A 130939-nucleotide genomic window follows, 5' to 3' on the forward strand; every position below is an offset into this window, starting at 1 on the left:
ATGAACTGATGATCAAAGAAACACTGTAACGTAATACTGAATCATTTATTCACCTTCGATATATATCCCCAACACCTTTGAAAATGTTTTTATAATGTTGAGAAAAAAACTCTAACAAAATTGTCCATAAAATATGCTAATCTTGATGTACTCTATGCTTGTGTGTAGTTAATGTTTCCTGAGTCATCTGGTGCCTGGATGGCACTCAGCAGTCCACTGCGACATTGCAGATCTATTAATAACCTTTTGTACACCTGCTCATCAATGTAATGGTGATATAGTGATTTGTCTTTTTTATTATTTGATGAATCTGGTATTGTGTTTTGTTTATAAATCACAAATAAAACGTTATTTCTTAAATATTGTAAAAAAATTGTCTGTGCCTTGATTTCAACTAATGTATACTGCTAAGCCCAGCAGCCTGGTTAGTTGGGTTTCGGGCACAAGGTTGAACAGGCCCACTGCAAAATTGATAATTACATATATTTACACATTTTGGCTACAATTGACAAAATAATATCCTAAGTTCTGTAGCAACCTAACGGCTACAAGAGAAAAATGCTCAAAAACTGCAGAAAGACCCACACAAACACCCCTGAGTCTAATACCTGAGCGCTAAAGCAAGGAGAAGGGTCTGCCCCTGTCCTGCATCCAGGGAAACGCCAGGGAGGAAACGCTCCGGGGAAGAAACGCTCCGGGACACCAAGCCCCGTCTTGCTTCTCTTTCTATTGGATCCTAGCTGCTTTCTCATTCTATGGGTCAACTAGTATTGTAGCAAAATCCAAACCCTTTTCCTAACCTTAACCTCATTCCCCTAACCCAATATGTTAATTATCCTAACCTGCTACATTAATTATCCTAACCTGCTATATTAGTTCTCCTAACCTGCTATTAGTGCTAGGGGCAAATCTGACCAGGTCTGAAGATGAGATTGAGAGACCCGGACCCAACGAGGACTCTCATCTGGGTTAGATAACACATCTCATTGAGTTTGTCACTGGAAGGAGAGACAGCTCTGCTCTATGATAAATGATATATCTGTGGCTGACAGGGCCCTCCCAGTCAGAGCAAGAAGAACTTAACCCTTGTGTGGTGTTCATGTTTTTGTTATTCACTCAATTTTTGCGTGTCTGATGGACCCACAACATTATTGGGTTTTTAAAACAATACAGCCATAACAATGTACATAAAATACTTAATACTTAATGCTTAGATGTTGACTTCTATCAATTACAAGCAATATAGACAGCATACATGGTTAATATTTGCCATTTACCTCTGCTAGATCACATTTATCAATTAAAGCACTATTCACTTTTTTTAATCAAATTACATTTTTGTAAACAAAAAACAATTATAATCAAGACATGGGTGGAATAAATAATGTTTATTGCAAATGTATTTATTTCCCTTGATGCACGTGTACTGTGTCTTCCTGTCCTTTTTGGGTCCACACACATCACAGCACTTCTTGTTGCTACCGGCTGCAATCTAGAATGATGAAACACTAGATTCAAGAATTTGACTAACATCTCACTCACCCACATATGCAGTTACAGCAGGCCCAGGTAGGAGAGTCAGACACACACACACGCAACAACATCACTCACACTTAATTCCGGTACTGGAGTTGTTGGTTATGTGGGTTGGGCGGATGGGGCACCAACATCCTCCTCCTGAATCCTCCTCATAATGACTGCAGAAGCTGGGGTCCTTGGGATATGTTGCCTCCTCTCGATTTGAGGTCTTACCAATGCCTTGCCCAGTTGCTCGACTGCTGTTCCAATCTGAGTTCAACGCCATCCAGATGACAAACGCGTTGTACGACGAGATGTCCAAGATGTTGAAGAATGCGTGTTGAAGAAGTGGCCAGAGTAGGGTTTTTATTTTGCAGCTGTAGCCAGTCACCAGATTGTCTAAATTGTCCACTCCTCCTTTTGTGGCATTGTAATCTATTATGATTTCTGTTTTTTATGTTCCTGGCCACATATTCTCCCATCCCTATGCAGTGTACTCATGAGTACCACATTTTTGCCTTTCTTTGGTACGTAGGACACTAGGGATGTGTCGGCCGTGAACACAAACTTAGAGGAATTAATAGGCCTGCTCCGTGTATTCAACAGCTGAGGTGGGAGCTCTGGCTTGTTTTTTCGTACTGTTCCTACTATTGTCAGCTTCCTCTTGAGGAGCTCCTATCCCAGCTTGTGCGAATTTAAAGAGTTATCGCATGTGATGTTGTGGCCATGTAGTCCCTGTGTCAAGTCCAGGACAACTCACATCCCTTGGTTTTTCTCAGGGGCTCCTCCATCTGGCTTCCCTGTATACACTTGCAAGTTTCACGCATATAATGAAGCAGCATCACAGTCAGCCCAGATTTTGATTCTATATTTTGCGTGTTTAGATGATATGTACTGCCTGGAGAGGCAGCGGCCCCTAAATGGCATAAGCTGCACATAAACAGTAACGTTGGGCCCAGGGTTGTAAAGCAGTTTTCCAAAGACAATGTTCCAGGGAAAAGTTCTCTGCCAGTTTCTGCATCCCACAGGGATACTGTGAATTCCCCATTGGATCTGAAAACACCAGCAAGGATAAGAACCCGAAATTATACATGTAAATGAGTTTGGTTCATCTCCTTCCATCTCTCTCCAAAAACACACCTTCCCTCTCAATTAGTGCAGTCCAGAATGATTTTCTGGATGGTGTCTGGGATGAACAGTTCAAAAATGGACTTTATGTCCTGCAAATGAGTAACCACAATCCACGTCGGCCCCGGTTGCATCCTTATCACATTGACAGCCATGCGGGTGGCTCATTCCTTGGACAAGAAGACCATTCAATAAATAAATAAAATTACATCCATATTTCTCCTCCTGCAGGCTGCTGATGAGTTGGATGCTGACGGGCTAGTCCTGGGGATGGCTACTGACAGTTTGGTCCTGTGGCTGGCTGAGGGTCCAAAGTAGAAGACGCTCCTTTCACCCCCCCCCCCCAATTTGCACCTGGCTGGGGTAGAGTGTGGGAAAGTACGGAATTTTTACAATGTATTGAAATGAGGTATCTAAATAATGTATTGTAATAACATTGTGCAGGTTCCCACAAGACATTGTGTAGTTTCACACTCTACAAAGGGCATAGAGTGCAAGAAAAGTGGGAGACAGGAAGACAGACAGGAAGACAGACAGGTTCTCGGTGCTATGTTGAAACAGAAGGCCCAGGGAGGAGGAAGACAGAAAGAAGTCACACAGCAAACATTTTTGTTTCATTTTTTACTTGTGCTCACCTACACACACACTTCCACACTTTTATTACCCTCGGGTTCAGTGGGTCCAGTCTCGTATTAGAAGATGGCGCCGAAGAACATGGCTGACGTTTTACATTCTCCCAACCAATTCCGCTATTTTGTTAGTTTTTTTGCCTTTTGTATAACTTATTTTTTTACTTATTGTGTACATAATGTTGCGGCTACCATCTCTTATGACCGAAAATATCTTCTGGATATGAGAACAGCGATTACTCACCGTGGACTGAAATAAACTTTTTCCTTTAACGAGTCTGACGAGAAGGATATCCTGCTTTCACTGGAACAGGCCCAGATCCACGCCTTTTGCATGAAGAAAAGACGCAGGAAAAGGGGCAGCAGATCGGGCAGCCTTCTGAGAATCCGTATTAGAGCGAGTAAACTCCCATTGTCATCCTTTCTTCTTGCTAACATGCAATCATTGGAAAATAAAATTGATGACCTATGATTAAGATTATCCTACCAACGGGACATCAAAAACTGTAACATCTTATGCTTCACCGAGACGTGGCTGAATGACGATATGGACAATATAGAGCGAGTGGGAATTTCCATGCACCGGCAGAACAGAGACGCTACCTCTGGTAAGACAAGTGGTGGGGTTGTGTGTCTATTTGTCAATAACAGCTTGTGCACAATGTCTAATATTAGAAACGTCTGGAGGTATTGCTCGCCTCTATATTATTCGTAGCCGTCTATTTACCAACACAGAACAAACCAGGCACTAAGACCGCTCTCAAACAACTCTATAAGGCCATAAGCAAACATGAAAATGCTCACCCAGAAGCGGCGCTCCTAGTGGCCGGGGACTTTAATGCAGGCAAACTTAAATCAGATTTGCCAAATTTTTACCAGCATGTCACATGTGCAACCAAAAATAAAATAATCCTAGACCACCTTTACTCCACACACAGAGATGCATACAAAGCTCTCCCCTGCCTCCATTTGGTAAATCTGACCATAATTCTATCCTGATTCCTGCTTACAAGCAAAAACTAAAGCAGGAAGTACCAGTGACTCGCTCAATACGGAAGTGTCAGATGACGTGGATGCTACTCTACAGGACTGTTTTGCTAGCACAGACAGGAATGAGTGGATGCTACTCTACAGGACTGTTTTGCTAGCACAGACAGGAATGAGTGGATGCTACTCTACAGGACTGTTTTGCTAGCACAGACTGGAATATGTTCTGGAATTCATCCAATGGCGTTGAGGAGTACACCACCTCAGTCATCGGCTTCATCAGTAAGTGCATCGACGACGTGCATCAACTGTATGTACATATCCCAACCAGATGCCATGGATTACAGGCAACATTCGCATCAAGCTAAAGGCTAAAGCTGCCGCTTTCATAGAGTGGGAGACTAATCCGGACAGTTATAAGAAATCCCGCTATGCCCTCAGACGAACCATCAAACAAGCAAAGCGTCAATACAGGATTAAGATTGAATCCTACTACACTGGCCCTGGCGCTCTTCGAATGTTGCAGGGCCTAAAAACTATTACGGATTACAAAGGGAAACCAAGACGTGAGCTGCCCAGTGACGCGAGCCTACAAGACGAGCTAAATGCCTTTTATGCTCGCTTCGAGGCAAGCAACACTGAAGCATGCACGAGAGAACCAGCTGTTCTGAATGACTGTGTGATAACGCTCTCGGTAGCCGATGTGAACAAAACATTTTAACAAGTCAACATTCACAAAGCCGCTGGGCCAGACGGATTACCAGGACATGTACTCAAAGCATGCGCGGACCAACTGTCAAGTGTCTTTACTGACATTTTCAACCTCTCCCTGACCGAGTCTGTAATACCTACATGTTTCAAGCAGACCACCATAGTCCCTGTGCCCAAGGAAGCGAAGGTAACCTGCCTAAATAATTACCGCCCCGTGGCACTCACGTCAGTAGCCATTAAGTGCTTTGAAAGGCTGGTCATGGCTCACATCAACAACATCCTCCCGGACACCCTAGACCCACTCCAATTTGCATACTACCCCAACAGATCCACAGATGACCCAATCTCAATCGCACTCCACACTGCCCTTTCTCACCTGGACAAAAGGAACACCTATGTGAGAATGCTGTTCATTGACTACAGCTCAGCGTTCAACACCATAGTGCCCATGAAGCTCATCACTAAGCTAAGGACTCTGGGACTAAACACCTCCCTCTGCAACTGGATCCTGGACTTCCTGACGGGCCGCCCCAAGGTGGTAAGAGTAGGCAACAACATGTCTGCCACGCTGATCCTCAACACTGGGGCCCCTCAGGTGTGTGTACTTAGTCCCCTCCTGTATTCCCTGTTCACCCACGACTGTGTGGACAAACATGACTCCAACACCATCATTAAGTTTGCTGTTGACACAACAGTGGTAGGCCTGATCACCAACAACGATGGGACGGCCTATAGGGAGGAGGTCAGAGAACTGGCAGTGTGGTGCCAGGACAACAACCTCTCCCTTAATGTGAACAAAACAAAGGAGCTGATCGTGGAATACAGGAGAAGGCGGGCCGAACAGGCCCCCATTAACATCGAAGGGGCTGTAGTGGAGCGGGTCGAGAGTTTCAAGTTCCTTGGTGTCCACATCATCAACGAACTATCATGGTCCAAACATACCAAGACAGTTGTAAAGAGGGCACAACAAAACCTTTTCCCCCTCAATAGACTGAAAAGATTTGGCATGGGTCCCCAAATCCTCAAAAGGTTCTACAGCTGCACCAACGAGAGCATCCTGACCGGTGCCATCACCGCCTGGTATGGCAACTGCTCAGCATCTGACCATAAGGCACTTCAGAGGGTAGTGCGAACTGCCCAGTACATCACTGGGGCCAAGCTTCCTGCCATCCAGGACCTATAAAATAGGCAGTGTCAGAGGAAAATCCATAAAATTGTCAGAGACTCTAGTCACCCAAGTTATAGACTGTTTTCTCTGCTACCGCACGGCAAGCAGTACCAGAGCACAAAGTCTAGGACCAAAAGGCTCCTCAACAGCTTCTACCCCCAAGCCATAAGACTGTTGAACAATTAATAAAATCGCCACCGGACAATTTACATTGACCCCCCACCCCCCCTAATTTTGTACACTGCTGCTACACACTGTTTATTATCTATGCATAGTCACTTCACCCCCACCTACATGTACAAATTACCTCAACTAACCTGTACCCCCGCACACTGACTCGGTACCGGTGCCCCCTGTATATAGCCTCGTTATTGTTATTCTTATTGTGTTACTTTTTATTATGACTTTTTATTTTAGTCTACTTGGTAAATATTTTCTTAACTCTTCTTGAACTGCACTGTTGTTTAAGTGCTTGTAAGTCAGCATGTCACGGTAAAGTGTTCACTTGTATTCGGCCATGTGACAAATAAAGTTTGATTTGATTTGAATTGATTTGACTCGAACACCACATATGTAATATAAATGTGTAGGGAGTGCACTCAATGAAACTGTGTTCTTTTACATGTTCTTTATAGAAAACGAGCCAAGGCCATTGAGTCTCAGGTTGAAAAATAATTGATTGTATCATTTTTCTTTTAGTAAACATTGAAAATTGGTCCCACAGACCCAAACAAGGGTTAATTAATTTCCATGTCTAGCTCATTTAATGAATTTAGGCAAATGGATAAACTATGTCTCGGCTTACTCTTCTCTGATTAAATAGACCCATAAACCATCATAGCACACATGATTTAAATGGTCCTTGTGTGTGCGTGTTGTGGAAGTATGGCAGAAGTATTCCTGATTAGTCCAGAGGAGTGATTCAGTTTATTCAGAAGGCCTTGTGCTGCCATTCCCAGCGCTCCGCTGATGGCACTCTGAAGCAGTTACGTTCTGCTCTGTTGCCACCCTCTGCTCTGTAGACCTGTACTGCAGTCTGACTGAAGCTGGCAAGACTTCAAGGGCCCACATACTCAGAGAGAGGATTCACACCCTCCCCTACACGTCCTTTGCGTGATACAGGGGATGGTTTCCATGGATACGGAGGAATGACATGGCACCGGGGCACCGGGGTTGTCTCCTTTGATTCTGAATATCGACATTGAGAATGAGTAACTGTTAGAATGTGATTGACAGAAAGAGACATGGCATACAGACAGATACAATGTATAGGAGGACGATCTGTCTTGTAGTGTCATCAGGGTATCAATGTCATCTCTTATTTGTTCAAAGATATGTTACCATTTTCATCCCAATGGTAACGGTAATCTAGTCAACAAAAACACAGTAAAAAGAAGAGCACAATAGACTGGCAGTAGAAGGTCAGAATGGTAAGAAGAGGACATTTCATTATAAGGGGGCTTGATTGAAGGAAACAGGCTGACTGTTGGCCTGGGTTAAAGGTTTACCAGGGCCTGAATGAGCTGAAGCAGTGAAGATATTTTTTCCTCTTCCCCCTGGGCTTGTCTGGCTGAGTACCCAGCCATGCCATCTGGGAGTCTGGGAGTAAAATCATTCACAAGCTGCTGCACTCATACAGGCTGCTTCCCTCACAGAGGCTAAACTGGGGCAATCACTCACAGGGGTAGCACCAAGCATAGATCCCACATGTGGGGAATGCAATACATATACAGTATCTACAACATCAGTATGTTGTGCAGTGTTTTAGGTTTAAAACCTGTCTAGAACACACGTTCCGCTAGCGGAACCCCCCCCACATTCCACTGAAAAGGCAGCGCGGGAAATTCAAAAATATTTTTTAGAAATATTTAACTTTCACACATTAACAAGTCTAATACAGCAAATGAAAGATAAACATCTTGTGAATCCAGCCAACATGTCCGATTTTTTTAATGTTTTACAGCGAAAACACCACATATATTTATGTTAGCTCACCACCAAATACAAAAAAGCACAGACATTTCTTTCACAGCACAGGTAGCTTTCACAAAAACCCCAAATAGAGATAGAATTAATCACTAACCTTTGAAATTCTTCATCAGATGAGTCATATAACATCATATTACACAATACATTTATGTTTTGTTCGATAATGTGCATATATATATATAAAAAAATCTCAGTTTACATTGCCGCGTTACGTGCAGTAATGTTTTGATTCCAAAACATCTGGTGATTTTGCAGAAATACTTATAATAAACATTGATAAAAATGCAAGTGTTATTCACATAATTAAAGATAAACTTATCCTCTATGCAACCGCTGTGTCAGATTTCAAAATAAACTTTACGGAAAAAGATTAATCTGAGAACGGCGTTTAGAGCACAATCCAGCCAAAGAAATAGTCGCCATTTTGGTGTCAACAAAAGCTACAAAAACACTATAAATATGCACTTACCTTCAAATAACTTCATCAGAAGGCACTCCCAGGATTCCCAGATCGACAATAAATGACTGAAAAGTTCCATAAAGCCCATCATTTAGCCACTTGTTGTTAGCATGTTCAGCCCAGGAATCCATTTTCATGACGCACGAACAATCCCTCCAGACAAAAACTCAAAAAGTTCCGTTACAGGTCGTAGAAACAGGTCAAATGATGTTTGCAATCCATATTTAGTATGTGTTTTACATTAATCATCAATAAGGATCCAACCGGAGAATTTCATTGTCTGAAGAAAGAGCATTGGAACGAGAGCCCTCTCTCTCCCTCGCGCGCAAAACCAGACTGAGATTTCTGACGACCACTCACTAAAACAGCTCCTATGAGCCCCTCCTTTATAGTAGAATCATAAGACTAAAATCTAAAGACGGTGACATCTAGTGGAAGCCCTAGGCAGTGTTTGTTTAGTCATATCTAGAAGGGGTGTCATTTGACACTGTTTTGAAAATCGAGTTCTCATTTCCTGTTTTGACCTCTTCTCAGCTTTTTGTCTGCCAAATGAGTTCTGTTATACTTACAGAAATAATTCAAACAGTTTTAGAAACTTCAGAGTGTTTCCTATACAATAGGAATAATAATATGCATGTATTACCTTCTGGGACAGAGTAGGAGGAAATTTCGTTTGGGCACACAATTTGTTCAAAGTGGAAACACCGCCCCCTATCCCGATGAAGTTTAAGCCACTTTACTGTTAGAGTTTGGTCTACTTTGAGCAAACATCGCTAAACTTACAAATGCAGACTTCAGTTAGGAGCAAGGCGATGCTCAGGCAGGACATCAATATGGTCCAATTCACGCACCTATCAATATAACGCCTTGTCATTCCTCCTGCATCTGATCTGGTGGACTCACTAAACATAAATGCTGTGTTTGTAAATGATGTCTGAGTGTTGTAGTGTGCCCCTGGCTGTCCGTAAATTTTTAAAACAAGACATTCATGCCATCTTCTTTGCTTAATATAAGGAATTTGATAGCATTTACTTTTACATTTGACTTGAATTCAAGTATGACAGTTGAGTACATTCTCCTCCCATGGAACTTAAGTACATTTAAAGCCAGATACTTTTAGACTTTTACTCAAGTAGTATTTTACTGGGTGACTTTCTCTTTTACTTGAGTCATTTCTATTAAAGTGTCTTTACTTTTACTCAAGTATGACAATCAAGTACTTTATCCACCACTCCTGATATGACCTCTCTCAACCCCACAGACTCAAATTCTATACATTTATAATGCACCACCATACATCAGCAGCTGTTTGTCCTTCAATAAACACTCCCAAGATACCTAAAGTGTCCTTAAGGGAGGAGGGCATCATTAAAAACAGATCACTCTAGAGATCATCCTTTAAAACAGGCCACCAGATATCTTGGGTGTGTTGTTTAAGACTGTCTGTAGGAAGGAAGAAAGGAAGGAAGGAAGGACGGCCTCCAGTCCGGAGCCTCCAGCGACGGTCTCCAGTCCGGAGCCTCCAGCGACGGTCCCCAGTCCGGAGCCCACAACGAGGGTCCCCAGTCCGTAGCCCGCAACGAGGGTCCCCAGTCCGGGGCCCGCAACGAGGGTGTCCAGTCCGGGGCCCGCAACGAGGGTGCCCAGTCCGGGGCCCGCAACGAGGGTGCCCAGTCCGGGGCCCACAACGAGGGTCAGCAGTCCGGGGCCCACAGCGAGGGTGCCCAGTCCGGGGCCCGCAGCGAGGGTGCCCAGTCCAGGGCCCGCAGCGAGGGTCCCCAGTCCGGGGTCGGCGACGAGGGTCCCCGCACCAGAGGTGCCACCAAAGTGGGGTGAGCCAGTGGTGGAGCGGGGTCTGCGTCCCGCACCTGAGCCGCCACCGCGGATAGATGCCCACCCAGACCCTCCCCTATATGTTCAGGTTTTGCGTCCGGGGTCCGCACCTTTGAGGGGCGGGGGGGGGGGGTACTGTTACGCCCTGACCTTAGAGAGCCTTTTTATGTCTCTATTTGGTTTGGTCAGGGTGTGATTTGGGGTGGGCATTCTATGTTTTTGTTTTCTATGATTTTGTATTTCTATGTTTTGGCCGGGTATGGTTCTCAATCAGGGACAGCTGTCTATCGTTGTCTCTGATTGGAATCATACTTAGGTAGCCCTTTTCCCTCCTTTCAGTGTGGGAAGTTGTCTTTGTTTGTGGCACTATAGCCTTAAGCTTCACGGTCGTATTTGTATTGTTTATTGTTTTTGTCGGCGTCATCATAATAAAAAGGAATATGTACGCTCACCACGCTGCGCTTTGGTCCAGTTCTTTCAACGGCCGTGACAGATGTCAATTTGCATATACTCCAGAATGTTATGAAGAGTGATCAGATGAATATCAATTAATTGCAAAGTCCCTCTTTGCCATGCAAATGAATTGAATCCCCAAAAAACATTTCCACTGCATTTCAGCCCTGCCACAAAAGGACCAGCTGACATCATGTCAGTGATTCTCTCGTTAACACAGGTGTGAGTGTTGACGAGGACAAGGCTGGAGATCACTCTGTCATGCTGATTGAGTTTGAATAACAGACTGGAAGCTTCAAAAGGAGGGTGCTTGGAATCATTGTTCTTCCTCTGTCATCCATGGTTACCTGCAAGGAAACATGTGCCGTCATCATTGCTTTGCACAAAATGGGCTTCACAGGCAAGGATATTGCTGCCAGTAAGATTGCACCTAAATCAACCATTTTTCAGATCATCAAGAACTTCAAGGAGAGCGGTTCAATTGTTGTGAAGAAGGCTTCAGGGCGTCCAAGAAAATCCAGCAAGCGCAAGGACCGTCTCCTAAAGTTGATTCAGCTGCGGGATCGGGGCACCACCAGTACAGAGCTTGCTCAGGAATGGCAGCAGGCAGGTGTGAGTGCATCTGCACGCACAGTGAGGCGAAGACTTTTGGAGGATGGCCTGGTGTCAAGAAGGGCAGCAAAGAAGCCACTTCTCTACAGGAAAAACATCAGGGACAGACTGATATTCTGCAAAAGGTACAGGGATTGGACTGCTGAGGACTGGGGTAAAGTCATCTTCTATGATGAATCCCCTTTCCGATTGTTTGGGGCATCCGGAAAGAATCTTGGCCGGAGAAGACAAGGTGACCGCTACGATCAGTCCTGTGTCATGCCAACAGTAAAGCATCCTGAGACCATTCATGTGTGGGGTTGCTTCTCAGCCAAGGGAGTGGGCTCACTCACAATTTTGCCTAAGAACACAGCCACGAATAAAGAATGGTACCAACACATCCTCAGAGAGTAACTTCTCCCAACCATCCAGAAACAGTTTGGTGACGAACAATGCCTTTTCCAGCATGATGGAGCACCTTGCCATAAGGCAAATGTGATAACTAAGTGGCTCGGGGAACTGGCCATGGACCCAAAATATCGATGTTTTGGGTCCATTGATATTTTGGGTCCATGGCCAGGAAACTCCCCAAACCTTAATCCCATTGAGAACTTGTGCTTTTTAAAAATTGTTTTATTTATTTATTTTGTTCACCTTTGTTTAACCAGTTAAACTAGTTGAGAACATGTTCTCATTTACAACTGCGACCTGGCCAAGATAAAGCAAAGCAGTGCGACAAAAACAACAACACAGAGTTACACATGGAATAAACAAGTGTACAGTCAATAACACAATAGAAAAAAATAAAGTCTATATACAGTGTGTGCAAATGGCATGAGGAGGTAAGGCAATAAATAGGACATAGTAGCAAAGTAATTACAATTTAGCAGATTAACACTGGAGTGATAGATGAGCAGATGGTGATGAGCAGATGATGGTATGTAGGTAGTGATACTGGTGTGCAAAAGAGCAGCAAAATAAAAAAAACTAAATGGGGATGTAGGTAGATTGGGTGGTTTATTGACAGATGGACTATGTACAGCTGCAGCGATCGGTTAGCTGCTCAGGTAGCTGATGTTTAAAGTTAGTGAGGGAAATGTAAGTCTCCAGCTTCAGCGATTTTTGCAATTTGATCCAGTCACTGGCAGCAGAGAACTGGAAGGAAAGGCGGCCAAAGTAGGTGTTGGCTTTGGGGATGACCAATGAGATATACCTGCTGGAGCGTGTGCTATGGGTGGGTATTGATATCGTGACCAGTGAGCTGAGATAAGGCGGAGCTTTACCTAGCATAGACTTATTGATGACCTGGAGCCAATGTGTCTGGCGACGAATATGTAGTGAGGGCCAGCCGACTAGAGCATACAGGTCGCAGTGGTGGGTGGTAAAATGGGCTTTGGTAACAAAACGGATGGCACTGTGATAGACTACATCCAATTTGCTGAGTAGAGTATTGGAAGCTATTTTAGAGATGACATTGCCGAAGTCGAGGACCAATAGGATATTCAATTTTACTAGGGTAAGTTTGGCTGTGTGAGTGAAGGAGGCTTTGTTGGGATATAGAAAGCCGATTCTAGATTTGATTTTGGATTGGAGATGTTTGATATGAGTCTGGAAGGAGAGTTTACAGTCTAGCCAGACACCTAGGTATTTGTAGTTGTCCACGTATTCTATGTCAGAACCGTCCAGAGTAGTGATGCTAGTCAGGCGGGCGGGTACGGGCAGCGAACGGTTGAAAAGCATGCATTTGGTTTTACTAGCGTTTAAGAGCAGTTGGAGGCCACGGAAGGAGTGTTGTATGGCATTGAAGCTCATTGGAGGTTAGTTAACACAGTGTCCAAAGAAGGGTCATATGTATACAGAATGGTGTCGTCTGCATAGAGGTGGATCAGGGAATCACCCGCAGCAAGAGCGACATCGTTGATATATACAGAGAAAAGAGTAGGCCCGAGAATTGAACCCTGTGGTAGAGACTGCCAGAGGTCTGGACAACAGGCCCTCCGATTTGACACACTGAACTCTGTCTGCGAAGTAGTTGGTGAACCAGGCGAGGCAGTCATTTGAGAAACCAAAGCTATTGGGTCTGCCGATAAGAATACGGTGATTGACAGAGTAGAAAGCCTTGGCCAGGTCGATGAAGACGGCTGCACAGTACTGTCTTTTATCGATGGCGGTTATGATATCGTTTAGTACCTTGAGCGTGGCTGAGGTGCACCCATGACCAGCTCGGAAACTGGATTGCACAGCGGAGAAGGTACGGTGGGATTCGAAATGGTCAGTGATCTGTTTATTAACTTGACTTTCGAAGACTTTAGAAAGGCAGGGCAGGATGGATATAGGTCTATAACAGTTTGGGACTAGAGTGTCACCCCCTTTGAAGAGGGGGATGATCGCGGCAGCTTTCCAATCTTTAGAGATCTCGGATGATATGAGAGGTTGAACAGACTGGTAATAGGGGTTGCACCAATGGCGGCGGATAATTTTAGAAAGAGAGGGTCCAGATTGTCTAGCCCAGCTGATTTGTACGGGTCCAGGTTTTGCAGCTCTTCCAGAATATCTGCCATCTGGATTTGATTGAAGGAGAAGCTGGGGAGGCTCAGGCAAGTAGCTGCGGGGGGTGCGGAGCTGTTGGCCGGGGTGGGGGAAGCCAGGAAGAAAGCATGGCCAGCTGTAGAGAAATGCTTAATGAAATTTTCGATTATCATGGATTTATTGGTGGTGACCGTGTTATCTAGCCTCAGTGCAGTGAGGTGCTCTTGTTCTCCATGGACTTTACAGTGTCCCAAAACGTTTTGGAGTTAGAGCTACAGGATGCAAATTTCTGTTTGAAAAAGCTAGCTTTTGCTTTCCTGACTGACTGTGTGTATTGGTTCCTGACTTCCCTGAACAGTTGCATATCGCGGGGACTATTCGATGCTATTGTAGTCCGAACCAGGATGTTTTTGTGCTGGTCAAGGGCAGTCAGGTCTGGAGTGAACCAAGGGTTATATCTGTTCTTAGTTCTACATTTTTTGAAAGGGGCATGCTTATTTAAGACGGTGAGGAAATTACTTTTAAAGAACGACCAGGCATCGTCGACTGACGGGATGAGGTCAATATCCTTCCAGGATACCCGGGCCAGGTCGATTAGAAAGGCCTGCTCGCAGAAGTGTTTTAGGGAGCGTTTGACAGTGATGAGAGGTGGTTGTTTGACCGCGGACCCATAGCGGATGCAGGCAATGAGGTAGTGATCACTGAGATTCTGATTGAAAACAGCAGAGGTGTATTTGGAGGGCAAGTTGGTCAGGATAATATCTATGAGGGTGCCCATGTTTACGGATTTAGGGTTGTGCCTGGTGGTTTCCTTGATAATTTGTGTGAGATTGAGGGCAGCTATCTTAGATTGTAGGACTGCTGGGGTGTTAAGCATATCCCAGTTTAGGTCACCTAACAGAACAAACTCTGAAGATAGATGGGGGGCAATCAATTTACATATGGTGTCCAGGGCACAGCTGGGAGCTGAGGGGGGTCTATAACAGGTGGCAACAGTGAGAGATTTATTTCTGGAGAGATTAATTTTAAAAATTAGAAACTCGAACTGTTTGGGCATAGACCTGGAAAGTATGGCAGAACTTTGCAAGCTATCTCTGCAGTAGATTGCAACTCCTCCCCCTTTGGCAGTTCTATCTTGATGGAAAATGTTGTTGTTGGGTATGGAAATCTCAGAATTTTTGGTGGCCTTCCTAAGCCAGGATTCAGACACGGCAAGGACATCAGGGTTGGCGGAGTGTGCTTAAGCAGTGAGTAAAACAAACTTAGGGAGGAGGCTTCTGATGTTAACATGCATGAAACCAAGGCATTTTCGACAACAGAAGTCAACAAATGAGAGTGCCTGTGGACACGCAGGGCCTGGGTTAGCCTCCACATCACCTGAGGAACAGAGGAGGAGTAGGATGAGGGTACGGCTAAAGGCTAGCAAAACTGGTCATCTAGTGCGTTGGGGACAGAGAATAAAAGGATCAGATTTCTGGGCGTGGTAGAATACATTCAGGGCATAATGTGCAGACAGGGGTATGGTGGGGTGCGGGTACAGTGGAGGTAAGCCCAGGCACTGAGTGATGATAAGAGAGGTTGCATCTCTGGACACGCTGGTTATACTGGGTGAGGGGTAGTCGTTGCTACGCTAGCCCGCGGGAGACAAAGCGTTTAAAGTTAGCAGGCCGGGGTAAGTAGAAGCGTCTGCTCCGACGTCCGGCAAAGGCCGGATGAAGGCACAGCGGATGGAGTTACGTCTGCGGACCAGTCGTGGTGGTACGGTGGGGCGCCGTGTCGACAAAGGGACCGGGCCAGATGGCGAAAGAGGTATTGTAGTTGTGGTAATTTCGTTTGCTAGCCGGGAGATGCGCCTGGCTCAGGGCTAGCTTCGGGGCTGGGTGACTCAGTGGCAGCTAGCTAGCTGTGATGATCAGGAGTAATGGTCCAGGGTTTAAGGCAGGAATCCGGCGTTGTAGTGGGGAAAACAGTCCGAGGCTGGCAAGTATTATCCAGGCTAAAAACGGGTGTTGCCAGAGCAGAGGGTAAAGGCCGCTAGCAGTGGCTAACAATGACTAAATAGCTAGTAGCTAATTAGCTGGCTAGCTTCTGATGAAAGTTTTGGCTATAAGATCTAAAACAAATAGCGGATCCGTGTCACATTGAGTGAGGCGGGTTTCCAGAGGTATATTTAATTTAAAAATAGAAAAAGAGATTGATTTTTTTTTTATATATACAAAAAAGATGAAAAATACAAAAAGTAAACGAGAGGACGACAAACCACGTCTGCACTGCTACGCCATCTTGGAAACATGTGACATGTGGTCAATCCTCAAGATGCGGATGGACAAACAAAAACCCACAAATTCTGACAAACTCCAAGCATTGATTATGCAAGAATGGGCTGCCATCAGTCAGGATGTGGCCCAGAAGTTAATTGAGAGCATGCCAGGGCGGATTGCAGAGGTCTTGAAAAAGAAGGGTCAACACTGCAAATATTGACTCTGCATCAACTTCATGTAATTGTCAATAAAAGCCTTAGACACTTCTGAAATGTTTGTAATTATACTTCAGTATTCCATAGTAACATCTGACAAAATATGTAAAGACACTGAAGCAGAAAACTTTGTGGAAATTAATATTTGTGTCATTCTCAAAACATCTGGCCACGACTGTACACAGTAATAGCTCCTGTATTCTTTTATTTAGCCTCATGGCGTCGCTCCTCACCAACTCTATGCTATTTGGCCTTTAAACACTCCCATTTCGTTTTTAGCCATATGAGCAGGATTTATCCACTCGGCCATTGCGTGCATTGCGGAGCTTAATGTGCTGTACTGGTGTTTGTAAGATTCCTCGTCGATATTGTGCTTGTTGACATATTTTTTTTATTTTTGTGACATTGCCATTGGCCTAAGTGAATATGCCGATATTTACTACACCGTGCGGATCTAAATGGCGTATGCAGTGTACTGTGATTTTTCTCACCATCAATCAGGCCTCTGTTGCGGACATTAGATATTCTGTTCCTGAGGAGACAAAGACAAAACATGTAATCGGGAGCTTGAGTAGTGACCTTCGTTTGGATGTTAGGCGACTGAGGGTTCGGAAAGCCCGAGTTGATTACCAGGGAGAGAAACTGTACTGTGGAATAGACTTGGACTCCGGAGATCTCATTGTTCTCTATATAATAGACAGGGAGATGCTTTGTGGAACCACCTCACCCTGTCTCTTGCATTTTGAGTTCATCTTGGAGAACACTTTGGAACTGCATAATATCGTGGTGGAAATACAGGACAATAATGACCCTCCCATTTTCCCAAAGGTTTTAATCAAATTATGTTAATATAATGAGTACTTTGTGTTGGAATCAAAAGGCTGTAAAGAAAGGTATGTGGAACTTGTTTTGAAAAATAACCTCGACCGAGAGAAAGAAGGGGAGCATTCTCTAACACTGACGGCAATGGATGGGGGTAATCCTCTGCGGTCAGGGAGTGCAGTCATTCAGGTTGTCGTCATAGATGTTGATGATAACGCCCCTCTTTTCACACAAACTCTTTATACAGTTAACGTGATAAAAAATTAATATCCAGGCACCTCTGTTGTCAAGGTAACTGCATCTGATAATGATGAGGGAGCAAATGGTCAAATAGCGTATTACGTTAATCATGTGTCTGAAAGTAGCAAGGGTTTATTCCACATTGACCAAAACAGTGGGGAGATTACAGTAGTAGGCGAGCTTGACCACGAAAAGGCCTGGTCTTATGAAGTGATTCAGGCGGAGGATGGCGGTGGTCAGACTGGACACTGCAAAGTCCTTGTAGAAATAACTGACATAAATGACAATGCACCCACAATAACTGTAAAATCCGTTACCAATCCGATTCCAGAGAACGATCCAGCAGGCACTGAAATCGCTGTTATTAATGTTAAGGACAAGGATCATTGAGAGAACAGCAGAGTGAAGGGCTTCATTGTGGAAAACCTACATTTTAAACTCCAATCCTCAATTAAAAACTACTGCACCTTAATAAGCAGAGCCCCCCTGGATCAGGAGCAAATATCTGAATATAATGTCACCATAATAGCAACCGATGGAGGAACGCCGTCCTTGTCTTCAAGTGTTATTTTGATTTTCCACATTTCTGATATAAATGACAACGTGTGTGACTGAAAATGACTGAAAATAACAAGCCTGTCTCCTCTATGTGTTCTGTTACAGCCATAGACCCAGACTGGAGACAGAACGGTACTGTGGTATTTTCTATATTACCCAATGAAGTCAATGGGGTTCCGGTTTCATCATTTGTATTCATAAATGGAGACACGGGGGTGATCCATGCAGTTAGAGCATTTTTTTAAGAGCAGTTGAGGAGCTTCAAAGTCCACGTTGTAGCCAGAGACAATGGTTCTCCTCCACTCAGCAATAACGTGGCTGTGAGTGTCTTCATAACAGATGAGAATGATAACTCTCCCCAGATGTTAAACCCCGATCAAGCAGGGAAATCCTTGATGACTGAGATGGTCCCCAAAACTGCTCTGGCTCACTCCACAGCAGAGAGATCGGGGCACAGTGGGACATTTCTGAATCTGACAATTTGAAGCAGAACCTTGTTATATCAGTGAATGATAACGGACTGACCTCTCTCTCTAAAACCTGTGATGTATATTTACTCATATTTTAGACAACTTGGCTGATGTTCCAGAACTGAGACATGGCTTCTGAGGATAGTTCCAAACTAACTTCCTATTTGATCATCGCACTGGTTTCTATCACCACTTTTTTCCTAACTTTCATTATTGTCATCCTGGCCATTAGGTTCTGCCATAGGAGAAAGCCTAGAATGTTGTTTGATGGAGCAGTCGCTATTCCCAGTGCGTATTTCCCTCCCAACTATGCACAGGTGGACGCATACATGACAGCGGGTTCACGTACCAGTGACTTCAAGTTTGTAAGATCTTACAATGACAGCACGCTGCCTGTTGATCTTACAATGAAGAGACCAGTTGAGCCTATTGGAGAAAGTACAATTACTCAGAACAGTGCAGAAGATTGTGATGAGGTACGATAACAGTGGCCTGATATAATTGACTGAGTTACCAAATTGAAATGTGCAGTTTGAATATCCACTGAAGGCTCATAAGCATTTAAAGCATGGTAGGCTTGTTTAGCCTAGACTTAATTCAATAAGTGTAGTAAACTGTTCCAGTGTGCTTACTTTCTGCCATTGGCTTTGTTCCTCACTCTTATGATAACTTTGTCCATTAAAATATTTTGATTCAGCGCCCATTTTTTTATGTTTTGAAACCATTTCTGGACATAGTGAACTTTGAAATGGGTAGCCACAGGCTCAAAATATTTGCTAAAAGTGTCTTTCTGTCTTTTTTCGTGTAGTGTCGACAGAAGGTTTAAGAGATCCTATGGCAGCCGTTCGCCTATTCGAGGTCGTTGGTCTTTCAGCACCACTATTATGGACAGCGCCCACATCTCTGCAGGCTTCCGGAATGGAATGACTAAAAGACAATTATGTTTGATTGGAAAATGAGTACGGACGCTCCGTATGGAGGGTGTGACGCAATTGCGTAGCCCCCAGAGGCATGCAGAGGACAATTTGAGCTCTGTACCGCGTAGCCGTGCAGAACCCAAATATCGTAACAATGCGGCGGGCTCCGAATAGCTCCGCATTGACATGATTGATTGACGGTAGGTGGGGGCGGGAGGTCCCGTATAAACACAAACTCACTTCCTTGACAACTTCCTTCACAACAGCCCTGCTCAACAGCTCTGCGCTGCTCCGTGAATCGCAAGAAGTATGAATGCCCTGACTTCTGCAGAGGCCATGTCACCATAAATGCTGCATGGCCAAGGCAGACGATAGATTTACCCTCCTGTTGTGTTCGTTTCATATTAATTATGTGTTCCCGGTCTAAAATGACCGCCACAGGCATCAAAAAAGCTTTAAATACCAGAGCTGCGAGAAAGTTCTATATATTATTGAAACAATGTTGCGATTGTTTGTGAGAATGCCAACAGGTGTGGTTCCCGTGGGGGAAAGATTCTATTGGGGAAAGGTTCCCGTGGGGTTTGCAGTGGAAGCCAAGAAGGGGAGTGAGGTGTGTGTGCTCAAACACAGATGCATGTGGGGTCTGGGAGAGGAAGTGTGTGCATCTGATGAATGGGCATGTGCCTGAACTCAATTTTCTACACTAATTGTAGTCTCACCCATTAATTTCTAATGACAAGTAATTTTTTGACAGGAAACGCCACAAGTTAAATAAAACACCCAAAATGTAGTGAAAATCATCAAAATATATTTTGTGTGTTCAGATGCTCAAAGTCATGGAACCTTATGACAATCAGATTAAATGAACTACATTTTTCAGAGAGAAAACTTGTAAATCGGTCCAATTCGATCGGAACACAGCAGGAAGGTTAAAGATATCGATAGTTTAACTTTTTCTGGTCTTACTTTTTTCTAAGGAAACTCATCATGGATTTTTACAACCATTTGAAAACATTATTTCATATGATTATTCGTTATTTTATATATCAATGGTGCTTCAGGAAAACGAATATAATTATTTGAAATCTAGCATACATAAATACATCCGTTTATACAATGGAGGATTTACCTGAGACTATACAGTGAATACGGATTTGATTTAGTATGATGTTTGTTTGTTTGTTTATACTCTGCTGCTGTTTTTGCAATTCTTTGTGATGTTTTCCAACTTCTTGCGAAGTCTTCTGTAGTTCAATATCGGACCTTATAATAGCAGACTCCGTATAGGCTACCTCTGACTTTGATTGTTTACTATAATATAGCCTAAAGCGTGTGAAGTGTAGACTATCGCTTATTTCATCAACTGTCAGACATAGAAAAATGGGTCTCTAAGCATTTTGAGCCTCAAATCCTCCCCCCTTTTTTTACAATCAGTAACGGCAGTGTTGATATAAATACTCAGTGTGTCGCTATACACCAGCCGTGAACAGATATATCTCTCCTCAGCCTCTCCTCCCACAACCGTAATATTCAAAGCAAGAAAACACCCTCTGCGTGACATAATAATTTCGGGGGATAATCTGGTTGTAGGCGCTGCGTCTCGTTTGTTCGTTTAGCCTACTGCTGTACAACCTATATTATTTTATTTAAATATGTTTTCATCAAGACCAATGATGATATGCAGGATTTCAGTAGGCTTACCTCGAAGATGGGACACAACCTTTTCTCTGACTCAATACTCTGTGTGACTCTCCTTTCTCTGTTAAAACTGAACACGAGCCACGGAGATATGAGCTATTCTATTCCGGAGGAGATGAAACGTGGATCTGTGGTCGGAAATATAGCAAAGTATTTCGGGTTGGATGCTAAGAGGCTGTCGGCGCGCGAGGCTCGTTTAGACATGGATGCAGCAGAACACGCGACTGTAATATCAATGCTAACTCGGGGGATTTGATTATCGCTGAAACAATAGATAGAGTTGTGCGGTCCAAGGGTTTCGTGTACTTTGAAATACGAGTTCGCACTTGAAAATCCTTTAGAGTTACACCGTATTACTGTTCAAATTCAGAATATAAATGACAATTCACCGGTATTTTCTAGTGACCACATATAATTAGAAATTAGACTTAGCGGATAAAGGGCAACGTTTTTTCCTAGATGAAGCCCATGATGAGGACATAGGATTAAACGCAGTTCAAAGCCATACGCCCGAGAGGAATGCACATTTTGTTTTGGCTGTTCGTACAAATACAGACGGTGGTAAATATGGCGAGTTGATGTTAGAGAAGGAATTGGATCGAGAACAACAGCAGAAGGGGACGTTGTTACTTACTGCGGTTGATGGTGGAACTCCACAGATATCTGGAACTGTAGTGATACACGTCACTGTGTTGGATGCAAACGACAATATTCCAGTATTTAGTCAAGACGCCTATAAAGTCAGTCTTCTGGAAAATTCTCCTTTGGGTACCATGGTAGCTACAGTTAGTGCAACGGATACTGACGAGGGACACAATGGGGAAGTGAGCTATGATTACAGTGGTACATCTGATAAAGCAGCGAAGCTGTTTTCTATTCAAAAGGATACTGGAGATATCAGAGTAATTGGACTAATAGATTTCGAATTGGAAACATATGATGAAATGCCTATCCAGGCGAAAGATGGATCTAGTTTAGTTTCCATGACAAAAGTAATTGTCGAAATCACAGATATAAATGACAATGCACCTGTGATATTCGTAGAATCTTTGAAAAATTCCATCCCTGAGAACGTGTTACCTGGCACAGAGGTGGCATCATTAATGCTTTACCGACTGAGCTACAGAGGACTCTGCTTTGGGTTTCCCATGATGGAAGAAAGGTAATGTCTACTTTATTTGATACACTAAGGACATGATCTTCATCATGTTTTTGACATTGGGAAATAGACAGATCCACTGCTCCATTCAACAGAATGTTCCTTTCAAACTAAAACCTTTAATTAAAAACTATGACTCTCTGGTAACAACCAGTGAACTAGACCGTGAGATAATATCAGATTATAATTTAACTATCACTGCCACTGACGAGGGGTCTCCACCCTTATCCTCCTCAAAGACTATTCATTTATCTGTGTCAGACGTGAATGACAACCCACCTGTGTTTGAAGAACAATCCTACAGCACCTATGTGACTGAAAATAACAAGCCTGGCTCCTCTATGTGTTCTGTTACTGCCAGAGACCCAGACTGGAGACAGAACGGTTCAGTGGTCTATTCTCTATTGCCCAGTGAGATCAACGGTGTTTCAGTTTACTCATTTTTATCCATCAACGGAGACACGGGGGTGATCCGTGCTGTGGGAGCATTTGATCATGAGCAGTTTAGGAGCTTCAAAGTCCATGTTATAACAGATGAGAATGATAACTCTCCCCAGATATTATACCCTGCTCCAGCAGGGAACTCCTTGATGACCGAGATGGTCCCCAAAGCTGCTCTGGTGTGTTCCCTGGTTTCCAAGGTGATAGCTGTGGATGCTGACTCTGGACAGAATGCTTGGCTTTCATATCAGATCGTGAAGTTAACTGATCCGGGACTTTTCACTATTGGTCTCCACAGTGGAGAGATCAGGGCACAGTGGGACATTTCTGAATCTGACAGTTTGAAGCAGAACCTTGTTATATCAGTGAATGATAACGGACTGACCTCTCTCTCTTCAACGCGTGATGTATATTTACTCATATTTTAGACAATTTGGCTGATGTTCCAGAACTGAAAGACATGGCTTATGAAGATAGTTTAACTTTCTATTTGATAATAGCACTGGTCTCTGTTTCCACCTTTTTCCTGACTTTCATTATTCTCATTCTGGCCGTGAGGTTCTGCCATAGGAGAAAGCCTAGATTGTTGTTTGATGGAGCAGTCGCTGTTCCCAGTGCGTATTTCCCTCCCAACTATGCAGAGGTGGACGGAGCAGGAACACTGCGTAGTAATAATTATGACGCATACCTGACAACGGGCTCACGCACCAGTGACTTCAAATTTGTCAGATCTTACAATGACAGTGCACTGCTGGCTGGTCTTGCACTAAAGAGGAGTCCAGGTGAAGCAATTGACATTGGACCAAAATATTTGACTATGGTAATGAAAAAAGTTATGTCAATGACATGTGTGATACTGGTGTAGATAAAGGGTGGGAGAGAGGAAATGTATTTGTTTGGTCTCCTTCCAGTAGTTTCAACTGTGTGTGATGATCCATACTATAATTCCTTCATCCAGGACCAAGAGGTGGGATCACAGGTGTAACACCATGAGAATTGGGTCAAATAGAACCATGCTCCCAGGTAGAGGTAGACAAGGCTCTTGACTTGTGGCAGTGGGGAGGATGAGCGGTGAAACACAGGTCAATGATCACTGAAAGTAAAATAAAAATATTGTTGACATTCATGCTCCTTGGCTGTTGCATCCTTTGACCCATCATTGGACACCTGGGCGACCCTTGGGTCATCCCGTCATTCCATATTACCAGATTTTCACTTTGGCCTTGGGTCAGAAGAGGCTCAAAGCCTTTAGGGTAAAGTTAACTCATTCTGGAGTTGGACACAATTGTCTCACATTTAGATTTTTAAACCGTTGAAGAATGCAAAGCAGGAGACATTTTCGTACTTATGCAGCAGTATTTGTTCTGCCATGAAAACATTAGGGACTATGCTATGTCAGAAACGTTATAAAGGAAGCTAAATGCTGAAGACATCTTTAACATCTAAATGTGTTAATGTCTTTTATTTTCAGGAAAATCTTGCTGATGATAGCTGTGCACATTTCTATGGTCTTTAAGTAAACCTGAATTTGTCAACCAAGGGCAGACTTTTCAACTCTGGTCTTGAGCAGAATCACCCAGAGTTTAATGTTTCACCCAGAGGTGGAAATGGCAATGTGAAGAGGCTAGCCTGTTTTTTTGGGCTATGTGAAGAGACTAGACTGTTGGCCCTGGCATCGCATCATGATAAAGCTAGTGTAAAGAGGCCAGCCTGTTTTACCTGAGGTCACCCCAGGGTCATACTGTCAGCTTCCAAGTCTCTAATGAAGAACATGTTCCATCCAAGTCTATATGCCAGTCAGAACCAGCCTTCTCTTGCACTCCTCTGTGTAAACCATACACAGAAAAGTGACACTATGGCTTAAAAGTGGCCCAATGGAGAGAATAAACCAGCTATTTGTATTATTTGTCAGGAACACATACTTTTCTAATGGCTTTTTTTTTACAGTAGTAATGTCGCTGCTTATAGGGGTCTGAAAGAGATGACCATAGATGTATAACACAATTCTGCTATAGGTCATTCTTCTTGTAAGTGCATGTAAACCTGTATTGTCTTTTTAACACTCTTCTTTCATTTGTTTCTTGTCTTTTTACCCTCTCCCATTGAACCATCATTTGGACATCTGAAGGTAAAAAAACATATTTTCTTCTTCTTTACTTGTAGACACATATGCAAATTAGGGTCTCCCAATGAAATTGGTGGCTCGTGCAGTTGCCATGTAGGCCTACACAATAGCAGGTCATTGTACAGGCCTAACTGTGTAGCCCTTTTCATGATTACATGTCTATCTGATGTTAAACTCAGTGGTTCCCTCAGTTCCTTCAACATTGGCCATTGACCATCTCAAGCACACTGCTCACACAGTAGCACACAAAGCAGTAAGAACACAACTTGTCATTAGCAAAGACAATTAGCATTGTTAGCATTGTGCTGCACACCACACAGCAGTCCATCGTATTTCTTACCAGTTACACACAGAACATTGTACTGAAAAGACATCCCAGTAGTGGCCCACAAAGCAAAATCACTCACACACAATTGCCCAGTAACACAAAGTATACTTCACGCTGAACTTCACACAGCTCAGCACTGCAGACACACATACACACATACTGCAGTATGACAACTCTGCTCAGCACTGCCACACAATTCTAAAGTAGGTCAGGAGAATTACTATTTTTGTACATCCCCAGCCTTCCATCCCTGCTCAAATATATTTCTTATTATTTGAATTATGTGGCATCTGATCTCGTTGATCACCAGCAAATCCATGATGCTTCATGTGTTTAACCCTGACTGCAACGTTTCATAATTCACAGCACCAACCAATATACCCAAGTCTGAAATATCTGACAAGCTGTAATTAATGTTTTATTCGTCAAAGTACATATTTTGTATAAAGATCTGGTAATGCAATTTCAATTGTGATATTGGAAGAGGTGTATGAATGTGGCAGTGATATTCTAGTGCAGAGGACCCTAGACTATCATGCCTGCCAGTGATTGTTAGAGTGTGGTAAAGACAAGCCTTGATGTCTCAAGGATGTGTAAGCCTGCAGCAGGAAGTGTGTAGGTTGATTTGGGGAACATGTGGAAGTTGTGCTGTGAATAGACGGCATCATGCTTCACTGCTTTGACACACTGTCTGTCTCTTCCTGTGATGACCTCTGACCTCGCTCTGTGGGAGGCCGATTTGCCTCTCAGTTTCACCCCTAGTTACATGGAAATAGAGGGATGCAAAGTTGGCAACTTTGATGAATAAAACATTAACTACAGCTTGTCAGATATTTCAGACTTGGGTATATTGGTGGGGGCTGTGAATTATGAAACGTTGCAGTCAGGGTTAAACACATGAAGCCACATAGATTTGCTGGTGATCAATTGTTTATTATTGGTATATGGTGAAACAGTTATAGCATACACATTTTTAAGTCCTGAAACAGTATTCATGTTTAGTATTGGTCTGAAAGGTCTAATTTTGTTGGTTTCAGGTTGGAGCTGTCGCTCTCCATGGTGCTGAAATATCAAACGTGCTCCAAATTGTTTTTTTTTAAAGAAAATGTTATAAAAAGTGTTTACTGACAATACACAGTGCAATAATCTTCCATTTGCTGATGTAGGCTTAGTTATGGACTGTGTTATAAAACAGTCTGTCTTTAGTTGGCTGTGTATCATTTCGACATGATGATAGTCTGCGCTCTGGACTCTGAGTGCCGCTGTTGGACAGTAAGACGAGTTATAAGCTTTAAATTCACAGAACCTCCTGTCTGATGGATTCATATGAGCTGATACAACATTCGGGGGAAGATCTCTAGAATCAAACAGGAATGAAAATCAACACGGATAGATTACCAATATAGCTGATTTAGATGGACTAAGAGAGAGTTGTGCATCAAGGCTACTCAATATTTCTGTCCAGAAATTTATATTTTTGCTGTTTTTTCCGAAATGTTTGAGGGAAAGCAAAATCGAACGCCACAATGGCAAGCACGATTGATTATTGTGTGTGCCCTCTTGTCGCATATGGTTCGATGCCAGGTGCGATATTCGATTCCAGAGGAAATGGTACGAGGGTCTTTGATTGGGGATCTCTCAAAGCATTTGGGACTAGATATCCGAAGACTAAAATCTGGCCGGGCCCGCATTGTTAGTGAGGAAAAGGATTGTGTAGAGCTTAACGCGGACAAAGGGATTCTGATGGTCAAACAGCGCATAGACAGAGAGGAGCTGTGTGGACACGCTTCCCCCTGTAGCTTCAACTTCGAAATGGTTCTAGAAAATCCAATGGAATTATTTAGTATAACTGTGGAAATACTCGATATCAACGATAATTCACCTGCCTTTGCGAATACGGAAATTACCCTGAATATCAGTGAAGTAGCATCGCCTGGAGCTCAATTTATTTTAGGCAGTGCCGTGGATCCTGATGTAGGTTTAAATGCCCTGCAAAGCTACAGTCTTAAACCTTCGACGCATTTTACTTTAAAAGAACAAACGTTTGCTGATGGTGGTAAATATGTGGAGATGGTTTTGCAAAGTCCTTTAGATAGAGAGAAGGAAGGTGAAATGTTTCTAACATTGACAGCTGCCGACGGGGGAAATCCGCGGAGAACAGGGACTGTGAGCATAAAAGTGAATGTTTTGGATGCCAATGATAATGCTCCGGGTTTTAGTCAAGCCGTATACAAAGCCTCTGTTTTGGAGAATTCCCCTAAAGGGACTTTAGTAGCAACAGTGATTGCAACCGACGCAGATGTGGGCAGTAATGGTCAGTTAGAATATTACATTGACCACCTTACACAACAAAATGCTATGGTGTTCACACTAAATCCAAGCAGTGGAGAAATACGAGTATCAGGTTTAATCGACTATGAGAAAACTAAGCAGTTTCAAATTAATGTAATTGCCAAAGATATAGGTGGTCTCTCAAAATCTTGCAAAGTAGTAATTGAAGTGATAGATGTGAATGACAATCCCCCCCGTTATAGCATTGACATCTTTTTCCAATACCATCCCCGAGGACTCTCCCCCGGGGACAACTGTCGCCATTGTTAATGTGAAAGACTTGGACTCTGGACAAAATGGTCATGTTAATTGTTCCATCGACCATTCTCTTCCCTTTAAGATACAATCTTCATTAGCGAACTATTACACTTTACTAACAAACAGTGTTTTAGACCGTGAGGTTGTGTCTGAGTATAACGTCACAGTGACAGCGGTGGACAAAGGTCTTCCCGCATTATGTCACAATAAGACCCTTCGCATAAGAATCTCTGATGTGAATGACAATGTGCCAGTGTTCGATAAAAGCGAGTACACAGCTCGGATATTGGAAAACAACTTCCCAGGTGTTGCAATTGGTTTGGTCCAGGCCAAAGATGAAGACTGGGGTCAGAACGCCAGGGTCTCCTATTTCTTGGAGGAATCGCAGGTGGGAGGAAATTCTATTTCATCTTCAATATCGATTAATTCTGAAACAGGAGTGATTTATGCAGTGAGATCCTTTGATTACGAACAAATCAAAGCTTTTGAATTCCACGTTAGAGCGCAAGATGGAGGCTCCCCTCCACTTAACAGTAACGTGACTATAAAGTTAATAATTCAAGATCAGAATGACAACACTCCTCAGGTTCTCTACCCAGTACAGACGAGTAGCTCTCTGGTGGCTGAGATGGTGCCTCGTTCAGCAGATGTGGGATATCTTGTCACTAAAGTGGTGGCTGTTGATGTGGACTCTGGACAGAATGCCTGGCTCTCATATAAACTGCAGAAAGCGTCAGACAGGGCGCTGTTTGAAGTGGGTTTACAGAATGGAGAAATAAGAACCATACGCCAGGTCACTGATAAAGATGCTGTGAAACAAAAACTCACTGTTGTAGTGGAGGATAACGGGCAGCCCTCTCGATCAGCTACAGTCAATGTGAATGTGGCGGTGGCGGACAGCTTCCCTGAAGTGATCTCAGAATTCAGTGACTTTACGCATGACAAAGAATACCACGATCACTTTAAATTTTATTTAATTTTGGCCTTGGCTGTCATGTCTTTCCTCTTCATCTCGTGTGTATTAGTTATAATATCAGTTAAGATCTACAGGTGGAGACAATCACCTAACTTCCATTCCAATCTCCCAGTGATTCCATATTATCCACCCCGTTTCTCAGACGCCGGGGGGACAGGGACTCTGCAACACGTGTACAACTATGAGGTGTGCATGACGACTGACACAAGGAAGAGTGACTGTAAATTCGCCAGACCTTTTAGTCAGCACGTTTTAATAGTGGACCCGAGCTCTACTATGACCAGAGACAATGCGACCTTGCAACCTTCTCAGAATGAGAAAAGCTTTCTGGATGACCCGGATTCTCCTGAGCAGGTGAGACGCTGACATTTTACAACTTCAAATATAATTATTTCGACCACAATATTTGAAAATACTCAAATACACAGAACATAAGTATTTAAATAGGCATGAACCCAGGTCGAGTATAGGTTATTTAGGTTATTGAGATAATTTTTTTTCATCTTGTTTGCCTGTCTTCGTCCTGAATTAAACCCACGGGGTTTGCTCTCATCCATAATGTTTGGGCTTTTCGAATCGTGTTGTAGAAAAATGACATGCATGTCAAAGTGTGTGTATTGCAATTCGTATAAAATGTCATATTCAGGCTGTCACAGCACACCTTCGTGGACAAAAATAAAATAATAGTCGTTTCTGTTGCGGTTGTACTTGTGAGTTTGCAGTGTTTGGTTATCCATATTGAGCCACTGTATGCCATGCATTCGTGTAAAATAGAAATGTCTCATTGGTTCATTCGTGGGCTGGATCTAAACTAGAGTCCAATGGGAGGTTGTGTCTTTAGAGGAATGATAAGGTCTGTAGAGGCATAATCACTATTAATTCGGTGCATTTTCATGTTTTTAACTGTGAGGGCCGCTGTTGGTTAACAAGACGTTATTCTATTGGCTCATGGGTGGCTGCGCAGTGATCCCTACCTCAGTATTGCTATACTCTGTAGCCGAGAAGGATAAATGCAGGTATTGGCAATACCTCGAGATATTTTATTTTGGAATTCATCGGGTTGTCATTTGGATTACGACTTTACCATTTAAATAATCATTACAATGGATATTTGGCGTTTGTTCGATGTTCCACTCAGCCTGTGGAGGAAAGGCTTTGGTTACAGATGGCAAGTACTGTGCATTGTTTGTTGCGTGATCTGGGTTGACAATGTGACAGGACAAGCACGATACTCCATCCTAGAGGAGATGGCAGAGGGATCTTTTGTCGGTAATATTGCGAAGGACTTGGGTTTGGAGGTCAGTCGGCTTGTTACTGGTAAAGCTCGCATTGTAACAAAGGGGAGTCGTCAGTATGTTGATCTCAACAGAGACAAAGGCACTCTAGTTGTTAAAGAGAGAATAGACAGAGAGGAGCTCTGCAAGCAGACTACGCCTTGCAGCTTTAGTTTTGAGGTTATAATCGAAAATCCCATCCAATTGTATCGAATAACAGTCGAGGTCCGGGATATAAACGACAATGCCCCTTCCTTTTTGAGAGATAGTGTTAACCTGGAAATTAGCGAGTTTGCGCTGTCTGGAGCTCGCTTCTCATTAGATAACGCAATGGACTCGGACGTGGGCACGAATAGCTTACAAAACTATGCACTCAAGCCATCAGATCATTTTAAATTAGCAGTACATAGGAACAGTGATAGTAAATACGTCGAAATGATTCTGTAGACCCCATTAGACAGAGAGAGTCAGGAAGATCTTACGTTGCTCCTTATAGCAACCGATGGGGGGGATCCGCAAAAATCCGGAACTGTTCGCATCCACGTTACAGTGCTAGATGCGAACGATAACGCTCCAGTTTGCAGTCAATCTGTTTACAAGGCTGTAGTGAGAGAAAACTCCCCAAAAGGCACACTGATAACAACAGTCAACGCTGCGGATGCTGATAATGGGTCATATGGAAAAGTGTCGTATTCCATGGCCTCAAGAGATGCAAAGGGATTCATCCAAGATGGCTAAGCAGTTCAGACGTCATTTCTGTTTCGTATTGTCGTGTCCTGTATATATATATATTTACACCTTTCTTCGCATATCTTTTATATATTTTATTATCCAAGAACTCAACTACAAAAGCTTCCCTGCAAAAGCTTTCCTGCAACCCGCTTCACCAATTACAAAAAAGTATTATTTACCTCAAATCTGAAAAACCACCGTGGAAGCTAGCCAGGGGCTAATTCAGAAGCTAGCCAGAAAGCTAACCAGAAGCTATCCGATAGCTAGCCAGAAGCTAATCAGTAGCTGCCCAGAAATTAGCCGGTCTGCTGGCTAGCGTTGGTGTTTCAGCTGCCCACGTTTTGTGGTCATCAGCTATTCCTTTAGCTCGATAATCTACCGGCACTTTTGTGCAACGCGACTCGGACCGGAGCATTCCGGGACTTTTTTTCTCTCAGTTTCCCCGGATTTCAGCCGCAGGCTCTGGACATTTGCAGCTAGCTAGCTGCAAACCGTGTGACTATTGGCTTACGTCGATCCCGGAGCAAACTCAAATCATTCCGGAGCTAGCCAGCTGAGGAGTTCCATCAGCCATTCCTGGGCTACAGTCACCTATCCGGACCCGTTTTTTTTTGTTTTGTTGTTGCTGCAGATACGGAGCCCCACCGGGCCTTCACGACTGACTGCCGACGTTATCTGCCCGAGGGAGTTATCCAACTGGCACCTCCGTCCCGACGTTACCTGAACGCTCATCTGGGGCCCGCTAACCGTTAGCTGTCTTATCGGCTGCTATCTGAATAAGTATATCGGACAATTATTATTATTATTTATTTATTTAATTTTTTTCTTGGGTCACTATATCTATTTTGCCAATTTGGATTGATCCCCTCTACCACACGGAACCCCACTAACCTACCGACGGAAACGCACGAGGTATCTACAAATAGACTTCCATACTATGCTATCTTGCTACCGATAGCCATCTACCCGGCCAGCTGTCTGGATCGCCGTGACCCCAACCAACCTCTACTCACTGGACCCTTATTGATCACTCGATTAAGCATGCCTCTCCTTAATGTAAATATGCCTTGTCCATTGCTGTTCTGGTTAGTGTTTATTGGCTTATTTCACTGTAGAGCCTCTAGCCCTGCCCACTATACCATATCCAACCTCACAGTTCCACCACCCACATATGCGATGACATCACCTGGTTTCAATGATGTTTCTAGAGACAATATCTCTCTCATCATCACTCAATACCTAGGTTTACCTCCACTGTATTCACATCCTACCATACCTTTGTCTGTACATTATTCCTTTAAGCTATTTTATCGCCCCCAGAAACTTCCTTTTACTCTCTGCTCTAGAAGTTCTAGACGACCAATTCTCATAGCTTTTAGCCGTACCCTTATCCTACTCCTCCTCTGTTCCTCTGGTGATGTAGAGGTGAATCCAGGCCCTGCAGTACCTAGCTCCACTCCTATTCCCCAGGCGCTCTCTTTTGATGACTTCTGTAACCGTAATAGCCTTGGCTTCATGCATGTTAACATTAGAAGCCTCCTCCCTAAGTTTGTTTTGTTCACTGCTTTAGCACACTCTGCCAACCCGGATGTTTTAGCCGTGTCTGAATCCTGGCTTAGAAAGACCACCAAAAATTCTGACATTTTCATCCCCAACTACAAGATTTTCAGACAAGATAGAACGGCCAAAGGGGGCGGTGTTGCAATCTATTGCAAAGATTGCCTGCAGAGTTCTGTTTTACTATCCAGGTCTGTTCCCAAACAATTTGAACTTCTACTTTTAAAAATCCACCTCTCTAAAAACAAGTCTCTCACCGTTGCCGCCTGCTATAGACCACCCTCTGCCCCCAGCTGTGCTCTGGACACTATATGTGAACTGATTGCCCCCCATCTATCTTCAGAGCTCGTGCTGCTAGGCGACCTAAATTTTAACATGCTTAACACCCCAGCCACCCTACAATCTAAGCTTGATGCCCTCAATCTCACACAAATTATCAATGAACCTACCAGGTACCACCCCAATTCCGTAAACACGGGTACCCTCATAGATATCATCCTAACAAACTTGCCCTCCAAATACACCTCTGCTGTTTTCAACCAAGATCTCAGCGATCACTGCCTCATTGCCTGCATCCGTAATGGGTCAGCGGTCAAACGACCTCCACTCATCACTGTCAAACGCTCCCTGAAACACTTCAGCGAGCAGGCCTTTCTAATCGACCTGGCCGAGGTATCCTGGAAGGATATTGATCTCATCCCGTCAGTAGAGGATGCCTGGACATTTTTTAAAAATGCCTTCCTCACCATCTTGAATAAGCATGCCCCATTCACGAAATTTAGAACCAGGAACAGATATAGCCCTTGGTTCTCTCCTGACCTGACTGCCCTTAACCAACAGAAAAACATCCTATGGCGTTCTGCATTAGCATCGAACAGCCCCCGTGATATGCAACTTTTCAGGGAAGCTAGAAACCAGTATACACAGGCAGTTAGAAAAGCCAAGGCTAGCTTTTTCAAGCAGAAATTTGCTTCCTGCAACACAAATTCAAAAAAGTTCTGGGACACTGTAAAGTCCATGGAGAATAAGAACACCTCCTCCCAGCTTCCAACTGCTCTGAAGATAGGAAACACTGTCACCACCGACAAATCCACTATAATTGAGAATTTCAATAAGCATTTTTCTACGGCTGGCCATGCTTTCCACCTGGCTACCCCTACCCCGGACAACAGCACTGCCCTCCCCTCTGCTACTCGCCCAAGCCTTCCCCATTTCTCTTTCTCCCAAATACAGTCAGCTGATGTTCTAAAAGAGCTGCAAAATCTGGACCCTTACAAATCAGCCGGGCTAGATAATCTGGACCCTTTCTTTCTAAAACTATCTGCTGAAATTGTTGCCACCCCTATTACTAGCCTTTTCAACCTCTCTTTCGTGTCGTCTGAGATTCCCAAAGATTGGAAAGCAGCTGCGGTTATCCCCCTCTTCAAAGGGGGGGACACTCTTGACCCTAACAGCTACAGACCTATATCTATCCTACCCTGCCTTTCTAAGGTCTTCGAAAGCCAAGTCAACAAACAGATTACCGACCATTTCGAATCCCACCATACCTTCTCCGCTATGCAATCTGGTTTCAGAGCTGGTCATGGGTGCACCTCAGCCACGCTCAAGGTCATAAACGATATCTTAACCGCCATCGATAGGAAACAATACTGTGCAGCCGTATTCATTGACCTGGCCAAGGCTTTTGACTCTGTCAATCACCACATCCTCATCGGCAGACTCGACAGCCTTGGTTTCTCTAATGATTGCCTCGCCTGGTTCACCAACTACTTCTCTGATCGAGTTCAGTGTGTCAAATCGGAGGGTCTGTTGTCCGGGCCTCTGGCAGTCTCCATGGGGTTGCCACAGGGTTCAATTCTTGGACCGACTCTCTTCTCTGTATACATCAATGATGTCGCTCTTGCTGCTGGTGATTCTCTGATCCACCTCTATGCAGACGACACTATTCTGTATACTTCTGGCCCTTCTTTTGACACTGTGTTAACAACCCTCCAGGCGAGCTTCAATGCCATACAACTCTCCTTCCGTGGCCTCCAATTGCTCTTAAATACAAGTAAAACTAAATGCATGCTCTTCAACCGATCGCTGCCTGCACCTGCCCGCCTGTCCAACATCACTACTCTGGACGGCTCTGACCTAGAATATGTGGACAACTACAAATACCTAGGTGTCTGGTTAGACTGTAAACTCTCCTTCCAGACTCACATCAAACATCTCCAATCCAAAGTTAAATCTAGAATTGGCTTCCTATTCCGCAACAAAGCATCCTTCACTCATGCTGCCAAACATACCCTTGTAAAACTGACCATCCTACCAATCCTCGACTTCGGTGATGTCATTTACAAAATAGCCTCCAAAACCCTACTCAATAAATTGGATGCAGTCTATCACAGTGCCATCCGTTTTGTCACCAAAGCCCCATATACTACCCACCACTGCGACCTGTACACTCTCGTTGGCTGGCCCTCGCTTCATACTCGTCGCCAAACCCACTGGTTCCAGGTCATCTACAAGACCCTGCTAGGTAAAGTCCCCCCTTATCTCAGCTCGCTGGTCACCATAGCAACACCTACCTGTAGCACGCGCTCCAGCAGGTTTATCTCTCTGGTCACCCCCAAAACCAATTCTTCCTTTGGCCGCCTCTCCTTCCAGTTCTCTGCTGCCAATGACTGGAACGAACTACAAAAATCTCTGAAACTGGAAACACTTATCTCCCTCACTAGCTTTAAGCACCAGCTGTCAGAGCAGCTCATAGATTACTGCACCTGTACATAGCCCATCTATAATTTAGCCCAAACAACTACCTCTTTACCTACTGTATTTATTTATTTATTTTGCTCCTTTGCACCCCATTATTTCTGTCTCTACTTTGCGCTTTCTTCCACTGCAAACCAACCATTCCAGTGTTTTTAGTTTTATTTTACTTGCTGTGTTGTATTTACTTCGCCACCATGGCCTTTTTATATTTTTATTTATTTATACATATATTTGTTTGCCTTCACCTCCCTTATCTCACCTCACTTGCTCACATTGTATATAGACTTATTTTTTTTTCACTGTATCATTGACTATATGTTTGTTTTACTCCATGTGTAACTATGTGTTGTTGTATGTGTCGAACTGCTTTGCTTTATCTTGGCCAGGTCGCAATTGTAAATGAGAACGTGTTCTCAATTTGCCTACCTGGTTAAATAAAGGTTAAATAAAATAAATAAATAAAAAAGGAGTTGTTTCAGATAAATGCGGAAACAGGAGAGATCAGAGTATCAGACAAATTAGATTACGAAGAGGAAAACAATTATCAGTTGAATGTGAATGTGAAAGCAAAAGACCACGGTGGTCTTTCCGATATATGTAAAGTTGTTATTGAAATTATTGATGAGAATGATAATTCTCCAACAATACAACTGATGTCTTTTTCCAATACCATAGCAGAGAATTCCCCTCCTGGAACTACAGTAGCCGTGATAAATGTAGAGGATGCAGATGCTGGAAAGAACGGCGTGGTGCACTGTTCTATAAACCCAGATATGCCATTCAAAATTGAGTCTTCAATGACCGACTATTATAGCATAGTAACTGATGGCATCCTCGACCGAGAATCGATTTCAGAATATAACGTCACCATAAATGTATCAGACGACGGGACACCGATTCTCTTCAGTAATAAAACAGTGACAGTGAAAGTGACAGATGTCAATGACAACCCACCGGCCTTTGACCGCTGTGTCTATGAGGCATTTGTACAGGAAAACAATTAGCCGGGGGTCTCCATATTCACTATCAGAGCGAGTGATGCTGACTCTGGTCAAAATGCGCGCTTGTCCTACTACCTGGAGAACAGTGAGATAAATGGGGCACAGGTCTCTTCACTGGTCTCGGTAAATTCAGAGAATGGGGTTATTCATGCGGTGCGCTCATTTGATTATGAACAAGTAAAAGAGTTTCATTGTAATATTACTGCGCGAGACGGAGGGTCCCCGCCCTTCAGTGAAACTGTTACTGTACATATTTCTATCCAAGACCAGAACGATAACGCGCCCCAGGTTCTCTTCCCAGTACAGACGAGTAGCTTTCTGGTGGCTGAAATGGTGCCTCGTTCAGCAGATGTGGGATATCTTGTCACTAAAGTGGTGGCTGTTGATGTGGACTCTGGACAGAATGCCTGGCTCTCATATAAACTGCAGAAAGCGTCAGACAGGGCGCTGTTTGAAGTGGGTTTACAGAATGGAGAAATAAGAACCATACGCCAGGTCACTGATAAAGATGCTGGGAAACAAAAGCTCACTGTTGTAGTGGAGGACAACGGGCAGCCCTCTCGATCAGCTACAGTCAATGTGAACGTGGAGGTGGCTAATAGCTTCTCCGAAGTACTCTCATAATTCACTGACTTTACGCACGACAAGGATTATAATGACAACCTGACTTTTTATCTAGTTTTGGCCTTGGCTGTGGTCTCTTTCCTCTTCATATCGTGTGTATTAGCTATAATATCAGTTAAGATCTACAGGTGGAGACAATCACGCATGTATCAGTCTAGTCTACCGGTTATTCCATATTATCCACCCAGTTATGCAGACGCCGGAGGGACAGGGACTCTGCAACATATGTACAACTATGAGGTGTGCATGACGACTGACTCAAGGAAGAGTGACTGTAAATGTGCCAGACCTTTTAGTCAGAACATGTTAATAATGGACTCTACAGATACTTTCCAACATGTACAAAGAGAGAAAAGTTTCCCAGATTCTCCTGAAATGGTGAGATATTCATTGCCCAATGTGTTATGTTGCTTAATGATTCTATTCATTAAATTGTTTCATTTAAATTAGATTAGATTGGGACTTTGTATGTGTATTATCAACTGATTTACTCATGTTTTTCAAAGAGAGCCTCAAGTCCTGTTCATTTCAGCACCACCACTCGCGGACAGCGACACTGTCGGACACAGTCCCGCAGCCTCTTTCACGTATTATTTTATAGGCCACCGTAAGTCTGTTAACAGGTTTTATTATAACAGAACGATACTAAACCCTAATGAATATTTTTTTTAACGTTAGGTGTATTTTTTACATTTAACTTAATTTAAGTGAGAAGTAGTTCTGACTGAGGATGACAACATATAGGCCTTAATGTGTATCTCTCTCAGTTTTGTCTTACATTGACGTGTTTTTGAACAAATGTGTCACACTAGAAGATATAGTAGGCCATACAATTGAAATAATTAATGGTTTGTAGTGTCATTTTGTACAGTAGAAGTGCGCTCCTTGCAATGGTCTGTGAGTGCCGCTGTTCGTTCAGACTGTGAAATGTGGCCCAGTGAAATGTAAAAAGCACCTCCCATATCAGTGAGCTCTTTCTATCTGAAGGTTGCTAGTTGCTTCAGCCATATTAGAAAACAGACTCGCCAGTGTTACACGCCCGAAGCAGGCAGAACGACATGTTTTGTAATTAATTGACGATCGTTTGGATACTTCTACTTCGTTGTCTTTGGTCTGTGTAGATTAGTTTTTCTGTTGGTCTGGACATTTATGTAGTGTACGAACTGGATTTTATAAAATGTCTGCTAGGAATCTGGTATGCGCTTTTGACAGCCATGCGTCACTATGGCTTATCCTCGTTTTATTTGGATGTATAGTCCATGGACAAGTGAGATATTCTATTCCTGAGGAGATGGCGAAAGGGTCGGTCGTGGGTAATGTCGCAGAGGACTTGGGCATTGCCCTGAAAAGGCCGAGGAGCGGCCGAGCTCGTATCATAGCCGGGGACAATAGTCCCTATGTGGAGCTGAACACAGACAAAGGAACACTGGCTGTGAGTGAGAGGATAGACCGAGAGCTCTTGTGTAAACAAACTTCTCCTTGTAGTTTCAGCTTCGAGCTAATCTTAGAAAACCCTATTCAGCTTTATGAAGTTACCGTAGAAATCATGGATGTCAATGACCACGCTCCTACATTTCCCAAAGATGACATTTATATCGCGATTAGCGAGTCAGCCCTCCCGGGCGCGCGTTTCTTACTAGAACGCGCATTTGATCCAGATGTTGGAGAAAATACAATACAGAGCTACACTCTGAAACACACTGATAATTTCATTCTGAAACAGGAAACTCGTGCAGACGGAAACAAATACATAGACATGATGTTGCTGTCGCCAGTAGACAGGGAGAGCAATGAGGAATTGTCCCTCGTTTTAACCGCAATTGATGGTTGCCATCAACCGAAATCAGGCATGATGAAAATAAATATCCACGTTTTAGACGTAAACGATAACACTCCCGTCTTTTCCAAAAAGCTGTATATGGCGTCAGTTCCAGAAAATGCGCCTGTGGCTAAAGTAAGCGCAGCTGATGCAGATAAAGGCATAAACGGAGAGGTGACGTTTGCTTTCAGGTACAGACAGTAACAACGGGCTTTTCCGAATCGATGCACAGTCAGGTGAGATTTTCGTTTTTGGACATCTAGATTTTGAAAAAGCTAAAAAAGTACGAGTAAACATCGAAGCCAAAGATCATGGCGGCTTCACTGATTCTTGTGCCATGATTATTGACATAATTGATGTGAATGATAACATGCCTGTCATATCTTTGACATCATTCACGAATCCTGTTTCTGAAAACTCTCCACCCGGCACAACAATTGCAGTGATTAATGTTAAAGACATAGATTCGGGAGAAAATGGACAGGTGCGTTGTAGCATATCAAAAGATTCCCCCTTTGTCATTAGGTCATCATTACGGAATTACTATACGTTATTGACAGAGGAAGAATTAAACAGGGAAACGTATCAGAATATAACGTCATTATAACTGCCACAGATGAAGGTTTTTCCCCTCTCTCTAGTAACAAGACTATTAACTTACGGGTGTCTGACGTCAACGATAACACACCAATATTTGAGAAGGAATCTTATATTACAAATATAGTGGAAAATAATTCACCAGGTGTATCATTATTTATGGTAAGAGCATCAGACGCTGATTGTTGCCAGAACGCACGCGTCTCCTACATCCTTGAGGACTCTGTGCTTAACGGGGCACCAGCTTCCTCCTTAGTTTCAATTAATGCTGAAACTGGTGTTAGATATGCGGTGAGATCATTCGATTACGAACAACTTAAAGCATTCAAAATCAATATTAGAGCGCATGATGGTGGTTCTCCTACACTCAGTGACCAGAATGACAACCCTCCTCAGGTTCTCTACCCAGTACGGACTAGTGGAGCTCTGGTGGCTGAAATGGTACCTCGTTCAGCAGATGTGGGATATCTTGACACTAAAGTGGTGGCTGTTGATGTGGACTATGGACAGAATGCCTGGCTCTCATATAAACTGCAGAAAGCGTCAGACAGGGCGCTGTTTGAAGTAGGCCTACAGAATGGAGAAATAAGAACCATACGCCAGGTCACTGATAAAGATGCTGTGAAACAAAAACTCACTGTTGTAGTGGTGGACAACGAGCAGCCCTCTTGATCAGCTACAGTCAATGTGAACGTGGTGGTGGCGGACAGCTTCCCTGAAGTGCTCTCAGAATACCCTGACTTTACGCACGACAAGGAATACAATGATAACCTGACTTTTTATTTAATTTTGCCACTTGTTGTGGTTTCACTGCTTTTTATTTTTTCGATTATTGGTATAATTTCTGTGAAAATCTACCGGTGGAAACAGAATAAATTATTCTATAAATCTGCAGCAAACCTCCCCGTTATCCCATATTACCCTCCCGTTTTCCCAGACGGGACCCTGGGAACCCTACAGCGTGTATACAACTATAAGGTGTGGGGAACCACTGACTCTAGGATGAGTGGTGTGAAGTTTGCGAGGCCTCATAGCCAGAACACACTGGTGGACGTGAGTCGCATGGGGACAATGCAGAGTGAAATAAGAGATCAGACGGATGCTGATATCGATGGAGAGGTGAGAGGGCATATTGAAATTCATATTTACTCCTGATCAGGGTTGTTTTATAGGCTATGTTGTGTATTGATGCATCTCTCTCACCATCGTCTCCCTCTCTTTCGGTCTAATGCTCTCTTTTCGCTCAATTGCTCTTTCTCTCTTCATCTCTCTGCGTTCGTGTGAGCACAAGCGTTGTCATTACACATGTCTTTGTATGCACTCCACTGCATCTTTGTCTTATTTCTCTTCAAAACTATTCCTGTAACAAATTCTTATCCAATATTTTATGACACTATGGAGGTGAATTTTGGATTACGAAATATCTAAATGTTTTATGTCAACATTTATTCGGTATTTTTAAGTGTGATACATTTACGTGCCAAAACCTTAATTTCTCTAGTATTGCAATACTTTGTTTGAACCCTAAGTGCCGCTGTGGATCGCATGTAATATAAAATACAATCACACTGTGGTTTCTCCCATAATAATGCGTTTAGAAACGTACAGAAGCACAGTAACCTGGAGCTCCAGATGAGAGAATAAGGACCCTTGTCTGGATAGTACATTAGGTGTCCAAAGGCTCTTTGTTCTGTTAATGGACGCCACATTGACTGGATTCTTGTCAAATACATTCTAGGATTTATTTTCAGCCTTAATATTGTGATTTGGCTTTAGATTTTTGTCGTGAAATGGCAATGAGAAAGAACAGACTCTTGGAGTGGCCGTTGTGCGTGTTCGTGGTTTGCGCGTTCTCAGTTTACCCTGTGGCCGGGCAGGTCCGCTACTCCATCCCGGAGGAGATGACCTTGGGATCCTTCGTTGGAGATATAGCAAAAGATCTGGGACTGGAGCCGCAACGGCTTGTAGCCGGGAGAGCGCGGATTTTCAGCGCGGGCGACAGTGAGTACGTAGGGCTGGACCGAGAGAAAGGACAATTGTTAGTGAAAGAGAGAATGGACCGGGAACAGCTATGTGCGGAGATGCCCGCATGTAGCTTCAGTTTCGATGTGATATTAGAGAATCCAATGGAACTGTTTCGAGTTACAGTTGAAGTACTAGATATCAACGATAATAGCCCCGTCTTTCCGAAGAGAGACATTGAATTGGAAATCAGCGAGTTAGCCGTACCTGGTGCGCGTTTCTCTATCGAAAGCGCGGTAGACCAAGACGTGGGGGAAAATGCACTTCAGAAATACATATTAAACCCCACAGACCATTTTAACCTTAATATTCAAGGTCGCATAGATGACAGTAAACACATAGAGATGGTACTTCAAAAACCTCTGGACAGAGAAAAGACAAAGCATCACTATTTGACTTTAACTGCTGTCGATGGTGGAGACCCTCAGCGGTCTGGAACGGTTCAAATTCACATCGTCGTTCTCGATGTTAATGATAATGCCCCGGCATTTAGCCAAGCTACATATAAAGCAGTTGTTCCAGAAAATGCAGCGAAAGGCACATTGATTACCACAGTAAGTGCGACAGATGCAGACGAGGGATCTAGCGTCATTATAGAGTATTATTTTGAGCATGCCACCAAAAGTATTCAAGAGCTATTCACAATCGACCCGATTTCAGGCGAGGTAAGAGTAGTAGGAGATATAGATTATGAAAAGAACAAACAATTCCAAATAAAGGTAAAAGCCAAAGATCATGGTGGCTTAACAGACTCATGTGGCATCGTTATTGATGTTATTGATATTAACGATAACATCCCGAAAATAACCGTCATGTCATTTTATAGTGCCCTACCCGAGGACTCAGTCCCTGGCACTATTATAGCCATGATTAACATCCAGGATCTTGATTCAGCGGAAAATACAAAGATAACATGTTCCATTCATAACAACCTTCCTTTCAAGATGGAATCATCTTTATCAAATTACTACAATCTGGTGACAGAATCAGTATTGGACAGAGAGCAGACAGCAGAGTATAATATAACAATCACGGCAGTAGATGGAGGCAGTCCGCCGCTCTCAAGTAAAAAAACGCTCAGTTTAAAGATATCGGATGTGAACGACCATTCACCCCAATTCCAACAAGAAAGCTATGATGCCTATGTGTTTGAAAACAATGTCCCTTCCCGGTCTTTTTTTTCTGTGAGGGCTACAGATGCAGACCGGGGACCAAATGCTAGGGTATCATATTTCCTTGAGGATGGAAGTTTAAACGGGGCTCCACTCTCCGCATATTTGACAGTAAATTCCGACAGTGGGGTGCTTTACGCGGTGAAGCCCTTTGATTATGAGCAAATCAAATCTTTCAAAATCAATGTCAAAGCACAAGATGGAGGCTCACCCCCATTGAGTGGCAATGTGACTATAAACATATTCATAAAAGACCAGAACGACAATGTGCCTCAGGTTCTCTACCCAGTACAGACGAGTAGCTCTCTGGTGGCTGAAATGGTGCCTCGTTCAGCAGATGTGGGCTATCTTGTCACTAAAGTGGTGGCTGTTGATGTGGACTCTGGACAGAATGCCTGGCTCTCATATAAACTGCAGAAAGCGTCAGACAGGGCGCTGTTTGAAGTAGGCCTACAGAATGGAGAAATAAGAACCATACGCCAGGTCACTGATAAAGATGCTGTGAAACAGAAGCTCACTGTTATAGTGGAGGACAACGGGCAGCCCTCTCGATCAGCTACAGTCAATGTGAACGTGGTGGTGGCGGACAGCTTCCCTGAAGTGTTCTCAGAATTCACTGACTTCACAGTGGATAGGGAATATGACAACAACCTGACTTTTTATCTGGTGTTGGCCTTGGCTGTGGTCTCGGTTCTGTTCATATTCTCCATCATTGCCATTGTCACAGTAAAAATCTACAGATGGAGACAGAATCGATTATTCTATAAATCTGCAGCAAACCTCCCAGTTATCCCATTTTACCCTCCCGTTTACCCAGACGGAACCCTGGGAACCCTACAGCGTGTATACAACTATGAGGTGTGTGGAACCACTGACTCTAGGATGAGTAATGTGAAGTTTGCGAGGCCTTATAGCCAGAACACACTGGTGGATGTGAGTTGCATGGGGACAATGCAGAGAGAAAATAGAGAGCAGGAGGATGCTGATGTTGATGGAGAGGTGAGACCCCCCCTCCATTCTGTTCCCTATTCTGATGTTGCTGTGTGTACAGCATATCTGAATGATTGAGCCGGGTGATGTTTCTAAACTACATACATTCACCCTATTCTCTTGCCTTTGATCAAGTTAACATTTACAACTGAAAGATGTTAGTAGCATGGTCCAAACTGTGGTATGTTGTATTGGTGGCTGGACTACAGGCAAGCATACTTTGACCCTCTTCCAATCTGTGTAATTTCTGTCTATCTATATGAAGGGGTGAACATACGCACAATGCATCTTCGTAGGCATTTACCTTTATAATGTGTAAAGGGTTCTCCTACTATATATCAGTGAAGGGACTACATGGTGCTGACTAGAGTGTTATCTGTTTCTGTGTTCGTCTCAGCTGGCCTATCAGTAACTTAAGCGCATTTGGGCAGCAGGTAGCCTAGTGGTTAAGAGCGTTGTGCCAGTAACAGAAAGGTTGCTGGTTCGAATCCCCAAACCAACTAGGTGAAGAATCTGCCGTCGTGCCCTTGAGCAAGGCACTTAACCCTAATTGCTCCTGTAAGTTGTTCTGGATAAGAGTGTCTGTAAATAACTAAACATTTAAAATGTTAAATGTAGAAGTATTAGTGAGGCCAGATGGCTCATCTTCAGGCAGCCTGTGATGTCATGATTCTGTTACATTTTTTTCGTGAAATGCACTGCAACACCGTGACTATGATCCTCAGTTGATTCCCTTCTCATTTACCCCGCAGGTGTGTAGTTAAAGGAGCATGTTATAAACTCACTGTATCAGTTTCCTTAGGTCTCTTCTGACTGACTGACTGACTGACTGACTGACTGACTGACTGATTGACTGACTGACTGATCGACTGACCTGACTGATCGACTGACCTGACTGATCGACTGACCTGACTGACTCACTGCTAGTACTATCAAGTCATTGTTCTGAGGAGCCTTCTCCTTGCTCTCTCCCATCGATCTTCCCTCTCTCGCTCTCACTCTCTCTCTCTCTTTCTCTCTCTCTCCTGGCCCTCTTTCTCTTCTCTTCCATCTCTCTCTCTCTGTAAAACACCATAGCGCTTGGGCACACTGACCCACTTTCCCACTCACACACTACTCTAATAATCTGTGCTGCTGTACTGCAGTAATGGGCTTATAAGTCTCTTCTATCAGACTCTGGGCTTCGTTCCACAGCAGTGTTACACTGATGCCTGTATGAACACTGCATCTGCTCTGTATTCAGAATGAGTATGCATGTCTGTCTGTCCGTCTGTCCATCTTTCTGTCTGTAACCAATGTGTCTGTCTGTCTGTCTGTCTGTCTGTCTGTCTGTCTGTCTGTCTGTCTGTCTGTCTGTCTGTCTGTCTGTCTGTCTCTCTGTCTCTCTGTCTCTCTGTCTCTCTGTCTCTCTGTCTCTCTGTCTCTCTGTCTCTCTGTCTGTCTCTGTCTCTGTCTCTGTCTCTGTCTCTGTCTCTGTCTCTGTCTCTGTCTCTGTCTCTGTCTCTCTATCTGTCTCTCTATCTGTCTCTCTATCTGTCTCTCTATCTGTCTCTGTCTCTCTATCTGTCTCTGTCTCTCTATCTGTCTCTGTCTCTCTTTCTTTGTGAAGCACGTGCATGCACTTGCACTTGCACATGCGCTTGCGCAAACACACACTACTAGTCAGAAATAGCACAAGACTATCATGCGTATTATTTACAAGTCCTCCACCATATAACCAACATTTCTTCTGTCAGGAATCTGCAGCACTTGTTGTTTGCAGAGTGTTACCATGACAACCTGCATGTCCTTAAGGTGAATCTCCCTGGGATGCTGGAGAGGAGAGTTAGTTACTGCATCACACACCTCTCTCTGAAAATCTAAGCATATAACATACTTGAAGTCACCTGAATACAACAACCAATACAGAATGTCTAAATCTGCTGTTCTCGTGAACCCAACAGCAAACATTCAGGGACAGGGACCCTAACATGAACATAACCACACACACTCAACCACACAACCATAAAACATGTCCTAAGTTTTTCTAACACATCTAATACCTCAGTATCTATGCAGGATTCTGTGGTTAAACAGGAGGCAAAGATGTGACGCTGTTGCTGAGACAGACATAGAAACAGAGATAGAGAAAGAAAGAGACAGACATACAGTGGGGCAAAAAAGTATTTAGTCAGCCACCAATTGTGCAAGTTCTCCCACTTAAAAAGATGAGAGAGGCCTGTAATTTTCATCATAGGTACAGTTCAACTATGACAGACAAAATGAGGGAAAAAAATCCATAAAATCACATTGTAGGATTTTTTATGAATTTATTTGCAAATTATGGTGGAAAATAAGTATTTGGTCACCTACAAACAAGCAAGATTTCTGGCTCTCACAGACATGTAACTTCTTCTTTAAGAGGCTCCTCTGTCCTCCACTCGTTACCTGTATTAATGGCACCTGTTTGAACTTGTTATCAGTATAAAAGACACCTGTCCACAACCTCAAACAGTCACACTCCAAACTCCACTATGGCCAAGACCAAAGAGCTGTCAAAGGACACCAGAAACAAAATTGTAGACCTGCACCAGGCTGGGAAGACTGAATCTGCAATAGGTAAGCAGCTTGGTTTGAAGAAATCAACTGTGGGAGCAATTATTAGGAAATGGAAGACATACAAGACCACTGATAATCTCCCTCGATCTGGGGCTCCACGCAAGATCTCACCCCGTGGGGTCAAAATGATCACAAGAACGGTGAGCAAAAATCCCAGAACCTAGTGAATGACCTGCAGAGAGCTGGGACCAAAGTAACAAAGCCTACCATCAGTAACACACTACGCCGCCAGGGACTCAAATCCTGCAGTGCCAGACGTGTCCCCCTGCTTAAGCCAGTACATGTCCAGGCCCGTCTGAAGTTTGCTAGAGAGCATTTGGATGATCCAGAAGAAGATTGGGAGAATGTCATATGGTCAGATGAAACCAAAATATAACTTTTTGGTAAAAACTCAACTCGTCGTGTTTGGAGGACAAAGAATGCTGAGTTGCATCCAAAGAACACCATACCTACTGTGAAGCATGGGGGTGGAAACATCATGCTTTGGGGCTGTTTTTCTGCAAAGGGACCAGGACGACTGATCCGTGTAAAGGAAAGAATGAATGGGGTCATGTATTGTGAGATTTTGAGTGAAAACCTCCTTCCATCAGCAAGGGCATTGAAGATGAAACGTGGCTGGGTCTTTCAGCATGACAATGATCCCAAACACACCGCCCGGGCAACGAAGGAGTGGCTTCGTAAGAAGCATTTCAAGGTCCTGGAGTGGCCTAGCCAGTCTCCAGATCTCAACCCCATAGAAAATCTTTGGAGGGAGTTGAAAGTCCGTGTTGCCCAGCAACAGCCCCAAAACATCACTGCTCTAGAGGAGATCTGCATGGAGGAATGGGCCAAAATACCAGCAACAGTGTGGAAAACCTTGTGAAGACTTACAGAAAACGTTTGACCTCTGTCATTGCCAACAAAGGATATATAACAAAGTATTGAGAAACTTTTGTTATTGACCAAATACTTATTTTACACCATCATTTGCAAATAAATTCATAAAAAATCCTACAATGTGATTTTCTGGATTTTCTTTCCTCATTTTGTCTGTCATAGTTGAAGTGTACCTATGACGAAAATTACAGGCCTCTCTCATCTTTTTCAGTGGGAGAACTTGCACAATTGGTGGCTGACTAAATACTTTTTTGCCCCACTGTAGATAGAGACAGAGATAGAGACAGAGATAGAGAGACATACATAGAGACAGAGAGAGAGACAGAGAGAGACAGACATAGATAGAGACAGAGATAGAGAGAGACATACATAGAGACAGAGAGAGAGACAGAGAGAGACAGACATAGATAGAGACATAGATAGAGACAGAGATAGCGACAGAGATAGAGAGAGACAAACAGACATAGAGAGAGAGAGTTGACAAGCAGAGCCACATCTCTTCTGTCATTTAGTCTACCCCTAACTTCTTGTGTGACATGCCACTCAGGCCAGCCGCCAGCATACTCCTACAGTTACACAACACACCATGATGACAGGAAGTGGGCTGTACTCTGTTTGTCCTGACTATGTTCTCATATGCTCTGGCCTGTTTAACTGCTTCACAATCCAATACTGACCCAGTTGGACTTGTGTGTAGTTTGTGAGTGATGAAACAGCTACGTTGTGTTCCATTTTGTTTCCTCTGTAACTATCCATCTACCAATCTGTCCTAACCCCATTACACTGTTGCACTTATTTAATATTCCAATGCACTTATACAACCATACATCTGTAATTACATACAATCTTAGTCTTGTTTATGTCTCTTTCCTTCTCTCAGACCTTCACATCATCACAAGCACTCACTTTTCCGTATCGGACCTGGGGGTCCTCAGTGTGTGTGTATTTGTCTGTTTACCAGCCAGTGACTGGGCTGTATGTTAGTGGTGCTGAACACACTGTGTGGAAGCAGAGGGAGGGAGGTGTTGTTGTTCATCATGCAGCAGTAGGAGGAAGGCTGTGGGACGCAGGTTTCACTGCAGCACTAGCTTCTGTTCCTCTTCAGTTCAATCAAAGTATTGTCTTCAGATGAGATGTACTGTACTGTACACGCTCACATACACAGAGTCACAGGGTCTATTCATTTAGAAAGTATATCTCGCTCTCTTCCCCTCCTCTCACTCTCTTTCTCACTCTCTCACTAACTCACTCAATCTGTTTCTCTCTTTTGTCTTTCTCCATCTCTCTCCCTGTAACAAAAAGCTTTTCACTATGTCACATCAGTATCCATTTCTACTCCCCATAGCCCTCTAGCTTGGTTCAACACCACAGCTTAATACAGTGAGCTATAGACTAGATGTGTTTTTATAGAACACTTGTCCACAGTAAACCCTGTCCTTACAGAGACTGTGTTTGACAGTAGACCTCTGGCTTTACTCTTATAGCTTTGGATTTTCCTGAGCTTTATGTAATAACAGAGAGTTATAATGCAATCAAAGTGTGCTATGCTCATCTTTAAGTATGAACTTACACTGTACACAGCCCATCAACACTTAATTTGCACTGTCGCCTTTCCCTTTGGCGCAATCCTTCGAATTGAATGTGTTTCTCTGTGCGTGGTTCTCAGACAGCTTGCAGTCGTCCACCCCACCCTTTCCCTACAACACAGAAACAATAACATATTCATTTTCATGAGGAGAGGTGGGATGTGTTGCCATGACGACTGGCTGAGTCATGGTGAAGACTGCACCATTATTTAAGTAGTTGTGGGGGGGTGCAGCTAAATGTCTGTGGGGTGTTTGGTGGGAAGGCACTGGGAAGGCACTGGGAAGCGACCCCTGCCATGGGCCATGTTTCAGTCTTCACCAGCCCTAAGCTGCAGTGGGGCTGGGCAAGTTCAGCAGGAGGGGAAAATGTGTGTCTGAAACTCTCTATCTTTTTGTCTGCGGGTATATTACCCTCAGTGAAGATGGTGTTGTTCCTGGGGCAGGTGTTTGTGAAGATTGTGATATTTATTACAAAAACATACTCTCCTCTGTTCACTAGTGGATTACAGAGATATCCACACCCTTGCATATTTAACTATGTTCTGTTAGCTATTGTAAGGGCCAAACACAGTAAAACAATACGAATAACATGCATAATTACTGACATATTATAAGATACAGTATATTTTGTGTTTGGTAATAGCAAACATGTTTCTTTGGTTATGGTAAACATGCTTGTGTTTCCCTGAATGGCATTCATGCACCGACCTCATGATTATAGGCCCCTGAATTTTCCTTGACAAAGGGACCTGACCAGGAAACCTCAGGGCCCTACTCATGAAGCATAAGGGGAACGTGAAGATAACACTAGTATAATACAATGGTCGTTCCACACATGGAACCCACACTACACATGCAGAGTGTGATATTTGATGCTAATATTCAGCATCATTCATTGCTCTACAACACAGTGGTCATACTAAGTGACTGTGGTGGATAATGTGTCAGATGGGTCTATGTCTGAACTCTTCTTCTGTTTTGGTAAGTATGTCTCTGTGTGCCGTGGGTACAGTCACTGTCCTGACCTAATGAATCTGATTTTATTCATCTCTCTCTCTCTCTCTCTCTCTCTCTCTCTCTCTCTCTCTCTCTCTCTCTCTCTCTCTCTCTCTCTCTCTCTCTCTCTCTCTCTCTCTCTCTCTCTCTCTCTCTCAATTCAATTCAATTCAATTCAAGGGGCTTTATTGGCATGGGAAACATGTGTTAACATTGCCAAAGCAAGTGAGGTAGATAATATACAAAAGTGAAATAAACAATACAAATGAACAGTAAACATTACACATACAGAAGTTTCAAAACAAAAAAGACATTACAAATGTCATATTATATATATACAGTGTTGTAACAATGTACAAATGGTTAAAGCACACAAGTTAAAATAAATAAGCATAAATATGGGTTGTATTTACAATGGTGTTTGTTCTTCACTGGTTGCCCTTTTCTTGTGGCAACAGGTCACAAATCTTGCTGCTGTGATGGCACACTGTGGAATTTCACCCAGTAGATATGGGAGTTTATCAAAATTGGATTTGTTTTCGAATTCTTTGTGGATCTGTGTAATCTGAGGGAAATATGTCTCTCTAATATGGTCATACATTGGGCGGGAGGTTAGGAAGTGCAGCTCAGTTTCCACCTCATTTTGTGGGCAGTGAGCACATAGCCTGTCTTCTCTCTTTCTGTATCCCCCTCTATCTCTCTCTCTCTCTCTCGCTCTCTCTTTCTCTGTCTCTCTCTCTCTCTGTCTCTCTCTCTCACACACACACACACACACACACACACACACACACACACACACACACACACACACACACACACACACACACACACACACACACACACGCACGTGCTTAGACCAATATAACCTGCAAAAGGATCATGTTTAACACACAAGTATGAGTTGTAAAGGGAAAGATCAGCACTGTTCATCATACATATGTCATAGACAGTCCTACAGATTTTGAACATCTTATTATTGGTTGACATTGAATTATCTCATTACTGAGAAAGGAAGAGAGAACATTCCCATGAGCAGTGTATGAGAGAAATTAAAATATATGTAATGAATGTGTCGGTACCTGTATCAATCACATCTTCCTTTGGGTAAAGGACCATTCAATCATTATTTTTATGTACCATAGAAGGGGCTTTACATCTTGTTTATGTATTCAGCTATTGAGGCCCCAGTCATGAATGATAAAGTAGTATCTGGTCACGTGACAAATAGTGGCATGAACTGGAGACATATATACGCAGTTCCTTGAACATAGCGGTTTGGGGCCATTTCATTTAGTATTCTTCCTCAGGAAATGCTACCAAGCAGTTTTTCATTCCAGTGAGAGGAAACAGGCGCGCATTGTTTATGCAAATCTCGTGCTGCCTATTGTCTGCCGCATGCACCAGCGTGTGCTGTCCGCCTGTGTGGCGCTGTCCACCCGCGTGGTGCTGAAATGCTCCGCTCGGTCTGTGCAGCGCGTCTGGGTCTCCTTTCTGCCTCAGCGCACCTATTTTCATGGGTTGAATAATGTGGTGCTGCAGAAGTGGGTCCTATTCTGCCACTGATCATCGTGATGAAATACGACTATATTTATGTTTTGTCGGCCTGGCCCATATTACATGACACTGTGATATGGTTTATGAGCATGATTCATAATTAAAACGTTATTTTCATCTAACGCTGTAATTCGAGGTCCCGCAGTTTCCAGGGAGATTTAGATAATCTATGTCCACTGGTCGTAGCCTATTGTCGGTAAAAATCAGTGTGGACGAATTGATATTGTGGTGGTTAGACACATAGTTTAAAGACACAGATAGGACAAATCTATATAGCCTAAAGACACATATAGTGTCGCGATCGTCGTAGTGAGGAGACCAAAGCGCAGCGTGATGTGAATACATCTTATTTAATGACAACTAAAGAACACTGAAACAAACTATTACAAACTATACAAAATAACAAACGAACATGACGCTAATGATAACGAGTGCAGACATGCAACATCAACATAGACAATCACCCACGAACCAAACTGGAAAATGGCAACCTAAATAGGATCCCCAATCAGAGACAACGATAAACAGCTGCCTCTGATTGGGAACCAATCCAGGCCACCATAGACCTACGTATGGCTAGACTACACACACAACCTAGACATACAAAAACCCTAGACCAGACAAAAACACACATACCACCCTTGTCACACCCTGACCTAACCAAAATAATAAAGAAAACAAAGATAACTAAGGTCAGGGCGTGACATATAGGACAAATCTATATAGCCTAAAGACACAGATTTAAACTATCTTTGCTAAATACTTCCTCAATCAGTTAGATAGGCAAATTAGCAAAATAATGAAATACACTGAGTGTACAAAACATTAGGAACACCTTCCTAATATTGAGTTGCACCCCCCCATTCCACAGGAATGCTGGACCATGTTGACTCCAATGCTTCCCACAGTTGTGTCAATTTGGCTGGATGTCCTTTGGGTGGTGGACCATTCTTGATGCATACGGGAAACTGTTGAGCGTGAATAACAGAGCAGAGCTGCACTTCTTGACACACTCAAACCGTTGCGCCTGGCACCTACTACCAGACCCCGTTCAAAAGCACTTTAATCTTTTTTTTGCTCATTCACCCTCTGAATGGCACATACACAATCCATGTCTTAACTGTCTCAAGGCTTAAAAACCCTTATTTAACCTGCCTCCCCTTCATCTACACTGATTGAAGTGGATTTAACTTCTTATGGCTGAAGGGGCAGTATTGAGTAGCTTGGATGAAAGGTGACCATATCAAACGGCCTGCTCCTCAGTCATAGTTCCTAATATTTGCATATTATTATTAGTATTGGATAGAAAAAACTCTAAAGTTTCTAAAGCTGTTTGAATTATGTCTGTGAGATTAACAGAACTCATATTGGCAGGCAAAATCCTGAGTTGAAATCAAAACAGGAAGTCAGAAATCTGAGCCTGTATGTATTCACCAGAGTCCCTTAACAGGTGACATCAATAAGGGATCATAGGTTTCACCTGGATTCAGCTGGTCAGTTTATGTCAAGGAAAGTGTATGTTTTCTTAATATTTTGTACACTCAGTGTATGTACTACCGCTATGTAAATACACACTACTAAATCGTGTGTGTGTGTTCGTGTGCGTGCATGTGTGCGTGTATGTGTGCGTGAAACCTCTATCCTCCTCTTCACTTTCCTCTCACGATCCTTTCATTCCCAGCCCGTTACTCCCCCCTCCCGTTCAGATTGAGCAGGCTACTGGGATTAGACGTGTGTGAGGGGATGAGATGGCTTCCTGCTCCTTATGACGCGCTATGAGAACACCACTAGGCTGTGCTTCACTCTCATTGTCACACGACGGCAGAAAGAGTACAGTAAACGGAGGGCTTAAAAGGATACAGCTCTGCTATAATAATAATATTAATAATAATACTATTAATAATAATAAACAAAATATAGGCCTATATTTGCATTCATTATTTATTAATTAATTGAGAATGTATAGAATTACCACATCTGTTTAGTAAAGTAGCACCTTTATTACTTGTGAATCAAAGTAACATATTTTATTGTGAGTGAAAACATTGTGCTGCTCATCTGTTTCTGTGGTTTAAGCGTTCTTCTCCAGTGTAAACATAGTGTGCCTTTAAGATCAAGTGAATCAGTGATTGGTCTGTAGCAGAGTGTTCTTTCCACCAATACTGTGTAGAGCCATACAAAGGGATCTACTCCCTCCCCTCAGCCTCAGCATCTCATCCCTTAGCCTACAATGCTCAGATTTGGGAGCTACTCATGCACTGACTGGAAACAAAACACGTTCTGTTTGAAATTCGTGGAAATGTTTACGGTGAAGAATTTTTATTCCAATATTGTGTGATGGTATTTCCTGCGAACAGGAGACTGACTCAATGGAACAAAGGACAATGAGTATTCGTGGCCTTTTGAGGTGGCAAGTGTTCTGGATTTATCAATATGTTCTCCTGTGGAATACAATAGAGGCACAGATTCGATACACCATACCTGAGGAATTGAACGTGGGCTCTGTTGTTGGGAATATAGCTAAGGACTTTGGTTTGGGAATATCTGAGCTTTATGACCGTAAACTAAGGATAGCCTCTGATGCTGGTAAGCAGTATTTCAGTGTGGATTTGGAAAAGGGTGAACTGGTTGTCAATGAGAGGATAGACAGAGAGGAGTTATGTGGAGAGAGCGTCCCTTGTCTGTTTCCATTGGAGGTTATAGTTGAACATCCCTTACAGCTGCATCGCATTGAAATCGACATACAGGATATAAATGATCATTCTCTGAGTTTCCTTACAAATGACAGGGTTTTGAAAATAGCTGAGTCTATCACTGCAGGTGCGAAGTTCACAATGGAAAGCGCACATGACCCTGACGTAGCCTCAAACTCCTTACGGTCCTATAGTGTCAGTGATAATGATAATTTCTTGTTAAATGTGAAGACCCAAGATGGCACAAAAATACCAGAGCTTGTGCTAAAGACTTCATTAGACAGAGAGAAGAAGGCAGTTCATAAGCTCGTGCTCACCGCTGTAGACGGAGGGAATCCTGCACGATCTGGCACCTCTGAAATCACGGTCATAGTGTTAGATATTAACGATAACGCACCCCAATTTAAAATACCATTTTATGAAGTATCTGTCGCTGAGAATAAACCAGTGGGCACCACGGTTCTAAACGTCAAAGCAACTGATTCTGACGAAGGACTAAATGGAGTGATCGAGTATTTCTTTGCAGACCAAACCCCCGATACAATAATGTCATTACTTGATGTTGATTCAAATACTGGAGATGTAACTATCAAAGGGCAGCTTGATTATGAACAAATACATTTGCATAAATTCGACATAATGGCAAAAGATAAAGGCAATCCACAAATGGAGGGACAATGCAGTATAAAGATAAAGATTGCTGATGTTAATGATAATGCCCCTGAAATTATTATAACCTCACTCACCAGTCCAATACCGGAGAATTCATCCCCTGGAGTGGTTATTGCATTGATTAGCGCTAAAGACTTAGATGGTGGTGAGAATGGCAAAGTAAAGTTAAACATGACACCGGGCTCACCGTTCACCCTGAAGCCCTCCGTCTCCAACCATTACGCACTGGTGACCAACGGCACATTAGACCGAGAGACGTTCCCGGAGTATGATGTTGTCATAACCGCAGTTGATTCAGGGTACCCACCTTTATCTACAAAAAAAACCGTGACTGTGGAAATCTTAGATGTAAATGATAACCCTCCAGTGTTTTCCCAGCCCTCGTATACTGTTTATGTTAAAGAAAATGGCACCCCGGGATCTATCCTGCGCTCAGTGTCCGCCTCTGATACAGACATGGGTGAAAATGCCAAGATTTCCTATTCTATATTAGACTCTAAAGAACAAGACGTGTCTGTCTCCTCCTATATTTACATCAACTCAGATAACGGCAGCATCTACAGCATGCACTCTTTTGACTATGAGAAACTGAAGGTGTTTCAGATTCAGGTGCAGGCAAAGGACCACGGCTCTCCGTCTCTGAGCAGCAACGTCACGGTTCATGTTTTTATCCTGGACCAGAACGACAATGCCCCGGCTGTTATTTACCCCTCCGCTGTCATGGCCTCTGTCTCCCATCAGAAGATTCCCCGGTCCGCTAAAGCAGGCCACCTCGCCACTAAGATATCGGCAGTGGACGCAGACTCGGGCCATAACGCCTGGATTTCCTATTGGCTGGCAGAGGCCACAGACTCGTCTCTGTTCAGTGTGAATCTTTACACAGGTGAGGTGAGGACAAAACGCGCTGTTTCAGAGCAAGATGACTCCTCTCAGAGGCTGCTTATAGAGATAAAGGACAATGGGGAGCCGGTCCAGTCCACCACAGTCACAGTCAATATACTGTTAGAGGACGGGCTACGCGAACCCATATCGGACTACCGCCAGAAAACTGCAGAACCCAGCAGGAGAAACAGTAAAATCACCTTTTATTTGATCATCTCTCTGGCCTCAGTGTCCGTCTTGTCTTTGTTAACTTTTCTCATCTTAGTGGTGAAGTGCGTTAGAAACAGTAGGAGCAGCTCGAGTTGCTGTATCAGACGGGCTGACTCTGACGGATACAAGAATCCCAACAGAAACCTGCAGATCCAGCTCAACACTGACGGCCCTATTAAGTATGTGGAGGTCCTGGGAGGGGACCTGTTGTCTCAGAGCCAGTCGTTCAGGTCGTGTCTCTCTCCAATGTCAGAGTTCAGTGATTTCACCCTCGTTAAACCCAGCAGCACTACTGACTTTAAGGAAATGATAAACCTGCTTGATGCATCTTTACCTGACAGTGCGTGGACTTTCGAGAGCCAACAGGTGAGCACAATTCCTGCTTATATTAGGGTTATATAATTGTCTAGTGTTCCAATTCTTTTTGTCATTTTTTTGTGGTTTATCCCACCGTTCTAATATATTATTCATATGTCAATGACTACACTTGAGCAAATATTGTATGCTTTAGTTGAATAAGTTGTCATATGTTGATAATAACTTTCTTTGTTTTGTGGTTGTTTTTACAAACTTCTTAACTTTATGAGACCACATGTTGCATAGCCAGCCTGACCGCGCTGTCCAAGGTTCTGCAATCACGCTACAATTCTGACTCGCTGGGCGTGGTTATGCCTACTGTTTTTAATAGACAAATATCTAACTTGGGTTCAGGGTAGGCCTATTACATTACAACATTGCATTTTAAGTTGAAAGCAAGTGCACTGATTTTTTTTTTAAATGCCCAAGAGTAGAATTGGTATATCCAGAAACCAAAAAGCTAAACAGATAAGTACGTTTTTGATTTGCAGGAGGGGGAATTGCATTGAATCAAATTGTTAATTTCCAATAAGGTCGGGGTACACAAGTATTTTTTTTTTCTAAAGATGAATTTCTTTTCTATGGGTTTGATCGGGAAAAAAACGTAATTATTGCATTAACAGGACACGTCACAAAATATTGGGGACCCATTGTTACTTTAAGGGTGTGTTAGCAAATTCAATCTGGAGTGCCAGAGTGCGCTCTGGGCGTTCTTAAATTCAGAGCGTTGTCAGCTTGTCAGTTCATAAATTTAGAGCGTTTCCCTCTCGGAGCGTTCAGAGCACACACACTAGACGCTCTAACCGAGGAGTAGGGTTGATCCGAGCGTTCTGACCTCACAACGGCAGTCAAGCACTCAAGCTAACTGACTAACGTTGGCTAGCTTGCTAGGTGCTTCCAGACACAAATGAGAGAAATTCTTACTCTGACTATTTGACTTGCCCTAGAAGAGCTGGTTATGCTGTTTTCATTTTTACCAAAAGCGTTTGTGACTGTAACTGTGCTGCTGGCAACAATTGAATTACGCTTTTTACCGACGTTTACTGACACCGGCCATATTCAATGGGTGTTGAGCGTTCGTAAATTCATCAGTTATTCTGCAATCTGGCACACTCAGACGAGAGTGCTCAGAAATTGGAGTAGATAGCCAGAGCGAATTTACGAACGCAGCCTAAATGTTTTGTTTAAGAAACAGTAGCTCTTACAGAAAATATATTGCTGCATTGTACTTCAATTTCAATGTCCAGAGTAATGTGGTTTTCATTATTTTTTAATTAGAGTGTTATGTAGCCTAAAACAGTTTTTATTTCTGATTGTGGAGCATAGTACATGGTTGTTGTCATTTACCTTAGCCTGGGCCTGTACTGCTGCTTTAATGCAGCACTGGTCCCAGTCATAATCTATTGGAGCGCTGAGCACCAATACCATGCAGCTTTGTACAAAGAGATCTACTCCCTCTCCCAGCTCACAGCACAGTAACTGTCACGTTCTGACCTTCGTTTTTTTGTAATGTCTTTGTTTTAGTATGGTCAGGGCATGAGTTGGGTGGGTTGTCTATGTTCGTTTTTCTATGTTGTGTTTTGCGTTTGGCCTGGTATGGTTCTCAATCAGAGGCAGGTGTCGTTAGTTGTCTCTGACTGAGAATCATACTTAGGTAGCCTTTTTCCACCTGTGTTTCGTGGGTGATTATTTTCTGTTCTGTGTTTGTATTTTCACTGTTCAGGACTGTTTCGTTTCGTTCCCGTGTTTTGTTGTTTTTGTTTGAGTATTCGTTTTCATTAAAAGAGATAATGAATACTTACCCTTCTGCACCTTGGTCCTCCTCACTGTCTCCCAACGACGAACGTTACAATTACAAACTCAAATATATTAAGTGCAAACAACTAACTGGATCTCACAAATTCCTTTCAATTTTAATTTGATCAGGTTCAGAACAGTTCTTTTTTTGTTTGACCTGCTTAAGTCCTTCAAGTCCCAGAACTAATGTTTTAAGTTTGATATACTTATTGTAATCAGTTACAAACTAATATTGTAAGTTTAATTTGCGGAATTTTATCAGTATCATAACTGATATTCTATGTTTTATCTATAAATGTTTTTGCTCAGTTACTTCTAGTACTCAGGTTAGTAAAATGTATTTAAATTGGGTTCCTACTACTCAAATATATACTCACAACTATACTTAAAAAGCTGATGCAAATAGTTACCTCAACATACTTGGGATAATTTACTCCAAATTATTATTTCTATACAAAAGAATATGCAAAAAGAAACGAAGTGTTCAACTTCAAAACCTTTATTTTGAATAAAATAAATGTTATCATTTTATAATTTCTTCAAACTCAAATTGCCCCTTAAACCCTACTCCTTGGGCACTTTTGGAGAGCTCATTATTATGTAATCTGTAAGCATTCTGGCTATAACTACACCTTACCTCCTGAGGCAAAGTTACATCCAGATAGCTTGCACCTGACTACAAATCATTTCAGATCTTCACAACTGCATAAGGTTGAGGTGATAGTTTGGGATTAGCACTTTACACATAGCGCACTATGAACTTTAGCTAAAACACCTCATTCAAACTGTTTTAGATTAATCAAAACATGGGTTAAAAAAAAGAATTACACATATTGTTACAAAATACAGTGGCAATAAAAAGTATGTGAACACTTCGGAATTACCTGGATTTCTGCATAGTCATCACATTTGATCTGATCTTCATCTTAGTCACAACAATAGACAAACACAGTGTGCTTAAACTAGTGACACACTAATTATTATATTTTACTTGTCTATATTGAATAAATAATTTAAAAATTCACAGTGTAGGTTGGAAAAAGTATGTGAACCCCTAGGCTAATGACATTTCCAAAAGCTAATTGGAGTCAGGAGTCAGCTAACCTGGAGTCAATCAATGAGACGATATTGGAGATGTTGTTTAGAGCTGCCCTGTCCTATAAAAAAACTGTTATAAAATTTGAGCAACCACAAGCTAGCTAATTAAATTGCCATAAATGTTTAATGTTTTTCTACCTGTCCCAAAATTAAAATAGTTGGTTCAGAGTTTGTTTTGATATTTCAACCTGCGTGTCCTGATCGCGTCTGGTGTGGGGAGACAAAATCAACATGCGCGCGGTCTGTCAGCATGTAGCAGCTCTGACTTGGTGCTGTCCAAGGCCCTGAAACGGAAGTCAATAGTTCTGCTGACGGGCTGAGATGTGATTGTTTTGTTGCTGTCTGGTTTGCTTCTGACCTCTGAGTGAAAATTTGTCCACTTCATCATTGTATACACCCCCCCCCCCCTTTCCATTGCATCATTAAAACCTCAACTAGTAAAACACCTCGGTTGTTTTGTGTTTGGAAACAAACCATTGGAGAATTGTTTATCTTTATTTACAGTTTTAATATGAAAATAAACACCATTATTGAATCAATAGGATACGTCACAAAATATTGGGGACCAAATGTTATGCTTGAATGTTTTGTTTTTAAAGTAGTAGACCTAACAGAATGATTTTGTTTCATTCTACTTCTATTTGTGCCTTCCATTTTTTTATTAGCGTCCTAGGAAAAACAGTTGATTAATTTTTTTCTGATTGAGGAGCATAGTACATGGTTTTTGTCATTTACCTTAGCCTGGGCCTGTACTGCTGCTTTAATGCAGCACTGGTCCCAGTCATAATCTATTGGATCTCTGAGCACCAATACCATGCAGCTTTGTACAAAGAGATCTACTCCCTCCCCCAGCTCACAGCACAGTAACCCATGCAATGCACAGAGCTGGGAGAGACGGAGCTACGCTCACATCGTATCAGTGGATGGGAATATTTTTGCGATATTTTGTTCTTGAATGATACTGGAATGTTCATGATCTAATTGTTTAATATTGCGATGTATTGCAATCCAAGAACTTCGTTTGCATCAAATGTACATCTTCTTTGGAAATGGGGATTGTAAGGATACATATTCTGCCTAAAGGGGCGTTCTGGTTGTTTTTTCTGCTGTGGAATACAATAGAAGCGCAGATCCGCTACACTATTCCAGAGGAATTGAAAGAAGGATCTATAGTTGGTAATATAGCAAAGGATCTTGGTTTGGAAGCATTTGAGATGTTTGTGCGAAAATTAAGGATAGCCTCCGAGGCTGATAAGCAGTATTTCAGTGTGGATTTGGGAAAAGGCGAGTTGGTTGTCATTGAGAGGATAGACAGAGAGAGTCTGTGCGGACAAAGCACCAGTTGTCTGTTACCACTGCAGGTTGTTATTGAGGAGCCCCTCCAGCTTTACCGAGTTGAGGTGGAAGTCCAGGATATCAATGATAATGGCCCAGTCTTTCTTTCTACCGAACGTGTTCTTAATATTGCAGAATCTACAGCGACTGGGGCACGATTTCCACTTCCAGGTGCAAAAGATCCTGATGTGGGCTCCAATTCCCTCAGCTCATATAAATTAAATCAAAATGACTTGTTTGTTTTAAATGTTAAGACAAGTAGAGATGGGACGAAAATACCAGAGTTAGTTTTACAAAAAGCACTAGATAGAGAGAAACAGGCTGTTCATCAGCTTGTGCTGACAGCTATAGATGGTGGTAGCCCTGCCCGTTCAGGGACTACGGAGGTCACTGTTCAAGTTGTAGATATCAATGACAATGCCCCAATCTTTGAGAAATCGCTTTATGAATCTTCTTTGCGAGAAAATTCACCGGAAAGTACAGTGGTGATAATCGTTAAAGCCGCTGATGCTGACGATGGTGCTAATGGAGTGGTACAATACTATTTTGCTGAGCAGACGCCAGACTTCATACATGAAATGTTTTCTATTGACTCTGAGACTGGACAGATCACTGTGACTGGCAGTCTGGATTATGAAGAGAGTCACACTTATGAATTTAATATCCGCGCAACAGACAAAGCCGTGGCCTCTTTGGAAGGGCACTGCTCTGTTCAGATAGATATATTAGATGTGAACGATAACGCACCTGAAATAGTCCTTACCTCTTTACCTAACCCTGTGAAAGAAGATGCTCCTTTAGGCACAGTTGTTGCTTTGATAGGCGCGAAAGATCTAGATTCAGTGGATAATGGGAAGGTCCATGTGAGTTTATTAGGTACATATCCATTTAAACTGAAAACGTCGTTTGCTGACAATTATGCAATAGTTACAGACTCTAAACTCGACAGAGAGGAACTTTCTGAATATAAGCTGAAAATTGTCGCCTCTGATTCGGGCTCTCCTCCCCTCACTTCACAAAAGGAAGTTATTGTACGAGTTTTAGACGTGAATGACAACCCTCCAATTTTCTCTCAGCTGTCTTACACTGTTTATGTCAGAGAGAACAATGCTGCCGGATCAATAATGTGTTCAGTGTCCGCTACAGATCCAGATATTGGAGAAAATGCTAAGATCTCCTATTCTATATTAGACTCTAAAGTACAAGACGTGTCTGTCTCCTCCTATATTTACATAAACTCAGATAACGGCAGCATCTACAGCATGCACTCTTTTGACTATGAGAAACTGAAGGTGTTTCAGATTCAGGTGCAGGCAAAGGACCACGGCTCTCCGTCTCTGAGCAGCAATGCCACGGTTCATGTTTTTATTCTGGACCAGAACGACAATGCCCCGGCTGTTATTTACCCCTCCGCTGTCATGGCCTCTGTCTCCCATCAGAAGATGACCCGGTCCGCTAAAGCAGGCCACCTCGCCACTAAGATATCGGCAGTGGACGCAGACTCGGGCCACAACGCCTGGATTTCCTATAGGCTGACGGAGGCCACAGACTCGTCTCTGTTCAGTGTGAATCTTTACACGGGAGAGGTGAGGACAAAACGCGCTCTTTCAGAGCATGATGACTCCTCTCAGAGGCTGCTTATAGAGATAAAGGACAATGGGGAGCCGGTCCAGTCCACCACAGTCACAGTCAATATAATGTTCGAGTACGGGCTGCAAGAACCCATCTCGGAATACCGCCAGAAAACAGCAGAGCCCAGCAGGAGAAACAGTAAAATCATCGTTTATTTGATCATCTCTCTGGCCTCAGTGTCCGTCTTGTCTTTGTTAACTTTTCTCATCTTAGTGGTGAAGTGCGTTAGAAACAGTAGGAGCAGTTCGAGTTGCTGTATCAGACGGGCTGACTCTGACGGATACAAGAATCCCAACAGAAACCTGCAGATCCAGCTCAACACTGATGGCCCTATTAAGTATGTAGAAGTCCTGGGAGGGGACATATTATCTCAGAGTCAGTCATTCAGGTCGTATCTCTCTCCAATATCGGAGTTCAGTGATTTCCCCCTCGTTAAGCCCAACAGTACCACTGATTTTAAGGACATGATTAACGTGATTGACGCATCTTTACCTGACAGTGCGTGGACTTTCGAGAGCCAACAGGTGAGGATATTGTTTTGGATTCGTCATATAAGCTCCCATTGGTAGATTTCTACGCCCTATGCATAATACCGCTGTGTGGTTTCATAAATATGTTTCCTGCAATGTCCTACCATTTTTTGTATCCTTTGGAAATCGTTAACAACTTCATTAATTATTTGAATTGTCCATGTCTTGAATTAGTTTGTGCTATTCTGTCTGTCTTCACTGTTGCATGTTGGTGTTGTCCACTACCGTGGCGCTGAACTGAAAGCAAATGCATCAATTCTTCGTCACGTTGATGGCCTGTTTTATTGGTAGATTTTTACAGCTGAGATGGTTCCGTGGTTTCATAAATAGTGTCTGCCTTATCTTTCCATTTTACTTGTACTTTTGTTTTTGACGTACGTTATTCACGTGTTCTCTGGCAATTATTTGAACTGTTCATGTCTTGAAATGGTTTTTGCTGCTACGGAGAGTACACAGTTGTTCAGTTTGCCTTTGTTTTTCAGTTTGGCGCTGTCCACCATCTTCGTTCTGAAAACAAAAACGAACGCCTGTATTCTTCCTCACGTTGATTCTGAATCAACGGCCTAGATTATGCATGTTCTGTCAGTATATAGTGTTTATGATTTTGGATACATTTTCATGCATATAGGAGGTTTTGTGCTCTTTTAGAACTGTGTTTTTCAATAACACACAGTACATACAATTGTTGTACTGTAGTTTTCACATGAATGCCAATATGCTATTTTGACAGTATTATTCACCCATTGTTCAAAATGCATGAAGATAACTCTATAATGAAACATTGTAAGGTATGAAAATAGTCCAGCCCAGCCTCACATTCAATTCGCGCATATATGTACAAAATGTATTTCAGCAGATTTCGTGCGTTTTTGTGCATTTTTGGGGTGGTTCAATTCGTTTGAAAATAATACACGAATTTCTGTGCTACTTAATTCGTGCGAAAAGACACGAATTTAACCAGTAGGCGATACACAAGCCGTTGCAACAACCATAGACGCGATCGCCTGTATTTATTTATTTTACGTTATGAATATATAGATATTTTGTCTTTTTTTAACCATTTAACCATAAGAGGTTATATATATATATATATTGTCTTTATTTAATCCCTATTAAAACATTGTGGTTTTATGCCTATATGTACTGTTTTCGATTTTTCTGAACAGACTTTTCAGGATAGAATGAATGTAAGCAATGCATGATGGTTAATGGTGTTTTATTCGGTTGTAGTTCCATGTATTTCTTAAAAAATAAACGTGTAAACCATTTTTATTGAACAGAATGTAACTGAAAATACAATGGCAGCCTTGCCATTGTCCATCAATAACAAAACATTTTTTTTTCGTATAACATTTGGGGAAACGTATGCAGTCATTGTAGTCTTACATTTTGTTGGCCAACCAAAATTACCAAAACGTTAACCCGTAATAAGGCTAGGGTGGCTGAGTGTAAATACATGGCTCTGAGTGTAAGCACCTTTTCACTAGAAACGTTCTTGTGTTCAAATTACCGTCAGTGCGAAATAGCTAGAAAGCTTTCGTATTTCCACTTGGCTGCACCTACGGTTACGATAACGATAAATCAAGTGCAATACCTGCGTCGACCTGTGTCGAGCAGCAAAACACCGGAAAGCTTCTAGCCTACCGGAAAGTTACAAGAAGAACAAGAATAGTTACCTCATCCGGTCATGTGACACTCTGGATGCCCCCTAAAAGCAATTTCAACCGTTTTGAAAAATGACGCCTGGTAACCCCAAAAAAATACCAGGTGCATGAAAAGTTTGGACTTAGAATATTTTTTGAAAACCTCCATAAATCACTCAGGCCATTGACTCGAGAAGAAAAAACATAAAATATTTTCCAGAGGAAAAAACAGATTTTTTTTTGAAAACCTCCATAAATCACTCAGGCCAGCACCCATTGATTTGGGGCGGTAGTATAGTGCTCCCAGAGCGGGTATGGAAGTCTGGATCCCCCCTAAAAGCATTTAAGGCTCTGTGTGTCTTTAAGCACCATACTTTTTCACTCCGTCCTTGCTGTGTGTGTGTGTGTGTGTGTGTGTGTGTGTGTGTGTGTGTGTGTGTGTGTGTGTGTGTGTGTGTGAGTGTGTGAGAGAGCTTTTCTTTGACATCTGTTTAGCGAAATTACTGATTTACAGTTCATGAGGGTTGACCGATTCACACATTTAAAGTTTTGGAAAGATCTGACTTTTTTAAACCTTCGAAACAGCACCTATGACCCCATTTTAAGGCACTTCCGGTTGGCACAGGAAGCTATAAGTAAATACATATCCTGATCGGGGTATGCTTTTACAGAATCCTGAGTTTTAAGTCTATACGTTAAGAACTGACTGATTTACACAGGGTTGAATTCACTATATATCACAAACTGCTGGTTGGGTATGGCAAAACACTTTTAGGGTGATTTTATCACTTCCGGTTGCTCCAGGAAGCTTAGAATCAACACAGGTAGACCTCATAGTGGCTTGATGGATTGTCATTGAAGACAGGTTCATAAGACATTCATAACCCACATAGGCTTCAGGTTGAATTTAGGGGTGCAGGCAATGTGTTCCTATGGGGTGAGATGTCATTGTAAACTGTTTGATGTAAACACCTTCTTTTAACTGTTAAGGGTTAATGCCACACGGTCAATGTTAGGCTTGCACAGAGACCTTAGGAACGTTCCTGAGGTCAAATTGTGCTTCTAAACCTTAACAGTTCTCTTTCTGTCTCCCAAAAGCAAAAGACTTGAAATGTAGGTCAAGGGTCATCTTCTTGTCACTGTCGCTGCGCTCAGACCGAGCAAGCTACGGTCAAGCGGGGCATCTCGTTGAACTCGGCACGGCTATGGTGATGTCATTTTTAGTGGTGATTTCAGAATGCTATTTTGGTGGTTTTTCACTGTTGAAACATATTGCAAATGCACAAAAGTCAACTAGCAAGTCAGTGTCCATCAGCCAATTAGATATTTTCAGACACCAAACTGATACCATCTGACTCCAAACTCACTTTTTCCAACTCGTTTAGAAGCCAACTATCACATATTTCAGAGCAGGCCCAAAATTCACAGCGCCTTCCATTTAAACCATAATAAAACAAATAATACGTAGTTATGTTCTAGCTGCGGGTCCAGTTTTCACATTATGTTTAGCCCTATGTGAGGCGACCTCGAATCCCAAGTTTCGGCTCGATAGGTCATTCGGTGCCCGAGCAAAACCTTAATTGGTGCTGAAATTCCACTTTTTTCCATGCCTTGCTACGGGGTCGTTGAATGAGCTATCGGACAGAAATGTCGGGGTCCGTCTCTATGGGCCGAGCCGGTTTCAATGCACCTAGTCTTGCAACTCTGGGACTTTTCTAAATGTCACCATTTTGTAATGCTCAAAATGAATTGAAGTCAATGCAAATGCACCGAGGCTTTTTATCGGTCCGAGAACCTTCTAGAGCCACATAACTCACCGTGCTTAATCGACCTGAGCTCTAGAACAGGTTTGTAAAGTTTCAGAACTCTAGGTCTGACGGTTCTTTAAAAGTTCAAACAAAAGTAACTATTGCAGGCACTGTCTGCCTCTAAGCCCCTCAGTGTGTCCCTCCATCCTTTCTGTGTGGGTGTGTAAATTTTTCCTTGAAATCTGATGGGATGAATGACTGATTTACAGTTCATGAGGGTTGCCTATTCACATATATTAAGTTTTGGAAAGATTTGACTTTTTTAACTATTCGAAACAGCCCTTTTGACACCAATTATGGCACTTCCGGTTGGCACAGGAAGCTGAAAGTAAACACATATCCTCATTGGAGTGGCTTTTACGGAATCCTGAGTTTTAAGTCTATACGTTAAGAACTCACTGATTTACATAGGGTTGAATGCACTATTTCTCTCAAACTGCAGGTTGGGTATGGCAAACACTTTTAGGGTGATTTAAAATCGAATCTTTAGAATCGACACAGGTAGACCTCATAGTGGCCTGATGGATTGTCATCGAAGACAGGTTCATAAGGCATTATTAACCCACATAGGCTTCAGGTTGAATTTAGGGGAGCAGGAAATGTATTCCTATGGGGAGACATGTCATTGTAAACTGTTTGATGTAAACACCTTCTTTTAACTATTAAGGGTTAATGCCACACGGTCAATGTTAGGCTTGCACAGATCGGGAGGACCTTAGGAACGTTCCTGAGGTCAAATTGTGCTTCTAACCTTAACGGTTCTCTCTCTGTCTCCCAAAAGCAAAAAAATATGAAATTGAGGTCAAAGGGTCATTTGGGTCCTTCTTCTTGTCCCTGTCGCTGCACTCAGACCGAGCTAGCTACGGTCAAGCGGGGCATCTCGTTGAACTCGGCACGGCCTGGAGATAATGGCAATGCCATTTCAGGCTTTGTGTGTCTTTAAGCACCGTACTTTTTCACTCCATCCTTTTATCCCCTTTTCTTCGTGGTATCCAATCGCTAGTAATTACTATCTTGTCTCATCGCTACAACTCCCGTATGGGCTCAGGAGAGACGAAGGTCGAAAGCCACGCGTCCTCCGAAGCACAACCCAACCAAGCCGCACTGCTTCAGCACTGCACAGCGCCCCTCCAACCCGGAAGCCAGCCGTACCAATGTGTCGGAGGAAACACCGTGCACATGGCCCCCTTGGCTAGCGCGCACTGCCCCCGGCCCGCCACAGGAGTCGCTGGAGCGCGATGAGACAAGGATATCCCTACCGGCCAAACCCTCCCTAACCCGGACGACGCTAGGCCAACGGACCTCCCGGTCGCGGCCGGCTGCGGCAGAGCCTGGGCGCGAACCCAGAGACTCTGGCGGCGCAGCTAGCACTGCGATGCAGTGGCAGAGCTTCGAGACCCACTTAAAAAATGTTCGTCTGAACACACTGCAACTGGATCTGTAACTTTTTTTTTTTTTAACTCCTTTTTGTGAACATGACCAATTTGTCAATGTACAATTTCTCTTAAATTACGATAGATAAATGGCTGGTTCTTTTTTTCCTGACACCGTATGCTTATGTACTTTGACGTGAAGCGGTCAAATTAGCACCATACTTTACGTTTTTGACCTTTAATCCCAGAAAAATGGCCATAACTCAAAAAGCGTTGAGGCCTCGACGCCATCTTGTTCGGGGCCAACTGTCCATTACGTCTTCGAAATATTTTCCGTTTAGGAGAAAAGGCCACATGCATTTGCAATGTGCTTGTGCATTTGCAATATTATTTATTTTCCCTCTGGTGGGAATTTCCTAGACTGCGGAAAAATGACCAAAATGTGTTATTTTTATAAAACGGAAACCGAACGTCCGAGAGATTTAGTTTGATGACTTCCTGAAAGATCTCTCCCCCGCGCACGGCCCGACGCCGTCCGCGAATTTTAGAAACGTTGCAGGACGTCTAGTAAGGGACCTTACATTTGCAATGTGGCGTTACTCACTAACCATATGGCGAGTGCTAAAATGTTCCCTTAAGGTATGGAAAGGCCTTGGAAAGGCCATAAGTGTAAGCCAACATAATTCATTATTTTACATTAACATGTAATACATGCATTATGAAGAAAATGGTGTAATTTAGGCTCCACGAAATATGAAATGGGTTATGAAGAAAATCGTGTATGGTTGCCTACATGACAAAAAGGCGTTCTGATTACAAGTGCACCAGTATCCAAAGTATTAAGCGAAATCAAGCACAGAAAACAGCATTGGCATTAATAAAACAATATTTCCCACGAATTAAGTCGCAGGTAAATGTGCGTCTTTTCTCAAAAAATTCTGTTCAGCAAGTCTAAAACAGTACATATAGGCATACAACGACACATTTTAAAACATGGTTAAACAAAGACAACATTTCTGTATATTCATGACGTTGAATTAGCCATTAAGAAGAACAAAAATGAAATATAAATTATCGCGTCTATATGGTTGTTGCAAAGGCTTGTGTCGCCTACTGGTTAAATTCGTGTCTTTTCGCACGAATTAAGTAGCACAGAAATTCGTGTATTTTCAAACGAATTTAACCAGCCCAAACCAGCCCAAAAATGCACAAAAACGCACGAAATCTGCTGAAATACATTTTGTACATATATGCGCGAATTGAATGTGAGACTGTGTTGAATAGTCATACAGCGCCATTTACTCATAGAAACGAAGGGTTCCATGTGCGTCTCACAGTCCATTTGTGAAATTATATTGTCATGAGTTACACTCTTCCAGTTTTATCACAGATTCCATTGATGATTAAATGCTTTAAAACTTTAAAAAAACAATTCATGGTATTCATACCAAATAATTAGCCTATGATTTTTATGTCCACGAAAATGCAATCTAGTCAATATGTACTGCTTCCTATTACAATGTTTCCCAACTACAGTTTTTGAGTACCCCCATCAGCTCACATTTTTGTTGTAGCCCCAGACAATCTCACCTGATTCAACTCATTGAGGGGTTGATGATTAATTGACAAGTTGAATAAGGTGTGCTTGTCTGGGGACATAACAAAAATGTGTGCTGTTCGGGGTACTCGAGGACTGGAGAAACACTGGCTTATAGCATTAACTCTCATCCTCTATCTTCTGTTGCACTGTTTCTTTCATTCAGAACTGCTTCTGTTGGTAATTATTGGAGGTCTGTAATCCAATCATAAACTGAACTGTACAAAGAGATCTAGTCCCACCCCAACCACACCGCCACATCCCTTACCATGCACAGAGCTGGGAGAGACAAATCTGGGCGCACATCGGTGTACATGTAGCCTATTGGATTTATGTCCGTTTTTACATTGTTAATTTAATAATTTACGGGGTATTTGCAAATTGCGTTGCGTTCTCTTGCGATGTGTGACGAATCAAGTCCTTTGTCTATTGCACACTATTTGTGGAGATGTGGACGCTAGTAAAGACTAAGGTTTTGCCATGGCTGGCGCTGTGGATGTTCTTTCTCTTGAGGAGTACAGAGGCGCAGACTCGATACACCATTCCCGAGGAATTGAAAGCGGGCTCTGTTGTTGGGAATATAGCTAAAGACTTGGGCTTGGAAATCTTAAAGATCTCTGATCGTAAATTGAGGATAGCCTCGGAGGGTGGTAAGCAGTATTTCAGTGTGGATTTGGGAAAGGGCGAACTCATTGTTAATGAGAGAATAGACAGAGAGAGCCTATGCGGACTAAAGGCTAGTTGTTTGTTACCCCTGGAGCTTATCATTGAGGATCCACTGCAATTTTATCGGATCGAGGTGGAAATACAGGATTTAAATGACAATTCTCCACGTTTCATGTCAGACGAGAACACTATAAAAGTATCCGAATCAACTCTCCCTGGCGTTCGGTTTCGTTTAGAAACGGCAGAGGACCTTGACGTTGGAGTCAATGCTTTACGCTCATATGCTCTGAATAAAAATTACTTATTTGCTTTGAAAGTTAAAAACAATAAAGACGGCACAAAAGTTCCTGAGCTAATTCTGGAAAAGGCTGTAGACCGGGAACAGCAACCCGTGTACAATCTAATTCTTACCGCGTTTGATGGAGGTACTCCAGCAAGATCTGGAACCACGCAAATTGCAGTGCTGGTGCTAGACATAAATGACAATGCGCCCATTTTTGAGCAAGACTTATACGAAATCCAAATGAGCGAAACTACAGCTCCCGGGACATTAGTATTGACGGTTAGAGCCAACGACTTGGATGAAGGCACAAACAGTAAAATAGAGTATTCATTCGAATCACATACAGCAGACTCTATTCAAACGCTATTTGTTATAAATCTAGACACTGGAGAAATTACTTTATCACAGTCATTAGATTACGAGATAAGTCCTTCGTTTAAATTTGATGTATGCGCTGCAGACAAAGGTACGCCATCTATGGAGAGCCACAGCAGTGTTCAAGTGACTGTAGTAGATGTTAATGATAACCAACCGGAGATCACCATCACCTCCATACCCAAACCCGTTAGAGAGGATGCCCCAGTAGGAACTATGGTAGCTCTGATTAGTGCCAAGGATTTAGACTCTGGTGACAATGGTAAGGTCTCCCTTCGTATGTCTTTTGATTACCCTTTCAAATTAAACCCCTCATTTTCTAACCATTACACACTAGTAACAGATTCAACATTAGACCGAGAAAAATGCCCTGAATACCATATTGAGCTTGAAGCATCGGATTCAGGGTCCCCACCTCTCACCTCAAATAAAATAATAACACTGAATATTTTAGACGTTAATGACAACCCTCCATTTTTCTCCCAAACATCTTACACTGTTTATGTCAGAGAGAACAATGCTGCTGGATCAATAATGTGTTCAGTGTCCGCTACAGATCCAGATATAAGAGAAAATGCTAAGATCTCCTATTCTATATTAGACTCTAAAGTACAAGACGTGTCAGTCTCCTCCTATATTTACATCAACTCAGATAACGGCAGCATCTACAGCATGCACTCGTTTGACTATGAGAAACTGAAGGTGTTTCAGATTCAGGTGCAGGCAAAGGACCACGGCTCTCCGTCTCTGAGCAGCAATGCCACGGTTCATGTTTTTATTCTGGACCAGAACGACAATGCCCCGGCTGTTATTTACCCCTCCACTGTAATGGGCTCTGTTTCCCATCAGAAGATTCCCCGGTCCGCTAAAGCAGGCCACCTCGCCACTAAGATATCGGCAGTGGACGCAGACTCGGGCCACAACGCCTTGATTTCCTATAGGCTGACGGAGGCCACAGACTCGTCTCTGTTCAGTGTGAATCTTTACACGGGAGAGGTGAGGACAAAACGCGCTCTTTCAGAGCATGATGAGTCCTCTCAGAGGCTGCTTATAGAGATAAAGGACAATGGGGAGCCGGTCCAGTCCACCACAGTCACAGTCAATATACTGTTCGAGGACAGGATACATGAACCCATCTCGGAATGCCGCCAGAAAACAGCAGAGCCCAGCAGGAGAAACAGTAAAATCACCTTTTATTTGATCATCTCTCTGGCCTCAGTGTCCGTCTTGTCTTTGTTAACTTTTCTCATCTTAGTGGTGAAGTGCGTTAGAAACAGTAGGAGCAGCTCGAGTTGCTGTATCAGACGAACTGACTCTGACGGATACAAGAATCCCAACAGAAACCTGCAGATCCAGCTCAACACTGACGGCCCTATTAAGTATGTGGAGGTCCTGGGAGGGGACCTGTTGTCTCAGAGCCAGTCGTTCAGGTCGTGTCTCTCTCCAATGTCAGAGTTCAGTGATTTCACCCTCGTTAAACCCAGCAGCACTACTGACTTTAAGGAAATGATAAACGTGCTTGACGCATCTTTACCTGACAGTGCTTGGACATTCGAGAGTCAACAGGTGAGAATAAAAAAGTAATTCGAATAATATATTTCTTCTCTTGATTCGATCTAATTTTAATAATAACGTTGTGTATTGTGTTTAGAGGTTTATTGTACTGTCTCTTATCAGAAATGCGCCTGCCACATTCTTGTGTGTAGCGCTGTCCACCGCTTTGGGCTGGAAATGGGAAATCCACCATTATTCTAACAATGGCGTTTTAAATTGGCAACCTCGCATAACATTGCCAACGTTTTAAATATATTCTGGATTTCATCGAAATAGATTTCATTTCCAGCTTTCAAAACGACTCTTATATGTATTATATTTGTTTCGTTCCACACCATGAATTTGGTGCTCACATTTGTTGAAACAGATTGTTTACCACCTTGACTGGCTTTGAGGTCAGGATGTGTCTTTGTCTTCAAAAGTAGCTTTGTGTCATATCCATTATGACGTTCTAGACTGCCTCTGAAGTTGTGTTTGTTACATTGTGATATTTTGCCGCTCTGGCATTGTGTGATATTCATTATTACGACTTTAAATACCCCTGAAGTCATGCGCGTCACTGTTACATTATGACGCTATGACGTGGAAAGCAGAATGACAATAACAGTACTAGTTAATGCAATAGATCTAACCATTAATCATTTAACATGTGGCTGTTAAATCTACTCATGACAATTAGGAGGGCTATTGATAACAGCTCCTCTCACTCTTGCTTCATGGACTGCACTGTTTTTTAGGGAGCAGTGCTGCTGATCACAACCATAATCCATTGGAGCGCTGTGCACCAATCATGTGCTGAACTGTGCAAATAGATCTAGTCCCTCCCCGAGCCACAGAACCATAAACCTAACAATGCACAGATGAGCTGGGGGAGAGGGAGCTGCAATATCAGTAGGACGGTGATGACAAACCATTTTGAGATGTTAACCAAAATGATACCTGGATAATTTCTAATCCAACTTTTTCTGGCAATGTACAGCAAACCGCCTTGTCTACCCAGTCTACATTTTGTGAAAAAATGGGGATTCCTATCGGAATTATGTTGATTCCTTTGCGGACGCTTTGGATGTTATTTCTCTTGTGGAATACAATAGAGGCGCAGACACGATATACCATTCCTGAGGAACTAAATGTGGGATCCGTTGTTGGGAACATAGCGATGGATCTGGGTTTGGGAATCTCTGAGATATCTGAACGAAAACTGAGGATAGCCTCGGAGGGTGGTAAGCAGTATTTCAGCGTGGATTTGGGAAAAGGCGAGCTCGTTGTCAGTGAGAGAATAGACAGAGAGAGTCTGTGCGGACAAAGCGTCAGCTGTATGTTGCCTTTAGAGGCTATAGTACAAAACCCACTACAGCTCCATCGTGTTGAAATTGAGTTACAGGATATAAATGACAATTTTCCAGTTTTTCAAAACAATCAAAATATTCAAAATATTGCCGAGTCTACATTGACAGGTGTAAAATTTCGTTTAGAATCGGCACAAGACCCCGACGTGGGCTCAAATTCCATATGTTCCTACACGCTAAGTAAAAACGACCATTTTGTTTTAAAAGTAAAAATTAGCAAGGATGGAACCAAAGTCCCCGAGTTGGCTTTGGAAAAAATGTTGGACAGAGAACACATACCAGCACATAGTCTAATTCTGACAGCAATAGATTGTGGAACTCCAGCCCGGTCAGGCACAACAAAAATCACTGTTCGGGTGTTGGACCAAAACGATAATGCACCTGTTTTTGAAAAATCTTTATATGGCTTGAAATTGCTGGAAAACACCCTTATCGGTACTGTAGTTTTGACTGTCAAAGCTGTAGATCTTGACGAAGGTGGCAATGGCGAAATAACGTATTCATTTGAACCACATAATCCTGAATCACTTCAGAATCTGTTTTCTATTGACTCACAAACGGGAGAGCTCGCCATTAAGGGTGAATTAGATTTTGAAACGGGACGCTATTTGAAATTTGATGTTCTTGCTACAGACAATGGCCCGCTAACTATGCAGGGACTGTGCACTGTTGAGGTAGATGTCGTGGATGTGAACGACAATGTTCCTGATGTTATTTTGAAATCTGAACCTACCCCGGTTAGGGAGGACGCACCTATTGGAACTGTTGTGGCTCTGCTAAGCGCCAAGGACATAGACTTTGGACATAATGGGAAAGTCACTCTAAGTTTACCACCAGGCGTACCTTTTAAATTAAAACAATCAGTGTCCAATAATTATGCTTTAGTTACCGAATCCATTTTGGATCGAGAATCAAATCCGGATTACACCATTGAGATAATGGCAGCTGATGCTGGATCACCTCCTCTCTCATCCAAAAAGATGATTAATGTCCGTGTTCTTGACGTCAATGACAATTCTCCAATGTTTTCCCAAACATCTTACACTGTTTATGTCAGAGAGAACAATGCTGCTGGATCAATAATGTGTTCAGTGTCCGCTACAGATCCAGATATAAGAGAAAATGCCAAGATCTCCTATTCTATATTAGACTCTAAATTACAAGACGTGTCTGTCTCCTCCTATATTTACATGAACTCAGATAACGGCAGCATCTACAGCATGCACTCGTTTGACTATGAGAAACTGAAGGTGTTTCAGATTCAGGTGCAGGCAAAGGACCACGGCTCTCCGTCTCTGAGCAGCAACGTCACGGTTCATGTTTTTATCCTGGACCAGAACGACAATGCCCCGGCTGTTATTTACCCCTCCGCTGTAATGGGCTCCCATCAGACGATGCCCCGGTCCGCTAAAGCAGGCCACCTCGCCACTAAGATATCGGCAGTGGACGCAGACTCGGGCCACAACGCCTGGATTTCCTATAGGCTGACGGAGGCCACCGACTTGTCTTTGTTCAGTGTGAATCTTTACACAGGTGAGGTGAGATGTAAACGTGCTGTTTCAGAGCAGGATGAGTCCTCTCAGAGGCTGCTTATAGAGATAAAGGACAATGGGGAGCCGGTCCAGTCCACCACAGTCACAGTCAATATAATGTTAGAGGACGGGCTACACGAACCCATCTCGGAATACCGCCAGAAAAAAGCAGAGCCCAGCAGGAGAAACAGTAAAATCATCGTTTATTTGATCATCTCTCTGGCCTCAGTGTCCGTCTTGTCTATGTTAACTTTTCTCATCTTAGTGGTGAAGTGCGTTAAAAACAGTAGGAGCAGCTCGAGTTGCTGTATCAGACGAGCTGACTCTGACGGATACAAGAATCCCAACAGAAACCTGCAGATCCAGCTCAACACTGACGGCCCTATTAAGTATGTGGAGGTCCTGGGAGGGGACCTGTTGTCTCAGAGCCAGTCGTTCAGGTCGTGTCTCTCTCCAATGTCAGAGTTCAGTGATTTCACCCTCGTTAAGCCCAGCAGTACGACTGACTTTAAGGAAATGATAAACGTGCTTGACGCATCTTTACCTGACAGTGCGTGGACGTTCGAGAGCCAACAGGTGAGCCCATAGTAAAAGCATTTACTTCATTGACGTAATATCAGTGAAAAATAATGTGAGTATAGGAATGGAATGACTTAAATGTTATTTTTGCTCATCTTAAATGTGAAGCACAATTTTAAGTTAAAATAATTTTATTCAAGCTTTTTTCACTTCGTACTTTGTCTCTTCCCTTCTTTAACCGCATATTATGTTTTCAACGAGGCCTACATGCTATTTCCTTAATCGAAACTAACATTTTTTATTTAGCATATTTCTTCACTTGAACGTTATCAAAACAGACAGGCCATGTAAAACTCGGAGTTTAAAAAACTTCGCAAGTTTCCAGGTTCACGGAAATTAAGGATTTTTATGATTTTTATGAACGCAAGTGAGAAGTGTTACACTCAAATGAAATGATACTCAAATGTAAAATGATATCTGTGATATAAATTATATCTGTGACATAAATGAGCAGTAAGAAATGAGCATGTATATGCTTTCAGGAATGGGGTTATTTGTTTACCTCATTGCCAGCAGAGAGCGGTTTTTACATTTCATCACCATGGACAGCGACAATCGCTCTCTACAGGCCAGGAAACCCTTCGGTTGCTGTATTGTTTCTGCTGTTTATACCACACGTCTGCTAGACATAGGTCCACTTTCAATTAGCTTTAAATTATTTACTTTGACCTTCAGATAAAGGGCTATTGCGATGATTATCCTCATTGTCATTATTTCAAAATCATAGCTGTCAAGGGAAAGCAGTCATTTTGCATTCCCTCATGAATACCATCTCCATTTCTTCATGAATGCTCTGGTGTGTTAACACGTTTGAAACGATGACTCCTATGGCAGAAAGATGGCTATGACTTTAACAGCCACTCGGTTTTTAATTGGTTTAAACGTTGCTGTGCTCTGCCCCAATAGCATGCTTAACTGTACAAAAAGATCTACTCCCTCCCCCATCGTCAGCAGCGCAGTCCTTACAATGCATAGAGCTGGGAGAGACGGGGCTGTGCTCACCCATTCATTCACAGTGGAATTAGATACCTGGCTAAAAAGGAGATGTGATCAAGAACAATTTCCATGGAATATTTTATTCTAAACATGTTTTTCACGCGTTATTTTTTTCGGGGTAGAGCAATATGAGGAAATTCAAATTGAAAGAGAGTTCGCGCCTGAGCGATTGGAGACGACAAGCGCTATGGCTATTCAGTTTATTTTTGTCTTGGAATACAACAGGAGCACAGATTCGTTACACTGTTCCAGAGGAATTTAGCTTGGGATCCGTGGTTGGAAATATAGCTAAAGATCTAAATTTGGATGTAACTGAGATTTCTGATCGTAAGTTGAGGATAGCCTCCGTGGCTGGTAAGCAGTATTTCAGTGTGAATTTGGTTAAGGGCGACCTGGTTGTGAGCGATAGAATTGACAGAGAAAGTCTGTGCGGACAAAGCGTCAGTTGTCTCTTGCCATTAGAAGTCATCGTTGAGAATCCTCTAAAGCTCCACAGAGTGGAAGTTGAAATTAAGGATATAAACGACAATGCTCCACAATTTCAATCAACAGAGCGGACATTGAAAATCGCAGAATCTACCGCCCCTGGTATGCGCTTTTCTTTGGAGAGCGCGCAGGATCCTGACGTTGGCGATAATTCTTTAAAATCTTACACTCTCAGCAAAAACCAACATTTCAGCTTGAAAGTAAAGGATATTGGTGATGGAAGAAAAGTGCCTGAACTAGTATTGGAGAACGCACTGGACCAAGAAAATAAGGCAGCATACCAACTGTTGTTGACAGCCTTGGATGGTGGCTCTCCAGCCAGATCTGGGACCTCGCAGATAACCGTTGTTGTCCTTGATATAAATGATAACAACCCCGTATTCGAAAAATCGTCATATGAAGTGTCTCTAAAGGAAAATAGTCAACAAGGCACATCTTTCTTAACGGTTGAGGCAAAGGATTTGGACGATGGCCCAAATGGTGAGATTGAATATTCTTTCGGTGATCATACTGCACAGTCCATAAAGACTTTATTTGACATCAATCCAAAAACGGGGGAGATGTATTTAAATGGTATGCTGGATTACGAAAACACTCCCTCACACAGAATCGAGATTATTGCTAAAGATAAAGGCATGCCTGAAATGGAGGGACAGTGCAGCGTCCAGATCGATATCATAGACGTCAATGACAACCCTCCCCAAATTACCCTCACTTCTACACCAAGCCCAGTGCGTGAGGACGCACCCAAGGGGACTGTAGTGGCTTTGATTAGTGCATGGGATTCTGACTCTGAGGAAAACGGAAAAGTGACATTACAAATCCCACCAGGCTATCCTTTTACATTAGAACCTTCTTTTTCCAATCATTACACATTAGTCACCAATGGTGTCCTGGACAGAGAGACGTTCCCAGAGTACAGCATAGAGATAACAGCTACTGATTCGGGCTTCTCTCCTCTGAGCAGCAGGAAAACTATCCCAGTACGTATCCTCGATGTCAATGATAATCCACCCAGGTTTCCTAGCAATGCGTATACCGTGTATCTCAATGAGAATAACACACCTGGTTCTATTATCTGTTCCGTGTCTGCATTGGACATGGATTTTGGAGATAATGCTAAAATCTCCTATTCTATATTAGACTCTAAAGTACAAGACGTGTCTGTCTCCTCCTATATTTACATAAACTCAGATAACGGCAGCATCTACAGCATGCACTCTTTTGACTATGAGAAACTGAAAGTGTTTCAGATTCAGGTGCAGGCAAAGGACCACGGCTCTCCGTCTCTGAGCAGCAACGTCACGGTTCATGTTTTTATCATGGACCAGAATGACAATGCACCCGCTGTTATTTACCCCTCCACTGTAATGGGCTCTGTTTCCCATCAGAAGATTCCCCGGTCCGCTAAAGCAGGCCACCTCGCCACTAAGATATCGGCAGTGGACGCAGACTCGGGCCACAACGCCTTGATTTCCTATAGGCTGACGGAGGCCACCGACTCGTCTCTGTTCAGTGTGAATCTTTACACAGGTGAGGTGAGGACAAAACGTGCCGTTTCAGAGCAGGATGACTCCTCTCAGAGGCTGCTTATAGAGTTAAAGGATAATGGGGAGCCGGTCCAGTCCACCACAGTCACAGTCAATATACTGTTAGAGGACGGGCTACGCGAACCCATATCGGACTACCGCCAGAAAACTGCAGAACCCAGCAGGAGAAACAGTAAAATCACCTTTTATTTGATCATCTCTCTGGCCTCAGTGTCCGTCTTGTCTTTGTTAACTTTTCTCATCTTAGTGGTGAAGTGCGTTAGAAACAGTAGGAGCAGCTCGAGTTGCTGTATCAGACGAACTGACTCTGACGGATACAAGAATCCCAACAGAAACCTGCAGATCCAGCTCAACACTGATGGCCCTATTAAGTATGTGGAGGTCCTGGGAGGGGACATGTTGTCTCAGAGCCAATCATTTAGGTCGTGTCTCTCTCCAATGTCAGAGTTCAGTGATTTCACCCTCGTTAAACCCAGCAGCACTACTGACTTTAAGGAAATGATAAACGTGCTTGACGCATCTTTACCTGACAATACGTGGACGTTCGAGAGTCAACAGGTGAGCATAGACTGAACGATGTGCTAGACATCCAGTCACTACTCAACCCTCAATTTTTTCATAGGAATTAGGACAGTGCAATGTTATTTATTTATTAGATGATGAATGTGGTAGGCTACGTTGCGGATATGTTTGTGTCAATTTCAAATATTTATTGAATGACTCAATTGACGAAAATTGTTACTTTCGTGGCAATTATATAATAATATCTCTATTGTTAAGGTTTCTAGTTGTGAGGACTCATAGAATTTGTCTCTTGGTGGCAAAAAGTTTTACCAGATTTATCAAAGCTTTTGCACATTTTTTCTCCCGTAAGACCAAGAGAAAACGAAGATGAAGTTGTATTGTCTATTGTTATTACCTCCCTCATCCTTTCATTTTAATTTGGACCTATTCATCTTTTATTTCGGCGTACATAACTCGTTTTGGTGTGTGTGTGCGTGCGTGTGTACTTGCGCGTGTGTGTGTTCGCCTGCACGCGCGTGTGTAGCGGATGTGGCACAACTAATGAGAGCCGCTTATATTGTCCTGCCTTTGTTTGGAGACCCAGGCACCTCTGAAAAAAGTGTCCTTTCAGAAGCTACAGGAACTTTGCGCGTGGAAGGGAATCGGTTTTACCTTCTTAATTATTTTCTCTAAATTATCATATTTGAAAGTTATTGAAGCTCTTGGATCGATATTTTTGGTTACTGTGTTGTTCAAGGATAAAATTGGATATTTCCCCGACATGAGGAGTTGAACAATCTGAGTTTTGAAGACAAGAAGAAAGGCCTTGGGATGGCCGGTGCTCTGGCTCTCCTCTCCGCTTTATACAGCGCATCACTTTCCGCGGAACTTTCTTATTCCATATTGGAGGATTTAAAACGGAGGGCCTTTGTCGGGACATAGCGAAGGACTTGGGCCTCGGCGTACTAATTCATGTGAACCCACAAGTTGTGTCTGAATCTTTTGCCAAGTATTTTGACGTGAACGCGAGTTTTAGTAATCAAACAAACTATGGACAGAGAACGTCTTTGTGCATTAACTTTGCCATGTTCTCTTACTGTTCAACATGTTTTTCAAAACCCTCAGGAATTACACCGTTTTGTCATCAAAAAATATTTATCTTGAAGTGTCTGAGGCTACCGCACCGGGCACTAGGTTTCGTTTGGACAGCACACAGGATCTAGATGTAGACATCAACTCATTACGCACATACATCCTCAGTCCAAACGACTTGTTCATATTGAAAGTTGAATCAAAAAGTGATGGCAGGAAATCCCCCGAGTTATTACTGGAGAAACCTCTGGACATTAAAAAGCAGTCAGTATTCCACCTGCTGCAGTCAGTATTCCACCTGCTGCTTACGGCTGTAGATGGTGGACAACCTGAGAAATCAGGGACTACTTCTGTTCTTATAAATATACTAGATGTCAATGGCAATGCTCCAGTACTTGACCAGCTAATGAAAACAGCTAGGTTATTGGAAAACTCTCCACCAAGCACATTCTTGACTAAACTCAGGGCATCTGGCTCTGATTCTGGTCTTAATGGGGAGATATCTTAACTCTTTGGTAAGTACGGATTTCTCCCGTTTTCGGGTGAAATCCGAGTGAAAGGAGTGGTGGATTATGAAATGGCTGACATTTATGACATCACTGTGCATGCCAGGGCCCCCGCCATGGAAGGCTCCTGTCACATTCAAGTCAAAATCAATTACAAGAACAACAACAACCCAAAGATAATCATAAATGCAGGATCTAAAGTGGTCCAGGAGGACGTATAATCAGACACTGTTATAGCCTTGATCACTTGTAGAAATGGGGAGGTTGACGTTCGCATTCCCTCTGATTTTTAATTTAGGTTGATACCCCCTTTGAGGAGCACTATGCCCTGGTTACAGACGGCCCTTTGGACCGAGAGGCTGTGTCTGAATACACCATCACCGTGACAGCCACAGCCACAGACTCCGGCTCTCCCCCTCGCTCTGCACAATAGTCTATTGTGGTCGCTCTTCCGGTTGTAAATGACAACTCCCCCCTTTTCTCCCAGTCCTCCTACTCGGTTGATATAGCAGAGAACAATGCCCATGGTGCTCTCATCCTGACTGTGACTGCATTCGACCAGGACCTCGGCCAGAACGTCCGCCTCTCCTTCTCCATCCTGGATCATGATGTGCAAGGCTCGGCCGTGTCCTCTTTGGTCTACATAAACTCTGAGAACGGTGACCTGCATGCCATTCGTGCCCTCGTCCACGAGCAGGTGAATGTGTTCTAGGTGCAGGTGCAGGTTAAGGAGGCGGGGATAACCGTACAGAGCTCCAATGTGACCATGCATGTGTTTGTAATCGATGAGAATGACCACGCCCCTGCCCTGATCTACCCCGCTCCGCCCCCAGACGGTGTGCTGCAGCTGTCTGTACCCCGCTCGGCTGGTTTACGACACCTGGGGCCTCATTTATAAAATAGACTTAGGATCAATTTTGATCTTAAGTATGACTTATGCAGAAAACCACGTATAAGTAGTTATTTATAAAACTTTACTTTGACATGGGAATTATCTTATCTCTACGCAAAGTCTAGACTTGACGTAAGTGAGTTTCCTGCTGGTTATGTATGGCTATTCTTTTTTTCCCTTGCAGTTTAAGGTCAGACCATTTATTTTTCACATCAGCCACAGTTCTGTCTTGCTGCCCCACCTCGTTCACTTAAGTGGTGACACACTCCCAAGCTACCTGTTTGGCTTTGTTTGTCAACCCACTATTTAGTCTACCGAATAATACGTGTTGCCTGTCTTCAATCTCCTCTACCCTCGCTGTGATCTCGTCTTCCAAAAAGTTTGCTTTTCTCTTTTGATTCATGGCTATTCCTGACTAAACCCTCATTTGAGCTAGCATTCTATAAAGGGAAATTGCGGATTGTAAGGCACGTTCAGGTGCCGTCAACTTGAAGTTAATTTGCGATTTATAGATCACAGGTGCATAAGTTACAAATGGGCTTCTTAGAACCTGCGTAAGCAAGGTTTTTTATACTCAGTATCTTTTATGAATCGAACGTAAGCACACCGTCGGAAATGATCTTACGACTAAGTTCAAGTATAAATCTAAGAACATTTTTATAAATGAGGCCCCTGGTCAACAGGGTGGTGTGCGGGGACCCAGACAGTGGCCACAACGCCTGGCTCTTCTACGGCCTCTCTGGGAGAGACGCAGGGCTCTTCCATGCGCACGGCCCATAGATTTGAGGAAGAAGATGCTATGTTCAGTGCTGGTGCAGGACAGTGGCAAGCCTGCTCTCTCCACCAGTGTGCCAGTCAATATCACTGCGTCTGAGAAGGGTGCAGACACGTCCTCCCAGCTCAGCAGGGCTCTGGCCTTACCCTGGCTCTGATTGGCTATCTGGCCTGTGTCTCGGTTGTGTGTTTGGTGACAAGCATTGGCGTGGTGATGCGCTGGATGAGACACAGAGGCTACCTGACTTGGTTGGGCCTGGGCCCCAAGCAGGCCCTTCACTCCCACTCTCATAAAGACCTCCACCTGCAGCTCAACACGGACGGGTCGCTGCGCTACATGAAGGTGGAGGGGGGTGGGGCAGCAGTGATAGGGACATTGTGTTCTTTAAAACTCCCATGATGATCCAGAACACTCTGAGTGTAACCCTCTTCAACAAATGCAATAGCAATGAAGCCTATGTGAGGGCTCTCTCAAACTACTGAGATAAGACCATGTCAAGACTTAAATGTAAGAGTGCATCTGTATATGTGTGAGTGTTTAGATGTTAACCTCTAACGAGTCACCCTCCCGGATCCAGGATCCTCCTCATCAAAAAAGCTGACTAGCATAGCCTAGCCTAACGCGACAGGGTTAAACCACTTATGGTTACCTCTCAGGAAAATACTTAGCGATTTAAAGACACTTGTGAATTCTCAGGGAAGTACAGAATGTTTTGTTTGTGATTAAGTGCTTAAATCCCAGTGGTGTATCCTCTTGTCTGCCAGGGGGAGACTGAATATTTCATATGACTGCGGGGGAACGCTCTCTGTACTAGACATGCTATTACACCGAGGGTGTTCTCACTCAACATGTGATCATTTGCACAGTGACAGGCATGGGGAGGGACATGGTGAGTAGGATGTGGGGGTATGTGGCAGTACGGGTCATAATAATGAGGATATTGAGGTCAGCTGTTGACCTTTGACTGCTTATTGAATGAGGTAAAGCTAATAGATTGGGGTTGTTGCATTGAACCTATAGCCAGTAGCCACCACTCATGACCTCACCAAACAGAGTACCTGACTTTCTCTCTGTCTGACTTTATGTGACTCATCCCTTAAATTGGCAACTCCCTGAGTCAAGCCTCAGTCATAAATAGATGGAAATAGACCTTCATAGAGAGGATCGTTTTTTGCTGTATACTATTCACACATTTGACCTGCTTTTAATCAGACCTATATTTGTCATATATCGCAGAGCATATCTGTTTATTGAACTTCATGACCCCTTGTTGCTTCATATGAAAGTACAGTAATAACTCCTGCATGGCACATCACCCATTCATAGAGAGTAGTCCAGAGTATGAGAGTATTACAGGCCTGGCAGGGCTCTGTCTGTGTAATCCAGCCCAGGGTTTAGAGTATCAGTGGGGCAGGGCAGAGCTGCAGATTACAGCCCCACTGACTGACTCTCTCTCTCTCTCAATTAAATTCAAGGGGCTTTATTGGCATTGGAAACATATGTTAACATTGCCAAAGCAGGTGGAGTAGATAATATACAAAAGTGAAATAAACAATAAAAATTAACAGTAAACATTACACTCACAAAAGTTCCAAAAGAGTAACGAAAAATAAATAAAGACATTACAAATGTCATATTATGTATATATACAGTGTCTCTCTCTCTCTCTCAGCCTGGCTTTGGCTAATGATCCAGGGTTTGGAATGATATATTTCCTAATCTATAGCAGATATAGCTTGAGTGGAAAGCTCCTTTGTCAATACGTTGGGAGAACTGTGGTTAAATATTTAGCATTATTAAGCTTGTTTTGAAGTTGCTTGTAACAGGAGTATGTTTGATCCTTCCTCTCAGCGGACTCGCTCAAGCACGTCACTGGCAAAATAGTCAGTTCAATAATTCACATGTTCTCTCACACTGCTTTCTCTATCGTTCTCTCTAGCACTGTCTCTTTCCATCTTGTCTTCTATCCCCATGTGACATCTGCTCTCTTCTTGGCCCACTGAAGGACAAAATGGCTTCCAGTGCTGATGACTGAAGATGACATGCCATCAGTGGCATTTCTAACAGTTTCTCCTCTCTCTCCAGCAAAATCCACCCAACATTGACTGGCGCTTAAACCAGCAGGTACAGAGACCTGGACCCAGTGGGTAGGTGTTCAGCTTCTTTGAATATATACATCACACGTGCACCTACACACATACACACACATACACACACATACACACACACACACACACACACACACACACACACACACACACACACACACACACACACACACACACACACACACACACACACACACACACACACACACACACACACACACACACACACACACACACACACACCCCTCATTCCTATACGCATTCACAATTGAATTTAATTACCACAATGTGAATTAATAATTTGTGCCTACGATATCTATTCCATTGAAAGATGTGAAGACTAAGGCAGTTGTCTGTTTGAACAGAAAGTACACATTGGTGCCCCACTACTCTCCACACAGATCCAATAACACTGAGTAATGGGTCATCTAATGGTTGTTATATGGTAGTTGTGATAGTAATTGTGAGTCCTTCAGTAGTAGTTGAGTAGAAGTGATTTATAGATAGTGTGATGATTGTTTAGTTGTCAGTGTGCTTCCAGAAGAAATCAATCAATAGAGATCGGATGACTGTTGTGTGGGTGAGGTTAAAAGTACGCTAGTGTAGAGGTAGGGGCAGTCCTGTGGTTGTGGTAGTGTTGTGAGTATAAGGCCTGCTTTAGATTAGCAATGTCTTTCACACTGTATTGTCATTTCAGACAGTAATGGTAGATGTGACTTGCTGCATCATTTGCTTTTGTAGAAGATGCTTGGATTATCTGACACATCTTGATTAACAGGTTGTGGCTCTATTGGTGGAGCAAATGTTGAGCGTCTGAGTGTCTTGGAGTTATTAGCCACTGATTGCATACTGTGTCATTCAAAGAAAGTGAGACAGTAGATTGCTTAACATATGGACAATGACATGTAATTAGTCACTGCGCAATTTCTATTTTGTGGCGGCACAAATCAGAATGTGACACACCATTGTATTGTAGTTCCTTTTCTAGAAACTGAAAAGGAACCCTGTTGGCTAATGAAGGAGTCCATCTGATTGGCATGGGGCTGAAGGAGTGATGGCCAGAACTGTTTCCCCTGTCTGTGTTTCAGCACATACAGGTACAGCACCAGCACCCAGCAGAGATGGACACCGTACGGGAAGGCGAGGTAGAGTGGAGTAGGTAGAGCAGAGTGGGCTGTGCTGAGTGTGCAAGGTGGCATCCTGGTCTTATAGGTGATGCTGTCTGGCTGGCTGTAGGCTTGGTGCAGCTGTGTGTAGTCAAGCCTGGCTTCTGGCTTTTGAGTGTGTGATAATCTGTACATGCTCTTGCGGTCTAGCTGTGTAGCTGAAATGGGTCTAGGCTTTGTGGTGTTTGTGGATGTGCTTAGCTCAGCACTGTTCCGTAGTCTTTGTTTTATACTTTGGGTTTGTAGGCTTCGCTGAACTGTGTAGTTTGTCCTTTTATTCGTAGTGTAAATGTACATGTTCCTGTGGGTCTGTCGGTCTGTCTCTGTCTATCTGTCTGTTTGTGTGTGAGTGTATGTGGTTATGCTAGCGGGTGTGTGTGTTACTGACTCCCCTATGGCTGTAATGAACCCAGCAAACAAAATTCAACGTATCTCCCCAATCCTGCATTTCAAATTTGAACATATTTGATGGTAAATTAAGGGATTGAGAAGAACCATATAATATCTGATCATCTTCAGCCACTCTCCAAAATAAAAACATGCACACATTCTCTCATCGTCCCCCTCTTTTTTTCCTTTCTCTCTCTGTCTCTCACTCTCCCACCCACACAGTAACACACAGCATGTGTACAAGACACATAGCATCTGGGCAGCATCCAAACAGCTCAGTTAGTCCTTACTCTGTGTGTTTCAGTGTATGTGTGTCAGCTTGCGTATTGTGGATCTGTGCTACCTAATAACATCTATAGCACGTCTTGATCTGTCTTCTCCCAGCCTCCATATTGTCTGTGCTCTGTGATGCTCCGGGAGCACTGCTCACTCAAAATGGCTGCTGGAGGCTGAGTGTTGCCAGGCTGACAATCATGATGGGAAGAGAATGTCCTCTGTTTTGTGTCTTTGTGAAAGAGCGAGAGAGAGAGAGGTTCACATTATATGAGAGTGTGTGTGTTCATGAGAGAGTGCAAGACACAGTGGATGAGAGAGATTTGTGTGTATCTGTTATACTAACTCCTCCCCTTCCTCTCCTCCAGAGCTGGCCCCCATCCTGCGGGGGCAGGTGGTGTCGTAGCTGGAACAGGACCCTGGCCCACCCCCCCCACCGAGGCTGAGCAGATCCAGGCTCTGATGGCTGCTGCCAATGGTGAGTCTGCTGCCTACATCTCCCAGAAATCCCCTTGCCTTCTCTGTCTTTAGCTACCTCACAATGTTACCTCAGTATACGAGAGAGAGAGAAAGAGAGACTTTGTCTTTCTTTAATGAAACATTCTCATGTCATTAAAACCTCACCACCATCCCATTAAACAATAGTAAAGGGTCTGTTATCCCCCCACCTTTGACCCTGTTCCTCCTTGTTAGCCAAATAGCCAACTTTGCCTGAGCAAACATAAAATTCAACAAAACACATTTGGCCTTTTCCTTTTTTGAATACCTGTACCCCATTATGAACATCCCAACAGTAAAAACCACCCCTAACCTCTCACACAGACCTTTCAACAGAGACATTAATGGCATTAACCTGGCGCACACAGAAAACACACGAATCACAGTTTCTCTCATAACACAGAAAGGACACCCCTGCCCAACTACTGGTTCAATCTGTGCCAACCAGCTGTTAGTGGCCAGGGCTCCATGAAGAACCCTCCACTGGAGGTCCCCTGACCTCTTTGGTACTGGGGATTTGTAGTGCCCCCTCCATCTAAAATCCACCATACTCTCAGCCCCACATAGCCCCTGCCACTGATGTGCCTTCACTCCTGTTAGGCTTCTAATGTTCCTAACCTTAACGCAGAGGTTGTAGAGGTCTTTACCTCCCACACCCTCAAACTCCCCCAGGCTCGGAGTGTTAAAATCTAACAAGACCTCCAGACCCCCTTGCCTGTCCCCAGTCTCTGCCATCACCTGCAGTGGCGAAACATTGGTGGCTCCTCCCCCTTTGGCCGCTCAAACACCCCCCCTTACCGGCAGCCAGTTTATGCCAAAGGGAAGATGCCACCAGGTTGTTGATTATCAGCACCCTCCCTCTATATGACACTTGGGACAGGAGCCACCTCCACCTGGCCAGTCTTGACACCACTGCCTGTGACAGCCCCTTCCAGTTCTTCCTGACCCACCTCTCCGAGCCCAGGTACACCCCCAACACTTTAAGCCCTTCACAACCCCACTGCAAACCCCCTGGAAGCAGAGGAGGTGCCCTATCTCCCCATGCCCCACATACCAGAGCTTTGCTCTTGCCCCAGTTTACCTTGGCTGATGAAGCTCCCTCGTACACCTTCAGACTAGTCTCTAGTGCCTGCATATCCTGACCATCCCTGACCGTCACAGAAACGTAATCTGCATATGCTGACATGGCTATGCCTGTCAACACACCCATGCCTGTCCAGCACACTCCCTGCAGTCTCCTACAAAAAAGGCTCAATGGCTAGTGTATATAACGGCCCCGATAGAGGGCATCCTCGTCTAATGCCCCGTCTCATCCAGACTGGCCTACTGAGCCCCCCTCCCACCTTGACCATACATGACGTCCCAGCATACAACATCTTCACACTGGTAAAAAAAAAACTTTTCCCAAACCCAAAAACAGACATCACATTAACTTCTCTAGGATAAGGGGGCAGCATTTTCACTTTGGATGAATAGCGTGCCGAGAGTGAACTGCCTCCTACTCTGTCCCAGATGCTAATATATGCATATTATTATTACTATTGGATATAAAACAGTCTGACGTTTCTAAAACTGTTTGAAGGATGTCTGTGAGTATAATAGAACATATGGCAGGCAAAAACCTGAGAAAAAATCCAAACAGGAAGTGAGAATTCTGAGGCTGGTCGATTTTCAACTCATCGCCTATTGAAATCCCAGTGGGATATGGATCTGTTTGCACTTCCTACGCCTTCCACTAGATGTCAACAGTCTGTAGAACGTTGAATGAAGCTTCTACTGTGATGTGGGGCCGGATGGGAGCTGTTTGAGTCAGTGGTCTGGCAGAGAGCCAGTTCCTGGTCACGCGCATTCCACATGATATCGACTTGCGTTCCATTACTTCTATAGACACAAAGGAATTCTCCGGTTGGAACGTTATTGAATATTTATGATAACAACATCCTAAAGATTGATTCTCTAATTAGTTTGACAAGTTTATTCGACCTGTAATATAACTTTTTGAAGTTTTCGTCTGACGTTCGCCTGGATCTGCGCGAGCGTTTGGATATGTGTGCTATACGCGCTAACAAAAGTAGGTACTTGGACATAAATAATGGACATTATCGAACAAAACAACAATTTATTGTGGAACTAGGATTCCTGGGAGTGCATTCTGATGAAGATCATCAAAGGTAAGGGAATATTTATGATGTAATTTCGTATTTCTGTTGACTTCAGCATGGCGGAGAAATGTTGTTTCTATCTGAGCGCTGTCTCAGATTATTGCATGGTTTGCTTTTTCCGTATTTAAAAAAAAAAAATCTGACAGCGGTTGCATTAAGAACAAGTGTATCTTTAATTCTATGTAAAACATGTATCTTTCATCAAAGTTTATGATGAGTATTTCTGTTATTTGATGTGGCTCTCTGCAATTTCTCTGGATATTTTGGAGGCATTTCTGAACATGGCGCCAATGTAAACTGAGATTTCTGGATATAAATATGCACATTATCGAACAAAACATACATTTATTGTGTAACATGATGCCCTATGAGTGTCATCTGAGGAAGATCATCAAAGGTTAGTGATTAATTTTATCTCTATTTCTGCTTTTTGTGACTCCTATCTTTGGCTGGGAAAATGGCTGTGTTTTTCTGTGGCTATGTACTGACCTAACATAATCGGTTGGTGTGCTTTCGCCGTAAATCCTTTTTGAAATTAGACATGTTGGCTGGATTCACAACAAGTGTAGCTTTAATTTGATGTCTTTCATGTGTGATTTCATGAAAGTTAGATTTTTATAGTAATTTATGTGAATATGGCGCTCTGCATTTTTACTGGCTTTTGGCCAAGTGGGACGTTAGCGTATCCCAGAGAAGTTAAACAGATACTCATGGGCCACTCTATCAAAAGCCTTCTCTTGATCTAAAGAGACCAGTCCAAAGTTCACATTAGAACCTCTCAACAAGTCCAACATGTCCCTGATTAAGAACAAGTTGTCTGTGATTGACCATCCCGGTACACAATATGTTTGGTCCTTGTGTACTATAAAGTCCAGATGAGACTTCATTCTGTTAGAGAGGACCTTGGCAAATATCTTGTAGTCCGCACAGAGCAATGCCTCCAGTTCTTAAGTTCACACAAGTCCCCTTTTTTGGGCAGGAGAATCAGAGCCGCCCGACGGCAGCTCATCGGCAACTCTCCTACCCCGACGCATTCACGCAACACGCAAAAGTCCAATTATTCCCCAGAATATTTTATAAAACTCCACTGGGATTCCATCGACCCCCGGTGCACGGCCAGGGGACATCTGGGTTACGGCCTCTGCCAGTTCATGGGACAACAGAAGAATGTCCATTTCATCCCTCTGTGCCAGAGAGAGCTTAGGGAGTTCTGCAAACAAGACCTGAGCAAACATAGGATCACACAGTTCTGCCCTATACAACTCAGTATACAACTCCACAGTCCGCTCCCGCATCTCCCCCACCACAGAGGTCACCCGCCCATCAGACAGCCGTAGACAATGTATGCCCTTGGCTTCACTGCTCTGTTTTTCCAAACCTACGAAGAAAGAGCTGGGAGCTTCCATCTCTTTGAGCATGGAGAACCTTGCTCTTACAAGTGCTCCCTTTGCTTTAACCTGGAAAAAACTGCCCAGGTCCCTACGTAATTCAGCTAAATTAGCCTGGAGGCCTACATTGCCTTGCCCCACCATCTCTATCTCACTAATACGATGCTCGAGTTCCCCCAATACTCTCCTAGCCTCTGAGGATGAGAAAGCTGTATACTGTTGACAGATAAGCCGAATTTGGACTTTCCCCACATCCCACCATTGACTCAGAGACTCATACTCCTCTCTTTGCTGCCTCCACCTTTCCCCCAAAATCTGCAAACCTGAGCAAAAAGTGGCATCTTGTAAGAGCTTTTCATTAACTTCCAATAGGATGCATGCCGAGGCCCTGGTGAAATAGACAGCTGAGCCATGGTTATGTGGTTATCCGACAAACCCATCGGGAGATTGGTAGTGCCCAACAGCCTATTGCTCTGATTCCTGGACATGTAAAAACGATCAAGTCGGGCTGCACTCACCCTAGCCCCAAAGACCTTCACTGTCTTATGTTGGGATGTTTAGTTCTCCAAACATCCACTAGGTCGAGCTGATTAATGATGTCCCTTAACACTCCCACTGACACTGAATGAGGCTCTTCCCCATTTCTGTCTTTCTTAACTTGAGGATAGGGTGCAGAGTTTTCACTTAGGGAAAAATAGCGTGCGCAATTTCAACTTCGTGCTACTCATCCCCAGAATATAAGATATGCATATTATTAGTAGATTTGGATAGAAAACACTCTGAAGTTTCTAAAACTGTTTGAATCATATCTGTAAGTATAACAGAACTTATATAGCAGTCAAAACCCTGAGGACTAACTTTTTTATTGTTAAGTTCCTGTATGTTCAATGGGTTATCATGGGCACACCAGAATTCTAATCACTATCCACGCAGTTTCTACTGCTTCCACTGGATGTCGCCATTGTATGGAAAAAGGTTAAGGTTTTTCATTAGTCAACTGAGAAAGATATTGACCCGGAAGTGGAGTGACGTCGTGTGTTTATGTTTGAGAGTTGAGCAAGACTTGAAAAGTACCGTGAGTTTGTTGATATCCTGTATTGAAAACAGATTGACCCGTCTTCAATTTGATCGATTATTAACGTTTACAAATACCTTAAGTTGTATTACAAAAGTACTTTGAAATGTTTTGGCAAAGTTTAGAGGTAATTTTTTAGATATTTTGTCGTGATTTTACGCAAATTGAAGGCTGTTTTTCCTGGTACAACGGCGCCAAATAAATGGACAATTTGGATATATATGGACGGAATTAATCGAACTAAAGGACCATTTGTGATGTTTATGGGACATATTGGAGTGCCAACAAAAGAATCTCGTCAAAGGTAATGCATGTTTTATATTTTATTTCTGCGTTTTGAGTAGCGCCGGCATGGTTGAAATTGTCAACAAAGAGAGTGTAGCCATTGCACTATCATCAGATAATAGCATCTTATGCTTTCGCCGAAAAGCCTTTTTGAAATCTGACATGTTGGCTGGATTCACAACGAGTGTAGCTTTAATTTGGTATCTTATATGTGTAATTTAATAAAGTTTGATTTTATAGATTTTTTTTTGAATCTGGCGCTCTACATTTTAACAGGCTGTTGGGACGCAAGCGTCCCGCGATCCCAGAGAGGTTATCTATTGTACAGTTCCAGTCCCCCGCCGACCAACAGTGTCTCCTCAGGCGTTACCTGTGAGGGTTCCTGTCTAAGACTCCCAAACAGAACCCCCCTCTCTCTCCCTGTGTTAGGTGCATACACATTTATAAAGACAAAACCCATGTTGTTCATTTCTGCTTTTACAACAAGCAGCCTACACCTACACACCTCCCTTGAGGAGCACATTTTTATAGACAGACCCGGTACAAAAAGGACAGTCACCCCTGCACTAAAATTTGTCCCATGGCTCAAAACACTTGCCCCATTTCCACCAGATCCCCAAATCGACTTCATTCACCACATGACTATGCATCTCCTGCAGATACAACACCTGTACTTTTTTTTGTTTTACATATTCACCCAACACACTCCTCTTTCCCGCATCTCTGGTGCCATTTATATTAACCTCTCTAGGGTACGTGAGACGGTAGCGTCCCACCTCTTCAACTGCCAGTGAAACTGCAGGGCGCCAAATTCAAAATAACAGAAATCCCATAATTAAAATTCCTCAAACATACATGTATTTTACACCATTTTAAATATACACTTGTTGTAAATCCAGCCACAGTGTCCGATTTCAAAAAGGCTTTACGACGAAAGCAAACCAAACGATTATGTTAAGTGAGTGCCTATTCACAGAATAACACAGCCATTTTTCCAGCCAAAGAGAGGATTCACAAAAAGCAGAAATATAGATAAAATGAATCACTAACCTTTGATGATCTTCATCAGATGACACTCATAGGACTTCATGTTAGACAATACATGTATGTTTTGTTCGGTAAAGTTCATATTTATATCCAAAAATCTGAGTTTACATTGGCACCTTACGTTCAGAAGTCACAAAACATCCTTTGATTTTAAAGAGAGCCACATCAATTTACAGGAATACTCATAATAAACATTGCTAAAAGATACAACTGTTATGCATGGAATTTTAGATGCACTTCTCCTTAATGCAACCGCTGTGTCAGATTTCAAAAAAGCACTCAGAGCCCAATCAAGACACAAATATAGCCGCCATAATATGCAGTCAACAGAAGTCAGAAGTAACATTATAAACATTCACTTACCTTTGATGATCTTCATCAGAATGCACTCCCAGGAATCCCAGTTCCACAATAAATGTTTGTTTTGTTCGATAATGTCCATCATTTATGTTCAAATTCCTCCTTGTTGTTCTAGCGTTCAGTACACTTTCCAAACGGTCCGAAAGTACGGACGAAAAGTTAAAAAAGTTATATTACAGTCCGTAAAAACATGACAAACTAAGTGTTGAATCAATCTTTAGGATGTTTTTAACATAATTCTTCAATAATGTTCCAAACGGAGTATTCCTGTGTCTTCAGAAGTGCGATGGAACAGAGCTCGCTCTCACGTGAACGCACATGGTCAGAGCATGGTCACCTCATGGCAGACATGACTCATTCCTCTCTCCTTCGGCTCCACTAAAGAGTAGAGGCACCAGACAAGGTTCTAACGACTGCTGACATCTAGTGGAAGCCTTAGGAAGTGCAACATTACCAATATCCCACTGTATCTTCAATAGGAGCTGAGTTGAAAATCGACCAACCTCAGATTTCCCACTTCCTGGATGGATTTCTTCTCAGGTTTTTGCCTGCCTGGTGAGTTCTGTTATACTCACAGACATCATTCAAACAGTTTTAGAAACTTCAGAGTGTTTTCTATCCAAATCTACTAATAATATGCAGATTCTAGCTTTTATGACTTTGTAGCAGGCCGTTTACTCTGGGCATGCTTTTCATCCGGACGTGAAAATACTGCCCCCTACCCCAAAGAAGTTAAGAAAGCCTACCCAAAGAATCTCCATAAGAAGTGGGAGAAAAGCCAGCAAAGGAAGAGACCAATTGCAAAGCTCAAAAAGCCACAGTGCCAGAAAGAAACTATTAATCTAAACAGTGTCTGAAGGTCAATCTTACACACTGTTGTGACCCACTTCCTCAACCTAAACTGTTTCCTGGGTGAGAGGACACCATGCCCCTCATTTTTCAGAGCATGTTGTACTGATCTTACAAACTTTCTCGGATCAGAAGAAAATGCCTCTTTTTTCCCCTTGGTCTCATTCAGGAATCTTGTCAGTTCCTTCACTGTATACTTTGACCCCTCTGCTCCACCCTGGTCGAAGGGGTAAAAAGAGGCGAAATTGGCACCAACACACCCCATACCAATATTCCACTAGCAATGAGCCTACCAACCAAATGTTCTCTTTTCTTGAACACAACCACAGCTTTATTCATTCTGGAAGTGGAATGTATAAATTCAGCTCCTACCTGTTCAACGACCGCGAGCAGAACCTCCTCCACCTTAACTCCATTCTCAGGAATACACCTGAAACCATGCCGTAACGACAGCCTCTCCTCTGCACTAAGCTGAGGAGCCATCGCACACACCACACCTTCCAAACCCTAGGAAACTAAAACTCTGTCCTCTTCCACCCTAACTTTGAAAAAACCTGTGGATACTGCTAAAACAAATAGTGCTTTAACGCTCCACCATAGAAAACAAAAATTGAAAGAAAAGACCAAGGACAGAATCAAGAAAAGTTAGGACAGAGCCCTCCACAACAAACTCTCAAATTCAGAGAGAGAGAGAGAGAGAGAGAGAGAGAGAGAGAGAGAGAGAGAGAGAGAGAGAGAGAGAGAGAGAGAGAGAGAGAGAGAGAGAGAGAGAGAGAGAGAGAGAGAGAGAGAGAGAGAGAGAGAGAGAGAGAGAGAGAGAGAGAGAGAGAGAGAGAGAGAGAGAGAGAGAGAGAGAGAGAGAGAGAGAGAGAGAGAGAGAGAGAGAGAGAGAGAGAGAGAGAGAGAGAGAGAGAGAGAGAGAGAGAGAGAGAGAGAGAGAGAGAGAGAGAGAGAGAGAGAGAGAGAGAGAGAGAGAGAGAGAGAGAGAGAGAGAGAGAGCGAGAGCAGCACACTGAAGTATCTCTGTTCTCATCTGAGGACTGATGGTGAGCTGGTGAGATAGAGATCTCTCTGCCACGGGGTAGAGCTACAGAGAGAGCCCTGTTGGAGAGCAACATCTCAGGCACTAGATTCTAAGTGCATACGACTTTGTTAGATCAGAGTGGCAGTTGATAAGGAAACAACACATCCTTCCTGTGTTTGCCTCCATTAGGACACACTGAGAGAAATGCTGCCAATTACACATGTGTAGAGCACAGTGTGATTCTCTACAGTCCCTGTGTATGAATGAAGCAACACAGAGGGCTATGGGACACAGAGCTCTTTGTTTCAATGCTCCCCAGCTGCAGTCACTCAGAAACCTGTGCACTGCCTCTCTCTCTATTACCGTGTGATTAGTCAGTGTAGCTAATCCTCAATTCTAAATTATATTTGATTATATCTGAATGTGCTGTGTGAAGTTATTTACATCTGATCTCTGTGTGAGAGAGCGGAGGTTCTACATGTTGTGGGGAGGGGAGGGGCTGTCAGGCTCAGAACAGAGTGCTGAGCTGGAGCTGCAATGCAGTGCAGCAATGACTCTCAGTGAGTAACGAGTCACTCTCTCTTCACAGCAGCACAACACACCCAGCTATAACCCTCTCTGCCTCCCTCCCGTCTCTCTCTCAGAGGTGAGCGAGGCGACTGCGACCCTTGACCCCCGCTACAACGCCCAGTTCCCCATGCAGCATGTGCCTGATTACCGCCAGAACGTCTACATCCCCGGCAGCACGGCCACCCTGACAGCCAACCCCCAGCAGATGATGCCCCAGCAGGCCCTGCAGGGCCCGCCACAGGCCATGCCCAAGGTCGACGTCCCCAACGCTGCCCAGACCCCCGCCAGCAAGAAGAAGTCCACCAAGAAGGACAAGAAGTAAGCCAATCTAACACCAAACCCAATCACCATGGACACCAAGACCCTTTACACCCATACTGCAGAGCGTCCTCCCTCAATAGAAGCCTTGATCTTTATTTTTCTTATGCCATTCAATCTGATAGTTCAATCTGATAGTTCAATCTGATAGTCCCAGCGTTGTGGATGTAGTGAGCATATGTCAAAATGTTGGTAGTGGGCAATTGCTGTACTTTTACTCCTATGGTCATCACAGCCCACTTCAGGCAGAGGTTATTGGTTTGTGGTGTATGTGGGGTGGGAGGGGGAGGAAGAGCAGAGAAAAGAAGAGGGCATGAGCTGTATTTTGGATTCAGATAGATTTCATGTACCTGGAATTCATGTAGTGATCTAGCTCTGCATTATAGCATTCTAAAGAAAAAAACATCTGAATGTTTGTTTTCATTGAAACTTTTGATGTTTCTCTAAAATGCAAAGTAGTTGCTTCTTATGACGACATGAATTACACTACCTTCTTGTTTATTTAGAGAACTTGCTTTAGCTCTTTAAGGAATGAAGTAGACAAGACGTGTTGCATGATTCATCCTAAGGATGAAGACCCACTGAAGATAAGCCTACACTAACATACATTTGAAGAAAGAGGCTAGCTCAACTTTGTCACAAAAATACAAATCTCATGTGAGAATGCATACCGTGGCATTAACATTTTGTAATGTAAGGTTCATTGTAGTTATATGACTAGTAAGCATAAGAACAGATTCTGATTTTGTGTTACCTTTAATGGTGACCATCAAAGTATATCCAGCTGCTTTTTAAAATCTTGTCCAAGCAGGATTCTGTGGTAACTTAGATCATTTATCCACGATTGTAACCTTTTTCCATAATTATTGGTAGAATCCTGTACTGCATTAAAACTAAACTCTGTTTAAATAATGTAACAGTGTAAAGGTGATGGATCAGTATTTTATAAACTTAGAACCAGCATTATTTCGATATTGTATCAGCGTTGTTGTAACGTTGTATTAGCGTTATGCCGAGCTGGCCCAGTGTGATTGGCTCTGCACTGTGGCCCTCTCTAAGGCTCATAGACAGAGTCCTGTGACCACGACCCCAGGGTTGTGGGTTACGGTTAGGGTTAGACAGAGTCCTGTGACCCCAGGTTTGGGTGTGTGGTAAAGGCATAAGGAGGGGAAAGGGTGGACAGTCTCTGTCCTCTTGCCACATCTACAGTATCTCTTCGGCTATGACAGCCTGTAAATGTGCTCTAATCACTTCTTCAGCCCAGACCACAGGTTCAGTACACTACAACTCCAGGCACTGTAGGACGTTCTGTAATGGACAGTTTACAGGAGCCTCTGTAGAAGCCTTGTTGTGCATTCAGGGCAATATCAGGACCATGGACAGAGACCACCTCCCTCTCCTCTCTTAGAAGCAGTCTGGGGCACAGAGAATGTTTTCAGCCCATCCTTAACCCTGCCAAATCCTCAGCTGCACTGACACTCTTCCCCCATGTAAATAAGACACAGCCAATCTGAGAGAGAGACATCACTCTCTCACCACAGCCACACTGCTGGCTAGTACTGGAATGTTTAGAATATTTTTCAGGAAACAAATCTGATAACATTTTTTTTTTTAAAGAAGTGGTTAATATTAAATGTAGTGGTGTAGTGACTAAGATTTGAGCAAACGGACTCGACCAAGCTGTAAATAAACTTTCAAAAGACAGTCGTAGCTAGAGGCTTGTGAAATTTTTTGTGCATATTTTTGTGTTTTCTCTCTATCACTTTCTTTCTTTGGTTACACCAAACTTTAAATTTTAACACATTACACCTACATGTCTTTTAAAGTGTGATTCCATTTCCCTGCACTTCGTCCTGTGTTTGTGATTTTGATCAATTGTTTATGCTACTGGAATGACACCCTTGCTCATATGAATATAAATATGTGTCTTCTAATCCTCTTTATTCTATTGTATTATCTTCCGTATTAAAATGCTGTTACACTCTTATTTTATATGCAAAAATGTATACCGCTGTTTATTTCTTTATGGTTTTTGTTTATTCTCTGCTCACTGACATTTACAAATAAAAATCTCTTCTGATATGATGTCTGTGTGTGGCCGTCTCTTTAGTATTGGTTTGTTTTTTACTGATGAATGATGCTTTGGTAGCTGGTAAGAGGAAGGGGATTAGCATAGCTAATGGCAGCGTCCTTATTGGAGCCTGTCTGTTGGAGTTGACTGAACTGGAGCCATGGCTCTAAGTAATCCAGTCTTTGTTCAGCACAGTTCAGCCACAAACGATGGAGTGGAGCGGGACCCTAATCCTGTACCACACGCCTAGTCTTTCCCTCTATATAACATTATAAACCTCAAACACCTAGTCTTTCCCCCTTTATAACATTCTAAACCTCAAACACCTAGTCTTTCCCCCTTTATAACATTCTAAACCTCAAACACCTAGTCTTTCCCTCTTTATAACATTCTAAACCTCAAACACCTAGTCTCTCCCCCTTTATAACATTCTAAACCTCAAACACCTAGTCTTTCCCCCTTTATAACATTCTAAACCTCAAACACCTAGTCTTTCCCCTTTATGACATTCTAAACCTCAAACGCCTAGTCTTTCCCTCTTTATAACATTCTAAACTTCAAAAGCCTAGTCTCTCCCCCTTTATAACATTCTAAACCTCAAATGCCTAGTCTTTCCCCTTTATGACATTCTAAACCTCAAATGCCTAGTCTTCCCCCTTTATAACATTCTAAACCACAAACACATTGTCTCTCCCCTTTTATAACATTCTAAACCTCAAATGCATAGTTTTCCCCCTCTTTATAACATTCTGAACCTCTGTGGTAACTTAAATAATTTTATACCCGATTGTAACCTCTTTCCATCATTATTGGTAGAATCCTGTACTGCATTAAAACTTTGTTTAAATAATGTAACAGTGTAAAGGTGATGGATCAGTGTTTTATAAACTTAGAACCAGCATTATTTCGATATTGTATCAGCGTTGTTGTAACGTTCTATTAGCGTTATGCCGAGCTGGCCCAGGGTGATTGGCTCTGCACTGTGGCCCTCTCTAAGGCTCATATACAGAGTCCTATGATACTATACCCCCATGTAAATAAGATACATAGCCAGTCTGAGAGAGAGACATCACTCTCTCACCACAGCCACACAGCTGGCTAGTACTGGAATAGTTAGAATATTTTTCAGGAAGAAAACATTCTCAACCTCAAACGCCTAGTTTTTCCCCCTTTATAACATTCTAAACCTCAAACGCCTAGTCTTTCCCCCTTTATAACATTCTAAACCTCAAACGCCTAGTCTTTCCCCCTTTATAACATTCTAAACCTCAAACACCTAGTCTTTCCCTCTATATAACATTCTCAACCTCAAACACCTAGTCTTTCCCTCTATATAACATTCTAAACCTCAAACACCTAGTCTTTCCCTCTATATAACATTCTAAACCTCAAACGCCTAGTCTTTCCCCCTTTATAACATTCTAAACCTCTCACATACCATTAGAGTTAATAAGGTACCTTGCAAACTCAGCATGTAGCAAGACCATCAAAGTAAGTGTGTCTCTGCAGCTCACATATCAACAGCATAGAATGACACATGTGTGGATGAACTGCTGTCTGAGTGATAGATCCCAGTCCTCTATGCTCATAAATCACTGTTCCACCCAGATCAGCAGTTCTGTGGGCTCTTTAAATCCATAGCGCTCTGAATCAGACCTGACCCATTTTCAGCCCACATTTAGTCAACTGGGGAATGTGAAGGCAGAAAAACGTCAGAGAGACATGGAACAGAACAGGGCTCTACAGAGAGTTCGGAAGTAGGATATAAACTCAAAGCCATTTATAGTTATTTTGTCTTCAGAAGACCTGCAGGGGAAGGCGATACCCTAAACTGTGAACACTTTATAATGCCATTATAATGAATTATATCCTAATGACATCTTTCAACAACTTACATATGCTTTTAAAATATGAGATACATACATAATGCCTTGATATATGCAATAATATGTTGCTTGATTTAGAATCAAATACAGTGACCTTGTTTTGGGCGTTCAGCCAGCAAGCTAATCCAATCAGGTAGTTTGATTCCATCATAAAGATGTGAGATTAAGGACTTCTTAAGGTCACATTTTATGACAATGACAGCCTCCTTTACAGCACAACCTATAAACTTTCATTGTGTAATGAATTCTACATCAGTGGACACAGAGGACGCAGGCATCTCACTGTAGGTCCCACATTAACACTGCCCTGTCTATATATAGCTACAGGAACTGCTGCAGTGGCAGGCACACTCTCACTGAGTCACTGGGAGTGAGATAACAGAACCCACTCTCCCAACGATATATGGTAGGGGGAAGGTGTTAACAATTATTTAACACAGGTTGGTGATACACAATTACATACAAATATGTCTTATAAAAGCAATTTTTATTATTATTATTATTATATTAGTTTCAACTATTGTGAAATATTATTTAGAAAACAATGCAATAGACCCCTGTCTTTAGTAAAGCAGTAACATTAATTTCAGAACATTGCTTTCATGCAAGTCATCAATTCCCATACTATTCCACTTTATCTGGCTGATGAAGTAAGCAGAGCACATCTATCTTAATACAACAACAAGGATGAATACCACGTGATATTTCAACAACATCTTTATTACAGTTGTACGACATAAAATTAGCAAAAATCCTCCAAAAAACGATATTTGAATATTCTATACCTTGAAGAAAATAATGCCTCCATTTTCTTAAATCAGATGTTCCCGACTCTCCTGCTGCAGACACAAAATGTCTTCCACCTGACACACTAGAATTACTTCAGTGCTGCAGTGGTTGCCAAGGTAATGAGAGAAAGACTGGAATTTGATGATGCAGATCACAATTTCCTCAGCTGCTCATGAGGCTGGGAATAGAGAGGGGGTAGAGCACATGAAAGACTGTGTTGACATCAGCCCTAAATACATGCACAGAGGTTAAATCAGAGGTTCTATGGAAAGTAAAGCGATTGAATGGTTTAATGGAGAGAAGAACACAATAAGGTAAATGGAGAAAAACATCAGCATTTTTTTTTTTATATGAATGTAAGACTGTATAGTAGGCAAAACTAATGTTAAGTTCCTTGCAACTATATGTACCATAGATGAGGGAAAATCTATCTCTATCAACTCAGAACCAAACTGAACTACAGTTATAGACTAATAGAATAGAGTTTGTAGTCATCTCTGTTCCTCTCTCTCTCTTCCTCCTCCACAGTCTCACCATAAACACCACAGGAAAGCAACGTCAAACAGCAGGACGGTGTTCTTTCCCCAGAAACCCCTAAATCGTGGTCCCTGTGTTACCCAATTAAGAAACATTCCCCTCATCAGAGGACTGGAGGGGTTGTTGTTGTAGGGGCTGAGTGAACCAGCCCCACAAACACAGTGGGGTGAAGTTAATCAAATCAAAGTTTATTTGTCACGTGCGCCGAATACAACAGGTGTAGACCTTACAGTGAAATGCTTACTTACAGGCTCTAACCAATAGTGCAAAAACGGTATTTGGTGAACAATAGGTATGTTAAAAAAAAAAAAAAAACAGTAAAAAGACAGTGAAAAACAGTAGTGAGGCTATATACAGTAGTGAGGCTATAAAAGTAGTGAGGCTACACACAGACACCGGTTAGTCAGGCTGATTGAGGTAGTATGTACATGTAGATATGGTTAAAGTGACTATGCATAGATGAGAGTTAGGAGCTACTCTTGTGGACTACAAAGGGCTTATGAGTGAAATGACGTGGTAATGATATGGTTGAGTTAACAAGAGAGAGACAGATGGAAAGTTGCATAAGTATATTGAAGATACTGTAGTGACTGACTAAAAATATCAAGGGAAAGTACAAAAGAGAAAATATAATCATTGCAAGGCTTTGGTATGATAATAACTAGGTTGTGAAAAAACACTGTAGCAATTATTTTGATTGCAGTACTCTACATATGCCTAAGTAAATTAAACAAAGAAGTTGAACTATCCCTAAGTTGTTCCTGTTTCCAGCAGGTCTTTCAGCAGCAGCATTCAAGAGTACATCCCTTAAGCAGCTTTAACATGAGTGGTCAGTGAGGAGATGGAGGGGAGTGTGTTAAGGCCTGAATGCGGACTACTGGTGCTGCTGCTGGGAGGTCACCCTCTCCCAGGGCAAATCCCATTCACTGCTCTTCCTAAGCACCTTACAGAGAGTAAGACTGAGACTGATACTGGGACTGCATTAAAGGATCAGGGCAGACAGATAATTATCACAGCCAGCAGCTGCTGCAGTGCTAAGCCTTCCATTTACACACTGTCAGGGCCATTAATCGGCCAATCAGATATGCTGATGCTCTGATAAAATGTATGGATAATGAAGGACATCTTTCTGTTGAGTGGTTTAGATGGGGGGTTGTCTATAGTGCACACTACAACACCCTCCACCCATCTCCACAACAACTGTAATTTAGTATGTGTAGTCTAATTCCTCACTGAACAACCCCCTCGTGGATATTCTGGTGCTTGCTTCTAAAGAGTTTCCATGTGGTGGTTACATCAGTCACTGACAAACATTGAGAGGAAGTGCCACTCCCAATGCCCTTCATTTTACCCTTCCTTTCTATCATGGGGCTCCCCCCTCTTCCACCCCTCATTTAGGAGTGTGCCCAGTAATCTGTCTGTTACCAGGCAGACTTACACTTCTTTTGTCAACAAAGTCGTGTGACTTCATTGGTCATTGCCTGGTGTCCTTGGCAACAGCTTAGTAATGTCTTCCCCAACCTGGCAACACCCTTAAAAATTTCACAGGGCAGATGTCCTGTTCAGACCACAGTCTCGTGCCATTGGTCACCCTCCTTAGAAATGGCAAACTATTCTGTTTCCTCTGGTCATTATGGTGAGGAAAGGCCAGCTGACCAATAACACTTGGTGTGGTCATTAATTTAGAATGACCACGTTCCTGAGGACAGTCCTGCCATATCCACAATACAATTTCCATCTGTCCCCAACAAACTATGGACTAGTTTTATTTCTGTCTTAATAGACAACGCATTTATATACCTCCACTTTCACCAAACGATTATTCAATGGTATACGTTATATATCAAGCTTCATATACTGTTGTTTTGCATCCAGTCTCAATGACTATAATATTAGGAGACTGGTACGTGAAAGCATGGGACAAAAAGCATCGTAATGCACAAACACAGGTTGACACCTAGAACGCCTGAGGTCTATCTCATTAGACAGACTGGGGCATGGGCTTGTGTAAGCTCCTGGTGCTGGAATAGAAGCAGTGTTTGCTGACACACACAGCGTTGCTGTGGCTCCTTGTTCTGCGAGGCAGTTCGGAAGTCAATGATGGTGAATGGGGTGGGAGAGTTATTCTGCTGGAATAAAGGACTCCATCTGGTGAAGGGAGAGTATGACCCCCCCCCCCCCCCCTCCACACACACACTTCCCTTCTAGCCCCAGTCACACAGTAAACACAGAAGCACAGCCTTCCCTGCAAGGATGTGAAAAACCCCACTGCAGATGCAGTTGTCATGGAAACAGAGGGCTGTCGACTTAGGTCTCCCACCAGCTGAGGATAAGAGGATTGATCATCCTGCAGAATCCGGGTGAGAATTTAAACACAGACCAACAAAATCCTACACCGAGGCTGTGTTTGTGTGAGTGTACACAGAAAGTGTAATAATTGTGTCAGTGTTACATCAGCTCTGCTTCACACTAGAATGCCTAGCAGAGAGAAGCTGAAATCATTATTAGGCATTGAGAGATCTGAGAAAAGAATCACTCTGCTGTTGCCTACCAGTACCACCAGCTCTCTTGGCCTAAGTAAACCAACCAGCCTCCCACTCTCTATACCTCTATTTAACCCTTTTCTATCGTTACCACCTCCTCCTGCTCACTGTGTCATTCCTTTATACGTATCCGTTACTACCTCTCCTCTACCGTTCTCTCTCTTCATTTCCTCCCCCTTCCTCCTTCTCCCTGGTCTGAGTCTTCATCCCCCTCTAATATTTATGAAGCATGGTGGTTCTGCAGAAAGGAGTGGGAAAGATGTAGTTCATCCAACATCCAACATCCGCATCCCCCCACTCCCTCTCCACCGTTGCTACGGCAACCCCATCATTCCTCAACCTACATTTGGATTTGTTATCAATGACCTAGACTGTGTGCTGCCTTTGTTCTGAACGATACAGCTACGGAGGAGAGAGGGAGGAAAGAAGGGTTGACCTGTTGTGTAAGCTCCACCTGTGAAACAACATGCCTCCATGTATCTTAATAAGAACCCTCCACTATCATCCTGATCACCTACCACCTCCCTCTTCACCTAAATGAACAAAGATTGTCAAATTCCATCCGTGACAGTGAATTGGGTTTTCTTTCTCCCCGTCTCTTCCTCTTCTTTAACCCTGCTGTCTAGCATTCTTTCCCCTGTTCCCCAGGAAGGAATACATCAAAACAGTGCAACGTCTCACACATTAAGAAGATTACTGCCTCACTTGGCTTCTTCACCTTTCTTCATGACCCTGCTCTACTGTCTAGGTCCACTCTGCCTCTGTCTTCTCCCCGCTGTCTTTGTCCTATGATTCCGTAATTTTATTTGAATCAGTGGACTCCACACACAAGCATACATTCACACTTACATGAACACACAGACACACAGACACATACAACTCACATTGAGAGCCATGAATCACTCATTGTGTTTGTATTCATAGTCATGGACGTGAACACAAGCACACGCCCTGAAGCACAGTGGGCTGGGGAGGAGGCTAGACTAGTCAGAGCCAGGTAACTATAGCAACAGACACAGTGAGGAGATGTCATGCTTTCTGATGGCCTATTAAACCATTTGCAGGGTAAATGAGGGAAGGGGTTTTCTGCTAATTCACTGTGCAAATAGTGTTGGTATTTTACAAACGTACATTTTGTTTTGCTCTTTGATGGAACCACGTTGAAACACAATATGTCCACCATGCCTTTCCTCTGCATCTCAATCAACCAGAGATATTTTATTGGGGTTAAGCCTCAAGATTAATAAAATCCTTTGAAGTAATAAATCACAAACAGGCTGTTTTATTTCTAGGGGTTCAATGAGCAGATTGTAACGCAGGTTAAGGTCATCTCCCATTAACAATGCAGACCACACGTCCTTAAGCTTTAGAGTAAATTATGCTGTTTCTTTTTCAATTTTTGATATATTTTTTCACTATTCTATCTTATGTAGTGTTGTTTATATTGTGAGCATTTTGTTGTTTGTTTCTCTAGTAATTTTGCAGTAGTCAATTCTGTGAGCTGTGTTTTAGGTCAATGTGCATGAGCAATTTGTGAGTTTGTTATATATAGGTTGTGCAGTGTTTTCTCTGAACTGAACAGATGTAGGTTGGCGGGGTGGGGGTCAGTAAGAGGATGAGTAGTCAGTAATTTACTAGATAATCATTCAGTCCCAGGAGAAATTAGCTGTTGTTTGTCCCAGGCTCCAATCCTGTTTATCTCCACGTCTTTAAAGCTCCAGATCCATCTCCACTCATCAGGGTGGGCTGACTGGTAGGGACTCAGCCAGGGCAGACAGAGTGATGCAGGGGAAGACATGATCACTGCCCTGGGCTCTCACATACGTGCATGCAGACACAGTACAGTGTAGTAAACATACAGACACACATTTCCAGTGAGGCATGGAGACTCACTGCCTGGAGGGCTGAGGGGAGACTCTAGTCCAGGCAGCACTGTGACCCATGCCAGTGTCTGTCACATCAATAACATCAACCAGGGCATCAGAGAGACATGAGAATGCCCCAAATACGCACATGCATATAGAGTTGACAGAGCTGGATTCCTAGAGCTAGAGATATGGGGGTAGGGAGGGATGAGGGATGGAGGGAGGGAGGGTTGAGGGGACAGTGTCACGTTCCTGACCTGTTTTCCTTTGTTTTGTATTTGTTTTAGTTGGTCAGGGCGTGAGTTGGGTGGGTTGGTCTAGGTTTGATTTTCTATGTTGGGATTTTGTGTTCGGCCTGGTATGATTCTCAATCAGAGACAGCTGTCAATCGTTGTCCCTGATTGAGAATCATACTTAGGCAGCCTGGGTTTCACCTGTGTTTTGTGGGTGTTTGTTCCTGTGTCAGTGTTTGGGCCACACAGGACTGTTTCAGGTTAGTCACGTTTGTTGGTTGTTGTATTTTGTAGTGTTTGTTGTTTTCCCATTAAAATATGAATACTTACCAATCCGCATCTTGGTCCGATCCATGCTCCTCCTCGTCTGAGGAGGAGAACGACTACGACAGCCGTTACAGAAACACCCACCATAACAGGACCAAGCGGATTGGAGAAGGAAGGCAAGAACAACAGCAATGGGGAAAAGAGGAATGGACTTGGGAGGAAATCCTAGACGGTAAAGGACCCTGGGCAGAGCCAGTGGAGTGTCGCCGCCCCAAAGCGGAGCTGGAGGCAGCGAAAGCGGAGAGGAGGTTTTATGATGCGAAAGCAAGGCAGAGCGGCTGGAAGCCCGAGAGGCTCACCCAAAAATTTCTTGGGGGGGGGCTAAAGGGGAGTGTGGCGAAGCCGGGTTGGATACCTGAGCCAACTCCCCGGGCTTACCGTGGAGTGAGAGGGCGTCGTACTGGTCAGACACCGTGTTATGCGGTGGAGCGCACGGTGTCCCCAGTACGCGTGCTTAGCCCAGTGCGGGCTATTCCACCTTGCCGCACTGGGAGGGCTAGGTTGGGCATCGAGCCGGGTGCCATGAAGCCGGCCCAACATATCTGGCCTCCAGTACGTCTCCTCGGGCCGGCGTACATGGCACCAGCCTTACAGGTGGTGTCCCCGGTTCGCCTGCATAGCCCAGTGCGGGCTATTCCACCTCGCCGCACTGGCAGGGCTACGGGGACCATTCAACCTGGTAAGGTTGGGGAGGCTCGGTGCTCAAGAGCACGTGTCCTCCTTCACGGTCCGGTATATCCGGCGCCACCTTCCCACCCCAGCCCAGTACCATCAGTGCCGACACCACGCACCAGGCTTCCAGTGCATTTCCAGAGCCCTGTTCCTCCTCCACGCACTCTCCCTGTGGTGCGTGTCTCCAGCCCAGTGCCTCCAGTTCCGGCACCACGCACCAGACCTACTGTGCGCCTCAGCAAGTCAGAGTCGGCCGTCTGCTCAACGCCGCCTGCGCTGCTTGCCTGCTCAGCGCAGCCTGTGTCTGAACTGCCTGCCCTCCCAGCGCTGTCTGAACTGCCTGCCTTCCCAGCGCTGTCTGAACTGCCTGCCTTCCCAGCGCTGTCTGAACTGCCTGCCTGCCCAGCGCTGCCCGTCTGTCCCGAGCCTTCAGAGCCGTCCAGCCAGGACCAGCCAGAGCCGTCCAGCCAGGACCAGCCAGAGCCGTCCAGCCAGGACCAGCCAGAGCCGTCCAGCCAGGACCAGCCAGAGCCGTCCAGCCAGGACCAGCCAGAGCCGTCCAGCCAGGACCAGCCAGAGCCGTCCAGCCAGGACCAGCCAGAGCCGTCCAGCCAGGATCAGCCAGAGCCGTCCAGCCAGGAGCTGCCAGCCAGCCAGGATCCGCCGGAGCCTTCCGCCAGCCAGGATCCGCCGGAGCCTTCCGCCAGCCAGGATCCGCCGGAGCCTTCCGCCAGCCAGGATCCGCCGGAGCCTTCCGCCAGCCAGGATCCGCCAGAGCCTTCCGCCAGCCAGGATCCGCCCCTCAGTCCGGTGCTGCCCCTCAGTCCGGTGCTGCCCCTCAGTCCGGTGCTGCCCCTCAGTCCGGTGCTGCCCCTCAGTCCGGTGGTACCCCTCAGTCCGGTGCTACCCCTCAGTCTGTTACTGCTCTTTGGAATAGTGGGATTGACATGGAGGGTGGATATTGGGAGGAGGCCACGGAAGCGGGGGTTGACTATGGTGGGGTGGGGACCACGACCAGCGCCAGAGCCGCCACCGTGGACAGACGCCCACCCAGACCCTCCCCTAGACTTTGTGCTGGTGCGCCCGGAGTTCGCACCTTAAGGGGGGGGGGTTCTGTCACGTTCCTGACCTGTTTTCCTTTGTTTTAGTTGGTCAGAGCGTGAGTTGGGTGGGTTGGTCTAGGTTTGATTTTCTATGTTGGGATTTTGTGTTCGGCCTGGTATGATTCTCAATCGTTGTCCCTGATTGAGAATCATACTTAGGCAGCCTGGGTTTCACCTGTGTTTTGTGGGTGTTTGTTCCTGTGTCAGTGTTTGGGCCACACAGGACTGTTTCAGGTTAGTCACGTTTGTTGGTTGTTGTATTTTGTAGTGTTTGTTGTTTTCCCATTAAAATATGAATACTTACCAATCCGCATCTTGGTCCGATCCATGCTCCTCCTCGTCTGAGGAGGAGAACGACTACGACAGCCGTTACAGACAGAGCACGTGAGAAACAGAAAACAGATAAGTAGACACATTCTTGTTAAACACACATGCAGACAAAAAGAGACACAATTAGTAAATACAAAATACAGACAGACAGACACATATGCAGACATATCCAGGACCAGATCAACTACTGTATCAACGAAGTACTCTTACTGACAGTTGTGGCTGCTTTGTGTGATGTTGTTTCTACCTTCTTGCCCTTTGTGCTGTTGTCGGTGCCCCAAAAATGTTTGTACCATGTTTTGTGCTGCTATCATGTTGTGTTGCTACCATGTTGTCATGTTGTGTTGCTACCATGCTGTGTTGTCATGTGTTGCTGGCTTGCTATGTTGTTGTCTTAGGTATCTCTTCATGTAGTGTTGTGTTGTCTCTCTTGTTGTGATGTGTGTTTTGTCCTATATTTATTTTCTCTTCATGTAAAAAATGTAATCCCAGGACCATGTCCCCGCAGGAGGCCTTTTGCCCTTTAGTAGGCTGTCATTGTACATAAGAATTTGTTCTCAACTGACTTGCCAAGTTAAATAAATCTTCTTGTCACTATAGGGGGTGCTGTTTCAACTTTGTAAAATATCGTCCCCAAATTAAACTGCCTCGTACTCAATTCTTGCTCGTACAATATGCATATTATTATTACTATTGGATAGAAAACACTCTCTAGTTTCTAAAACCGTTTGAATTATTTCTCTGAGTGAAACAGAAGTCGTATGGCAGCGAAATTCCTGACAGGAACTCCAAAATCTGAAAATGTTGACTCTGTTCTAGGATCAGTTTAAAACTCTGTATGTATCCTATGGGTCGACATGAACTGCATGCACCTCCCCCTGGATGTCAGTAACCAATGAGAATTGGAATGGAGTTTCTAGGCAGATCTGAGGCCATATAAATAGGCTTGGCACGAGTGGCGCACCCTTTTCAAGATTCGCCATGACGCAAGGCAGACATCAGCATGGCTTTCTGAAAAGCTCACGTTATCGCGTTAGATATATCCGGCTGTGATTTTCTTCGATATAGGTGTTAAAAACATCATAATGTAGTTTTTTTAAACCGAGTTATATCAGTTTACATGAGTATATTTCGATTTTCGGAGTTTTCTTTGTGCTGCGCTATGAACAGTTGGACACCTCTGAGCCACATAGCTAACGTTTGCTGCTAGTTCCAAAGTTGAAGAGGACATTCTACAGCCGAGCAACGATTATTATGGACAAAGGACAACTTGCCCAAGATTCTGATGGAAGCTCTTCAAAAAGTAAGAACTATTTATGATGTTAATTCGTTGTTCTGTGGAAAATGTTTAAATGATTATTCCTCCATTCATTTCAGTGGGGTCTCGCTATAACGCACCCTGTATGTCGTAGTAACGTTAATTTAAAAATCTAACACAGCGGTTGCATTAAGAACTAATGTATCTTTCATTTGCTGTCCAACCTGTATTTTTTAGTCAAGTTTATGATTATTTATTGATTAGATTAGGTGCCTCTCCAAGATGGCGCTGGCCAGATTGCCTGAAATGTTGCTACTAATCACATTGTATAACCACGATTTGTGCTGCTAAATATGCACATTTTCGAACAAAACCTATATGCATTGTGTAATATGATGTTACAGGACTGTCATCTGATGAAGTATATCAAGGTTAGTCAAAAATTATATATCTTTTGCTGGATTGTTACGATCGCTAACCTTTGCTGCTGGTAAATTGCTTGTGTTTCTGGCTATTGTGGTAAGCTAATATAATGCTATATTGTGTTTTCGCTGTAAAACACTTAAAAAATCTGAAATATTGGCTGGATTCACAAGATGTTGGGCTTTCATTTGCTGTACGCTGTGTAGTTTTCAGAAATGTTTTATGATGAGTATTTAGGTATTTGACGTTGGTCTCTGTAATTATTCTGGCTGCTTCAGCGCTATTTCAGATTGCAGCTGCAATGTAGAACTGTGATTTATACCTGAAATATGCAAATTTTTCTAACAAAACATATGCTATACAATAAATATGTTATCAGACTGTCATCTGATGAAGTTGTTTCTTGGTTAGTGACTATTTATATATTTATTTGGTCGAATTAGTGATGGCTACCTATGCAGGAAAAAAATGGTGGGAAAAAAAAGTTGTGTCTTTTGCTATGGTGGTTAGCTAATAGAAATACATATTGTGTCTTCCCTGTAAAACATTTAAAAAATCGGAAATGATGGCTGGATTCACAAGATCTGTATCTTTCATTTGGTGTCTTGGACTTGTGATTTCATGAACATTTTATTATATGATATCCCTGTAGCTTTAGGCTAGGCTATGCTAGTCTGCTTTTTTGATGGGGGGATCCCGGATCCGGGTTTGTGACTCGTTAGAGGATAAAGGTTAAATAAATAAAATTAAGATATGTTGCTTATCTGGAGATGTGTCTGTGAGGTGTTGAGGGTTCTGATGGTGCTGTACGGTGTGTTCTCAGGATCAGCCCATGGTGTAATTGAGGTGTCATGCTGACAGGCGAGTGACAGCTTGCTAAGATTAGCTGGCACCCTGGTAAGTCTCAGTGTTAATGAGCATGGCCCTGTGATTCCACGCAGTGTGTTTTACATGCTACTGTGAAATCTCTCATCACTGGCATATGTACACAATTACAGTCTCCGCCACTAACGAGCAGGAGACAGAGACTGACAGTTGTCTGGGTTTGAGGTGAGGTCATCCTCAGAGCATCAGAACTATACTCAGGGATAGCTGAGGAGAGAGGCTGTGCTATCTGAAAGGTTACTATGCTCCTATCAATATTAAAAACATGCTAAAATATCCTGTACAATAGTTACAAGATTATATTTGATAAAGATCGTTATGATTATTATAATGTTTTATTTCGGGAAACGGGGATGAATGTTAACTGGTAGGTGTTGTCCTCCATATTAGCACAGAATCCCCCTGCTCAGCCTCTTTCAGTCTAGGGTTGTCATTGTTTTCTATTGACTTCCTTTAATGGAGGCTATCTTACAGACAGAGTTGTAAAATGTAGATTATGACTCCTTCAGGGGTAACTTGTTCTACCTGGAGACATAACACACCCTCCTCCAATCAGAGGACAGTGGAATGCAGCCCTTCCCCGATAGGTCCACACAGCCCCCTGGCTCATTACAGTATTGATTGGGGGGTTAGCGATGGGGGCAGGGGCTGAGGGAAGGAGCGTGTTTGTGTGTGTCTGTTTGGGGGACAGAGGGTGGGGGTAGGTGGGTAGCTGTCTGTCTGATTCAAATCTGACCTGTCTTTTAGTAATAAGAACCAATTATCTTGTTATTTACTGATACAATAGCTGGACAATAGCCTCCAGCATTGCCTGGTTCTGGGTCTGGTCTGTATTCAGAGAGGGCTACAAAACATTTCAGGCATATTGCCTCCTCTGCAGACACTTGAGCAGCCTACAGAATATGACTGACTCAATAAAACAGGTCCTATTTTTTGTCTGTGAAAACGTTTTTGTTGAATATGATAGAGTCAATACAATTCTGTCTGTCTGTTTGTCTCAGTGATTTTCAATCAGCCCTCTCTCTCTCTGCCCGGCCAGGGATGTGAGTTATCCGATTCAACATTTTCAGAGTTTTACCATTTAATTCCACATCATGGGCTTTATGCATGCACCTGACACCTGGGACCCACCCCGCCTCATCCCCCCAGGGTGTCCAACGGAACCCAGGTACAAAGCAGAACGGAGTGTAGCGCTCCCCCTGTCGGAGTAAATCATGTTTATCTCAGAGAGGCAGCGACATCTTCCAAATCACACTGACACAATGTCACACCTCAGTGACCTTCCAGCAGGGTCAGCTCCCAGGCCTAAGTGACATAAGCAGTCTACTATTAAGAGCAAGAATCATAGAACACATCAGGTGCAATTTCAAAATTTGGTTGTGCATCAGCAGTTCTTCTCTTGCTATGTCAGTCACTGAATTAGCTGACAATTAGCCATGTCAATTTTTAGATTGGTAGTTAGCCAGCTATCTAAACTTGTAGGAATCATGGCCAAATACCGGCAGGGCACGTGCCCAGGGGCCCTAACCTCCAGGTGACCCCATTGATTTTGTTAATCATTCTTCCACAGATATCATCTAATTGCAAAATGTTCTCTCCGTAACATTTTCTCTACGCGGTCAAGAGGAGGGCCACTAAAATGTTTTGCCCCATTGTGGGGGGCCCCCCAACCAAATCTCACTTAAGGCCCCCAAAAGGCTAGAGCTGGCCCTGCCTCTCATCTACCAGGCACAGGGTCAGACACACTCACGAACACCTGCACATAGACAGTCACAGACAAAAAATACTATCAGAGAAGTTTAAATAATATCTATTCAATAATTAAAATACGGTACTTAGCAAAAAAAATATTCTCTCTATCCCTTCTGTGAACAAGGAACCATTATAGCTCCTTCTCCCTCTCCATTCTTTCGCTGGGCTCTGTTACTCATCTCTCTGAGATGAGTAACAGAGGGTCCATCAGAGTCCATCAGAGAGCTTTATTCAGCCATAACTGAATGATGCCTAAATATAGATGCAGCTATGTATTTAATAGAACATCTTCACTGTGTCTTGGATCAGGGACAGGCAGGCACCATGCTCCTACTGAACTCAGGATGTCATAAAGAGAGAATGTGGCCACTGACCCTGTTTCAGTTCCAGGCATGCTATTGTCTGGTGAAGTCCTATCATTTCGAATCCCACCGTACCTTCTCCGCTGTGCAATCCGGCTTCCGAGCCGGTCATGGGTGCACCTCAGCCACGCTCAAGGTACTAAACGATATCATAACCGCCATCGATAAAAGACAGTACTGTGCAGCCGTCTTCATCGACCTGGCCAAGGCTTTCGACTCTGTCAATCACCGTATTCTTATCGGCAGACTCAATAGCCTTGGTTTTTTAATGACTGCCTCGCCTGGTTCACCAACTACTTTGCAGACAGAGTTCAGTGTGTCAAATCGGAGGGCATGTTGTCCGGACCTCTGGCAGTTTCTATGGGGGTACCACAGGGTTCAATTCTCGGGCCGACTCTCTTCTCTGTATATATCTGTAGTAACCTGGTATATTTATGTTTACCAATAGATGGCAGTATTTACTCAAGACGGGGGTTTGCTTCCCGCTATCAGTAGCTATTTCCTATGTCTGCCTATATAACTATGATTAAGAAAGCTTCAGCTAGTTTAAGCCAGGTGCATAAGAGAATGTAATTCTAAGTTACAATTAAATACTAAACCGTACTTAAGTCTCATGAGTCGTAACTCTAAGAAGCCTTTAAGGATACTACAATATCAATGATGTTGCTCTTGCTGCTGGTGATTCTCTGATCCACCTCTACGCAGAGAACACCATTCCGTATACATCTGGCCCTTCTTTGGACACTGTGTTAACAAACCTCCAGACGAGCTTCAATGCCATGCAACACTCCTTCCATGGCCTCCAACTGCTCTTAAATGCAAGCAAAACTAAATGCATGCCCTTCAACCGATCGCTGCCTGCACCCGCCTGACCGACTAGCATCACTACTCTGGACGGTTCTGACTTAGAATATGTGGACAACTACAAATACCTAGGTGTCTGGTTAGACTGTAAACTCTCCTGCCAGACTCACATTAAGCATCTCCAATCCAAAATTAAATCTAGAATCGGCTTCCTATTTCACAACAAAGCGTCCTTCACTCATGCTGCCAAACATACCCTCGTAAAACTGACTTTCCTACCGATCCTTGACTTCGGCGATGCCTCCAACACTCTACTCAGCAAATTGGATGCAGTCTATCACAGTGCCATCCGTTTTGTCACCAAAGCCCCATATACTACCCACCACTGCGACCTGTATGCTCTCGTTGGCTGGCCCTCGTAACTATGACCCCTTACTGACTGAGTAACTATGACCCCTTACTGACTGAGTAACTATGACCCCTTACTGACTGAGTAACTACGACCCCTTACTGCATGCGTGTATGTGTGTGTGTTTGGGGTTTGTGGATGACTGATTCATGGGCTTTATTCATAAAAAGTTAGAATCATGGTGAATCTGAGATAGTTGTTCATAAATCCCTTTACAATTACTTTTTCCCCCCTCAAATATCTGCTCTCATTTATCAGTAGGCCATGACACAGATCCAACAGACCCTGATCAGTTCTCTTCTCCGAGTCTGTCAGCCAATCCCATTCAGGTGAAACAGTGTAATCGCCTAGCTGGGTCAGTTATCCCCCAAGCACTCCAATCTTGCCAATCATTTGGCCTGCTCTATTAATCACATCAACAGGCTGTAAACTGGCTTATGCATGTTGAATCGTTTAGCTGGGCCTGTGGTCCAGATGCTACAGGAGGGAACGCAGCCACCGGCTGCTGCACACAAACACAGTGATTAACTTTCACATGACCCAACGCCAACGAAAGGAAGAGGATCAAAAAGAAGATGAGGAGGGGGAGAAGAAGAAAGAGGAGGAGAAGTAGGGGGAGGAAGAGGAGGAGAAATAGGAAGAGGAGAAGGAGAAGGAGGGACAGATGGCAGTGACCTGGATGCCAACACACGACCCTGGCAGTGAATCCAGGAATAATTTGCTGTTGAGACTGTTCACTACAAAGCTATCATGCCCATTAGGGTTGACTGGGTCTCTCTCTCTCTCTCTCTCTCGCTCTCGCTCTCGCTCTCGCTCTCGCTCTCTCTCTCTCTCTCTCTCTCGAGAAAATTAGTCTCCAATCGATGTTCATACTGAGACATTGAACAAGACTTCATTACACTGTTACATAGTCTCTGTAATCAAATAGACAGATAGTATCACCTTCCAACACGCTTATGCCACCACGCGCTGTACGCTTGCATGGTACAGAAGCAACCCCCATCTCTTGTTGGAAGTTACAGACCTCTCAGTGAGACTGTGCGTGCTGATTTTGAAACCTCACACTAAATATATAAATATCAGTTTATACACTTGAGACTGAAGAGTACAGACAGAAAGTACAGATACATGGTGGCCGACTAAGCGATTACCCAACCAAAGAGTCAAGCTGATGTGAGAAACAACCTCAGAGGAAGGACATGAAATCCCTAGATTATATCAACGAGGACGGTAAAGAGAATCAGATGGTTACACAGGAAACTCTACCAGCAAAGTAGAAGTTACACTTGTTGACTTTCTGTACATGCAGTTCACTGACAACCCCAGGATCCACTGAACTCAAACACTGAAATAAGAGTAGGCACAATGCTACTAGAACGGCTGTAACATTTCCACAGAGACTATGTCCCTCCCACAGGGAATATTACCATACACTCAGTTTAAGTGGTCTGTAACCTTTATCGGATACACACAGACCTAGGGCCAGGGGACAGTGGAAAGATACAGTAAGACTAATAGCCCTTATACGCATTCCATGAACGAACGTTCTAAGCACACTTCCTACCGGTCTGGCAAATTCCGGTGGTGCATACTATAGAACGGAAGAGAGTCTAGTTGTTATCGACGGTATAACATTACTACCACTGTCACAGTTTTTTACTAGGTGTCTTCAGGACTTGCCTCAAATTAATATTAATGATGTACATCGGATTGTTAAATCAGCCTCTGAGACTCCAGCTAGCAAGAACGAAAAGACGTTCAAGATATAGGAAGCTACATAGCCAACTATGAAGGGGAGTACCAAGTCAGCAACAGATATAATGTTAGCTAGCTACAATCATTAGCTAGCTAATTTAACTAGTAACTGTAGCTAACTAGTTACTTCGTAAAATTATATAACATTGACAGACTCTACCTGAGAATGTGTGTATTTTCGTTAGCTTACTTAAAAATTATGCTTGCTAGCTATATTTGCTAGCTAAAAATAATTGTTATTTATGTCTTCTACACAGTATCTAACAAAGATACATTGACAGGGGAGATCACACATAACACTTTGAGGCGGCAGGTAGCCTAGTGGTTGGAGCATTGTTCCAGTAACCGAAAGGTTGCTAGTTCAAATCCCTGAGTTGACAAGGTAAAAATCTGTCGTTCTACCCCTGAACACTGTTCCCCGGTAGGCTGTCATTGTAAATAAGAATTTGTTCTTAACTGAATTGCCTAGTTAAATAAATGAAGGTTATATCACCGTGAGGGCTGCCTGTCACAGGTCCATGAGGAAGAGTGAAAAGCTGCACAACATGAGAGTAGGGAAAGGTTATAGATCGCTACTAGGGACCTTGTTAAACATCTCCTGTGGGACACTGTCATCATGGTAAAAATGAGTTGGAGACAGTGTCAATGTTCAATCTTATCAATAGATAGATATTAACGATGAATCCCAATTTAGAATTGTCCACTTAACAGGTTATTTGGTAAAGATTGTTGTTTGGTAATTTTGTTACCGAGACACAATGTATTCCTGTATAGATAAATGAGCCCCTAGTTAAGAAGACTAGACACAACTATGCTTATTGTTATTTATGGGCCGCATCATTCTTGTTTTGCATCAGCTCAGGAAAATGAGAATAACATCCTCTCGTTTCCGAGAGGTTTGCCATGTCCGGGGAGAGACCTCAGCTGACCGTCTAGCTGAGCGGATGTTCAAGGGATCTGGTATGCAGACCATGGAGATGAAGAGGGGGCTAGCCATGGAGCCAGTGGCTGTACAGGAGTACTGCACACTGAAGAATGTTAACTTCTTTCTGTGTGGCTTCGTAGTGCACCCAGATGTCCCATGGTTATGATCCTCTCCAGATTGCATCATATGTGATCCCAGTGTGAGACCACACTTTGGACTCTTAGAGGTCAAGTGCCCAAATGTACCAAGTTATGTTGACTGCCCTTACCGAAGATACAGAATGGAGAGCTGAAGTTGAAGAGATCTCATGCTTACTACTGCCAGGTGCAAGGTCAAATCCTTCTCACAGGTTGTAGCTGGTGTGACATTGTCATCTGTGCACAGGAGGACATCCTAGTTGAAAGGATATATAAAGATCTACAGGTTTCAAAAACTATAAGAGAGAAGGTTGACCACTTGTATTTTACCACTACTTGCAGAAGTGTCTCTCACACCTGAAAGGATCCCCTGCATGGGTGCCAAGTTTAGTGGTATCATCAAGTGCCAGAAGGCCATCAGGTGGGTGTAGCTTGCAAATCTAAAGACGGACCCAGAGTATTTGAATACCAAAAAAGCTCATTACTATTATGCCCATCTTCTCTAAGCATCAAGTAGCACTAGACATGACCTAGCTGCTATTGTAGCCTGTTTTGTTTGTTACTGCAATTCGTATTGTAATTCACAGCAACTATCATCACAGCAGTGGATTTGTTTAAAATGTTCCGTTATTTAACCTGGGAAGTGGACTAAGAACCAAATATTATTGCAGCAACGATCTGGGAGCATTTTTGGGGGTTAACTGAAAACTAATGTAAAGACAATATACATTCAATGTGTCTACTTATGCTAAAATATGCTAGCCTAGTTAAAACATTTTTTTTTTTTTTACTGCTGCTCTTTAAATACTTGTTACTTTTATCTCTTATTCTTATCCTTATTTTTTGAAACTGCACAGTTGGTTAGGGGCTCATAAGTAAGCCTTTTCACCTGTTGTATTCGGCACATGAGATTAATACAATTTGATTTGATTTGAAATAACAATGAACATGTTCTTAAAGGTAAGATGGACTTTGTGATAATAATAATAATAATAAATAGTAAATAATAAACAATAGTAATGCTGGATAATAATAAATAATTACTGTACCTTGTGTAAAAACGTATATCCTTGTCAGAACCAGCAAATCGCTGTAGACCAACACCGTGTTTTGTGGTCAGTTTTTCCAGCTTGGCTCGAAGCTCCTCAATTTCTCTTACGTGTTCATGATTTGCCATTAGGGCCATGTCCAGGGCTGCGGGTTCAGGGACTGCACAGTAATCATGTGTCTGGACCGGATCAGAGACGGCACAGTAATCATGTGTCTGGACCGGATCAGAGACTGCACAGTCCATAGGCAGCGCACCTTGTTCTTCATCCCCCTCGGACGGACCAGGAGGTTTCAGTCTCCTTTCCCAACACCAGGTCTCATTTGAATGTTCCAGTTCCACGCACAGACTGTAGGAACCACACCTCTTTTTTGGTATTGTCGCCCCCCAATTATCCCCTCAACAAAGTCACTCTCGACAAAATGTGTACTACACACCTTTGTGTGTTTGGTGACAGTTATCACGAAGTACTGCCACCAACCACCTTTTTCTGAGCTCTACATCGACCGGGAAACTATGGAAGCTCACAATACCATTACATTTGGAAGTAACTGAACACAGAGGCACTGAACAATGTTCATTAGCACCTCCTTTGCGGGCTGTAATTTAAACGTAGTCTTTGCGAACTATTTCAGTCAGAAATGCATCGACGACAGTTAGCTAGCTAGTAAGCTAATGATAAAAACAATAGCGGAAATCCCTCCGGAAGTCAGCAACTCGGTAGGAAGCAAAATAGAATGTGGGAGGCGGTATAATGCATAGAGCCCATTACACATAAAACACAGCAACATGTAGCATGACAAATAAACAAGGAAATGGATACTTCCTGTTTATGCACTCACAAGCACGGATGCACACACACACACGCTCCCACACACACAGGGGGTTGCTGATAGAATTAAAGCACTGAATTATACTTAATCCTGAGATCATGCCTTTCTCTGTTGAAGGTTAGTAAACATTTAGCCTTTACCACAATATGAGATAGACCACAGAAATGATAGCTCCTCCCCTGTCCAGAAGGAAAGGACTAACTGTTCTTTTTCTCACAGAGACACACAACACATACATAACCTCATCTGTACATCTCTTGTGAGACTTCAACAACTTTATCAAGATTACAAACGCTAAAGTCACTCAATTTTTTAAAATTCAAATGCAGGCTACTGATGATTGGCATCAGGCATAACCCAGGCAAGTGGCCATCTCTAATAATCCATCAGATTAAAGGGTCAGGTGCGTACTGTAGTCAGCACATCCCTTTAACTCTATCAGTCAGTCAATCCCCTCCCTCCACTGACACCATTCTATCCTCTGTGCCTTGGTACATAGAAGATCGCCTTTGTAATAGAGCCTGCTGATGTCACAGACACACACACATTCCTTTGGCCCTCATATGCCACACTATGACTGAACTATGCCACATTATGGCTGAACTATGGCTGAACTATGCCACACTATGGCTGAACTATGCCACACTATGGCTGAACTATGTCTGAACTATGCCACACTATGGCTGAACTATGGCTGAACTATGCCACACTATGGCTGAAATATGCCACACTATGGCTGAACTATGCTACACTATGGCTGAACTATGGCTGAACTATGCCACAGTATGGCTGAACTATGCCACACCATGACTGAACTATGCCACACTATGGCTGAACTATGGCTGAACTATGCCACACTATTGCTGAACTATGCCACACTATGACTGAACTATGGCTGAACTATGCCACACTATTGCTGAACTATGCCACACTATGACTGAACTATGGCTGAACTATGCCACACTATTGCTGAACTATGCCACACTATTGCTGAACTATGCCACACTATGGCTGAACCATGCCACACTATGGCTGAACTATGGCTGAACTATGCCACACTATGTCTGAACTATGCCACACTATGGCTGAACTATGGCTGAACTATGCCACACTATGACTGAACTATGGCTGAACTATGCCACGCTATGACTGAACTATGCCACACTATGGCAGAACTATGGCTGAACTATGCCACACCATGACTGAACTATGCCACGCTATGGCTTAACTATGCCACGCTATAACTGAACCATGCCACACTATGGCTGAACTATGGCTGAACTATTCCACACCATGGCTGAACTATGGCTGAACTATGCCACACTATGACTGAACTATGGCTGAACTATGCCACGCTATGACTGAACTATGCCACACTATGGCTGAACTATGGCTGAACTATGCCACACTATGACTGAACTATGCCACGCTATGGCTTAACTATGCCACGCTATGACTGAACCATGCCACACTATGGCTGAACTATGGCTGAACTATGCCACACCATGGCTGAACTATGGCTGAACTATGCAACACTATGGCTGAACTATGGCTAAACTATGCCACACTATGGCTGAACTATGCCACACTATGGCTGAACTATGCCACACTATGACTGAACTATGGCTGAACCATGCCACACTATGGCTGAACTATGGAACTGCAGCTGATTCCTTCTCACTGCGGTGTGAAATTGAAAATTGTGTTGAACACTTCATGAAAACAACTTTGGCATTTTAAATACCTGAGGAAACAGGTATACCGTTATATTATCTATATATTTACATTTCAGAGATGACCCACTGCTAAAGATCACCCCCCCCCCCCCCACAAAAAAAATATCCCCTGTACTGACTATTGCTTTGCAATAATGAACTACTGCTACTCTACTGTCTGTAGAACATGTGTGTTTGAGGCATTGTATGACTGGATCAATACAATGAACAGTTCCACAAAAAACATCAGTTGACACACACACACACACACACACACACACACACACACACACACACACACACATACACATACATACACACACACACACACACACTGTTGTGATGTGTTGTTTTCCCCAAGCAGAGCTGACTGGGCCTTCAGCTCTTCTCCTGAGGCACGGCTCCATCTGGTGGGAGAGTAACAGCCTGATAATCCCATTCAGATGTCAGTCCCCTACCCTCTCTCCTCTCTCACAGACAGCCTCCCTCTCCAGAAACACTGACAACTGCAGGCCCAGGACGGGAGCTGCATCTGACCCAAATTTGTCAGAAAGAGATGTAATATCCCTTTAAGTCAGAGTTCTGCGTCACATCCACACACTTGCTCACAAACTCCCTCAAACACAGACACACACATTCACAACAGTGTTCCCTGCTGTCTAAAACAGAGTACTGCAGGAGATGGATGCATGTGATACTGGGATGCTTTGATAGGAGTATGACATCACAAACAATTTGACTTTATTATGGTTGGGTACAGCGTCACACCCAATTCACATACACATCACACAGCTGTGTTGTGAGCCGAAACAGAGTGTCTCTATCTGTTTATGGCACTTCAAAGAACTGTTCAACTACTCAACATAGAGCAAAGGTATTATTTTCTAATCTATCTGAATGTGAATGTGATGATGATGACGATGAGTAGAATGAGATGGAGGAAGGAGAAGAAGAAAGATTATGAAAATTATGATTATCATGCAATTTGCTTACTCTATCCATCAACCCCTTTAGCTTACTCTATCCAACAACACTTTAACTTACTCTATCCAACAACCCCTTTAACTTACTCTATCCAACAACCCCTTTAACTTACTCTATCCAACAACCCCTTTAGCTTACTCTATCCAACAACCCCTTTAACTTACTCTATCCAACAACCCCTTTAACTTACTCTATCCAACAACCCCTTTAGCTTACTCTATCCAACAACCCCTTTAACTTACTCTATCCATCAACCCCTTTAACTTACTCTATCCAACAACCCCTTTAGCTTACTCTATCCAACAACCCCTTTAACCTTATCCAACAACCCCTTTAACTTACTCTATCCAACAACCCTTTAACTTACTCTATCCAACAACCCCTTTAACTTACTCTATCCAACAACCCCTTTAGCTTACTCTATCCATCAACCCCTTTAGCTTACTCCATCCATCAACCCCTTTAACTTACTCTATCCAACAACCCCTTTAACTTACTCTATCCAACAACCCCTTTAACTTACTCTATCCAACAACCTCTTTAACTTACTCTATCCAACAACCCCTTTAACTTACTCTATCCAACAACCTCTTTAACTTACTCTATCCAACAACCCCTTTAACTTACTCTATCCAACAACCCCTTTAACTTACTCTATCCAACAACCCCTTTAACTTACTCTATCCAACAACCTCTTTAACTTACTCTATCCAACAACCCCTTTAACTTACTCTATCCAACAACCTCTTTAACTTACTCTATCCAGCAACCCCTTTAACTTACTCTATCCAACAACCCCTTTAACTTACTCTATCCAACAACCCCTTTAACTTACTCTATCCAGCAACCCCTTTAACTTACTCTATCCAACAACCCCTTTAACGTAATCTATCCAACAACCCCTTTAACCTACTCTATCCATCAACCCCTTTAACTTACTCTATCCAACAACCTCTTTAACTTACTCTATCCATCAACCCCTTTAACTTACTCTATCCAACAACCCCTTTAACTTACTCTATCCAACAACCTCTTTAACTTACTCTATCCAACAACCTCTTTAACTTACTCTATCCAACAACCCCTTTAGCTTACTCTATCCAACAACCCCTTTAACTTACTCTATCCAACAACCCCTTTAACTTACTCTATCCAACAACCCCTTTAACTTACTCTATCCAACAACCCCTTTAACTTACTCTATCCAACAACCTCTTTAACTTACTCTATCCAACAACCCCTTTAACTTACTCTATCCAACAACCTCTTTAACTTACTCTATCCAACAACCCCTTTAACTTACTCTATCCAACAACCCCTTTAACTTACTCTATCCAACAACCCCTTTAACTTACTCTATCCAACAACCCCTTTAACTTACTCTATCCAACAACCCCTTTAACTTTCTCTATCCAACAACCCCTTTCCTCTTTTATAATTTCTAATTTCTCAACTTTCTTTCTCTTCTTCTCCTCACATGGTTATATTTTCCATGTTATGGGCTGCAATCCAGGCTTTTGATGTACTTCAACACTTTAACAATCCACTTCCCCCCTCCCCTTGTTTTTTTGTAACCAGAGACCAAATAGTACTCTGTGAAAAAGACCCCTACTTCACTACTGGAAGATAAATACGCCCCTCCCCCGCCTTTGCTTTTCTCTCCATAGTACACATACAGAGGCTACTCAAGATGAGGGTGTCAAATGACATGGATTCTGGAATTTGGGGGATGTGGAGGAGTGTATTACAGGCAGCGGGAGAGAGAGTGAGATTGGGTGAATAAGTGTGTTATTCTTCTTATATTCATTGTCTCAACATAGTAAACATGGTGAGCTCATGTATACACACACAGACAAAAGCTCATTGTCCATCCCAGGGAGAGGCAGCAGCAGGGGAGACAGAACTGAGTTGAGTTGAATGTAGTAGCCTATGATTAGAAACAGATGTGCAGCGTCATGCAACTGGAGTCAAAATGGAGCAGGCTCTCTGATAGGCTGCATAATGAGGCCAACCTTAAACTGCTCTCGCTCTCTGTCTCTCTACTACACAGTTAAGGAAACATACAGTCAGGACCAGTATCATGGTATGATGTTGCGGGGGCCTCTAGGGCCAGACAGTTAGTGTCAGATTCGGTGTGTAGTCCTACCACTCCTTCAGGATTACAGGGTTACACAGAGGAACAGGAGTCATCTCCCTCTCTTCCTACCTCTCAACTCACCCATGTGCTACTACCCTCTCTCCTTGGTTACATGTCCCCCAGCTCACTAATGTGTTCAAATTCTCACTTTATACCACCTCCCTTGGGGGACAGAGTTTCCACTCTCTTTTTCATCCCTCTGAAGAGATTTCACAGAAATAACCTTCCTTTCACTCCCGGGTTTATAGCTAGTTCTCAGAGACCATGTCCCGAAGATTATCTCCCCATATGCCCAAAATACCCCCCACCCCCCAATCCACACACACACACTGAACGGTGCATGAGGATGAGATTAACCCCTCCCTGGTGTGTGCCCACTATCCCAGCAGAGCAGCAGTACGAGGGTTGTAATCGTGGGGGGACCCCCAGCCTCAACATCCCCAAACCTTACATCCCTGTCCTCACCACTGTCTCCTACTCTGATAAGAGGATTTACCATCTCCCTCCCTCTCTCTCTCCCTTCATTTCCCTCTCTAGCTCTTTCTTTATAAACCCCACATCACTTAGCTCCCCATAAAACCCTTCCACAGATGACACATGCGTATTTTTGTGTCTAAAGATGTTTCTTATCGTGTGGATTGTGGCCAATGTACTGGTATTTGTGTGGAAACTGTGTTGAATGAGTACTGTTGACGATAAGAAATCAGCTTACTTCAAGGCTCTTCCCAGCATGCTGCATTCCATCAGTAAGCCTGCAGTGTGGGTAGAGGAGGTGTAATGTGGGCTTGGAGCTCCCCCAACTGGCTTCTACAGAGACCATGCAGGCCTGAGGAAAGGCCCATTAGAAACCAGGTTAAATACTGTCATAAAAAGCACAGGATTTTTGCTGGCAATGAATAACAAACACACACCTTACTTACACAGATTCAAAACACACAGATAAAGGGCTGTTTTAAGGTATAAACAAATATGTTCCCTTTTGATTTGCAACTTGGTAAAGTGTCTCATCTCTAATGGAAATGACGAACTCCCACATGAAAGGGTTGAGACAAAAGGAAAGGGGGAGGTGTGTGTGTGTGTGTGTGTGTGTGTGTGTGTGTGTGTGTGTGTGTGTGTGTGTGTGTGTGTGTGTGTGTGTGTGTGTGTGTGTGTGTGTGTGTGTGTGTGTGTGTGTGTGTGTGTGTGTGTGTGTGTGTGTGTGTGTGTGTGTGTGTGTGTGTGGTGTGCTCTGTGCAGTATGTGTGTGTGATGTTCAATACAAGAGTCAGACTGTGGTATATGACTCAGACTGCTGGATGGCTAAAATAGACTCTGGCCTACAATTGAGTCTTTGTTATTTCAGGATACAAGAGTGACCTTGTCTTTGACATTTGTCAATGAAGTCAGAGTGGATGTCCCTGATTGTCCCCCAGTGACTTTCCCATGATCACTGAGCATGCGAGTCACACACTGAGTACAGTGGACAGAGAATTAGACCTGAAGTTTACAAAGCGAATGTCCCTTCTAATCTCAAACGAGAGTTACCATATTTAAAGGTTAAGTGGAGTAGAATAAGAGTAGGATGTGTGTGAAGTGAAGTAATGAGTAAGCTATATAGTTGTGTGAAGGGAATTAATGAGTCAGCTATATAGTTGTGTGAAGGGAATTAATGAGTCAGCTATATAGTTGTGTGAAGGGAATTAATGAGTCAGCTATATAGTTGTGTGAAGGGAATTAATGAGTCAGCTATATAGTTGTGTGAAGGGAATTAATGATTCAGCTATATAGTTGTGTGAAGGGAAGTAATGAGTCAGCTATATAGTTGTGTGAAGGGAATTAATGAGTCAGCTATATAGTTGTGTGAAGGGAATTAATGAGTCAGCTATATAGTTGTGTGAAGGGAATTAATGAGTCAGCTATATAGTTGTGTGAAGGGAATTAATGATTCAGCTATATAGTTGTGTGAAGGGAAGTAATGAGTCAGCTATATAGTTGTGTGAAGGGAAGTAATGATTCAGCTATATAGTTGTGTGAAGGGAAGTAATGATTGAGCTATGAAGTTGTGTGAAGCCACCTCAACATTTGTTTATCATCTGCCATACACAGGCTGGTTTGTATGTGAAGTAATCACTCCATAAGGTTCAGAACATGGAGCGTGGGTGAGGGGGATGGGAGTACAGGGGAGGGTGTAAGGATGCAGGGACAGGACTGACAGCTACAGTATCCCTGGTTGGGGAGTGAGAGAAGAAAGAGAGGAAACCCTATTGTTAGGTTATGTCTGGTGAAAAGTGGGAGAGAGAGCATGCAGGGAGAACCCCATGAATAGACATAGCTAGGTGACTCAGTGTTGTTACCAACAGTGGCAGAGTAGACAGGGAAACAGTGTGAGAGAACACACACATACAAATACTTTTTCCATATACAGGCACTTGTATTTTAATCCAGGTCTGATACACTCGTGGGGCTACAAATTGCAAAATTGCACCGTGAAATTGTAAACTACTTTCATAATAAAATTACACACTTCCGCTTTAATGGAGCTACCACCTGTTACCCCAGTCATCAATCTCCATAGAAACATGATTCTGGGCCATTGAGCTATTTTCTGTCCAAATGACCCCTTCAATTTGTCTTCAGATAACACTATACACTGAGTGCACAAAACATTATGAACATCACAAATCAAATCAATTTGTATTAGTCACATGAGCCGAGTACAACAGGTAAACAGGTAGACCTTACAGTGAAATGCTTACTTACAAAACCCTATCCAACAATGCAGTTAAACAAATATGAATAAGAATAAGAAATAAATTACAAGTAGTTAAAGAGCAGCAGTAAAATAACAATAGCAAGACTATATACAGGGGGTACCGGTACAGAGTCAATGTTTCCATGACAAAGACTGACCAGGTGAATCCAGCTGAAAGCTATGATCGCTTATTGATGTCACTTGTTAAATACACTTCAAATAGTGTAGATGAGGGGAGGAGACAGGTTAAAGAATGATTTCTATGCCTTGAGACAATTGAGACATGGATTGTGTGTGTGCCATTCAGAGGGTGAATGGGCAAGACAAAAAATGTAAGTGCCTTTGAATGAAAATCCAGGTCGAATCAGGAATTCCCCAGGGCAGCTGTCTAGGCCTCTTACTTTTTTCAATCTTTACTAACGACATGCCACCAGCTTTGAGTAAAGCCAGTGTGTCTATGTATGCGGATGACTCAACACTATACAAGTCAGCTACCACAGCGACTGAAATTACTGCAACACTTAACAAAGAGCTGCAGTTAGTTTCAGAATAGGCGGCAAGGAATAAAATAGTCTTAAATATATATATATATAAAAAACTAAAAGCATTGTATTTGGGACAAATCATTCACTAAAAACTAAGTCTCAACTAAGTCTTGTAATGAATAATGTGGTAATTGAGCAAGTTGAGGAAACTAAACTGCTTGGAGTAACCCTGTATTGTAAACTGTCATGGTCAAAACATTTTGATACAACAGTAGCTAAGATGGGGAGAAGTCTGTCCATAATAAAGTGCTGCTCTGCATTCTTAACAGCACCATCAACAAGGCAGGTCCGACAGGCCCTAGTTTTGTCGCACCTGGACTACTGTTCAGTCGTGTGGTCAGGTGCCACAAAGAGCTGTCTGTTTGAACTACTGGCACACAGCTCGGACACCCATGCATACCCCACAAGACATGCCACCAGAGGTCTCTTCACAGTCCCCAAGTCCAGACTATGAGAGGCGCACAGTACTGTATAGAGCCATGACTACATGGAACTCTATTCCACATCAAGTAACTCAAGCAAGCAGTAAAATTAGATTTTAAAAAACAGATAAAAATACACCTTATGGTACAGAAACATAAATATAGGCAGAGACACATGCATTCAACACACAATAAAAATGTATAACTGCCTTAATTTTGCTGGACCCTAGGACGAATAGCTGCTGCCAGGTGCACCTAGTTTGTGTCAAGATCTGCAACCACCCAAAGGACATCTAGCCAACTTGCCACAAGTGTGGGAAGCATTGGAGTCAACATGGGCCAGCATCCTTATGGAATGCTTTTGACATGTTCCTAATATTTTGTGCATTCATTGTAACTACACTATTAAGTTTAAACTCCTCGTCTCAACACAACATGTCTTCTCAGTTTCTTATACATACTCTCTGGCAGCTGGCCAGGGTTTTATCACGTTGGTGAGCGGGGGTGACACCAGCAGCTGGGACTCTTTAAGGGGTCCACAGACAGACACAGAGAGCACTCAATACTCTGAGAGCATTGGAATGCCCTGAATGGAGGGAGCAGCTGTTGCTCAGACTACAGGACCCTGTAAAGAGCTGTGTTCTTCATATTAGCATAGTGAAGGCTAAAAACAAGTGGCTGTGTATGCTGCAATTTATAATTGTGTTGTTGCACTGTAGGCTGTACTGAGTTTATTACTATTATTGTGATAGTAATAAACTCTTGTGGGCTAGTATGTATCACATGTTTGTTGTGTATGACAGCATCCTTTATGAGAATCAAGGTCAAAACCTCAGGCCTGTACTCCCTCATGAAACCATGTGACTGATGCAGCTCCCTGCTGGCCTTGGATGAGACTGTCTATTTGTGTGTGTGTGTGTGTGTGTGTGTGTGTGTGTGTGTGTGTGTCCATGTGTTTTGGTGTGTGTACTGTATGTGCATGGGGGGGCTTGCATGTGTGTATACATGTGAGCAGTGTTTGCAATGGTGCAAGCAGTGTCGGTTTAAAAACCGAAAGCTAAGCCAAGAAGTATTCTATTTTTGGTTACAGTGTTACACACACTGTGAACATGTCTATGTTTGTGTTGCGTGTTGCGTGATGTTATGACATCCTCAGCACAGAACAAGTCAGGAGCATCTTTTTGCCTGTGGATTGATGATACAGTAAGTATGATTTGTTTGTTTATTCCATGTGTAACTCTGTGTTGTTGTATGTGTTGAACTGCTTTGCTTTATCTTGGCCAGGTCGCAGTTGTAAATGAGAACTTGTCCTCAACTAGCCTACCTGGTTAAATAAAGGTTAAATAAAAACATTTAAAAAATTATAGGGCTAACTGTGGTGCAAATTTCTTTGCCCTGCAATGGAAGGAAGTGGAGAGAGCTCACACAGGGAGAGGAGAGACAGATGGGAGATTTCACTGATCCAGAGTTGCTCTCCCCACTCTGAGTCAAAGAGCAGGGCCGGCCCTTTAAATCTTCCCATCCCCCCTCCTCGCCTGACCGCAATCTCTGTCTGTGTCTCTGTGTCTGTGTGTGTGTGTGTGTGTGTGTGTGTGTGTGTGTGTGTGTGTGTGTGTGTGTGTGTGTGTGTGTGTGTGTGTGTGTGTGTGTGTGTGTGTGTGTGTGTGTGTGTGTGTGTGTGTGTGTGTGTGTGTGTGCAAGTAGGGCCTGTTTGTGACCTGTTGCCACAAGAAATGGGCAACCGGTGAATACAACCCATATTTATATTTATTTATTTTCCCTTTTGTAATTGACATTTATATGACATTTGAAATGTCTTTATTATTTTCGAACTTTTGTGAGTGTAATGTTTACATTTTATTGTATTTCACTTTTGTTTAATTTCTACTTCACTTGCTTTGGCAAGTTTCCCATGCTTCCCATGCCAATAAAGCCCTTAAATTGAATTGAGAGAGCGAGAGAGAGCGTTTGTGTGAGTATGTGCATTAATTCCTCTATAGATGTAGTAGATACTGGCATGTGTAGATGCTTAAAAACAAACTGTAGTAAATTATTAGTCATAAAATGGGTTTAGTATGGGGGTGGTGAAATGGCCACTCTCTCAGCGGTAGACTCTCTCATTTATGGTTCAACATGACCCCCTACTGGATTCTTCTGGAACTGACATAGACCAGAGAGAAACAGAGAGGTTATATTCAGTCATGCTAGAGGCAGACAGAGCCCCATGATGGTTCTCGTGATGACCACTAAGGTGATCCTCTGCTCTCTGCTCCTGGATGTACTCACTGAATGGGCCTCTGTGTGACTGGTTCAGATCTCAGACAGAAGGATAGACACAAGGTCTATGATCAAACTTCTGCTAATGAATCCAATGGATCAGGAATGTGAGAATCCTTTCTCTGATTCTCTATGTGTTAGTGTAAATCTGAATCTGATCAGGACTAGTCCCTAACCAGAACTAATATTCTAGTTTAGTCAACATAATCACTGTAACAAAGTTAAAAAAACATTTAACACACAAACAAACAAACATGGATGGACACACATACACGTACGCACACACAGACACACACACACGTGTACGCACAACACAGCTGTGCTATGAGATAAAGCAGTCACACAATAACTCATATGCTGAACACTCATACATTCCACATTCAGACAATGTTAGACCGATCCCTCCTCCCTCGCTCCTCCCTTGATTCCCTCCATCCTTGGTTCTTTCCTTAAAAGGCCTGAAGCAGTGAGCCAGGACAGCGAGCCAAGGGCGGAGAGGGAGGAGAAGGAGGGAGAGGGAGGGAGGGAGGAGAGGGAGGGAGGGAGGAGAGGGAGGGAGGGAGCGACGGAGTGAGGGGGAGTTGTCCTGGACTGACTTGCATTTTCTGACCAAATGAATGTTTTTGCAATGCTGCTATGTTTAACCTCATCTCCACATGTTCTCTGACTACACATACAGAGATAACTCTTAAAGGTCTTCTCCTCTCTCTCTGAATCCTACCACTGCTCTCCTCTCATGTGGTTCGATCTCTCTCTGAGTAGAGGGACACCACATGTGCTCCCTCCATTGTTCCCACAGCAGCCAAGCATGACTCAAGAGTGTTCTCTATTGGCCACAAAGAAGAACTGCAGGGCTGCCCCTCACATCAAATTATACTCTGTAGAAGTTTAACTATGAACAAGTAGACAAGAGTTAAACAAATGTAAAACAGCACAGATGCCTTTTTTTTTACTTCAATAATATAATGAAGATATTGAACTGAAGTTGTTATTCTTATCCACTGTGTGTGAGTGACTATGAATGCTTGTGTGAGACAGCAGATGTGAATTCTTATTGTTCATATTCTAAGTTTAACCTGTTAATCTCTAAATCTGTGCCGCCCTGTCCCTTTAAACTTTAAAACCCGACACAATAACAAACTGCATGCGGGGGCTTGGCGTATTTGGGGGTCGGTGTTTTTTTTTGTCTTTTTGAGCTGGAGGTTGTCATGTTTACAGGGTACTATGGTGCTGATTACTAGAGGTGACTGCACAAAGGAAAATAAGGGTTTGGGGCTGAGTCACTGAATGGCCTCTTGTCTCTGTTTTCTAGAGAAAGGCAGGAATAAAATGGAGGCAGCTGGGAAGCAGGAATTGTCTGACTCACTGGCAGATGGCTGGGTGAGGCCAGGGAGAGGGGGGCTAGCAGCATGGGCGGGTTCTGACAGGAAATGGGAGGGCCAGGTGGGAGGGGAGAGGTTAGGGGCGGGATTTAGGAGCTGCTCACTTGCGCACATCTGGTGTCTGTTTGATGCAACTGCAGGATGGAATCCTTCAAAATTATATTTTTAAACTTTAAAGTCAGATATATTCATGTTAAGATACAAATATTTTTTTTAAATTCTTCTCTAAAAATAGATCTGGTTTGAATGCAAAAAATGTATGTCTTTAATTTGTTTGTAGACTTCTAGTTTGGACATAGGAAAATATAGAATAAGGTATAAGCCTATACATTTTGAAATTGTGGTTTAAGTGGGCAAGTGAAACTGAGTGATGTTATTTTGTTGTGAGAGGCTATATCATACCTCATTTAAAAATTAAAAATAAATCACCTTTATTTAACCAGGTAGGCTAGTTGAGATCAAGTTCTCATTTACAACTGCGACCTGGTCAAGATAAAGCATACCAGTGCGACACAAACAACACAGAGTTACACATGGGATAAACAAATGTACAGTCAGTAACACAATAGA

The 130939-nt window shown here is 43.2% G+C and overlaps 4 protein-coding genes and 3 pseudogenes across 20 annotated transcripts in view; all 7 read left to right on the plus strand.

Annotated features, from left to right (window-relative positions):
- LOC139535608 (protocadherin alpha-C2-like) overlaps nucleotides 1-373 on the plus strand; it is a 71589-nt gene extending 71216 nt beyond the window's left edge. For all 5 annotated transcript variants that reach the window (XM_071335203.1, XM_071335220.1, XM_071335211.1 and 2 more), the window contains exon 4: nucleotides 1-373. This exon is cut by the window's left edge and continues 2371 nt beyond it. The gene's annotated coding sequence lies outside the window, so the exon portion shown is untranslated.
- A 16425-nt stretch (nucleotides 374-16798) lies between these two features.
- LOC139535682 (protocadherin gamma-A11-like) lies at nucleotides 16799-19263 on the plus strand (annotated as a pseudogene).
- A 6863-nt stretch (nucleotides 19264-26126) lies between these two features.
- LOC139535689 (protocadherin beta-16-like) lies at nucleotides 26127-27947 on the plus strand. Its single transcript, XM_071335384.1, has one exon. It carries the CDS (start codon nucleotides 26725-26727, stop codon nucleotides 27829-27831), a length of 1107 nt encoding a protein of 368 aa, XP_071191485.1. The 5' UTR covers nucleotides 26127-26724; the 3' UTR covers nucleotides 27832-27947.
- Nucleotides 27948-29973: 2026 nt separating this feature from the next.
- LOC139535695 (protocadherin beta-16-like) lies at nucleotides 29974-32126 on the plus strand (annotated as a pseudogene).
- A 3450-nt stretch (nucleotides 32127-35576) lies between these two features.
- Nucleotides 35577-37189, plus strand: LOC139567045 (protocadherin gamma-A4-like; the record flags this gene model as incomplete). Its single annotated transcript, XM_071388519.1, is given in 1 exon segment — nucleotides 35577-37189. A coding segment is annotated over 1 exon segment (1164 nt), but the record flags the coding sequence as incomplete, so codon positions are not given.
- Nucleotides 37190-41163: 3974 nt separating this feature from the next.
- LOC139535640 (protocadherin gamma-C5-like) lies at nucleotides 41164-97314 on the plus strand. Of its 13 annotated transcripts, none has more exons than XM_071335341.1 (5): nucleotides 41164-43208; nucleotides 83802-83863; nucleotides 84913-84969; nucleotides 86022-86131; nucleotides 94986-97314. In XM_071335341.1, the coding sequence occupies exons 1-5, from the start codon at nucleotides 41211-41213 to the stop codon at nucleotides 95231-95233; spliced, it is 2475 nt and encodes an 824-aa protein (XP_071191442.1). In that variant the 5' UTR covers nucleotides 41164-41210; the 3' UTR covers nucleotides 95234-97314. The 13 variants fall into 13 exon arrangements, with proteins under 13 accessions (XP_071191442.1, XP_071191450.1, XP_071191424.1 ...); XM_071335251.1 differs by lacking the exon at nucleotides 41164-43208 and adding an exon at nucleotides 53023-55773; XM_071335293.1 differs by lacking the exon at nucleotides 41164-43208 and adding an exon at nucleotides 59842-62150.
- LOC139540017 (protocadherin gamma-A9-like) lies at nucleotides 80236-83795 on the plus strand (annotated as a pseudogene).
- Nucleotides 97315-130939: the final 33625 nt, after the last annotated feature.

Source organism: Salvelinus alpinus, chromosome 1 (genome assembly GCF_045679555.1).
Source record: "Salvelinus alpinus chromosome 1, SLU_Salpinus.1, whole genome shotgun sequence".
In the NCBI taxonomy this organism is placed as follows: domain Eukaryota; kingdom Metazoa; phylum Chordata; class Actinopteri; order Salmoniformes; family Salmonidae; genus Salvelinus; species Salvelinus alpinus.

What these genes read in the sequence shown, in the direction of transcription:
- LOC139535640 (XM_071335251.1), top strand. Translation starts at nt 53,320, where the DNA reads ATGGAACAAAGGACAATGAGTATTCGTGGCCTTTTGAGGTGGCAAGTG. An exon ending in CAGAGACCTGGACCCAGTGG is followed by an intron (nt 83,864 to 84,912) that starts GTAGGTGTTCAG and finishes TCTGTGTTTCAG; the next exon opens with CACATACAGGTACAGCACCA. An exon ending in TCTGATGGCTGCTGCCAATG is followed by an intron (nt 86,132 to 94,985) that starts GTGAGTCTGCTG and finishes TCTCTCTCTCAG; the next exon opens with AGGTGAGCGAGGCGACTGCG.
- LOC139535689 (XM_071335384.1), top strand. Translation starts at nt 26,725, where the DNA reads ATGTTTGAGGGAAAGCAAAATCGAACGCCACAATGGCAAGCACGATTG.